Genomic DNA, 144179 nt, shown 5'->3' on the forward strand with positions numbered 1-144179 from the left:
GGCTGAGTAGTATATTCTTATGAGTTCAAGTGAGCAGCTAATTATCATTTTGGCGAGTCTAAATAGTGAGTTCCGATTATTTTGCCAACACATATATGGTCCGTGTACTCTCGAAATTCAGCTACGACACTTGCGCATAGGTTGGAAATTAAGCTTCTCGCCAAGTGACTACTGCATAAATGATCATAGAGCTAGCGAAGAACGATACGCCTTAATGATGCAGCGTGCCGCGCGGGATCCATGTGAGCAGCGTGCCAGTGGATGGGTGCGTGTTTGGGAAATTAGGGGGTTTCGACCCATCCACAGATAATTTACATAATACCTTTTTCCATAGTGTATTATTAAACCAAACATCAGGGCGATGGCGAAAATTCGCTTAGGGTGTCCAAAAATTGCTATCGCAATAATACACTATGGAGAAAGGTATTATGTAAATTATCTGTGGATGGGTCGAAACCCCCTAATTTCCCAAACACGCACCCATCCACTGGCACGCTGCACACATGGATTCCGCGCGGCACGCTGCATCATTAAGGCGTATCGTTCTTCGCTAGCTCTATGATCATTTATGCAGTAGTCACTTGGCGAGAAGCTTAATTTCCAACCTATGCGCAAGTGTCGTAGCTGAATTTCGAAAGTACACGGACCATATGTGCTCCGTTGCATCCCACATGCTGGGGCTAATTGCGAATGAAAGGGTGCGATTGCGAGCCGAGAAGGATGGCAGCTTTATGCGCGCTGTCCACGTCCAAGTGCGCGCTAGGGTCAGAGAGCGCGCGACGTCTCTTGCCTGGCCGTGCCCGTGCATATGGCTGTCCGCGCGCAGCAGAGTGCATATACACAGCCCGCGCGTGCCACATTTTTTAAAAGTAATTTGCGGCCGGTGTAAAGGCGGCAAGCCGACGTGGCTGCTGGTTTCACGAGTGTCAATTGAAAGTAGCGATATCTAAGTTTCGGGCGAAACTTAGAGAACAGTGACTTCCTTGAGGGGCCAAAATTTTGGGGCGCATGAGCGGCACCTATAGTAGAATGCAGTGTTCCATTGTAAAAAAAAAATTGACGTAACAAAATAGAATGCTGAGTGTTACGTCTTTGTTACATCAAGGTTCAACAAAAATTAAGCGCTGGAAATCAGCGCTGGACGCACATGCAACTCCTTACTCCACACAGAAAACATTTGAGAAAACATTTTTTTTTAAATACTTTGTACATTTGTATAAATCCCTACCTGCGGATATTCCTCTGGTTTAGCCTAATTATGTGCTGCCTACTTAACTTACTGACGCAGCATACGTATCATTGCGAAATTTATAATTTTTTGCTTTTAGAAAAAGCATCGAGTTATTGAATTTTGCGAACAGAAAAATAATTGCAACTTCCAATATAGCGCGCTTCCTAGGCTATTAAATAGCTACAATGTTCAAGGAACGTACTGTTTCCATGAGTGGTTTACTCATGCAGTAAGATGTACTGCTCCTACACCTTGTAATAAAAAGCATATGCATCAACACATAGCAGCTGATATTCTTGCTTATTTTCTCATCACAGGGGTAGATGGGGCACATGAACCAATATGCTCACACAAATCAACGTGACCAACTACTGCGGAGACATGGCAACGAATTCTTTGTTTACCTTGTACACCACAAGTGCGAGGTTTGCGCATTAATTTGACTTCATGAAACCCTATTTATACTACAGGCTTTACGGCAATGCTTGCATGCAGTGCGGTGAAGCGCTCGACGAAACTGCACATATTATATGATTTGTTTGATATTAACTCGAGATGCAAACGTTTGTGCAGGCAGGCAAGCAATGTTTCCATTCACGCAGCGCACCAAAATAGCGAGGTATATGCATTGATCTGGTTTCATGACATCGTACTTTTGCCACTAGCTTTACGGCAGTGCTTGTGTATAGTGCTGCGAAGCACGACGGAACTGCACGTTATTATACGGTGTGCTTGAAATCCACTCGAGATGCAAACGTTTGTGCAGGCAGGAAACGAATGATTTAATTCACGTAGCGCACAACACGAGAGCGCGCTCTATGCAGTCCTTTGATTGAATAAAACTCTATTTCTGCCACAGGCTTCACAGCAATGCTTGTGTAGAGGGCTGTGAAGCTCGACGCAGCTGTAACAACATCCCACAGTACACCCGATTTTTACCGAGTTTGTTTTAAAGGGCCCCTCACAGGCTACATAACAAATTTTGGTTATACACTGAAAGTTGTTACGTGCCCTCTAAGAAGTGTTCTACCGCAAGCATTTTTCAAATTGGTTCATTAACAGCAGATAGAGAATGATAGAAGTGCCGCGAACGCATGATTTCAGGAGGCGAGCGTCGCCGCCTATATAAACACTCTCTCGACATTCCCCGTTTCGCCTGTGTAAGCAAATTTCCTTCACTGCGTTCTCCCATACCGGAGCCGAGGGGTCGCGGCGGGTATACCCTGCCGTCTTCTTTTTTTCACCGTCACCGGCACACTTCCGGTGACGGTGTCACGCGAGCTGTTGCGCTTGTCTCGTTTCCCGTAGCGGACGATAATGCGCGCTCTACACGAGAACACGTGATTATCGGTATAAGTCAGTGCCCCAGCACTGAGGCATACGCGAGAGGATAAAAGAGCATTCATGATCGCAATGCTGGAACACATGTAGACAATGACGTATAGTTTCGTTCTCTGCGCGCGTGCAAACGTCGGGAAAAGGAGACGAAACGGAAATTCATCTCTCTTGCTACAGTGCGAAGTAAAACAAAAGCACCCAGACATTCGGGTTGTATTTTTCATTATTTCTCTAAACTTTAATTAGTTCACTGCAGCAACAGATTCAACAAATAACTGATGCTGCCTTGAATCTAAGTCACGTGTCACTCTGAGTGCCATCACAGCACAGCCTGTGCTCCTATGCAGCAGCAAAGTTACGGGCATTCATCTGCTTGCTGCTGCAATAACATTATGACACTTTAACTCAGAGGTACGATTTTTGTTGTGTGAGATTATAGATAGCCAGTAGACTACTTGTCTGATGTTAAATGCTATGACCCACTGGCAATCCACGATGCACTCAACGAAAACGTTTTTATGCTGTGTGTGGCGTGACTCACCAGTGACCCACACGCAAGAATTCTCGCTCTTGTGTTGCCATCTGAGGTTTGAAATCGCAACTAATATATATTTTTATTGCATTGGACATGGGGTGGCATGTTTGTTTCGGAGAGTGGAGTGGCGGCGCATTTCTCAGTTGGGTTTCCTGCAAACTTTCGCAGCAGTCTTTGAAATACGTGCCATTGGAATAAGTACCTGCATTTTTCTTGCTACTCCCAAACTTTTCAGCGTGTCTAATAGATAGATCCTCATGCCCCTTACGGATGAAAAAAAAAGCACAATGCAGAGGAAACAAATAAACTTAGTTTTGGGCCAGAAGAATCCACCAGCAACTTCGCGATCACCAGCAGATGAGTCAAGTGCTTCAGTGTCAGATGTTCAGCAGTGGACAGTGAAATCAGTGACAAAGATAGTGTTTACGAACCATCACAGACCTCAGCCAGCATGACGAATGGAGAGTCAGACCTGACTGATGATTCTGAGGTGAATGATTCAAGATACAATGCTCTCATTTCTCTCAGCCCATCTCTAGAGAAATGGACACCGGCAACAACCACTTCGCCTAGTGTGACACCACACATACTCTAGGCCGCCCACTATCATTCAGTTGCCATCTAGCCGTTATGCCCCATCTTTATGTTCACTGTTTATTACGGATGACATTTGGCAAATGATGGTCAATGAAACAAACAGGTTCACACACGTGTTGAAGTCAACTACTCCTAAATCTAAATCACGCTTGAAAAATTGGACGGAAACCAATGCCAAAGAAATTAAAGCATTTATTCGAATACTGATTTGTATTGGTCTCCTTCGTCTTCCTACTCCCAAATCTAAATCAAAGTTGAAAAATTGGATGGAAACCAATCTCCAACAAATGAAAGCATTTGTTGGAATACCAATTTGTATTAATCTCGTCCATCTTCCTATCCGAGTCACTACTGGGCAAAAAGTAACCTGTATGGTGTTGAACTCATTCATCAAAATATGAGCCGTGACCGCCTTCTCCCTAGTTTTGAGGTTCCGGCATTTTGCGGACAATTAACTGGTTGCAGAGTTGCAGGATCATGTCTTTAAGATCCATCCTCTGGTAGAGAAATCGAACCAAAATTTTTGCCACTGTGCTTGAGCCAGGAAAGGAGGCTGTGATAGATGCAACAATAGTGCCATGGTGTGGCAGACTTTCGTTCTTACAGAGTCAGGCTGTTCAAGGCATGTACCAAAGACGGTTACAGGCTAAAGGTTGATGTATATGCCGGAAAGTGTGACTGAACAATTGGCATCGGACATGCCGAAGATGTATGCTTGAAACTCCTGCAAAATTACAAGGAAGTTGTGTGCCCGCTGTCCGTAGACAACTTCTACATGAGCTTGCCACTCACTTTTCGCCTTCTAAAGGAAGACACTTTCATTCGTGGCACAGTTCGCTCAGTGAGGAAAGGGCTGCCAAAAGATCTCACTGAAGTAAAGGTTGCAAATGGCAGTGTTACCGAACTTCAGTCCAAAAATGGAGTGAAGGCACTGAAGTGGATGGACAAGAGGCCTGTTCTGATACTCACATCTGTCGCCAAATATGAAGAAACTTTGGTGGACAGTGGGAAGAAAACAAGGGACGGTGCACCAATCATGAAACATCAGGCCGGTCTCGATTACAATGCAGCAAAAAAGGGCGCCGACTATAGTGACCAAATGACGTTACACCACAACTGCCTTAGAAAAGGACTCAAGTGGTACAGAAAGGTAGCTGTTGAGTTGCTTGTTGGATGTGTCATCATAAATGCGTGGAACATTCGTGGCATGCTTGAAGGAAACTCTACGCCAATTATAAAATTTCAAGATGAACTGGCTCATTCACTGTTCAGCCCTCGTCAAGACAACATCGAAGAAACTCGTGGGAGAAGTGTCCACATGCTAAGAAAAACTGGCACATCGGCACACGACACTCAGTGGCTCTGCACTGGCTGCTATGCGGCCAACAGTACCAGCAGTAGCCCAAACTCTATGGAGAGAGTGAGAAAAGTGACCACTTTCTGTGAATAACGCCCCGGCAAGCCATTTATCTGTTTGTTGTGCTTTAATTCTAAGCACAAGTAACCTGAGAAGCAAGCTAGCTTCAACTGTAAAATGAGTAGGATGAAAACTTCAAGACATGGCTAATGTTCATACTAAATTTTAGCCTTTCTCTAACTAATAAATATTTCTAACACAGGAACTGACTTCTTGTCTTTTTTAATGGCAAGCACTTTGTAGTTCAACATAGGTTTCTAGCATCTTGAATCCATTGAGGGGCTACAGAATGTATTAAAGAAAGCTAAAAATGCATAATGTTGTGCTGAATGTGATCAAGACACATGTACAAGAAACTATAGTCATTAGTTCGATGAGGACAGTAATATGCTTTAGCAAGTTAGAACTTTGTTACCAACTTGCCCACATTCACATCTTAACAGATTTAACAATGTTTCCACTACGTGGAGAACCTTGATCTACAGTGCTTTTATCATACTGAAGAAGGTTGGTGTTCCTATTATAACACATGTACTTAAGAAGCTCAATCTCTCAGGATTTCATGTTGTTTTACTTGACATAAGCTTACGAGGCTTACAGATTACGTGCTCGTATCTCAACGTAAACACTTACTTCCTTTTCAATGATTTTCATTTCTGTAAAAGCACAGTAAATTTCGTCAGACGAGAAGTGCAAATGTGTTTTTTATTCTTTCATACTTGGTGCTTGCTATTATACAACTTACTTATATCAACTTGTTTGTTTAGAAAACTAATAAAAAACACTCCCCCCACCTTCTTCTTTTACTTTCCATTGACTCTGACTTTCATTATGCTAATAAACTTCAGAAGAGCTTGCTCTCAGGCTAGTTTGTACACACTGCTAAGAATGAAAAAATGGAGAGAAAACGGGACAAGAAAGAAAGGCCTACAGAATGCTGATTTGCGCGCGGCAATCTATATCAAGGACGGGGTGCTGGACCAGGGAAGCTAAGAAGCCGCCACAACAAACTATGGGAGCTAGGTGAATGGCTTCGATGTCCACACAGAAACATAAATATAGGAATGTTATAGAATGCTGTGTCATTCAACAACCCCGTGAATGTTGAAAAGTGGGACAGTGATTAGCTGAAAAGAGTTTCAGAGAGCTCCAGGGAGTGGGGAGGATGATACAGTAAGGGGGCTAGGGTGGTGACACGCATTAAGGGCATCAAGAATGAAGTGAAAAATTATGGAACATAGGGGGATTGTCTCATCACTGCTCGATCGCTCAACACCAGATAGCTGTGGCCAGTTGCCTTAGCTGAGATTCACCTACCCTGTCATAGCATGTGCTGTGCTTGCTGCTTTGCAGTCTTTAGAATAGGCAGGTGTCAGGGAAGCATGCCCATAATGCCTGCAATTAAGTAATAGGCGACTTGCAAAATAGTGCCCGCTCTCTTCCATACACAGCCATGGCTGAACCACTCATTAGCAAATCTGGTAAGAAAATAACGCTGACATTCACTGTTACTTGGGCTGCAACAAGTCTGGGCTGCAAACAAGAAGACACAAGACAGAGCGCTGTCATGTTTTTAGCACAGTTCACTTTCCTAAGTAATGTACCAACAAGGTCATAATATACATTATATAAATACATCAATTTGTAAACAAAATGTTATTTTTAATATAGTCATTTTTAAAAACAGCACAAGGATGATAGCATAATTTTAGGCGTAGTCTTAGCAATGAAAAACTTTTGTCAGAAGTTAAGCAAAGTTTTGGCAACGTAAAAATGTGCATACTCATTGCTAAAGCATTCCTGTCCGGGGAGTGCTAGGAGTTTGTCTTGGTGTGATGTAAAACCCTCCACACATTTATATAGTGCTAGAGAGAGAGGTGATGGGGGAGTGGCAGTGGCCAGTGGAGAATCCTTCCCTGAAATGAATTTCTGGCTACGTTACTGAATGTCTGCAATGCCTTATATAGCAATAGGTCTTGGATGGAAACACTATAGATGATACCAGTGAACCTATTGAGCCTATTCCTGTTTAGTGAGGTGATGTATGTTTTCCCAAAGAATTATAGAAACTGTACAATGGAATGTTTTGTACCACATGTAATAACCATGCTGTAAGAAAACAGAAAGGCTGAGCTTAAATGTTGTAGGAAATCTCTTAAGAGGCTCAAGGATTGGTAAAGATGACTAACTTCTGTATTCTCCACTCAACCCTCCACCTGGATTCAAATGCACAGCAGCCCCACTCCTTGACACAGGCGGTTGCTTAGCTTTAATTAAACTTGATGTCAATTACTGTGAAACACAGCGTCGTCTTCAGTCAAGGGGTGGCACTGCGCTCATCTCAGTGGAAGGAAGCTTCCAGTCATAGATGGTTTCAGAATACAGGGTAAGTGACCTCACTTTTTACTCTCTTCGTCGTGAAATCTAGACACCAAAGCCTCGGTTTGAACAAGTAATGCTTTAAGCGCTCTCTCATGCATATGTTTGCTTTAAGGCAGAGTCAGCTTACTATTTCCTGCTTCTGCCACATGCAAATGACACAAAAATATCTCAATAAAATGATTGCGATTTAAGTGGTACACACTCTCTGCAATGTGATTAAATGTTTGTAATAAAAGAAGCACTACTCATGTGCTGGTCAGCATCTGCAGCATTATGTTCACCAAGATAGCTTTTTTGTCTCAATATATTCAATATTGTTGCAAATTTAAGAGGTTTTGCAGCTAACATGTAGCTGTCAACTTGTGTCTCGAGAACATACAGCTTTAGTTGAGAGGAGCGCTATATTGCATGAGACAAAGGAGCATTTTTAGACTGCTTGTTTTATTTATGTGTGAAAAACAATTGTGAAGGGTTTAATAACAAAGTAATACAGTAGGTGTTGGCAACGCGAACAAGCCATGCAAAGTGTATGCATTAGAAATGAACTATCCAGATGAGGACCCCCCACCCCACTGATATATGTCAATGCTATAATATCAAATGCTGTGACATTTAACACATATGGTGACTAAAAAAAAAGGATAACTAAAGCAAGAGCAGCATTAATAAAACAACAATATCAACTGCAAAATTTATACAATTTTTCTCAAAACTTTTATCTTCGCATAAACTGTGGCCTCACACACTGTGGGCACTTTTGCTAACAACCTTCACATTTCACTAGTGCTAATTCTAGCTTCCCTTTAGCTTCAAGCTTGATTCTAGCTTCCAGCTCAACTGCAATGTTTTGAACGTCAGGGCATGTGCAAGTGATAATTAGTTTGTGATGGCCATGTGGATCTGTTTCTCTGCCTGAATAATAGGGAGAGGAGGGCAATATAATTGCCTTGAGAACTATTAAGCAGAAGCAGCATGGTGGATGAGGAGCAGTGGCCGGAATAAAACATTTCAGGAGTTCAATGTAGTAAGGATACAGGAGTCATATGATTAACTTCGCAAGAATATGAGGCCATTATAACACTAAGGGAAACAGACTGGCCCATCACACTGAATTTTCAAATATCCTAACTGGTCTAGAACACCTTGCACAGCTGCTGAAAAAAAAAAATGTAGCATTGTCTTAAAAAGACAGCTTTTTTGTTTGTTTACTCTGCTATGCCACTGTACACATTATTACTATTACTTTTTTTTCTTTTGGAACAGAAAGTCACCATATGCCTGGAGGTTTTAGATCACCTTCTTGGTGTGCTCCCGATATATGAACAGTTCGAAAACATTAACATTGTTGCTTGGTTTATTGCCCAAGTAGAGCGGCACGTAACGACTGACTACGGAACCAGGCGTGTGAATATGCACACCCTGTATCCAATCAACCCCTATATCAATCAATTTTGTACAATTAGACCTCCATATATTGAACTTTAATGTAACAAACCGTTTTACTTTGCAGAACTTATTTGGTGTGCATATAGAAATCTTCAATTTATTGAATTCTGTTTATCTGCAATTTCAATTTACGGAAACTATAAATTCTTCTAAAATTTAAATGAGGGTATGTGTTGCATTTGAACTGTAAATTCTATGGACGTACAAGCGCTTTCCGGGAGTAAAGCTTCACGATTTCCTTCCAAAGTTTATTCGACTTAAGGACAAAATTCTGCAGCAAAGTTATAAACGACCACAGGTGACAAGCAGCTGAATGCGAGGTATCTGGTACAGACCCACGGGGGAAAACTTAAAAACCACAATAGCACACATTCAGGCGAGTATGTAAACAGGCGAACTAAGCAGGGAACAAAAACAACACAGCACTGCTTTCATAGGTCCCGAATGATCAGAGTTTCGTCAGAGTTGGTGCAAGCACGCATCCGCAGATAAAACGGGCTCCCACCGTGCATTGACCAATACTTCGAGAGCTGACGCCTACACAATAACCGGGGTAGGTTACAGCACTTGTTTCTGCTCTGATCGTATTGGCCTCGAGCTCCACCACTGGAAAAGCTGGCGCCACCGTCGGCGTGACGTGCTAGGAGGGATCACGTGGACATAGCGGCCGCGTCGGCTGCTTCGGGCGCGCCGAAGCGAGCTGAAAACGAGTTTAAATTCCCTCGTACGCTGCGGTTTTCATTTAGTGGCGAAATTTTCCCGCTTCGAGTGTCTCCTTTACAACGCTTGAAAGCACTACAATAGGTAGTGGCTGCCTTTGAAGGCGCGCAACATGGTAGGCTACTGCTCGGTGCCGCAGGGCCGGACGCACGTGACGGAGTCCGGTGTCGGCCTTATTCACACGTAGCCGCAGGACAAGAAGCTGTGTGAAGCTTGGCTCGCGAAACATAAAACCGGCAGTCATCGGCTACAACTCGGGTATGCAGTAAGCACAGACGCGAGGAAGATTTCTGCTACGGCGCCCGGTCTGCGATGTTCTCAAAACGCGCACTGAGACGCTCGCCTGAGTCCGCTGCCCGACTAATGTCATGACGGTTTGGTCTATGAACTTGTCGATACTATAGAGACTGCCAAGTTCAGTGGAGTGGAAAGGCAGCGGTGAGAAGCACATTTAAAGAATGCATAGCATATAGTCATGTTTGTGTTATGAATTAATGCACTGGATTACAAAAAAGGAGCACGCTGAGAACGCCAATAAACATACAGTGCGACGCAACTCGAAAAATAGTATTGAAAGGTCAAAGAATTTAGAAGAAAAAAAAAAGATTGCATCGTCGCGACGGCACATCACAGTCCCCGTAGGCGTCGAAGTCTCTACAATGAAATTATTTTTGAACAACTCTGATAGCGCCCACGCAACAATGGTTGCCTGTATACTGTCAAATGCTCATATTCTGCGGCCTAAAGCTCATGGCACGGTGCGAAAACGCGCGCGCGGAGAAAGCGAAACAGTGCGCGGACAAGCATGCAGACGCGCAGTCGGTCGCTGCGAATCTGCGCGATCGCTGCATTGAGGCTTCATTCTATTACGCTCCATTTAGTTATACAAACACTATAAGAACATATTTCACATTGTTTGCTCTCGGCGTTTACCTACCTTTCACGCAAGAAGCCGGTTCGGGAGACTTCATCGCGGCGACCGCGCGCAGTGGCGTTCACTGTACGTATTCGGTAAAGAGATAGCGGCTGTAAACGATTGTGTGCTTTCAGCTTGCCCAAGATTATTATTTAGACAGTAAGAAACTTCTCTCGTTTCGAAAGTACTTACAGAAATGTCAGGGAGAGCTCGCGCGTGGTGTTTTCAGTGAGCGCTGACAGCAAAACCTATGAGGAGCGCGTCACGTGATCCCTCATACTACGGCATCGAGGCGCTTCCGATAGAGGGCGACTCCGTAACTCCTCGCCGCCAATAGTGTTCGAATGATGTCGCGACAACGCAAGTACTTGCAATAGGGGCGACGACCTTCCACAACTCCAGAACATCACAAAAGACCGTTTGCACATGTACTAACCAGCCAAACAAACTAACCACGGCAGCGAAGACCACTTAAATCGAACATACAACGCAGAAACACCTCGTAAAGGTTTCACCACAGAGAAAGGTTACACCTTGTTGCACAGACGCTCACAAGAAATTCAAGAAATGTCCAAAGCGCACTACCGCCGCCTTTTAAAAATCCAACGGGAGCCAAGCCAAATCAGTAATAAGTTGGCTATTTGGGTGAACGCAACGTACCCGTTAGAACCACCGGGTACGCCCAACGCCGCCCAGAGACAGGACGCCTTGAAGACGCGCTTGGCAACACTTGGCAAGTACCGTTCCGTCTGTCACAACGATTCATTTTCTACTAGAACAGCACATAAAAAGCTGTTTTAGCTTTATTATTACGCGAAAACATGTTTTGTTTAACTATGAGAACTCGTTATTGTGTGTACGACTACATGTTACGTAAAAAGTATCAGCCGGGCGCTAAAGTTGGAGGACAGACGACAAGGTTCGCGCTCGCTTTGCAACAGTTGGTCGTCTGTTCTTGCTTTTCTTCGCTTGGTCATGCATCGTGGGTGAGTAAAGATGTAATATGCGTGAATGAAAACATTTTATGAAGATTTTACTTTGAGAACGCGTTTTTTGCGTAGCCATATCCACGTTTTAGACGAAGCCTCTTACAACACCAGCCAACACGAGCCTCGCAGACACATATACTGATGTGCATTCTCATTGCTTCCACCGTGATGTGAGTTTGCATTGGATGGTCCCGAGCAATCGCAATAGTTGCACATATACCGTCATTCCCATGACGGCACGGTGCCCCCGTGCCCCCTTAAGAAACTCCCATAGACGGTGGCGCCAGATTACCCTCTAGGTGTTATAGTGAGAAACTCTATGCTTGGTTGCCCAGCTGCTGAGCTGCTGGTGATACCTCAACGCATATTGAACAATGGTAAGAGTACTGTACATTCTATGGTACTGCTGCTGGGAGTTTTATACTATTAGCTGTTCTTTTGCGGACACCGGCAGGAGTAGCCGCGTTCGAGAATTCGTGCGGTATTAAGTGATCTCAAAGTGCCAGCTAGCGCGAAACAGTTGCCGCAGTCTCGCAGAGATCGGAGGAAAATTCTATTAGTGCCTTCGGTGAGCACTGTTGCAGTTTCTATGCACTGCCGTTGAAACATTAGAGTGCTACTGTTGGTAATGTGCAACAGCTAGGTGTGGGGTGCCAGGTGTTTAGCCGCGATGTTAAAAAGGTGGCACCTCCGACTCGCCAGCGCTAGCATTTGCACTGAACTGTTAGTGCTAGAAATGCTGCCTCGTGTGTCTTTATTTTTTTTTTCCCCACCTGTATGAGATGAGTACAGGTTATGCGTCTTTTATGCGGAGGTCACGGGATGGTTGTGCCATAGTGCTCACACATGGCTGCATTTCTTTGCCTTCCTCACTGCTTGTGCTGACTGGGGCGCCAGCACTTTTCATTTGTGGCGCTCGGATAGTGACAGTATGCTTATTAGCAGCGCTTATGTGTGAGCTTTGGAGTTGTGTTATGGCACGTGTACGTGGTGAGCGAGTAGGTAAACAAACTCACTTCCGTGCTGCTGTCGCTTACGAGCACTTTCAAATGTAAACACACATGGCGCACGAATCAGCTCGTTACTCACGTCCAGCATCCGTCCGTCGCATCGTCGTCCGTTGCTTTCGTTGTACCATGCGCTTAACTTTGTATCCATGACCGACATTGTAAACAGCCACAAGAAGGCAGATGACACAGACACAGTGTCTGCCTTAATTTTTACCTTCGCTGTTTTTAGGGTGTCAATTACGAACTACCGAGGTCAACTCTATACGCTCGCGATGTTAGCAACTCAAGAACCTTTTTTTGCCCATTGTGTGAGGAGCATGTAATTGAATTTCTGGCAGTTACATAGTGAAGTGCCCTAGGCCCATATCCCTGGCTGTGGGTACAGCCATATGTCTAATTTGTTTTATTGTGCTACTGCTGTCACTGCAGCTTCTGCTGATGTTTGTTGTACCTATGAAGATCTAGCCTGTCTATGCACCGTTGGCAACAAGTAGCCACAAGTGGCGATTGCTGTCGGTTGGCTCAGTCCAGAATTTGGTATGTATGAGGTCGATTCAGGAAGCTAGGCCTCCAAGCCCACCACTTTGCCAATAGTACAGCAAACATTATAAACGCTTTAGCACTAATGCACTGATGTTTAAGCTATAGAATGTCACTTTCCTCACCTTCCTATTTCTTCTAGTTCCAGAGTAATTGAGCAATCCATGGCATCCAGTAATGACGTTCGGTTGAACCAGCGGGCTCTAATTTAATTTCTGACTGTGGAAGGTTGTGTGTCCATCAGTATTCATTGCCGGCTGACTGCAGTTTTCAGGGATACCTTTTGGTGACATCAGCACTGTGCGGAGGTGGGCTGGGACTGTGAAAGATCAAACTCCATCCCATAAAATCTCCAAGATGAGCACTGAAGTGGATGGCCCACAACGGCCTTTGAAGAGTATCATCAACATCAGGTGGACAAGTTGATTCGGGGCGATTGCAGGATCAAACAACACGAGATCACAACAACACTCGTCATTTCCATTGGTTCAGTGAACCACACCATTAAGGACCTCCTGCATTACAAAGAGATTTGCACTTGTTAGGCATGCTTCCTTGATGCTTTCATGTCACTCGTCAGTTGCCGTGGTACCTAGCGAGCTTAAATATTCTTGTAATGCAGGAGGTCCTTAAGGATATGGTTCACTGAACCGATGAAAATGGCAAGTGTTGCGATCTCGTGTTGCTTGATATTGCGATTGCCCCGAATCCTGGAGATTTGGTGCGGCTGGATTTTAGTCTTTCACAGTCCTTGCCCATCTCCGCACAGTGCTGATGTCAACACAGGCATCCCTGTAAACTGCAGTGAGCCGGCGATGAATGTTGACGGGAGCACAACCTTACGCAGTCAGAAATTCAATTGCAGCCCGCTGTTTCAACCGGCCGTCACCACTGGATGCCATGGATTGCTTGATTACTCTGGAATGAGAAGAGATAGGCCACCATATTGTTTGGTAAATAAATTTGAATTTGACATTTATGGCTCAAACATCACTGCATTAATGATAAAGAGTTCAAAATGTTTGCAGTACTACTGGCAAAGTAGTGGGCTTGGAGGCATCACGCTCTGAATTGCTCTTCTGTATCCACTTACTAAGGGCGTGCTGTTGCTTCTAATGCCTATGTTGCACCAGTAAAGGAAGATTTAATTAATGGTGGCTTGAGTCATGTATGACATCCTATCACTATCGTGCTATACACATGAATGGTGGCAAGGTTTGTTCAAATTTAAGCTATTAATGCTGGCCATAGAAATGCTGGAAGTTCCCATAATGTGTTAAAGCTGCATATAAAGTTGTCTTGGCCAAAGCACTTATAATATTGTATTGCACTTGATGCATGGTGCTGTCGCAAAAGACACAGTAGAAGTATCCAGAAAATTTGTTTCCAGCTGTCCCACGACAATAAATCATAGAGAAATCATTGTCTTGTGAACTACCAGTGTCGGTGACCATTCTCATCTGTGAGCCATTTTTATATAGGACCACTGTCGTCCACCGTCTTCTGCATCCGGGGCACTATAACTTGCCACTTGCATCCTTAGGCTAGCATCTGAGTTATAGTCATATATAAGGATTGTTTAAAATCTTACTGCCTAGCAATATGTGAAGCCAAAAAGAAGTATTTTTCCAAAGATCTGTCCTCACTTCTACACACTAACTCTAGAAAGTTTTGGCTAGCTATCTCTCCTGATCGTGACAGTAATACAGTAACATTACATGACGCTGACAATGTTCCTGTCCCTGCATCTGAGTGTGCTTCAACTTTCAATTCGTTCTTCAGCTCTGTGTTCACCAATGAAGACTGCTCCTACGTGCCCTGTGTCTCCGACGTTCATTATCGCTATGTCCCCTATACATATTAGTGTTGAAGGCATTTCAAAACTAATACGCGATCTAAAGGTGTCTACATCATGTGGCATTGACAATATTAATTCTAAAATTCTAAAGAACACATCAGCTATATCCAGTCAGATTTTGCACTACATCTTTCAGCAGTGTTTATCAACAGGTCTTCTACCTGCTGACTGGAAGATAGCCAAAGTTATTCCTATATTCAAAGATGGAAACAGACACTCACCTGGCAACTACCGCCCCATTTCACAAACATGCATTTGTTGTAAGCTTCTCGAGCACATCATTGCCTCCCATTTATCCCACCATCTTAAATCTAATAACTTTTTTCTTTCAAAATCAACATGGTTTCCGTAAAGCATTGTATTGTGACACACAACTATTGGAATTTACGTCAGATTTACATTATGGCATGAATAACAGCAAAATTATTGATTGCATCTTTCTCAACTGTGCAAAAGCCTTTGACAGAGTTGCTCACTGTCGTCTAATAGCTAAATTAAGTGCTCTTAGGGTTGACTCATTAACATTATCTTGGCTTCGCAATTTCTTATCTAATCTGCACCAGTTTGTATCTGTGAATAACTTCAGCTCCTCCACGTCTGTTGTAACGTCAGGTGTACCCCAGGGTAGTGTGCTAGGCCCTCTTCTTTTCCTAATTTTTATAAATGATATACCGAGCAACATTTCCTCCTGCATACGACTTTTGGCGGATGATTGCGTCATTTACAGAACGATGATTAACTGTCACGATGATCACCTAACTTTGCAAAATGACCTTCACCTAGTTAATCAGTGGTGCGACCGTTGGCAAATTACACTTAACACATCTAAGGGCTGCGTTCATTCCTTCACTCGTACGTAATCATATCCTAAGTTTCCTTACAAGATCTGCTCGTCGGAAGTTCCCCGTGACTCTACTTACAAATATCTTGGCGTTTATTTTTGTACTAACCTAGCCTGGAGCTTTCACATTGAGAAGATATGCGCTAAAGCTAACAGAACTTTAGGGTTTTTACGTCGTCATCTGCACCTCTCGCTATCTACCATTCGTCAACAGGCCTACCAAACTTTTGTACACCCTCAACTTGTATATGCTTCATCGATCTGGTCTCCTCATCAACAATACCTACTAGATAAATTGGAATCGATCCAAAATCGTGCTGCCCGCTTTATAACTTCTAACTACAGTCGTCAATCTAGCATTACCCAAATTAAACGTGATGTTCCCCTGTAGGGCTTGGATTCCCGCCGCTCTGTTGCTCTCCTATGCCTCTTTCATAAGTACTACTATAACTCATGGTCCAGCCACTTGTCGCTTGAAACTCCTTCTCGCACATCTACTCGACTTCACAATCATTTCAGTTTCAGGCGCATTTTTGGCTGCACACAGTCATTCAATAACTCTGCATTACCACGCGCCATCACACTATGGAATAGCCTTCCAAATAATATTGTCTCAATAAAATATCCTGCCAAATTTAGTGAACATGTGGAACTTCACATGTTCGCTTGACTTTGTTGTACGACTTTTTATTGTATTTGCCTTTGTATTGTTTTTGGACTTTGTTTTCCATTGTATAACCTTGAATTTGTATGTGTTTTTTCCAATGTTTAACAGTGTTCCTTTTTTTCCAATGTAAAAACTTATCTGTTTCTCTTACTATGTAGTTCCCTTCTTTGCGTTAAATATTTGTCATTTTTCTGTAACCCCCCCTACTCAATGCTCCTCCGAGCCTGTAGGGTAAACTGAATAAATAAATAAGACTGTGTGTATGATGTAATTGCTGTGCTATGAGCGATGTGTGTGAATGGTGTGAAAAAGTTTGTTTTGGTTAGGTCTCATACACAGAAAATGCCAGTCAGCTGAAACAAGGGCTTAAATTGCCTCAACCACATCAGAAATAGCACTGCAGGCCAGCAGGTATACTTAAATGTCTTCATCTTAAAACTTTTTGTGCGCAAACAAACAGGGATGAAAAATAGGGGCAACACAAGGACGAGCGCTTTCTAACAACTGGTTTTATTTTTGAAGAACTACTTCTTAAATACCCACAGATCTGCGCGATCTAGTCAACAGAGCACGCCTATAGCGCATATGATACCCGCAGATTTGCGCGATCAAGTCAAAAGAGCAACGTCAATATTACATATAACACTTGTGATAAAAAGACGTGGACAAAAGCCACCCAGTCATACTAAAAACAGCAAGGTGCATAAAACAACCACTTACAATAAAGTGCGTTAAAGATGTGATGATAGAAGCGAATTTTCCTTATCTAACAGTGAAACAGAAGGATGGCTGATGCATTTTTCTTTTTGTTTTTCAATCCGGTGTGCTTCCACGATTTTCCTAGCGGTTTGATTCCTATGCCTATACAAAATGTCTGTGCTAGTAAGACAAGGGGAGCAATCATGTTCTTGGCAATGCATTGCTAAATGCGTACTAGGGCGACCTTTCAGGCTAGACAAGTGCTCCCTTAAACTCGTGTTAATGCATCTCCCAGTCTGCCCTACGTACACATGACCACAAGTCATAGGAATCTGGTAAATAACGTTCTTCGCGCAATCAACAAATCGGTTCTTGCGCGAATGTTTAACACTACATTCTTTCTTTACATCATCCTTACTTTCGAACTTCTTTTTAACCTTGGAATACACACTACCTATTTTGTTTTTTGCCGAAAATACCACTTTTACTTCATAACTACCAGCCACCTTTTTAAGTCTGTGTGAAAGGCCGTGCACATACGGAATTACTGAAACCTTGGAAGCTACATCCTTCTGCCTTTGATTCTTTGTGCATTGTCCTTTATCCTTTTTAAGTTCTTTCATTAGTCTAGTGCACGACGCCAGCATCACAGCGAGCGGGTACCCAGCCTTACTCAATCTATCAAGTTGCTCAAAAAATGCAATCTTTACAGTGTGGTGACATGACTTCAACAATGCTGACCGGAAACATGAAATGACTATCCCATTCTTTACAAGCCGCAAGAACCAATTTGTTGATTGCGCGAAGAACGTTGTTTACCAGATTCCTATGACGTGTGGTCATGTGTACGTAGGGCAAACTGGGAGATGCATTATTGCGAGGTTAAGGGAGCACTTGTCTTGTCTGAAAGGTCGCCCTAGTACGCATTTGGCAATGCATTGCCAAGAACATGATAGCTCCCCTTGTCTTACTAGCACAGACATTTTGTATAGGCATAGGGATCAAACCGCTAGGAAAATCGTGGAAGCACACCGGATTGAAAAACAAAAAGAAAAATGCATCAGCCATCCTTCTGTTTCACTGTTAGATAAAGAAAATTCGCTTCTATCATCACATCTTTAACGCATTTTATTGTAAGTGGTTGTTTTATGCACTTTGCTGTTTTTAGTATGACCGGGTGGCTTTTGTCCACGTCTTTTTATCACAAGTGTTATATGTAATATTGACGTTGCTCTTTTGACTTGATCGCGCAGATCTGCGGGTATCATATGCGCTATAGGCGTGCTTTGTTGACTAGATCGCGCAGATCTGTGGGTATTTAAGCAGGTAGTTCTTCAAAAATAAAACCAGTTGTTAGAAAGCGCTCGTCCTTGTATTCCCCCTATTCTTCGTCCCTGTTTGTTTGCGCACAAAAAGTTTTAAGATGAATCTGTTCCAACTAGGCCGACTCGCGGTTATGCTTAAATGTCTCTATTTGTTTGAATTGTGATCGGCAATTGTTGATATATTGTTGCTATGGTGCTATATTCTTGCAGCTTCGCCACTTGCATGTATTTAGTTGGGTATGTGTGTAGCAGCGTGGTGTACTCTGTACATTTTATTCTAGCATGGATGTATGGCTGAGAGGAAATCTTCAGCAATCTTATGGTTGGCACACAATTATTGATTATATGTTTTATATAATGAATAATGTGAAAAGTGCACATATCCAGTTTCACATACCCTCTGACCCAAGTTGACATCAAAGAGGTTCAATAGAGGCACGTACCCAGTGACCCAAGTTGTCAAAGCTCAATGAACAGCAGCACATACCCAGTGTGGCTGCGGAGCACCTGGGCAAGGCGCAAAGTGGCAGAGAATGCTAAGAATCTCTGGATTTGTACAGGCCATTGGAAATTGAACCTGGCAACATTTAACACTTTAACCGCCTCTAGTGAAGCTGGCTTAGTGGGGCTCTTTGAGGTACTCTTAGGCATATACTGAAATATCATTGGCCGTAATCAGGTTTCAAAAACGTGAAGTTTATGCAGGGCTGACTAACGGCCACGTCATCCTCTACTACAGAAGTCTTCCAGATAAGAGGGAATATAGGGTAGGATTTCTAATTCATAAGGACACAGCGGGCAACATTGATGAATTCTACAGCATTGACATGCATATGAATAGTTTGTTTCCAGTGAACATTTTTCACGGGCCTATCTCTGTTACAATGTTGTCACTCAGCTTATTTACAAGAAGGCGCCAAATAAAACAACAGACTAATGAAGGCAACACAGGACAACCACGTAGGTGCACGAACAACTGAGCATTTTATTTCTTGACACAGGAATAAATAGCTGCTGCCAAGGATCAAAACAACAAGAAGAAACAGTGCTGTCATCTGCATCTCACAATGAAAACACGATAGAGAACAGCTTCCAAGTGCTGCTCCCAAGATACGCCAGTTCCTTTGTCTATAGAGAAACTGAGGCTTCACTGATACAATCATCACCACGCTTCTTGATCTCAAGTGCTTCCAATATCTTCCTTGTCAGTTCATCATCAGCCCTGTTCAAAACACAGGTTGAATTAAAATGCACATGCGAGCCTTACTATGAGCACTAATGTGACCGGAGAGCTGGTTTTCCATCTTATATCGATGCTCATACAATCTGTCATTCAGACATCTGCCCATTTGTCCTAGATATGATGAACCACACGGCAAGGGAACCGAATAAATTACTTTCTTTTTTTTTTTTGCACACCTGTTTATTTTCCTAATGTCCTGCATTCATCATCATCATTAGCCTGGTGACGCCCACTGCAGGACAAAGGCCTCTCCCATACTTCTCCAACTACCCTGGTCATCTACTAATTGTGGCCATGTTGACCCTGCCAACTTCTTAATCTCATCCGCCCACCTAACTTTCTGCCGCCCCCTGCTATGCTTCCTTCCCTTGGAATCCAGTCCGTAACCCTTAATGACCATCGGTTATCTTCCCTCCTCGTTACATGTCCTGCCCATGCCCATTTCTTTTTCTTGATTTCAACTAAGATGTCATTAACTCGCGTTTGTCCGCCACCCAATCTTCTCTTTTCTTATCCCTTAACGTTACACCTATCATTCTTCTTTCCATAGCTCGTTGCGTCGTCCTCAATTTAAGTAGAACCATTTTCGTAAGCCTCGAGGTTTCTTCCCTGTAGGTGAGTACTGGTAAGACACAGCTGTTATACACTTTTCTTTTGAGGGATAATGGCAACCTGCTGTTCATGATCTGAGAATGCCAACCAAACGCACACACGTTCACAGTGTATCAGATGGAAAACCATGCATATTTGGCAGGTTGTTCTGTAACAGTGAGCCGTTGTACAGCTACCCGTTAGACGCTACAAAACTTGGAATAGCTGTTGTCAGAAAACCTTCTTTGGTAAAGTGTTGGCCAGTTGAAAACGTAAAAAGGAAACTTGTCAAGCTGCCATACAATAATAAATTCGCAGTTTTCTCACAGTTGCATACGGCCTAGTGTATGCTTTTCTGATCTTGCTTGATTTATGAGCAGTGTTAATGAGTACTGTATCATCCTGATATGTAAAAGACTTCATATATTATGTACTGTGAGCGCAACACATGCCTGACTTTCAACATCATCTCCACACATAATCATCCATTGTACATCTGCTTCATCTGTATATATCATCACCAGCAGTACAGCTTGATCCTCGTGGTAGTAGCATGAGCTCGGCTGGAATAAAGCCGTTGTTTACAAGTGGTGGATGGTACTTTTCGTTCCCAAAGACCTCTCGCACGTTCTCACTGGAGCTCCACTCGGGTCGCCACATAACACCACCGGCCATTGAACTCGGTTCCCTCAGCACAGCAGCCACGTGCTCAATCCAGTGACCCAAGTTGGTAGAAAAAAGGTTAGATGTAGACATACATGCATACATTCTATGACATCTCTTTTGGAGCAACATTTATTTGGCCCGAGTACTCGGCGTCGAACCAGCACAGGCACACACCCGATGACGATGATCGCCCACAGAACTGAAGATGAGGATTGATTATCGTAGGATGATGATACTAATATACAGATGAAGACGTGCGTAATTAACTGCCACAATAAATACATACATACATACAGACCTACCGCTTACTAAGTCAAATTCTTAAAGGGCCCCTCACCATGTCTGGCCGTTTTGAGCTGACAAGCGCAGGGCATACGTCGCGTGATAACGATCGTGTCTGCAAAGTATTGCATCGCTACGCGTCACAGAAAGATCTGAAATTTCAAACCGAACGCCGTTTTTCCTTCTCCTCGCGGCCGCTGCGCTCCAAGCCAGAGGGTGACGTACTCGTGGCGACACGTGACTTCGAGAATTATTGAAGACACCTGTTATCTGTGTGATCTGTTGCTTGAATTGACGAATGAAAGTTTAGAGAAATAATAAAACACACAAACGGAATGTCAGAATGTTTTTTGTTTTACTTCGCACCGAAGCAAGAGATGTACTTCTGCTTCGTGTTGCTTGTTCCCATGATCGTGCGGTCACATGCACAGGTGCCAAAACTATGCCATTTTCTACCGTGTTCCAACACGTGATCATGCTCTGCGATCCGCTTGTACTGCCTCAGTATTCGTGCAGCACTGAATTATACCACCAATCATATGTCCTTGTGCTCAGCACACAAAATCGTGCGCTGCGCGAAACGATAACAGCCTGTGTGCAACACCGCCAGTGGAAGTGCGCATCGCCGAAGAAAAAGAAGCGAGGAGAAAAAAAAAAGTGAAGGCGGGGCCTGTGACATATGTGTTACGCGATCCTCAAGGTCCGGCATGGGAGAACACAGGGAAGGAATTTCGCTTGCAGAGGCTAAATGAGGCGAGTGGAGAGAGAGTCTCGCTATGCAGTGGAGCTTGCCTACTGGAACCATGGGTTTGCGGCACTATTTATGAGGCTATTGATGAGCTGATTTGAAAAATCTTTGCATAAGGACACATAACTTCCAGCGTACAACCAAAATTTGCTATGGGGCCTGGTGAGGGGCCCTTTAAACAATGCTGTTGCATTAAAAAATGAACTTTAGCAAGCAATGTAATGTGTAGGGCAGGTAACCGACAGTCTATAAGGGTTACCGAATGGGTACCAATAAAACTGGCTTGCATTCGTGGAGAGCAGATGACTAGGTAGTGTGATGAAATAGAAATTTTGCAAGCACAGGATGGTATCAGCTGGCATGAAACATGGGGCAATTGGGGATCCTACAGTGGACATAAAATAGGCTGATAGCAATGACCTTAGGATCTTCTAATCACTTTTAATTAGTTGGACTGCACCAATAGCTATAAAATGTATGAGATGAAAAAGTGTCTCACATATGTTCTACTGTCGTAAGCCTTCCACAGAAGTTTCCCTGCTTTTGAGTATTCAGTGTGGATCGTTCCTTGTAGCCCTTTAGGAATGAAGCGGTCTGCGCTGGACGCATGAAAGAAGACGAAGGAAGGTGCTAGGGGAGAAGTGAAAAGGAAGAAGTTGGAATAAAATGGCGGACGACACCCGTCTCACTTAGATGATGTCATTTCTGTTGCCGTTCTAGTTAGGAACGCTACATTTTGGCGCAGCCGACAGTTTTCGAAGACCAGCGATGCGGGTGACGTTTTTCGTCGACCAGGCGTCGTCAGAGTCTGTTGTGTTCACCCGATACCAAGTGCACGGTGAGCCAGCGACGGACCTTCCTCGTGAAGTTAGTTCTACCGCGCTGATCAACGTGGTACTGCAACAAGCTGCAATCAGCCGCCAAGCCCTCGTGCAAACAGGATCGGTGACGGTGAATCTACAACTGCCGACACTGAGCGAACTCGTTCTGGAACCCATACGACGTGGCACCCTCAAAGAGGAAACGCCTGCCGGGAAGGTGAGCCTAGACTTGAGTGTTATGGAACTGCAAAGGAACATAATACAACAGATCGAAATAATGAGAACTTTCGTCCAAGCGCTTAGTCGAGAGCAGTCAGCACGAAGTATTGTTGAACCAGATGTTTTTGAAGGAAAATCACAAAATGCACACTACTGGCTGTGTTTTTTCGAGTACGCCTGTGACAAGAATCTGTGGCACTCCGACGACACAAAGATTTTGCATATGCGCCGCTATTTGGGCGGTATAGCCAGAAAATGGTATGACGTGCAACTCATGGATTATGGAACAACATGTTGGGAACTGTGGAAAAGCAACTTTTTAGGGGCTTTCGAAGGCAACGCAGTAGAAAGATGGGATGCGGCACTGCGGTTCAGTTATACAGGTGGCTCTCTGCTTGAGTACTGTCTTGAGAAGCGTCGCCTGTTGTATTCTGCAGAACCGAAGCTGTCGTCTTCTGCTGTTGTAGCTTTGATAACGCAAGGGTTGTGTATCGAGATCCGTAGTCATGTCCAGCTCAAAGGTCCAAGAACGTTTGATGACCTTCTGAACTTTCTACAGACCTCAGTGCCAAGAATTACATCGAGAAGACAGCCAGATGGTAGAACAGAGCAACTTGATTCCAATCTAGAGTCGTTGCCGTCAACTGAATGTGAACACAGCTTCATAAACAAATCTCTGGGAAGCGTAAATCATGACTGTGAGGATGGTGAAGAACCAATTACCGCAGTTCACGGCAACCTACTTCCACATAATCTGTCTACCGTGCATCACAAGCCCCAGAAAAAGAGCTTCAGTGAGACAGTATATTTGGTGTCGTCAAGCTTATTGTACGCCCCCATTAAGGTAGATGGCATTGAAGTGAAGGCTCTCGTTGACAGTGGAGCTTCGGTATCTATTATCAACAAGACTCTAGTGGATGCCAGTTCTATACCAGAAGCCATCCAAACAAGCTGATCAAACCAAACACTACGTCGTGGGGTACTACAGCTATACCCTGAAACCCGCCGAAATCAATTACTGTACCACAGAAAAGGAAGCTCTGGCCGTCTTAAAAGCTGTGCAGTACTTTCGTACTTACCTGGAAGGTGCCAAATTCATACTTTTCACGGACCATCAAGCATTGACTCAACTTCTGAGCATGGCCCAGCCAAGAGGCCGCATTGCTAGATGGGTGAACTATCTGCAACAATTTGATTTCGTAATTTCGCACCGTCCTGGCCCACTCCTCACTGACGCTGACGCACTATCAAGATTACTTGTACAGGAATCAAGCAATAATCCAGATACAATCAATCATATTAAGCTATGGGAAGGTACAGAAGAGCTCCAGTTTATCAATGGAAGGTATCACGTACCACCAACTATGATTCCAAGGATTCTTCATCTATACCACGACACCCCTGAATCGGGTGGACATGATGGCTTCTGGCGCACTTATAAGAAATTGCTCATGAGATTCACATGGCCGGGCATGAAAAACGACATCAGCCATTACATCCGCACATGCCACCTCTGCCAGGTGAACAAAGTTAAATTCAAGCAATCGACAGACGTTATGACAAACCCTGAATATTCAAGCATCCCGTTCGAAGTAATTCATTTGGACTTCGCGGAGCTCAAAAAGAAGGGGGAAGGAGTCAAGCGAACGCAAGCTTTCTTGCTCTCCATAGATGAGTGCACACGGACGATTGCGGCTAAAGCTGGCAAAGAAGACGCAAACAGCGTAATAGACCTCCTCAAAGCTGAGTGTTTTAAACACACAAAGACGCTCGTCTGCGACAACGGGCCGGCTTTTCGGAGTGCCAAATTATCAAAGTGGGCCCAGGAGCACGGCATCATGATAAAGCATTCTTCTCCATACCACCCGGCAGCAAACGGCCTAGCGGAACGTGCCATACGAGACATCAAACAGTATCTGAAGATGTATCCAGACTTTGCCGGTGGCTGGAAGTGCTGTCTCGAGGCCGCTGTGAAGCATCACAACAGATCATACACCACGAGTTTAGGCTGCAGCCCTCATTTTGTAACTTCAGGTACAGCGCCCATACTTCCTGCAGATCGTGAGCTAGGTCTCCTAGAGAACCTCGAACTTGCGGAAGTAAGGAAAACTGTCAAAGAACAGGAGATCTACAAGCGCCGCATGAAGCGAAACTTTGATAAAAGGCACAGTAGCGAGATACCGGACATACAGCCTGGAGACTATGTCCTTGTAAGGAAAGGAGCTGTGCCCTCAAATTCAAAATATTGCGGACCATTTCAAGTTATTAAGACTGCATGCCAGCATGGAATATTGAAGAATGTCTGGTACGCCGGAGCCTCGGGCCAAACGGAGTGCGCCGCTATTGGAAACGTATTCAAGTATTACCCCAGGAGGTGTAATTAAAAGAAATCCGGAAGAGTGAAGCGGTCTGCGCTGGACGCATGAAAGAAGATGAAGGAAGGTGCTAGGGGAGAAGTGAAAAGGAAGAAGTTGGAATAAAATGGCGGACGACACCCGTCTCACTTAGATGATGTCATTTCTGTTGCCGTTCTAGTTAGGAACGCTACAAGGAATACTGAACCGAAGGGTTATTTTATGTTCCATGGCTATGCAGTATAAAGTGCCCCTGCATTTATTCTATTGTATTTACCCTTTGTTCTTGATGCTGTAACACGACTGCAATCACCCGAATTATTTTCTGCAGGCCTGACAAATGCGATGAGCCTAGCTGGAAGTATCGCCACCGAAACGGCATGCCACGCCCCTTCCAAGGTCATTGGTCAGGTCGAGGTTGGCATGCAGTGCAGCGTTCCTCTGGCTGACAAGTCTGTCGGGTGCTCCTTGAAAGCATGGAGTGTGTCGAGGAGCATGCAAACTATGGAGTCTGTGGATCAGTTAAGCTCCACCTCAGGTGGGCAGTGACTGGCACTTCTCTTACATTTCTTTGCTCATGTGAGTGTGGTAAATGGCCAAGTCTGCTTAACTTGGCACAACTTGCGCAAGTGTGTATGACATTTTGCTGCTGAGAACAAATTAGCAAGTTTGTGATTCTTGTCTGCAGGCTGATTGGGGCAAAATGCAAAGATAATTCTCTACTGAGCTCATTGAAGCACCCTAGATGACAGAGCTTAATCCAGAGTCCTCTTGTTCTGGTGTTGTTGTAGCCCTTATGTTGCTCTGAGATAACATTACACCCAGCGAGTCTCTTAGTTATGCCTAAATCTGTGTATTAATGTAAAAATGTGAGCATACAGTTGAACCCACTTATAACAGTATTCAAGCGCCACGAAAATTCCATTGTTATAACCAATAATTGTTATAACAGGGTTGCATGAAAAAAATCAAAATAAGGGGACAGCTTGCTGATATGAGAAAGCTATATAGGCAGGGAGGCCGATGCCCCTCCCCACCACCTTCCTCTGCCTGGCTACTGACTGTGTTTACTCATTTAACTGCTTCCTGGGTGCTCTGATTACGTGTTACAAGCCGCGGCTGTCGGCGGTAACGAACGGCACTGCTATAACAACTGCAAAGAGGTGTCACAGGTGCCAAGCGATATGCGAGCACTGCAGAGGCATCACATTGGTGGCCCCATAAGGGGCCTTTTACAAATTGCAAGAAGGCTGCCGCGGCATCCTGTTGGCTTCAGAAATCCAGAAGAACCGCTGAGGAGAGATCGCCACAAGCATCACATCACGTGCTTCTCACTGGCTTCTACGAGAAAAACCTACGTCCGTCCACCTTGCCGACATCCTTCTCCAAGGTATCCAGGTGCCCCAGTTAGTGCAGCGGAAGGTTCCTCGCTAAAACGAAGCCCCAGATGTACTGAATCATCTGCAGGGCTTCCTGTGAGGACAACATTGAGGCAGCCTGCCCTACCACGTCATTGCTGCTACCGTCGCTGTCGCTATCCGATACAAGCATGTTCGTGACGATTGTCTCATCAGTTAGAAGCACATAGTTTCCAAATCTATAGCCATGCACTTTCTTTTCACCGGCAACATCGTGCATTGCCGATGATCAGCGGGTGGATCAGCCATGTTTTGTTTCAGCGGTGAGTCAAGCAAAGTTAAAAAACTGCGCGGCCAGGAATGACTTCAACACAACCAACAAAAAAGAACGCGAGTGATTAAGCTGTTCGCAGAACTGCACTGAATGAGGAGCCAGCAAGCAATATGCAAGCAATCTGCTTGCGGCGCAGTTGGCATGATCCATTTGTGCTTCGGAGGCTGGGGCGGTGTAGAAATATGGGCGCAGCCCATTCGTGTTCAGAGGGGTGGAAGGGCGACGGGAGAGAGCTGTGTGGAGATGGCTGGAAAATGAACGCGCAGCGGCCCATCGTGCAGCGGTTTATTTATTATTTTTTTTCAAGGATTTCGCATTTCGCTACCTTTTAGCTCAGACACCCAGCAGCCAGACTTCATCGTTATAACCGATATTGTGACATTGGGGCACTGTAGTAACCGGGTTATTTCACCATGGAAAACATATAAATGTCGATGGTGCAGCAGCTTCTCATTGTTATAACCAATATATTGTTAAAACCGGGATCGTTATAAGTGGGTTCAACTGTAGATCAGCGCGGAACAAAAATTGACCCTTTGTTTGAGCAGAATAAAATTCAAACAAAATTCTTTAGTGCAGTTGACTACAGAACATAGCTTGTTTTATCAATATTCACATTCATTGAGGGAGGCGAAAACCACATGGGAACTGTCAGGATTCTTGTTCTGGGACAGCTTTGAGTCACGACACTCCACAGCACATCATTGGTGATGACTAAACAGGACTAGGCATGTGCTACACCGTCATTGGGCAATCAGCAGCACGCAGTGAGTACCATAGGGGCATGCCAGCGATCACTCTAGCCAACATGTAGGCATCTTCAGGCGACTGCTGGCCAGACACATGTTTTGATGGTCTCCTGTTGATGGCAGCTTCAGGTTTCTTGCACAGTGTTTGCAAGATGCAGTGGCTGATGAAACCTCTTTCGTACTGTCAATTTGTCCCATTGGATGGTTGCTCTTCTGCAGCACTCTTGTTACAATGTGCTAAAAGCGCATCCGCCTTTGCTGATGCGAAAAGTTGAGGCTTTTCACGTTGAGAAGCGATACACCAATGAGCATATTTAATTGCCTTTGCAATGAGTTAAATCTGGTGTTATCAGTAGAACTAACTCGTGCATGGTACTCACGAAGAAATTCTACCACAGTGTCTTCAAGTTCACTGTCAACAGTGTAGCCATTGTGCAACGAAGCTTCCACTGAAAATGGACATTTACACTGTTTCACTTTCTGTTCATGAAACCCAAACAGTGCACTGCCACACTCCTTACGCTTCCACCTATTTTATCACATTCTTTTCAAATGCAATAAATAAGCCAACCCCTGAGATGTTAATTTTGCAGCCCTAACAGTATTAACATGTGTTTGCACAAACTTTGCAAAGTTTGCATATTTGCCACAGTAACGACAAAAAGGATGAGATTCTCTCAACTTTGACTACTACAAAAAAGAAAACTTTTTATTTTGGTTCACATTACACATGGCAAACATGCGAAGATTGTGCTAAAGGTATTTTGCAATACCTGACCAAGGCTTTGCCAGGCTCTCCTTGGTAATTCATGCGCATGCAATTGCAGCATAAGATTTGCAGAATGGTTTACATACTGTTTACTTGCACTAAGTGGATTTCAAATATGTTTTTGTCACAACGCAATAATAATACAGTTGCCAACCGATTTTTCAGACACCCAATTTATTGGACCTGCTCGAATATTCTGACTCTGCCATGGTAATGCCACTGGCTCCATAGAGTCAATGTATAACAATGACCAAAATTTTGGATGTTTCAAACTGTTCTCATTCGATTTGATGGACTATTTCTCATAATCGCAAGTCAAAGCTACCGAAAACGCAAATGAAATCCCTCATTTTGTTTTTCGCAGCCTCAAACCCGCTTTGGACACATTTCGCATGCCAATTCAAAGCTTCAGTTTCCGGTACAGCCACGATAGCAGGCACAGCTTGCTGCAGGCTCCCGCAAGCCTTCACGCTGTCGCTGCTGGCACTCGACCATCGCATATGGTCAACTGTGTTGCTCGTGTCACCTCTCGTGCGCATTGTGGTTCACTTCAGTTGAATACTGCGATGCTAGGCTTAGCTGCTTCAACAACTAATCGTGTTTCGTGGTTTCATTGCCGGCTGCTACCGATGGCATCGGCACTGCTTTTGTCGTCTGCCTACAACTCGACAAAGGCTTTGAAGCGAGGAAATTATAACAAATTGGCGATGAAAAAGAAGGCCACCATTATCAGGCAAGTGCAAAGTGGCTGGTCGCAATCGGATGTTGCAAAGGAATTAAAAATCTCGAGGAAGACGTAATGAGACTACCTGAAAAACAATGTGAAGATTTTGTAAGTCGCCGACAAATCTGCTGCACCCCAGCAGAAGATTGTCCGCCAAGGTGCCCACCAAAATTTGAGGAAGTTACTGTGATTTGGCTGAAAACCATGATCGCCAAGCAAAAGCGAGTCTCCGGTGATGTTTTAAATCAACATACAGTAACCTTCATGCATCAGATGAACATTAAGAGGAAGCTTTAGCTCGGGCCCAACTCCGACGCGGCCTATTCAAATACATGTAAAAACGCAAAAACGTTTTTCTGAGATAACCCCTGGACCGATTTTAATGAAATTTCTTGCATTTGAGAGAAAAAAAGTAAATTCTAGTGACTGTTGGAAGTGGAATTTTGATTTAGGGCTAGAATTTTGTTAAAAGGATTTTCAGAAATTCAGACGTTTGAAAAAAATAGAAGCACCAAGTTTACGAACTAATAGCTCTGCATCAAGAACAGATATCGCAATTCTGTAAGCGGCATCCATTAGACCATTCAAAGCGGACAAATTTGTTATGTCAGTTTACATCTTACGTGAATTTGTTACGTTGTTTACGAGGGTTCTGCAAAAGTTGTAATTATACATTTCCCCATTTTTTGAGGTTCATGTGTAACATATCAATTTTGTCCGCTTTAGATGTGCTATCAGGTACAATTCACAGAATTGCAATATCATTTTTTCTTGCTGAGTTACGGAGTTGTAAACTTGATAGTTTCGTTTTCTGAAAATTTGTGATTTTTGCCAAATTTTTATAAAAAATTTATGACCTAAATCGAAAATTCGAAACCAACAGTCACTAGATTTTAAGCTTTTCTTTTAAATGCAGCAAACCCCGTCAAATTTGGTGCTGTGGTTGCCTAGAAAAACGAATTCTCCTTTTACATGTATTTAGATAGGAGCACCCGAGCTAAAGCTTCCTCTTAAGGGTTTTAAATTTAGTAGTGATGGCTGGGTATCAAAAGATAAGCGAAAAACTTAAGCATTAAGAAGATGTGCAGTGAAAGGGCTGCTGTCGACAAGTTGGCTGTTGAAAGATATCGTAGTGGTAGGCTACAGTCATTGCTCCAGCATTTCGCTGCAAAAGACACATTAAACTGTGATAAAACCAGTCTGTTTTATAAGTTGCTGCCTGAAGAAACCCTTGCATTCACTGGGGACCCTTGCCGTGGTGGCAAGCACAACACAGAACAGCTGACCGTCCTTGTTGGCAGCAGCATACTGGGAACTAAAAAGCTTCTGATGCTTGTTATTGGCAATTCAAAGACTCCGAGATACTATAAGGGAGCACGTGTTCCAGTGCAGTACAAAGTGGGCAAGAAGGCATGGATAACACAAGAGCTTTTCGCAGAACACATTTGAGAGTTGGACAGGAAGTTCGAGCGCCAAGGACGCAAAGTTCTAACGTTAGTGGACCACTGTGCTACGCAAGGCCATGTCAAGGACCTCAAAGCTATGCAACTGGAATTCTTCCACCAAACACAACGTCACTCCTACAGCCAAAGGACCAAGAGATTATCCGGACTCTCAAGCAGCTCTATCTGTCACATGTGCTTAGTCAAATGATGCTATGCATGGACAGTGGCAAGAGCAACAATGTTGGCTTGATTACTGCAGTTGGCAGGCTTTTAAATGCGTGGAGCCAGTGACCAAGAACAAAATCCGAAATTGCTTCCGCCACTCGGGATTCACGATCCAACATGAAATGCTGTCATCATCCGATGATAGCAACTCTAGTGAGCCTGATCATCATCATCAGCCTGGCTACGCCCACTGCAGGGCAAAGGCCTCTCCTATACTTCTCCAACTACCCCGGTCATGTGCTAATTGGCCATGTTGTCCCTGTAAACTTCTTAGTCTCATCCGCCCACCTAACTTTCTGCCACCCCCTGCTACGCTTCCCTTCTCTTGGAATCCAGTCCGTAACCCTAATGACCATCGGTTATCTTCCCTCCTCATTACATGTCCTGCCCATGCCCATTTCCTTTTTTTGATTTCAACTAAGATGTCATTAACTCGCGTTTGTCCGTCACCCAATCTTCTCTTTTCTCATCCCTTAACGTTACACCTATCATTCTTCTTTCCATAGCTCGTTGTGTCGTCCTCAATTTAAGTAGAACCTTTTTCGTAAGCCTCCAGGTTTCTACCCTGTAGGTGAGCACTGGTAAGACAGAGCTGTTATACACTTTTCTTTTGAGGGATAATGGCAACCTGCTGTTCATGATCTGAGAATGCCTGCCAAACGCACCCCAGCCGATTCTTATTCTTCTGATTATTTCCGTCTCATGATCCGGATCTGCCGACACTACCTGCCCTAAGTAGATGTATTCCCTTACTACTTCCAGTGCCTTGCTACCTGATGTAAATTGCTGTTCTCTTCCGAGACTGTTAAACAGTACTTTAGTTTTCTGCAGATTAATTTTTAGACCTACTCTTCTGCTTTGCCTCTCCAGGTCAGTGAGCATGCATTGCAAATGACCCCTGAGCTACTAAGTAAGGCAATATCAGCGAATCGCAAGTCACTAAGGTATTCTCCATTACCTTTTATCCCCAATTCTTCCCAATCCAGGTCTCTGAATACCTCCTGTAAACACGCTGTGAATAGTATTGGAGACATCGTATCTCCCTGTGTGACGCCTTTCTTTAATGGGATTTTGTTGCTTTCTTTATGAAGGACTACGGTGGCTGTGAAGCCGTTATAGATATCTTTCAGTATTTTGACATACAGCTCGTCTACCCCCTGATTCCGTAATGTCTCCATGACTGCTGAGGTTTCGACTGAATCAAACGCTTTCTCGTAATCAATGAAAGCTATATATAAGGGTTGGTTATATTCCGCACATTTCTCTATCACCTGATTGATAGTGTGAATATGATCTATTGTTGAGTAGCCTTTACGGAATCCTGCCTGGTCCTTTGCTTGACAGAAGTCTAAGGTGTTCCTGATCCTATTTGCGATTACCTTAGTAAATAGTTTGTAGGCAACGGACAGTAAGCTGATCGGTCCATAATTTTTCAAGTCTTTGGCATCCCCTTTCTTATGGATTAGGATTATGTTAGCGTTCTTCCAAGATTCTGGTACGCTCGAGGTCATGAGGCATTGCGTATACAAGGTGGCCAGTTTCTCTAAAACAATCTGCCCACCGTCCTTCAACAAATCTGCTGTTACCTGATCCTCCCCAGCTGCCTTCCCCCTTTGCATATCTCCTAAGGCTTTCTTTACTTCTTCCGGCGTTACCTTTGCGATTTCGAATTCCTCTAGACTATTTTCTCTTCCATTATCGTCGTGGGTGCCACTGGTACTGTATAAATCTCTATAGAACTCCTCAGCCACTTGAACTATCTCGTTCATATTAGTAATGATATTGCCGGCTTTGTCTCTTAACGCATACATCTGATTCTTGCCAATTCCTAGTTTCTTCTTCATTGTTTTTAGGCTTCCTCCGTTCCTGAGAGCATGTTCAATGCTATCCATATTATACTTCCTTATGTCAGCTGCCTGACACCTGTTGATTAACTTGGAAAGTTCTGCCAGTTCTATTCTAGCTGTTGGGTTAGAGGCTTTCATACATTGGCGTTTCTTCATCAGATCTTTCCTCTCCTGCGACAGCTTACTGGTATCCTGTCTAACGAAGTTACCGACTTCTGTTGCACACTCCTTAATGATGCCCATAAGATTGTCATCTATTGATTCAACACTAAGGTCCTCTTCCTGAGTTAACGCCGAATACCTGTTCTGTAGCTTGATCTAGAATTCCTCTATTTTCCCTCTTACCGCTAACTCATTGATTGGCTTCTTATGTACCAGTTTCTCCCGTTCCCTCCTCAGCTCTAGGCAAATTCGAGATCTTACTATCCTATGGTCACTGCAGTGCACCTTGCCAAGCACGTCCACATCTTGTATGATGCCAGGGTTAGCGCAGAGTATGAAGTCTATTTCAATTCCAGTCTCCCTATTTGGCTCCTCCATGTCCACTTTCGGCTATCCCACTTGCAGAAGAAGGTTTTCATGATCCGCATATTATTCCGTTCTGCAAACTCTGCTAATAACTCTTCCCTGCTATTCCTAGAACCTATGCCATATTCCCCCACTGATTTGTCTCCAGCCTGCTTCTTGCCTACCCCGGCATTGAAGTCGCCCATCACTATGGTGCATTTTGTTTTGACTTTAACCATCACCGATTCCACGTCTTCATAAACGCTTTCGACTTCCTGATCGTCATGACTGGATGTAGGGGCGTAGACCTGTACGACCTTCAATTTGTACCTCTTATTAAGTTTTACAACAAGATCTGCCACCCTGTCATAAATGCTATGGAATTCTTCTATGTTACCTCCCTTTACCTGCTGACCTCATTGAGCATTTGCACGCAGCAGGTGTCATTCCAAAGGAAGTGATGCTGGAGCAGTTCTCCAACACTGAGAATGAGATCGTCTTCTGTGCTGAACTTACCAAGGACGAAATAGTTAGCCAGGTGCTGGAAGATGATGACTCACGCTATGGCAGTGAGAAGTAAGTGACTGCTGCTGACTAACTCTGAACGTGAGCGTGCACAGTGCTTTCAGCTATTTACATCGAGAATGTCGCCTTCACTGACGTGCAAGCTGACCTATCGGTATGACAACGTAATGCCCCACAGAGACAGGCTGACGAGTTGTTTAAGCCACTTGGTAAAAAAATATGTTTTTTGTGCGAATTCATTTCTTCGGACTGCCTGATTTTTCGTAGACAATCTCGGCCTCTTGAGAGTGCCAAAAATCGGTTTGTGGCTGTAAAAAAATACGAAAGTAAAATGTAATGAAGTCAGTACATTTCATCTGTGCAAATTTTTACAGAAGAATCTCGATATTAATCTGTTCAAATCGCCTGAAAAAAAAAAGGAAAATCATCAAGAGGGAAGAGCTGATGAAATGACTGACTTGCAAAAAATTTCATATTTAAAAGTCTTTTTCTGGTATCTTAAAGAAGTTGCGGTCCTTGTCTTAATAGGCTGGTGCTTTGTCCAGAGATGGTGGGCTAGTATGGTTCAGTCATAGGGAACTTTGAATAAGCACTTCGCCACACAAAACATATTGTGGCTTGCCCCTGATTTTCACAGGCTCAAACTTTGGGAAAGTCTAAGTACCCTCATAATTGGCCTGTGTCATACCAAATGCTAGTGTAACAAGGTTGTCAACAAAGACTTTGTCAACACTACTGAGAGAAAGGTTTTGTGGTACGTACCAAGTGCCATGTAGTAGCAATGATGATTGCAGCTTCTTTTGATTAACATGTTTAACAGGGATAAGTGGGCTAGTTGGTGGTCGTTATTGGAATGCATCATGTAACCGCACAAAAACAAGGGACAGAGAAGGAACACACAGGACAGGCGCGGAACTTCAACTAAGGTTTACTCCGGCAAGTCTCACATTTATACAAGTATTAACATGGTACAAAATGCCGCCTTACTTAGTACTGCGAAAGGTGTGATGCACCACACACTTCACTCTCGAATTCGACCTGCGCGTGCGGGTTTGTGGGCCCTAAAAGTAATTTAGTGAACCCCTTTTTAAGTATTCCTGCTGTAGAGAACAGAATCGTTAATCAGCACTACGTTGGCGTAGTATGTGTAGGCAGCACATGTCTAAAAGGGCTAGGAAGGTTTGCGTTCGACAACAAACGTGCCCCAAATTGCGAGCGCTTATGTTCTTTGCACCGACGCCTTTGTTCCAACCATGCAAGCAGCACTTGGTTATCATCATTATCATCAGGAGCCTGTGCAAGAAGTCTCGGCAGTCCAGTACTTTCGGCTTCCAGTTAGCACGTCACTTTTTTGTGCGTGTTTTCAAGCAAGCATGACGTGATCGTTGTTTGTATGCACATCCCGAACAGGCCCACACCACATAGCCAATGCCAGTGGCATGCTTCAAAGTGCTTAAAAATTGGTCTAAATGTTTTTGAGGGGCTGACGACTGTAACCCAACGATGCTGTCGGATGAAGTAGCTGCACTCTTTGATAGTTGTTCGAAGGACGAGGCCTTTAGTGGCCTTGACGGAAGTGCAATAAATGTTGGTTTCCTGCACAAGTTTTATTCTGCGAGAATTCGCAGCTTGTATTAATTTTGTTATAAGAAATTTAGTGCCCCAATATGTGTAGGTGGGACCTTTCGGAATGTGTTTACATGTGTGCATAATCACGTTTTATCACGTCAGTTGAGTATGTGGGTGCACCTTGTACACAGATGTGCCTTATATATAATTTTTATTTATTTTTTATTTGCTACACAGACTTTGAAGGCCTGTAGGCAATACAGATTGGAGAGGTAACAAAGAAAAAATGCACACACAATTATACAGTCAACGACTGATAATTCGGACTCCATGGGAAACGTAAATAAGTCTGAACTATTGAATGTCTGAACAAAATGATTGTATCCAAAAAGCATAATTTCATTTACGTTTTAAGGCCCCTGTGCAAGGAGTAAGTGGTCGATTCGTTACTGTATGCACTTCCACTTCTGTGCAACGAAGTATGCCTGCATTTCTGCCAGTGTTGTGCTGTACGACGATGCAAGGACTGCAAAGGCTTGAGTCAGATCTGCATGTGAAGGCTTTGGTTTGGAGCACATGGCACATTATTATCATGGAAGTTAAAGTCACAGTTTGACGCTGGGAGAACTTGCTCAATTATTTCGTCATCGTTCAGTTTGGCACACGACAACACTGCGCTGTAGTTGTCTGCAGTCTTCAAACGTAATCGTGGCAGAAATCCGCTTACTGCAGCCTGGCAGATCATCAGTAATGTCTGCATTGAGCGTGTAGTGGTAGGCGGCAGTTCAGGCACTTCAGTTGTGGAGTCAGGCTCATTTGGACTGCAAGGGCACCGTTGGTGCCATTTGACTTGGCCTGTCGATAAGTTCACGAGAAAGACTCCTTGGAGCCAGCCGAGTGCTGTCCGAAATGCCAACTAATGGCGAATTCGGCAAGTTGCACTGGTGCGTACCAGGGCGCCCCAATGCGCTGTTTCATCCAATCATCGTCACGCCAGGGCACCCCGGTTTGCACTGGTGCGATTTGCCAAATTTGCCACAAACAAACAAGCACAGAATGGTGTAGGCTACTGGTGCATGGGGCTGCCGCAATAGCTGGAATAGAATGTGATGATCGTGATGTTAATGCAACCTTTTCAGGCAAAGCCTCCAATGTTGGCATTTGCAATTAAATCTGAGGCATAGTGCTCCAACCAAGGCAAGGCCTCAGAGATTACCATCTAGCTTGTGATCTCTGAGGCCATACTTGATGTCTCGTCGGGGCTGCCAGAGAAGATAATAATGGCAGAGTCAGTGTACGCTACAGCAAGGGACGGAGTTCAGATAATCGAATGTAGAGCTGGTGGCTGTTCGAAATATCGGTCATCATTACACATGAAGTCTATGGGGCCGTTAGTGGTGCCGCGAACCTGTCCAAATTACTGAGCATGTCCAGATTATCAGTGTCCAATTTATTGGGCGGCGACTGTACGAAGAGAAAATGTTCAGTGGTAGATTGGTGTTTTGAAAGGAGATGCATCTGGGATTGAAGGAAGTAGGAAGGTGGTTCCAGTTGTGCAGTGCAAAAAGGAGTCATGCTACCTGTTCGCTTGGTGGCTGGCATGCCAATTTTATATCCCTGGTGAGATCCTGATGTAACATAGAAAGATGGTGTGAACAGTTGTTTCTTCACTACATGGTTGGAATGGTAAACCTTGTGAAATGGGCTAAGGTGAGCACATTTCTGACATAATAAAATTTGGCGTATTCAGATTTTCTTTTTTCGTGTATGTTACACTGGAATGGAAGGAATAGATCAAATAAAACCAACTGCTTGATTTTGAATCTCTTCAAGGGCAAAGGTTAGTAATGTTTGATATTTTTATCTGATGTAGTAAATGTGTATACTAGTTTTGAGTGAAGTAGGGTTTCATATAATGTCAGTTTCACAGAAGTTGGAACCGTGAAAACATTACCACCAAGGTACAGTCGAACCCACTTATAATAATATTCAAATGCCACGAAAATTCCACTGTATAACTGATGATTGTTAAAACCGGGTTGCATGAAAAAATCAAAATAGAGGGATCACCGAGCTGATCTTAGCAAACTACAGTAGTGGGGAGGCCAGCGCCCCTCCCCACCGCCTTCCTGATTGTGCTCACTCGGCTTCCTGGGTGCTCCGATCATGTTTTGTACATTGCGTGCAAAACATTTGTTCGCCCGGTTTTGGAGTACGCCTCCCCAGTTTAGAGCCCTCACCAACTGTACTTGCGAGATAAACTAGAAAAATTTCAGAGAACCGCGGTGCGTTTTGTTTATTCACGTTATCGGAGAGCCGATTCTGTAACACACATGTTGAAAAGTTGCGACTTGGAATTGCTAGAAACACGACGAGAAAAACAACGAATGAAATTCTTTTTCCAGATAACCAGAAATCAAATAAGAATAAACAAAGAAACATACATTCGCCCCCCTTTAAAACACAGTGCACGTTTAAACCACAGTGCTAGTGTACAGCCTTATAAAACACGCCTTGATGGTTTTCAATACTCGTTCTTTCCTTCGTGTATTAATATATGGAATGGCCTTCCGGACTGCACTGCAACAGCACAAATTGTAACGAATTTTATACTCTATTAGAATTGTATTACAGGCAACGGGATAATTAAGAATTGGTCATGCTTACTGTTATTCTGTGCATACTTGTTCTGTACATACTTGTTGGCTCCCTGTAATTTGTGTTTGACAATGATGTATAACGTTGTATTGTCAGTGTTGAAATTTATATTTTTATTTTTTTCCTCTCCTGTAATGGCCCTCAAGTGAGGGCTACAGTATTCCTAAATAAATAAATAAATAAAAGTGTGTCCACCTTAAAGAAATTACTCAATCTTCCTTCTCTTGACATGCGCAGGAAATTATCACGGTTGTCCTTCCATAGCCTTTAGCATAGTAACATTGCATTCGCTCGAGCCCATATTCTTCCCGCTCCCCACATCTTGACCCGCACAGACCATGTTCATGAAGTAAAACTTATATTTGCCAGGACTAACGCTTATAAAAATTCGCCTCTAGTTTTATTTATTGCTGAATGGAACTCGCTACCTTCAAACGTTGTCTCGCTTACAGAATCATCATCATTTCGTGCAGCACTGCTAACCTTTTTAGGTTGTATCAACCTGTCCAAACCCACATTTGCCTGAATATTTACTTAAACAGTGTTTCCATGTGCTTGGCATTGTATAAAATTGATTCCGTTTCATCTGATATGTATCTGTGTAGGTTGCTTACCTAAATCATCATTTGATTGTATCTTTAAACTTGTGTTATGATGGCTATTGATTGTTCACATCGCGTTTTAGGCTCCTATGAATTTTTCACGCTACCAAATATTGTATAAACTCCCTTTCTCTTTTCTTTAATTCTAATTTTTGCTATCTTGTTGGTTCCTGCTCGACATTTAGATCAATTTTTTTTATTGTTCCTAATGCCTTCCTATATTATTTGCACTGTACACATTGCACTTATGCCTGAACTTTTTTGTCCCCCCCCCCCCCCCTGTGTAATGCCCTAACGGGCCCTTGGGGTACTCAAATAAATAAATAAATAAATAAATAAATACAAATGTTCTAAAACCGTGCTGACATGGATGAAAGAAGGAGTTACTTTGCAGAACAAGTCAGTTTCGCCCGAAAGGCAATGCATCCATTGCGATAGCAGATTAGTGGAAAGCTGCACGAAGTACGGATATTAGTTTTATTGACCTTGTAAACTTGTAAACATAGGCATACTAATTAAATTAACGGGCATACTGTCGTGCCCGCACAAGCCATTATCAATACCCTGCATCTCACTCAATGACTGCAGATACTTGCTGTCAAAACGTTGCAGTGAGGAAACGCTGCAGCAGCAGCGAGTAAATTGGTCTTTGTGAGGAGCTCGCATTAACGCGAAGTACGTTGTGAAAAGACAGCGCAGTGCGGACTCAGTATTCATTGCAGATGGCTTTTAAGAAGCAGCGGCAGTAGAGCGTGCCCCCCTTCCTTCCCTTCCCCCAAAGCCTTGGGCGTGGTGGAAGGTATAGCACGTCCTCGCCACTTTCCATTGTTGTGTGCATGAGACTGAGCCGCAATCGCCGGCTCAGCCTCACACTCTTTTACTCGCACATACAGTGCAGCAACGATTTTATCACCCTTGGACTTCATACGGAACCTCATAGTGACGCCGACGGCAGAAATGTGCCTGGAGTGTCAACATAATTGCTATTTTACTCTTTTACTCTTTTACTCGCACATACAGTGCAACAACGATTTTATCACCCTTGGACTTCATACGGAACCTCATAGTGACGCCGACGGCGGAAATGTGCCTGGAGTGTCAACATAATTGCTATTTTACTCTTTTACTCGCACATACAGTGCAACAACGATTTTATCACCCTTGGACTTCATACGGAACCTCATAGTGACGCCGACGGCAGAAATGTGCCTGGAGTGTCAACATAATTGCTATTGTAATAAAATTTACAGGTGAAAATATATTGCTACATGTGTGTGGTATTTGATTGTTTGAACGAGGTGCGTGGGCGCCATCACTTGAGAAAAGAGGAGGAAGAACGAACTGGGCTCTCCGCGGGTCATTTAACTGGTCAGCGCTGCAACCGCTGTTTAATCTGTAAATAGTTGCTCGCCTTACTGACTCGTCCTTCACGTAACAATATTACATGTTTTAAAAGTTTGCATGGATTGCTAGTCAATGAGATAGGGCGGTAGTTCTCCAGACGATGCACTTGACCTGGTTCATGGACTGGAACCACCTTTGCTATCTTCTAGTCAATACATGCCTGGTTATTCGACTTCTGTTAAAAGGGGATAAGGGTCCTAAAAGCTTTCTTTTATTAATCAACTTGATGAAATTTGGCAAGAAGGGGCATCATTGAATGGAGATTTGAAATGTGCAAACAGATTTCAAATATCTCATCTACATAAAAAATATGGTGGAATGCCATATTCCAATTAGGCAATTTCTGACTGGTTTTATAGTAATTTGTTATTTGACAAGTTATTTTTCAGAACTTTCTCAAAGGTTTACCGCAAAGGGTAAAGCTAATAAAATTTTTATACAGGTATTATTTACAAGTAATTTTCGAAGTTGGAGATAAAAAATTATCTTACTGTATTTAGCTTACTTACTACCTAAATACAAATGTATCAAGCTTATCAAAAACAAAGAAGTTGACTTGCCATTTCAGCCTTGATAAAGTGGATGTCCAGTGAAGCTTTTGCAAAACCACCACAACTGCTGTGGGGGGTATGAAATTCACTAAATGATGGTTCAGATGCTTGTTTCGAGTTTGTTCTTTTATTGAAACATTTACTGTTCTGTGTGTTGTATGGGTGATGTCATTGAATGTTTGTGCTGTTCGTTTCACTTTGCCGAGCGCTTGTAGCCTCTGCCTTATGCGGGTATGAGCCATCACATTTTTTGCTCTTATGGGGGTATGAGCCATTGCTGACGATGATTGATGCTTGTTTTGAGCTTGTTCTTTATTGAAATGTATGCTGTTTTATGCATTGCATGGGTGATTCCAATGAATATGTACACTGTTCACTTCCAGGGTGTCTACCAATCGGGAAAACAGGTAATTCTTAGGGATTTCGAATAGTGTGGAAATGCTCAGAGAATCAGTGCTTCTATCAGGGAAAATTAGCTGTAATTTTACTGAAAGGGAACGAAAGTAGCGGTATTGCTGGCTCGAGTAACAGAGAGGAATCGTAATGAATCGTCTTTGATGCCGTGCTGTTGGCTGGAGGAGTTGCCACTGTACAGTCAGTGACATACTTCTTGGGCGCCTGATTTACTGGACGCTCAATTTTTCAGACATATGGTAATTAAGATGGCTGTGCAGCATCACCACAAAACCCATGGTGTCAATCCGTAAGAATGTGTAAAATTTCGGATGGAAGAGCCCTTCGCCGTCTGATTTTCCAGACTTTTTGCCGCGACTGCTGGTCCGAAATGACATTAATCAAAGCCACCACCGCCGCCAATGGACACATTGTAAAAAAGCTGCTGCGCATGTGCGGGTGCACTGCTTGCGAGTGCCCCCTATGCGGTTGGAAAGCTAGCAGACGACTCCCAACCTGGCTGGGCATTCCGGCGCGCTCAGGCAAGCTCCCGTGTCCGCATTTCGGATTCCAGTGCACTGCGTCGTATATGGATGTACAAATTATTGTGGCAAGAATAACATTGTTTTTCTTTTTTAGTTGTTTTCGTCCGAGTAGCAGTACCCACAATAAAGAGTGTCATGGAGTTAACGGCTTAAAGCAATTGTACACGGACAGTATGGTGACCAAACGAGCACTCAGGTATTCAAATTTGCAGCGAGCACTTTATAACAGGTATACGTCATGAATTTTGGCCTGTAATGAGTCCTTTGTATTAATCTTTGCCTTTCTTCAATTTTAGGCCAGCCTTCAAACTTTTCTATTCACCCTGACTACCTGTCAGCTGGTTTCACACACGCCCGAACTTCCGGTCAGGCTGCAGTGCAGCAGCACGGTTGTAGCATGGATAAAGAGGCATGCAACAGCACGTTAATGACAGCAAAGCATGATTTTGGTGTGGCATGTGCGCGATGGCATCGGCTAGTGGTTTCAGAGTGCGCTCTTGTGCTCGGTGTACACTCCTAGCTCTTAGAATGCGGGCTCGCTTCACCGGCAAGATGCCAGCTTAAGCGATGCGCGTGTGTTCGATGTGTGTGTGCCAGCTAACACACGCATTTTCATTGCGAGAGGAAATGGAAACTAAGGGCAATATTTGCTAACGATTATTTGCTGGTGCTTCCAAGGGAAGGGAAGCGTAGCAGGGGACAGCAGAAAGTGAGGTGGGCGGATCAGATTAAGAAGTTTGCAGGGACAACATGGCCACAATTAGTATACGACCGGGGTAGTTGGAGAAGTATGGGAGAGGCCTTTTTCCCTGCATTGGGCATAACCAGGCTGCTGCTGCTGCTGAGATGATGATGATGATTTTGAAAATCGTGTCGTACCATCTAGCACATTGCTGCGCATTCGATAGCACATGTATTGACTACTTGATGCGACGATTTATATAACACAAATGCAATCTGTTCGAAAATATGGCGAAAAGTCTGCAGTCATTCTATGCTGCCACTCGAAGTGCGAGATAAGTGAGTGATAGGAAGCTAAGGCTAGCCGATGGAATGCAGCCTGCTTCGACAGCTGATGATGCGACACCTTGTGCGTGTTCGTATCTACCTAAACCACTCGAGTTCATCCCTAGGCTTCATTTTAGGTTTGTTTTAATACATGCATGTAACAGTTTGCACAGTGGTAAATGTGCATTGTAATGCATATAGTTCAGCTCCTACAACATTGCAGGAAGAGAAAAGCAAGAGTGAATCTACCGACATAAAATCCAATCGGGCTGGCGCAACCTGCCCAAATAAGACTCACCTGCAGGCTACTGGCGCTCAGATTGAGCATAACATTCTTCACATAACCCTCTTCACATAACCATCCACGATGGGCCTTACACACGATCGTGGTTGTTTAGTGCAGGGAGCTCCACACCTTTCACTGGCGGTCGAGCATCTCAAAAAGTCATAAATGCATACCGTGTCCAAATAAATAAAGCGGAAAGCATTCTTCCTCTATCATTCTGACATGACGTAAGATGACTGAACAAACAACGCAAGCTGAATTTCATGCGATCAAACTCAATGGCACAGGTAGCAACAAGGCGACAACAGGAAATGTTTTCCACGCAAATACTCTCACACCCAGTGCACTGAACGCTTCCTTAGGCCTACGGCAGCGAGCGCTCACTTTTCTACAAAGTGTCCATTTGATTATCTCGCTGCCTCGAACCAGGGCTCTCGCACGTAGATCTGGTGGCAGCTGTAGCCACCACCGCTGCGGCAATGCTGGGCCTAGCTCCTTCGATGTTCACTGTTAAGCTTCTTGCCGTTTGATGCCGTGTTTTTCATCAAAAGGATTCACTGCTGTCAGCAATGGTACCGACTCTGCCTTTGTGATTATTGCGGTCGGCTTTGCAGCTTGGAAAGCACAATTTGTTGCATAATGCCGATTCCTGAAAGTCATCTTCGCCTCAGTACAGCAGCATTACGCGGTGACGCATACGCGAAGTCTTGCTGTGAAGCATAACAAGCATGGGAAAGGGCAATTGTCACGGGACACAGTGTGTATTCCTTAACCGTTTCAGGGTCGATTTCCTACGCCATATGCGGCCACCCAAGGTTGATTTTTTTTATTGCAGATGCCAATTCTTCTTGGGGGACCTATTTAGAAAAAAATTTACCGTAATTTTTCTAGGGTAACCCTAACGTGAAAAAATATATTTTGTGTTGGTATATATGTACTCTTCATTCATGAATAACAACAATAAAAAAGGGAATAACCTTATAAGAATTAAAAATTTAATGCATTGTTATACACATAGTTCTAGGTTTTGGAAATGCTCACATGAGAATATTTGGCAAGACTCAAATGTTCCTGCTCTTACACTAATGTATACGTCCATAGCGTAATCGAACTGCATAGGTGCGCACACTCAAGAAAACTGTGGTTGTGTTCCCATCAAAAAAGCAAAACATGTGGCAAACTTCCAGTAATTTTCATCTTATTGCCAACCAGAGGCAATTAGTTTTCGTGAGTCTCTAAAAAAAAAAGAAGGAACGGCAACGGAAATGCATGCATGGCGGCATCCTTCCATGCGCACCCCTGTGAGCACTAAATGAGCGAGAAACAAGTGGTCGCCCTTTGAGCAATTAGTAACGAGATAGCCATCAGTTTTGCAAGCGTAAGAAGCCTAAACCGCCTGCGGAACGAAACCCAAACTGCTGCCCGGCCATGCGCACGCCAATGCGCGAATGGTAGTATATAGACGCGCTGGAGCAAACTAGCTCTAAAACAAACCATGCAACGAAAACCAAGAGAGGGAAATGTGTGAAAACATTCCCTGTATTCCCACATAGTGGCAGCACATGAGAGAAAAAAAAGTTAAGAAATTGGCGCACTTTTTAAACGTACAGACAGCGCCGTAAATGAATGGCACCAACCATTCTGGACTTATTCGTGGCACTGTACGTTTATGTCATTGACCCTCAAAGGGTTAATTATACACGCATGCATCTACCGTCCCCTGTTTCAGTATGAGCACTGATATGCGTAATAAGTGTACTGGCAGGCCTTCAAAGTGTAAAAGTGTTTATTGCCACCAGTAGTTGGGCCAACTGTCAGTGCAGGGCATAGACTCTCAGCATGAGCAGCGTCCCCCGAGAAGAGCGCTCGAGAGCTTGACCCAATAAAAGCGCTGGAGACGGTGGCGCACTATAGTATTCGTCTTTGCTACAAAAGTGTTTTCAGGTGTGCCTGTGGCGATTTGAGCCCTTCAAGGGCCCCCGATCAGGCCCCATATCAAATTTCGATTATATGCTTGAAGTTGTTATATGCAATAATTGTTCAGATTGGTTATTTCATAACCAAGATAGAAATATTTCAGTGCCACGAACCCATGATTTCAGGAGGCGAATGACACTGCCACAAGAGGCACTCTCTCCAATTGCCCCATTTAGCCTCCGCAAGCGAAACTCTCCCTGTGTTCTCCCGTGCTGGAGCTTGATGATCGCGTGACTCATATGTCAGGGGCCCCATCTTCATTTGTTTTCCCCTCGCTTTTTTGCTGTACTGTGCACTTCTGCTCATGATATTGCGTGAAAACTGTTGCGTTTGTCTCGTTTTGCACAGCACATGATTTTGCATGCTGCGCATGAGAACACGTGACTAGCGTTTTAAGTCAGTGCTACATGAATACTGAAGCAGACAAGCGGATCACAGAGCATGATCGCGTGCTAGAATACGGTAGAAAATGACAGTTTCATTGTCTGTGTGCACGACTGAACGATGTGGGAACAAGCAGACGAAAGAGATGTACATCTCTCTCGCTGCAGTGCGAAGTAAAACAACAACACGTAGCCATTCGGTTTGTGTGTTTTATCATTTAGCTCAACTTTAATTAATCTATTGAAGCAACAGGGTACACTAATAACTGATTCTTTAAAACTGATGGTAGCGCTAAAAAGGAACGGACACACGAAGAAAAGACGACACGACGACGAAGAAACGCTACTGACAACTGGTTTATTTTTCTCGCAAGAATTCTATATTTAAAAGAATCACAACACATGCGCACAACCGAACTACACCAGCCTTCTTTATCGCCATATCAAAAACAATGTCATGCATGCGAAGCGAGATGATAAAACTCCCGAGCAGCAAGAAGTGAACACATGACCAATTGAAGAAAAGCCATACCGTTACGGTTTTTTAATTTTCCCCAGAAGTGTGCGCTCAGCCGAGTACAAATTAATTGAAGCATCGCTGATGCACAGACCCACCTTTTCTTGTATGTGGAAAGCTTCCAGCAAAACTCTAGCTTTTGCACTTGCACTTCTGCCGCTTCGCGTGCATGACATTGTTTTTGATATGGCGATAAAGAAGGCTGGTGTAGTTCGGTTGTGCGCATGTGTTGTGATTCTTTTAAATATAGAATTCTTGCGAGAAAAATAAACCAGTTGTCAGTAGCGTTCCTTCGTCGTCGTGTCGTCTTCGTGTGTCCGTTCCTTTTTAGCGCTACCATCAGTTTTAAAGAATGCATCACCAACTAGCCCAGCACCAAGTTTTATTGAAATAACTGATGTTGCCTTGAATAATTCTTCAATTCACGTGCCACTATGAGCGACGTTACTGCACTACCATGTATGTAGGCGAACTTTAGTGATATACGTCGACTTTCTGGCTGGGAGCGCAGCGCCCACGAGAAAAAGGGAAAATGGTGGCTAGGAAACCTTAAAGATTGGACGTTGTCTGTACAGCTGACCAAGAGAATGCTTCAAATGGTCCGTGGGGCAAACGCATGGTGGAAGGAGAATGAGAACAGAAAGAATCGACACATGGAGGAATGAACAGGAAAGAAAGCATGCTGCTGCTTCTTTGAAAGACCTCGAGCTGAAAACACAGTGTTGGCTCATGCCGAGATGCAGGTGTTTTTCATCCGAACCAAAATAAACTCTTTAAAGCAGTGAAATGCAACACTGAGGCATTGTGCGCGAGCTGAGAGTGTGTCAAGACAGTTGAGGTTGTCTTATCAGCTGCTGAGAGAGAATCTCACTTGTGAAAAATTTCGGGCTTAATTCTACTGAGCTTGCTCTATCAGTTGATAGAAATGGCTCATATTCGAAAATATTTGCTTCTGTGTGGATCTCCTTTTCATTTGTATTCGGAAATGTTAGACTAAATTTGTAATGGGGTTTGCCATTTTTTTTCGAAGATATTTTATTCATTGTGCATTTTACTAACCGCCTTCCCCCTGTTTCTTTTTTTTTTGAAATAATGTAAACACTACTCCTTACTATTCAAACTTGATTAAGCCGTATTTTCATTTTTTAACATGCCTACTAGAGAGTCACAGCATTGGGCAACAGGGTGTCAGCCCGCCTTGACATAAAACAAAGTTCTTTTTCACTTGAGGAATTTTGCAAGGGCACTCAGAGAAAACCTGGAAAGCTCTTGCAATTTGGAAATGTGAACTTGGTAGACACCCTGGTTTCACTTTTCTGTGTGCTTGTAGCTTCTGCATTTTGAAAGGATGAGCTGTTGCTGATGATAAATTTCTGTTCACGGACGGACACAAAAAGGGCCGACTACTGAGAGGCTAACAGCTTCACCGAAAACGAAATCTTTACCTTATACATGTAGTTGAGTTTTTACTGAGAACATTGATACCAAGTTTGTTTAAGTCCTTTCGTGGAGACATCCTCAAAACTTCCATAAGGCAGAGGCACATAAAAGAAAAGATGCTGAGAAAATTGCATTAAAAGTTTTGTAAGTGTTGGAAAGTTTATCTATCGAGCCTATAATAAAAACAAAGGCTTTAGAATGAATCTCAGCTTGTGGTGAACACAATGAAACTGAATTTATTGAAACCGGTTCAGTGAAACGTGAGGCCCCTCCTTAAGATTTTTTTAAAAGATGGGCAAAAATTTCCTGCTCGTATGTGACAGCATTAATTTTCAGAGTATGAAAACGACACTTGTGCTGTAAAACTCGCCACGGTTGACGACATGTGCACAAGATCTACATTGTATTCAACACGAATTGCGCATCATGCGCACTATCCTGTATTGTTTGCATTTCTAGGTGCTGCGCATGCACAGTCTCCACTAATTGTGACGTTATGGATGAACCTAGTCTATAAATGGGGTTGGACTGCAAGAACCCACGGCTGTGGAGAGAGTTGCGAAAGCAAGCACCGACGCACCCTATATAGCCCTGTATGGGTAGCCAAGTAAAATAGCATGCATGCAACACCTGCATTCTGCATTCTTGTGCAATTCATGACTCCACGACACAGAGCGTTGCTTTGCTAGAGCTAAACTGCCAATGCAGTATGGGATTCCATGACACGTGGAAGGCTTTTATGGTCCGGTGCAATCCGATCACCAGCTCATCTGATCTTTGCAAGAAAACGCTTCCTTTTTATTGCCATATGATGAGATAACGGTTGTGATTTGCTTTCTGTATGCGAGTCCAGTTTTAAGCTTCTTAATAAATCAAGCATTGAATAACTGCTGCTCGCAATCATGGTGTCTTCAACACAGAAACAGCTTATCAACTTTAAAGCAGGCCTAGCAGCGCAGGCCTAGCAATGCCACCTGCAGCATTGTTGCACTGTTGCTGTTGCTGCACTGTTGCTCTAGCAACAGCCAATCATAAGGCGCCTCTCAGCGTGCTGGCACTATGAGCCAATAGCAGGGCTGCTTGCAATGTATACTTTGTCTGACCAGCCCCTGGTGCTTGCGCCTTTCCTATGTGGCCATTGTAGGTCAGGAATGAAAAGACAGAAGTTTGAGCTTTCGAACAATAACAAGATGGAGCGCTCATTGGCAGGGAAGACTAAAGATGGCTTCGTGAAATCTGGTGTTTCTGTGTGATTATGGGCTCCTTTCTCACCATCCGGGTTGACAAAATATTGACTACATTATGACCACAGGAGTACACATTCTCTGTTGTGTACAAATCTGGCAAGTTACACACTGACGCTGACTGCCTATCCTGTCACCCCATAGAACCATCTGACTCCTCTGGAACAGAACCCGACACCTATGTCTTAGCAATCACAGACTTCATCCATGTGGCCGACGAACAACGTAGAGATCCATCGTTGCTCTTTCTTGTTGACTGTCTGCAATCGGGCACCCTCAACTCCTCACTCAACATGTTCTTGGTGCAGGATAACATTCTTTACTACCACAACATGCACCCCCGACGGCCCAGAACTCCTGCTAGTTGTCCTGCGTCGTCTACGTATGGATGTCTTCGTCCAGTTTCATGACGCCCCAACTTTTGGGCACTTAGATGTGTCCAGAACTTATGATCGCATATGACGATGTTTCTTCAAGAAAGGCCTTTATAGTTCCGTTCACCACTACGTAACATCTTGTGACCTGTGTCAGCAGCTCAAGAAACCTGTGACTCAACCTGCTGGTCTCCTTCAGCCAGTTGACGTTCCAACCAAACCGTTTTATCGAGTGGGCCTGTACTTGCTCGGCCCCTTTCCAATTTCCATGAAAGCCAACTAATGGGTTGCAGTTGCTACAGATTATACCACGCGATATGCACTTATTCGAGTGTCGCCAACCAGCTGCGCCACGGATGTAGCAGACTTCCTACTGTACTACTGTACTACTGTAGCAGACTTCCTACTGTGGTGGGCTCGGTGGCTGTGCCACGACACGGCTTAACCGACTTCTGTTCACCATGCAGGATTTCGTTTGCGCTATCTCCTGCGTGCTGTTCCCCGTTCTTCTGGGCCCGGTATCAGCCATCCACGTGAACTACCCTTTCCCGGCTAGCCTCGTCACCGTGGACAACTGGTGCCTACTTCCAGCGTTGGCCACTGTAGTTTTTGCGGCGCTGGAACCTGGAAACTGGACGCTCGAAGAGGAATTCAAGGTCACACCGTCATCGACTTCATCAGGCACAACTGTGTATAAATCGCCTCCGCCAGCCGGGCGCGCTCTGTGGGCTCCGTGGCTGTGCCACGACACGGCTTAACCCACTTCTGTTCACCATGCAGGTCAGTAACCAGTGTCGCCTTTTCGCTAAAAAATCTAGCAATAGATGCCTTATTCAGCTACCGAGCCCTCAGTGCTGTGTTCGTATCATGTCTGATTGTATTAACAGTGTTTGTTCTTTGCTACTTATGTTATCCGGAGACATTGAAACTAACCCAGGACCCCCCACCCTAAATGAAATACTAAATGAACTAAAAGGCTTGTCTTCTGGTCAAGCCCAGCTCATTGGAGACGTGCAGAGCCTAAAGAGCCAGCTCTCAAGCACCGATAAAACCATTTCCGAACTAGGCAAAAGAATCGACAGTTTAGAATCGCACTACCACCAGCTTCAAACGCTCCGAACGGAATTAGACACCGTTGCAACCAGCACCTCTCAGACTACTGGACAGGTCTCCGTATTGGAGACTCGGCTGGACGACATGGAAAACCGCCCCCCGACGAATTAACTTGTTTTACGGCATAGCGGACGACACGCCATCCGAGACCAACGCTCAGTCTGAGGAGCTAATCACTGCGTTTTGCAGAGGCCATTTCAATGTAGCCATTGAATCTAAGGAAATAGAGCGTGCCCACCGTCTTGGTCGCCACTTGTGAGACCGGTGCCGCCCCATAATAGTAAAAGTTACCTCTTTTAAAACCAAGAAAACTGTTCTCGCTAATGGCTCTCAACTAAAAAATACACATTTTAGCATTGGGGAAGATTTCTCGCCTCACGTTCGGAACGCACGGAAGCACCTTCTCGCTTTTGCTAAAGAAAAATCTGGTCCTTTTCTTTTACGATATAAAACATTATTTATGGGCTCCAAACGCTACGTATTCGACGATGCAAACCCGCCGTGGTTGCTCAGTGGCTATGGTGTTGGGCTGCTGAGCACGAGGTCGCGGGATCGAATCCCGGCCACGGCGGCCGCATTCCGATGGGGGCGAAATGCGAAAACACCCGTGTACTTAGATTTAGGTGCACGTTAAAGAACCCCAGGTGGTCTAAATTTCCGGAGTCCTCCACTACGGCGTGCCTCATAATCAGAAAGTGGTTTTGGCACGTAAAACACCAAATATTATTATTATTATTATTATCGACGATGCAACCGAAACTGTCGAAGAAAAATCATAGCTACCCCCTCCCCACCCCAAATCATTAAATGGTTCCGTTCGTGGTCACGAAGCTAATCTCTCTTTTTCGATTATTTTCACAAACATTCGCAGCTTTCTTTCTAAACGCCATGACGTGTCAAGCCTTGTATCTTCATCCAGTAGCAATTTACTTATTCTAACTGAAACGTGGTTGACCTTTGACGTCACCAATGGCAAAGTTTTATTCGACTTGCCCAACTTTAACCTTTTTAGAAAGGATCGTCTCGGCACACGCGGCGGGGGCGTCCTCATTGCTGCAAACAAACAGCTTTCATGTTCTGTTATCAAAATATCCTCCGACCTTGAAATATTATGGTTAATCTGTCGTTCCGCACCACAGTCGGTGCTCTTAGGAGTTTGCTACAGGCCTCCTAGACACGCTCCAGATTTTTCACGCGAATTTAATAATATTTTAACAAAACTTTCGACTAAATACCCTAATGCTCGCGTCATTCTCTTTGGAGACTAACTTTCCGAATATCGATTGGATGACCCTAACCTCGTCAGCACCCAATGCGAAAGCAGTTAACGAATTTCTTGACGTTTGCCTTAACTTTAATCTTACTCAGCTGATATCACAACCTACACGAGTCACTTCCGATACCGCCAATATTCTTGATATAATCTTAACAACAGATCTACGGGGCCTGTCTTCTATAACATTTCTAAAAGAAATAAGTGACCACAAAGTAATTCATGCCAATTTTGCCTTTGCTCCCGAAATACGCCAAGCTTGCAGGAAAACAATTCGACTATATGACAAGGGGAACTATGGGGCCACCTTTTTTCCATCGTTTCAAGATGGTTTTTGGGAACGACCTATTAACGAAAACTGGTCACTCTTCAAAAACAAAATGAACCGATTAGCTGATGACTTCATCCCTAAGGTAACTTTCCGTCCCACCCGCCAAAAACCTTGGTTTACTAAGTCATTAAAATCGCTTGAAAACAAGAAGAAACGTCTTTTTCGTGTCACCAAGACTAGAAACAGTGTTTGCACATGGGACAAATACAACATTGCAGAAAAAGCATACTTAACAGAAGTGCGCAACGCTAAATACTCATTCTTTCACACTGAGCTACCAAAAATCATTGCTGATTTACCCAAACGTTTCTGGCAAATTCTAAACCCACATGACGCCCCTCCTGTTATCCTTACTAATCAATCTGGTCAAGAAGCAAGTTGTTCAGAAAGTGCCAATATATTTAATATAGCCCTTTCGTCTGTCTTTACAAATGAACCTAACCCTACTGAAACAGAACTGTTTTCCGCTAGTTTACCAGAAATGCCACCCATAAGCATTAGTTTCTCTGGTATCCTGTCCTTAAATGAAAAAATGAAATTGTCATCTTCTGGTACGGACGAAATAAATTCCAAGCTCTTAAAAAACACTAAGCACATATCTGCCGAATTTTTACTGTTACTGTTTTCCCAGTCACACTCCTCAGGAATTCTCCCTTATGACTGGAAGTGTGGGAAGGTCATTCCAGTTCACAAAGCAGGCAACAGAGTCTGTCCGTTAAATCACCGCCCCATATCTCTAACCAGTGTGTGCTGCAATCTCATGGAACATATCATATACTCTCAGGTCATGCATTTCCTTGATTCTAACAGCTTTTTTAATCCCTCTCAACACGGATTTCTAAAAGGCCTCTCATGCGAATCCCACTAGCCCTTTTTCTTCACGACCTGAATGCTAACCTCGGCACTAACCTACAAACAGATGCTATTTTTCTTGACTTCACCAAGGCTTTTGATAAGGTACCACACAAGCGTCTACGGATGAAGTTCTCTCAACTAAATCTGCCACACGACGTTCTAAACTGGATCGCCCAATTTCTGACTAACCGCTCTCAGTTTGTTTCCCTTAACAATGTCAAGTCTGACTCGCTCCCTGTAATGTCTGGCGTGCCGCAGGGATCCGTCCTCAGCCCACTTTTATTTCTAATACATATCAACGACTTGCTTAATAATTTATCATGTAACATCTGATGTTCGCTGATGACTGTGTTATCTGCCGCAAAATAACTAACATATCTGACCAAACAGACCTACAAAATGATCTTAATAAAGTGTTCGACTGGTGTAACCGCTGGCTAATGAGCCTTAATCCTAACAAATGTAAATTAGTTTCCTTCCACCGCTGCAAAAACCCGCTCCAATTTCTCTATAAAATCGCTAACATACCAGTTGAAACAAGTGAATCCTATAAATACCTTGGTGTAACACTAACCCCTCATCTTTCCTGGCGCACCCATGTCACAAATATCATTTCATCGGCTAACCGATCATTAGGATTTCTAAAACGTCATCTGCGTCACTCACCCTACCACGTAAGACTTTTGGCTTACCAATCGCTAATTCGACCCAAACTTGAGTACGCGTCACCAATCTGGAGCCCTCACCAAGTTTATTGGATTAACGCTATCGAAGCAGTGCAAAATCGTGCTGCTCGCTTCATTCATTCTTCTTATTCATATGATATCAGCGTGTCATCCCTTAAGATTGACTCTGGTCTGCCCGCTCTTTCGTCTCGCCGCAGGATCGCCACACTATCACTTTACCACAAGTTTTATCACAGTTCTTTCAGCCATCCACCTTACATCGCTCCCGCCGCTCACACATCCCCCCGCACGGGCCATCCACTTCAAGTCACCCGACCACGTTCTGGCACCACTACTTTTTCTGCATCATTTTTTTGCCGCGCAGCTTCAGAATGGAATGGCCTTCCCCACGACATTGTTTCAATCACCTGTCCATCACGTTTTATTCAAAGTGTATCCATATACCTGTCTTGTTAAATACCTGTGGCATTTGTAGCATCTCTGTACAACCCACCCCTTATGTAACACCCCCTTGTGGGGTCTTTAAGGAAATAAAGTGAAGTGCGACGTCATCCTCCAACATGGTACTCCACGTCACCTATCACAGATCACGGTCGGTACTTCTTGTCTCGTGTGGTTAACGATCTACTTCAATAATGTGCTACTCATCACAACTTCACCAGCTCATATCGCCATCAAACCAATGACCTCACTCAACGTCTCACCCGTACAGTGACCGACATGCTTTCCATGTACATTTCTGATGATCACCATGATTGGGCCGTTGCCCTTCCTTCATCACATTTGCATACAACTCCTCAGATCATGGCACTGCCAGCTACTCACCCTTCTATCTACTCTTTGGCCACCATCCCTTATTGCCAATTGACTCCTTGCTCCCTTCTGATCCAGCATCCATGTCCACGACTTCCCATGCGCAAGATGCCATCACGTGTGCGCTCGTCGCACACAGTAGCCCGCGCTCGAATCTCATCGCAGACTACACAAAAGTCCCTTTACGATCGTCGACACCGGGCTCACTCGTCCTTCTCTGGTTCCAATCTCATCATGTTAAGGTTAAAAGTTCATGTCGTGGTACGTCGGGCCCTACCGCATGCTGCGCCAGGCGACTCCTGTCACCTATGAGATGACTCCCATGGCATCCACTTCATCGACGGCTACACCACAAAGTGACACTGTACATGTTTCCCACCTGAAGTGTTGCGACTGTGATAACCCATTTTGACCACAACCAGCACCGGAACGGTGCTTCACCGGGCGGGGATAATGTCACGGAACAGTGGTGAAGACAAAGACGTAGTGAGGCTGGGTCAGAGTGTCTCCTGGCGGACTGCTGAAACCTGCTGACCTGCTGAAACCTGTGTGTTCAGTGCAGACTTGACTAGCCAAGTGCTAGCCATTTACTGTCGAAAAAATATTCCCCATAACAATATATATACCATAAATCGTCAAACAAAAGCAAATCACTTTGTTTGCCAGCTCTGTTTGCTCGAAAAAACAGTCTGCCAAAGCAGATAAACTGCCTTTGCAAACGAACTATTTCCATAGATAGCATTTGTTTTATCAAAATTACCGACACTTTAATTTTAAAGGACGTTTATAATGTGGAGATAACTGCCGTGTAGGAACGCACAAACAAACAAATAAAAATAGCCACTTCCATTTCGGGAGTTAAGGAGGGTGCACCTATATTAGGCTGTGCTGTATTATCAGCATAGTTGTTTTTCACAGAGCGCTCCATCTTGAAGGATACATTTACAGCAGTGAGACCACTCTGAATGTTCTCAGAACGCTTCCGAAGTCTGCACATAGCATGTCTTAGTGCTTCCATGCTTTTCTAAGTCACTGAAGTGGTTTTTAAGCACATCTTGGGCACCACCACTTCGTCGCAGGACTGCAATGAAGTGAGGGGGGGGGGGGGCATTATTAGTGTTGCGATTGAGTTTATTAATGAGTGACTAGTTACTGCTTTCACATAGCTTGCCTACCATAAAAGCTCCGTTTAATAAAATTTGCAATCACTTCCATCAACCTGCTCCAAATGTCTTTTACTGCTCCAAAATGCATTTTTAGCTGCGAAAGCTGCATAGAAGGGACAACATGTGGGAAGAGCTGGCAGAAGCTCATAGAACAAGCCAACTCGAGAGACTGAAACTCACCAAGCCGGGAAGAGACACCCTGAGAAGCCAGGGTTACCAAGTAGAAAAAGATAACAAAGGCAAGAAAAGAATACCGTATTTACTTGCGTAATGATCGCACTCGCGTAATGATCACACCCCTGAGTTTTGTCGTCAAAATACAATTTTTTTAAAATTTCCCGTGGAATGATCGCACCTCGAACTTGCTGCAGCAATATGTCGTGTGCCAAGTCTAGCTAATATTGATCGCGCTTACCATCTGTCGAATGCTACACGAACGACTCTTCACGACAAACCAAACGGTCTGCACGCACCAAACATTATTAAGTAGATGCCTCATTTCATTATTTTCATCACTTTCCGCACTTCCATGACTAAAAAAAAAGCTGCAACCAAACTTGCCTTTATTATGTGTAGGCTTTATAATGGTGGCGGCCAACAACAACAAAAAAGGCGCCTTTCGATTCTTCTCATCTGCACTCGTGGGCACGCAACAAATCGCGAGCGGCAACGATAGTAGCCACGTTTACGCTGATACGTTAAAAGTGTACCCTATTCATACGCCGACGCTTGTAACACAGCTAAGATATTCACCCACCCTTAATGGAAACGTGCCGTATTAGGATAGTAGCAGATAGTAGTGAAGACAGATGCCGCAGTTTCCGCTGCATGCCAGCCATGTGTTTCTATGTCACTGCCAGCTAAGCGCACCCATCTGTTTCCGTCCCCTTAAAGTGGATATAGCTACGTTATTGCTGCAAACTTGCCAATATTAACGATATTATTCATTACTGATACGGAAGAAACTGTTTCAATGCACGTAATATACTCCGAGAAGAAGAAAAAATTGCTTTCAGCGCGTTCGGCTTGCTCCGCTGGCCGCCATTTTTGTTTTAGTGTCCCGCAGCAAACGCAGGATGAAAAAAAAATTATTTCTTTCGCGGGAAATTTAACCCACGTATTGATCGCACCCCTAATTTTGCGTCAATTTTTCTGACAAAAAAGTGTGATCGTTATGCGAGTAAATACGGTATCATTACAGCTATGAAACAACATGCATCCTGAGTATCATAAGAGAATAAGAATAGCAAGAATCAAGATAGAAACGTGTACGAAGACAACTTCTGCTACATGAGCGCTGCAAAGTACAGACGGATAGAGGCGCATGTAGTCAGCATGATGAACAGTAGAGCACAGCAGCTCGTAGGCGCGTTGGTTACCACCCGGAACATGGACTCAACCGAAGAGATCGCAATTGCCCTCGCGGCTACCACAGTGAGGGGAAAGGAGCAAGTAGTGGTGACAACAGACTCGCAAGCGGTGTGTGGGCCCTACCAACTTGGAAGGTCAAGAGCTGCGGCTTTAGACGCACCGTAAAGGTCCAATACTTCCCAGACATATAGACCATTTTATTGAGGACGCTGCCATTTCAATATCACAGTGGCATCTATCGTCTGGTGCCAGGCACGTACCCAGGGGGGGGGCCCGGGGGGGGGCCCGGGGGGGCCTGGCCCCCCCCCCCCGAAATCAAGTGGCATACCCCCCCCCCTCCCCTACCCACCACTCCCCACACATTCCTAAAGCGCCGCCAGATCAATGTTAAGACTTGGCAGCTGTTCATCGGTCAGCATTATGCTGCCTTTTTCACTCCTTTTAGATGGCGGTAGTTATCGGCATCTCTTGTAATGTGAAGGAAAGCCTTCTCGTAGATTCCGCACCCGCGCGATTAACTCGAGATGCGTTCAGTTGTCACCATCTATTCAACCGTCACGTGCATAGCTGTAGCTTTTGTTAGTTCAACCTTCTTTGTTTAGGCTGATCCTGGGACCAGGAGAGGGATGCGGCTGTTACTCAGCTGGTCTGTACTCTCATGGAACGAGTTGCGGCCGGAGAAAACGCCAATTGCGTTTAACTTATCCCTTTGCTTCATTGTTTCCTTGAGTTACGGCTCGCCGCTACGCTGGCAGATGCCCGGAACCATATACACGTGATATGGGTTAGATAAGGTGGGAAATAAAATAGTGTGAAAGAGCGCCCATCATGGAACCCTGCAATAACCCTTGGACCCACAAGCAAGATGACTGTCGCCCGTTACCTCGTCTGTTTTTCCCTAACTGTATAGCGCTTTTCGTGCAAAATTGGCAACTGGAAACAAAAATCGCAAGGAGTTGAGTAATTAAGCGATCTACTAAGGGAGAGAGCTAAGGCAACAACGAAACTGCAAGCAAAAACGAATAATAAAAAAGTTAACCGTTGTTTATGAGAATATTTATGGATCAACATCTTTTTATTTAAAAAGGAAGTAGAGAAAACGCCGCCAGAAGTGGAGAACAATTACTTGTTTTGAATGACGCTTCTACAGTTATCGGTCGAACCGCCTCACGTAGCCACTTCTCTGCTGTGCTTATGTGGGTGTTTTTCTAACCTTCCGCAGTGAGCGCAGTACGTCTTGAATAGCGGAGTCCGGCGCTCTACGCGGTTGTATGGGACTGGCGGCCGCATAGCGTTGCGCAAATCGTGGGAACTGTCAAAACTGATCAACAAGATGAAAATAACTGATATTCGAAACTATAACATGAGAAAGAGTGAAGAATCCGTAAAAAATGAATGCAGCCTGAAATCAGTAAAAAAGGAAACCTGGCATAGGACAAACCATGATGTATGCACTAAAAGATAAGAAGGATAATAACATCAGCAATCTCGAAGATATAGTAAAAGCAGCGGAAAAATTCTAAGCTGACCTGTATACAGTACCCAGAGGAGTCACGATAGTTCACTTAGAAACAGTAATGAACAGCATACAGAAACTCTCCTATAACTAGCGATGAGGTCAGAAGGGCCCTGCAAGACATGAAACGATGAAGAGCGGGAGGATAAGGTGGAATAACAGTCGATTTAGTCAAAGATGGAGGAGACTTATTGCTTGGAAAACTGGCGGCTCTTTATACGAAGTGTCTATCGACTGCAGGGGTCCCAGAAAACTGGAAGAATGCAGACATTATACTAATTCACAAAAAAGGAGGCGTTAAAGAATTGAACAATTATGGGACCATTAGCTTGCTCCCAGTATTATATAAAATATTCACCAAAATAATCTCCGATAGAATAAGGTTAACACTGGATTTTGTCAACCAAAGGAACAGGCTGGCTTCAGGAAGAGATATATTACCATGGATCACATCCATGTCATCAGTCAGGTTATCGCGAAATCTGCAGAGTACAATAAGCCTCTCTATGTGGCTTATATAGATTACGAAAAGGCATTTGATTCAGTAGAGATACCTGCAATCGTAGAGGCACTACGTAATCAAGGAGTACAGAACGCTTACTTAAAAAGCTTGGAAAATATTGCTACATGCGTAAGGTATTTGTTTGTTTGAAAGAGGCGTGTAGGCGCCATCACTCCAGAAAAGAGAAGGAAGAACGAACTGGGCTCGCGCTGTGAATCTAACCGGTCAGCGCTGCAACCGTTGTTGTAAATATAATCTGTAAATAGTTTCTCGTCTTACTGACTCGTCTTTCGCGTTAGAATGTCTACAGAAGTTCTACAGCTACCTTAATTCTACACAAGAAAAGCAGGGAGACACCTATACAGAAAGAAGTCAGACAGGGAGACACAATTTCTCCAAAGCTATTTTCTGCGTGCTTAGAAGAATTCAAGCTATTAAACTGGGAAGGCTTAGGAGTAAAGATCGACGGCAAATAGCTCAGCAACCTTCGGTTTGCCGATGACATTGTTCTATTCAACAACAATGCAGACGAGTTACAACGAATGATTGGAGACCTTAACAGAGAGAGTGTAAGAGTGGGGTTGAATATTATTATGCAGAAGATGAAAATAATGATAAATAGCCGGGCAAAGGAACAAGAGATCAGGATGGCCAGTCGGCCACTAGAGACTGTGAAGGAGTACGTTTACCTAGGCCAATTAATCAGAGGGAATCCTGATCATGAGAAGGAAATTCACAGAAGAATAAATATAGGTTGGATCGCATACGGCAGACATTTCCAGCTCCTGACGGGAAGCTTACCACTATTATTGAAAAGTAAGGTGTGGAGTCACTGCATTTTGCCAGTGCATATGGGGCAGAGACTTGAGAGCAAGTTAAGGATTATGCAAAGAGCGATTGAACGAAGATTGCTAGGCATAACGTAAAGAGAGAAAGAGAGTGGTTTGGATCAGAGAGCGAACGGGTATAGACGATATTCTAATTGACATAAAGAGGAAAAAATGTGGCTGGGCAGGTCATGTAATGCGCTGGTTATATAACCGTTGGACCATTAGGATTACAGAATGGGTACCAAGAGAAGGGAAACGCAATCGAGGACGACAAAACACTAGGTGGAGCGATGAAATCAGGAAATTTGCGGGCGCTAGTTGGAATCGGTTGGCGTAGGACAGGGGTAATTGGAGATCGCAGGGAGAGGCCTTCGTCCTGCAGTGCACATAAAATATGATGATGATGATGATGATGGAGGTGGTGGGCCCCCCCCCCCCCCCCCCCCCGAAAAAAAATCCTGGGTACGTGCCTGTCTGGTGCTATGCTGGTAAGCGGGATCACGCGAGAGGGTGCACCACGAACATGCTGCTGATGACGAGTGGCAAGTTTTCACATATTCCTAAGAGATGTGAACAAGTTTGGGGATTACAAAAGTTATTAGCCTGTTATTACCAAGCTTTTAGCTTAGACATAGCCACATTATCGAATGGCGATGGGTCTAGAAGCGCTGCCACAGCTCTGCCCTTAATTGAAATAGGAGTCGAGTGAAGTCTGAACATGGTCGATACGTAACATATGTGCAATGTGTTATTATTGTATGTGTAGCCTTGAACCCTATTAAGGGGTCGCTCAGGTGACAACAATAAGAGGTCTCCGTGTGCCATGCGGCGTGCCGCACCAGTGTACATTCCAATACAGGCTACTGAAAAGCTCCCAGGAAACATGATTTGCTAGCCTTCGTGCTCCTAAAATTTTTTGTGGTGTGATTTCCTAAGCATTGTTTACCCGGCACACTAGATTGCCTTTACAAAATAAAGAACTGCAATATAACTCGACCAGAAGAGCTATCAACATGGTTAAAACAGCGTGACAGTGGCCGCAAATATGCCAGAATCAACCAGATCCATGCGATGTGTTGAAAGAATTTGCGCAATCTTAGGTCTCGAGTGGTGCCTGTGCAAGGGCACTTTGCCGACGCAAGTGAGCTGAAACATTAGCTGCTCTTTGCAACAGCAATTTTATTTTCTGAAGTAATACAGCATGCGATGTGCGGCGTTGGCCAGACAGCTTGCCAGTGAGAATCGGATTCATTGGCGAACCATGTGAATTAGGGGTAGCTGGCACACGCACCTTCCTTTTCTTAGTCAGCACGTACTGTTTTCTTGATGCATACTAGGTCAACTTCCACCAGAATGTTAGTTACCAAGCATGATAATCTTAGAAGACATTCAAACAGGATAACTTTAGTGTGCATGCATGAAGAAATAGTTGACTTCAGCTATTCACAACAGCTGACCGACTCGAATATGCACCTTTCGTTCAGATCCCACTTTGGAGTTTGTTGCCGTGCACTAACTGGAACAAAAAAAATTTCTGTACATACATGCAGCGAAGCTGATGTCATCAACTCTTTTCTGTTTATGCTGGCAATCCGAAGTGGGCACTTGTCCACGAAGTCACTACGGCTGAAGAAGCACTTCACATTTTCTTCTGAAAGTTATTTTTGCAGCTGAATACAGCACCATGGTAGCCCTTTGACGTTTCAGTCATCTGACATCGTAGCAAGCACAGACAGAACACTTTAGAATCAGACTAATTTGCAATAAAACCACTACTGTTCCAAGCTCCTAATGGGAGAAATGGCGATCTGCACACACCAGTACAAGGAGGAGAGTGGCGTGGTGCGCTGGTTCGTGGCTACATTCCTTCTCGCCAATAAAACAATCTATACATAGTTTGGACTCCAGGGCACGACTCCCTGGTGGGGTACATGGCAGCACATGCCGCAGCCTCAGAACTCGCTTTCCCGGCCAACCCAGTGGGAGTCCACACCACAGAGGGCCTGGACGAAGGCATACCTAGACGATATACTGAAATGGTGGCGCTTTACAGACTTGGCGGATGGTTTCTTCCATCGAACCCCAAATTGATGAAAATAAAAAGAAATGGGATTTTACGTGCTAAAACCACGATGTGACTATGAGGCACGCTATAGTGGGGGACTCCTGAAATTTAGACCACCTCGGACTCTTTTACATGCACCTAAATCTAAGTACACGGGTGTTTTTGCATTTTGCCCCTATCAAAATACAGCCACCGTGGCCGAGATTCAGTCCCATGACCTCGTGCTTAGCAGCCCAACACCATAGCCACTAAGCTACCACGGTGGGTGCAAATTGATACAGGATGCCATTGTGCGGAGAAGACTAAAGACAAACACATTTGCACATACGACACTGTACCACGAGATGTATCCAACATCCTATGACTACGCCTGCAAAGAATGCTCCACGCCATGCACTCTCTAGCATATGGTATTGCAGTGCGCGCACATGATACTGCCTCCCATCTTGCAACGCTCCGCCTCGGAGCAGTGGGAGGACCAGATTTGACTGATGGACAGAGTGCGACGAGCACTGAGGGGCCATGGCATCCTGGACTGCAGGTGCCGCCCACCTGAGGACGACCATCGTCATCTGCTTTTTAAATAATTTATTACACATGAACATATATGCCTCCACTTTGAAGATTTGCGATGCTCATATATGAAGCTCGGCAATTAAAATTGGCACAGCGCCAAGAATGAGGTCAGTGGCGCAGCTGTCACAGTGGATGATGGATGACCTAGATAAGAATAGGCGAGTGGCACTGCGAATGACATTATCAGCACAGCTGGCACGGTGCCAATTCGCACAAGTGGCGAGGCATGGAGCGGATGGCTTCAGTGCCCGACATAACTCGGTGCTCAGAGAGATACATAATCATTTCTGTATCGGCACTTGGAAAGAACAGCGAGGAGTGTTCGCGATCATGTGAGAGGTGTTGCCCTATTCGGCGCAGCAGGTCATGTCTCGTGCCGTCCGGTGCGCCGTCTCATTTAGGTTCGGGAGCGCTTCGCCTTCCGTGGTGACGTGCGCAGAGAACCATAATATCCTCGAGCTCGCGGTTTTGGATCTGCCCGCTTTGGCCAGAATGGACAGGGCTTCCTTGGAAATTCTACCTTTGGCATAATTCTTTACTGTCGTTTGCGAGTCGCTTAGTACGACTTTGCATTCCTGTTCTGTGAGGGCCAGTGCGACCGCTACTTCCTCCGCTATTTCCGGGTGTTTGGTGTGAACACTGCATATGATTCTGATTTTGGAGTACTATGTGTCTATGACTAAGGTGGTGTATTTTGACCCTTCGGATATTGGGCTGCGTCGACAAAGCGCGCGTTTCTTTCCCTGCCGAATGAACGGAGCAGAGCCTCGGCGCTCACCTTTCTTCTGCCTCAGTTGTAATAGGGGTGCACGTTTCTTGGGATGTTTGCCACCATAACGGTATTTCTGATTTTGTTGCTCACCTTTCTTCTGCCTCAGTTGTAATAGGGGTGCACGTTTCTTGGGATGTTTGCCACCGTAACGGTAATTCTGATTTTGTTGGGGATTTGCATCTTCTGGCCGTGCTGGTTGTGGTATGTTATGCCGAGCTTGCTCATAATGTGCCTTCGCGTCGTGGTGGTCAACAAGAGTTCGAGCTGTGAGATGCGTTGTGCTTCGGCTATTTCTTCCAGGGTGTTGTCTGCCCAGCTGGGCCAGGAGTTCGGTGTTCGTCGATTCCAGGGGGCCAAGGGCTATCTTGTATGTTTTTCCTTATGAGCATGTTGATCTTGTTCTTTTCCGCAACGTACCAGTTGTGGTAGGCGGCTACGTAGGCGATGTGACTCACAACAGAGTGGATCGGTCGACTGACGTTTTCTTCCTTCATTCCCCTGTGTCTTTTGGTTATCCTCTTTATGAGTCTCATGGCGCTGGTGACTTTGCCTTTGATCTTCCTCACGGTTTCGCCGTTAGCTCCGTTGGCCTCAACGATAATTCCGAGAATTTGGTCTTGTTTACTTTAGGTATTGCGTTTCCGTCTTGGGTGTACAGGCCGATTTCCTCGTGAATAACTAACATATGATTTATTTTTGCTGTGCTTGTGGCCTTAGTTCACTCTTACTCTCTTAATTGCATAACTCTGGCACATTAATACTGGCTTTCACAATAATGGATGGAGTGCACTGCTTGTATTGAATTAAGCTACTATGAGGCATAGTATTTGGTTTTGCCTGTTTGTAAAGGACTTCTTTTTCTTTATTGTGCACTATGCAGTATTGATATATTTGCTAAGCTTATTGACTGTTTTCATGCTTACCGACACAAATTTTGATGAAAGAAATAGCTCGAACCATGTGAACGATCGACAATGATGCAGCAGGATTTTACGTACATAGGTAGTATTGCGCATTGCTTTGTGTTCTAGATAAGAAGCACAGGTGTGTACTATGTACTGTATAACCTGTATACAGAGAGTATTGTGTAACAGCCCAGTCAAGGTTTACAACTAGAGTGTGGGGTCTTTGTGAGAGCGTCATCATCTTGTAACATCAGTTGCTCTAGTAATAATAAACATCCCAGGAATGCATGTTCTCACAGATTATACACATTAAGAAAACAGCATCTTTAGTAACTGCATATAATCGAGTTCTCTGAAAATAAAAATGACAATTTTTTGGGATGTATATTATAGCATTTTCCCACATGCCAGTTCATTCATTGATATCGCTTGGTTCTGTTCTGAGTGATGATTTAGGAGCCCAGTGGGACCAACATGTAGCTACAGGCTCCTTACAAGGGGGCGCAGCATTTACAAGGATGAAGGGTTTGACTTTTCTGTGATGTGTGCGGTTGAACCTGAATAAATATTGAACATGTTTACATCGAATTATTCTTTATATAGAACAATTTCTTTCACCATTAAGCTACCATGAGAATGTATTGCAAGAATTATGGTTACATCGAACAAAAATAGCAGCCACTGCTGATATATTGAATTTCAAAAAGCACCATAATACCTCAGAAGTATGCTTTCCTGCACTGCGGGCGAGGGAGCTGCCAACACCACCTAAAAAAGGTTGTTTAGCCCATCTGCGCCTGTGCAGCTCTACCACAACAGTGAGCTAAATAGGGCCTAGCTAGCCCGCCGTATAACTGTGCAACCACGCCAGGGGTGGGCGCCTCCCCCCCTACAAGGAGTGATCCTGGCCTGCCGTGCTGCGCTCACTCACACAGCTATCGTCATTGCTTCGTTGTGTTGTTTTCGCTTTTGTGTTTTTTGTTTTTACATGATGGCTAGTGGGAAGTGGCAGAATCGGTCGTTCAACGTGCAAGTGGAAATTATCAAGTCGTGCACAGAAAATGACAGCTGACGTTGCAGCATCTGAGCTTACATTAAGAAGGGAATAATCCGAAACTGCTTCTGGTGGGCGGGGGAGGGGGGGGGACGGTAGGGCTGTCCATGGTTCTTGTCTGCTTGTTTCCACAGTCCCTGTGACCATAGTGAAAAGTGTTCTGACCAGTGCTGCAAAGTGGTTGCTAGTTTCCAAGAACTTTCGAGCGAGTTGTTAGTATTTCTAGTCGACGTTGACAAGTCATAAAGTTTGTCTGTCGACATTGTTCTGTTTACTGAACTATACCTTTAAACAGAGCACAAAATAAGAGAAACGTATGCACTTGTTCACAATGTGTGTCAGTTTGTTTTATTTTGTCTTTTGTGTAGCAGTATAGTGCAGTAAACAGAACTATGTCATACTAATTAGTCCCAGTTGCAAGTTCATTATGGTCGGAGTCGATTGTACTACTAGGATTAATGCATATGCATATCAAAAGTTTTTTTGCTCTAGTGAGAATAAATACAAAACATGAACATACTTTAACCCGAAGGAAAAAATAAAAATATTTTTTTCAAAATGCAATATTATATATAAACAATCAAGAAAGCAATGATTGCAAAATTTTAATTGAACTAAGCAGGACAAGATTGATGACTAAGGAGTGAAGCTAAAGACTCATTTAACAAAAGCGATTGAATAGTGCTAACAGTGGAGTACCAAAAGCTCACTGTGCTGAGCGGAGGCTTACTTTTGCATTTTCTTGGTTTCTTATATTAAACTAATGTGACCAAAGAGAAGTAGAGTAACACAACTTTAGTGATTCTCTTCCTAACATGCATGCTGCAGCAAACAAACTTAATTTCCTCCATGACACCGTAAATCTTGATTATTTTGCATAAGTAAAGAATGAGCCATAAATGAAGATTGTGTAGGATCTTTTTCTATAATTGGATCTTGAAAAAAATGATATGCAATTGGCTGATCCAATTACTTTTTATGATTGTGTGGGCAGGGAGGCATAATGATTTCTCACCAATAGTCAAGCACAAGAAATCGCAGCAGAGCTGCCTCTACCATTGTGACTGTTGTGACTATATGACTGGCATCCTGTGCGCTCTCATTAAGTGCAAGCACATGGGAGGGAAGTCAGAGCTTTTCGAAGAAGAGCAGCTTTAAAGGGCTTCAAGTCCGGCCATTTTAACCTGACGAGCCCAGTGCATACATTGCACACTAGCGATTGTGTCCGAAAAATATTACACCACTAAGCACCATGAAAAGGCTGAAACTTCAAACCAAACACCATGTGCCCTTCTCGTCATGGGCGTTGCATTCTCAGTCGATGAATCGACGTCAATCTCACAAGCGGCGGTACGCAAATTGCAGTGCTGTGACATCACACACAGTGACACATGCCTTCGGGAATAATTCAAAGCAACATCAGCCATTTGTTTGATCTGTTGCTTCAATAGACGATTTGAAGTTTAGAGAAATTATAAAACCTACAAACCGAATGTCTGTGAGTTTTTGTTTTACTTCGTGCTGTAGCTAGGGGGGCATATGTTTGTTTCGTCTGCCTGTTCCTGCAATGTGCAGTCGTTTCATGTAGAAAACGAAACTATCTGCCATTTTTTACCTAAGTCCAATGCACAATTGTGCTCTTTGATCCACTTGCGTCTGCCTCAGTGCTGGTGACTTGTGCCACTAATCAGGTGTTCTGATGTAGACTGTACAAAATCGTGCACTACGCATAATGAGACAAACCCAACAGCTCATGCGTGAGACCATCACCGGAAATGCGCCATTCAGCAACAATGCAAGAGTGGAACAGTAAGAAAGAAAGAAGGTGGGGCCGGGACACATCCGTCACGCAATCCACCTGTTCTGCTATGAGAGAATGGAAGAAATTTCACTTGTGAATGCTGGAAGGGGGCAAGTGGAGAGAGTGTCCATGTTGGTGGAAATGCTTGCGTCCTAAATCATGGGCTCGTGGAACTTCAAATATTTGTGTCTCTGCTATTAATGTATTAATTGGAAAAATTCTTGCTGTAGAACACTCCTTGAGAGGGCATGTAACAACTTCCATTGTGTAACCAAAATTTGCTTCGTGACCTGGTGAGGGGCTTTTTAAGACACTGCAGTACAGCAGGCTACTCATGTGAATTGATGTATTAGAACATGGAATTACAACACAGTGGAACCCCATTGATCCATTCCTCGCTGTTCCATTTTCTCGACTGCTACAACATGTTTTTTGTGGTCCAATATATCATATATATGGTACCCATTTTTTAAACTTTTTTTGCGAAGGAAAGCTTACTACTCAAAGTGTTGAATACTGAAATGCTACACGGAAAGTGTTGTAGAGCATTTTTTATCAGAATTTTTCTACCTGAAGGTCAGTAAGACGCAAGTCCGATAGCAATCGTACGGGGGCTTTTGGGAGAACCATATGAAGAGTGTGGTCATAGCCATAGCAAATTAATCTTTTGTTATCAAGATGATGTTCATGCAGTCCATGGTTCCATGCCGCATTATTTCCGTAATAACCATTACATCATGTTGTTTCCTGTCAAACCACTTGGGTAGATACTGTCGCCATCATCTCTTCATATGCAAGTGAAGCCATTTCTTTAGCCAAGCCAATCTTTCGGACGCAAAACAACACTCGTAACTGAACAGTAATTTTGCATGATGCGTGGTTCAGCATGTTGTCGTTTGGAAGCATGTCGACTCTTGAAAATCTGAGCAAGCTCAAGAAAATAACTTTAGTGCACAATCAGAACTTAGATTTATGCAAACTAGCATGTGAAGCATCATAATGTGTGCTACCATGATGGTAGAACCGCCATGGATCTGCACAGTTCTACTTGTTGCTTCGTAAGTATTGCCACATATAAGCATAACATTTCCTTAAATTGTAATACACTTAAAGTGCAAATTCCTATGCAATATAAAAAAATCGATTTTAAACAATAGGTGTGGAGCGCTATGTATAGTATTGTGTGGTCACCTGGTAATAATCCAGCCTTAATACCACAGTGTCACTGCAAAGCAAGCCATTTTTAGTGACTTTCTGTACCAATTTAATATTGTGATTCCTATTTAAACCACAAACGGCATGTGCGATTCGTTGGTAATCTCATTTTTACCAAAATCATGGCATTTCCTGGGCAGTTCTCTGTCCTTTTAAGCATGCCCTGAGCGAACACAATTTATAGGATGCATACATCATCCTCAGCCTACGTTGTCCACTACACACTTTGTTAAAGGGCCCCTGAAATGGTTCGGACAAATTTTGTTGGCGCGTAGGGTACAGCTTAAGTAGAACATTCGCGCCACAATTTAAGTGAAGCGTTGCGTATTAATGGAGCTACAAGCGATTAGAAGTTACCCTCCTCCCCAGCCATACTTTTCCTCCTTAACTCGTTCGCCGAGCGAGCGGGGCTAAGCTCCGCCTTCACTGGTCCTGCGTCACGATGCGACGTCACATCGTCCACTTCCGGTTGTTTTGGAGCCCGCCCCCGCCCGCGCGAAACCTCTCCGCTAGCCGCTTGGCTGTCGACCCCAAGCGAGAGCTATCGAAGCAGCGTGCGTTGCGAGCATTCTGTCGTAGCGCCGAACGTGTCTGGTATTCCGTTAACCACAGGCAAGCTGGTCATTTCCGCAAATGACTGGAGGCATAAACTCAAGCTGATGAAGGAACTTTGGCGTAGACGTACGTGAGCGGCCTGATCGGTCTGCATGGTCCAGACACTTGTTGGCGCAGCGCTTATCCAGCTAAACAAAGCGCTAACATTGTTCTAACCAAGTGTAAAATATTTTAAACATTTATAAAAACAACGTGTTGATTACACTCCTGCGCAATATACGCACCAGCAGCAAAGAAGAATACGCTTCGTTGCTGCTACTGTGTATTGTTGAGCTCTATGCCACCAGGTGGCTGCACCATGCTGACCATTCACATTTGCCCTTCTGCTGATCTCGGGTCATCCCGTTACGGCACAGTCAAGCGGCCAGACCCTGCCCCCTTGCGCTTACGTTTGCCCTAATACGGGACTCGCGAAACGCTATTGCGTTAGTAATCTTCCGGTGTAAAGTGACGGCCAGAAACGCGCAAATCCTGGCGCCGATCGGATAGCGGCAGTCCGATGCGCAGCAGCCAGTTCGCTCGTACGCTGCCTTGCAGAGGGACACGATGTCGCAGCTTGACATATTACCAGTCGCTACGTTTGCAGTCCACAAGGCAACAAAGTCGAATCATAGGGCTCGCGAAAAGACTGAGACCAACTCTAACCGCGGAGCTCTCGTCAAAATGGAGTACGTTGTAACACAAGCAGACGACACTTGCTGTGTGTCGGAAGTGCTTAAGTGTACTGAAAAATTGTTCTTGTGCATTTTCTTTATGTTACTTTCTTTTTATAAAAACAAATTAACTAACATTCCAACTATTACGAAGATCATTTGTTTACCATAAAGTTGGAAAAATTATCGATCACGCGTCCTGTTCAGCCAATCGGATAGCTCGCCCTACTGACGTCATATGGGTAGGGGCTGCTTAAAATTCCGCCGAGCAGTGCGCTGCGATCGGCAGTGATGTGCATTTTTAAAACCTTATAATAAATTACACGCTTTATGCAGAGCACTAAGATGTGTCAATTAATGATCAGAAGGACTACTCTAACGACTCAGTACGTTTGTAGAAAATCGTCAAAAGCGTTTCAGGGTCCCTTTAAATAATTCACCTTGAGAATGACAAGCAGCACATAATCTTGAGATAACAGTGACTTTTCCAGTGAGTGTTGTTGAGGACTTCACTTGCATCAGGAACTTCTCCAAATAATTTTGCTCGAAGCAAGTACCCCACTAATATGTGGCGACTAGCACTTCCACAAAGCAGCAATACAGATACTGTCGCTATCGTCTCTTTATATGCATTTTTTGTCATCTGGAACAGCCTCTTTCTTCAGCTCCTTCAAAGGTTTTCACAAACTGAACCTATTTTTTCATAAAGCTTGACACAAGTGTCGCAACGAAAAATTAAGGAGAGTTGGCAAGTATGCAGAGAGTACAGTTATGAGCATATGTCATAGAGTCAGCTGTAAAGTCACTTTAAAGTGGGCACTTGAGTGGGCACGGAGGAGCAGCCAAAATGCGCTCGCCGCTCAATGTCTCCTTCTATGTGCAGATTTTCTTCTTTGGCGGATCGCTAGGCTCGGTACCACAAGCTGCTGATTACCAGATATCGTCAGCACGAGTGCTTCCATCTTCGACATCAGCCGAGCAGTGTGGGTTCTGCTGTCGTCATCGCCATGAGACCTGCCACGCCTCCCTCTTCAACACGTCACGCGCAACGTCACAGCGGTGCCACTACTTAAAGGACTGGCACGGCATAGCCGCCTTCAGTGGGCACGGAGGAGCAGCCAAAATGCGCTCGCCGCTCAATGTCTCCTTCTTCTATGTGCAGATTTTCTTCTTTGGCGGATCGCTAGGCTCGGTACCACAAGCTGCTGATTACCAGATATCGTCAGCACGAGTGCTTCCATCTTCGACATCAGCCGAGCAGTGTGGGTTCTGCTGTCGTCATCGCCATGAGACCTGCCACGCCTCCCTCTTCAACACGTCACGCGCAACGTCACAACGGTGCCATTACTTAAAGGACTGGCACGGCCTAGCCGCCTTCAGTGGGTACGGAGGAGCAGCCAAAATGCGCTCGCCGCTCAATGTCTCCTTCTTCTATGTGCAGGTTAGTGGCAGTCCGTCACTGCATTGCAAGCGTTCAAATAACGTCTTTTTGCTGCTCCTGCCGTGCCCGAGTGTGTTATATACCATTCTTTGTGATTGTGTGCTCGTTTCTAAACTGCTCGTTCTCTGCGGGGATGTAGAGACGAATCCTGGGCCTGATGATGTAACTAGCCCAGTCCTTGCTGCCATTGCTGCTTTATCCACTTTAGCTGAGTCCCGTCATGAAGACGTGTTTCTTTCCTTTTCGGAACTTAAAGCAACCCAAGAAGCCCTCACTCACAAAGTGTCGGACCTGTCAACCAGATTGCTAACCCTTGAAACAGTTGTGGAAACACTTCAATCTTCCACGCCTCCCACGGACATATCCAAAATAGTTACTACTGCCATTAGTACCGAAAACTCTGAATTAAAATCAAGGCTTGACGACTTGGAGGATCGATCCCGGAGGGACAACCTTTTGTTGTATGGGGTTGTTGATAACGCTTCGGAAACATGGGCACAAACTGAAATCCTCGTGCGCGATCTTATTAAAAACCATCTGAAATTAGAAATATCTGATGAAGCGATTGCTAGGGCACATCGTCTTGGCTCTTGTGGTCGGCAAGACTCGCCCCATTATTATCAAGTTTTCATCATTAAAAACAAGAGAAAAGATCCTGTCACTGAAACGCCTACTAAAGGCCACAAAAATATCGGTGGGAGAAGATTTCTGCAGGGCTACACGCCAATCTCGAAAGAAACTAATTGAATTCGGAAAAGCTAGCGGGCAATCATTTTCTTTGCGGACAAATAAATTAGTCATGAACAAGAAAACCTATGTGTATTCTTCTGTCACCGATACTATCTGCGAACTCCATTCTTCCGATTTCGCCGCTGAAGTAAATAACGATGCCACAGGTCCTATAAATCCTTCCTCTCAGTCTGCATAGCTATCTTCGAGTCGACCTTGTCAAAATAGCGTGTCTGTTCTTTTCACTAATGTGCGTAGCGTTTCCAACAAGCGAACAGCTTTATCTTCAACTATCGATTCTTGCTCCGCTGACGTCATTGTCCTTACTGAAACTTGGCTTTCCGCGAAAATAAAGAACAGTGAAATATTCGACTGCGAAAGTGCTTATAACATCTACAGGTGTGACCGCGATATCCGGTCAGGAGGGGGCGTTTTGATTGCCATCAAAGATAACCTAAATTCATCTGTTATTGACATTACATCACCCCTAGAATTAGTCTGTGTGCGCGTGAGCATTTCAGACCGTCCCTTTATATTCTGTGCATGTTATAGACCACCAACTTCGTCCTCTGCATTTTCTGCAGATTTCCATGATGTCCTTAACAAATTGATTGTTAGGTTTCTCAACTCTCCGTTATTTTTTTTGGGGGACTTTAATTTTCCAGATATAATATGGGAGACTGACTGTGTTAATTTTAAACGTACTTCAGCCGAGTCCATTGAATTCTTAAATTTGTGCTTTGACTTCAACTTAACACAGCTGGTCCACAAACCAACCCGAGTCACTCCAACATCTTCTAACACACTTGACCTAGTGCTGTCTACTACCCCCGACCTAGTTTCCTCCTTAACTTATCTTCCTGGGATAAGTGATCATTCATTGCTGCAGTTTGATTTAAAAACACGCTTTTCCTACACAAAGAAGGTTAAGACAATTTGCGATTATTCCAAAGCTGATATTCCCGCAATTACGCAAGAAATGGAGCATTTTATGGATGCAGTGATGCCCGATTTCGACCAACGAACACTTGAAGAAAACTGGTCCCTTTATAAATGCAAACTGTTATTCCTAATTCGAAAATATGCTCCGCAACGAAAAGTACACTGTAATCCCCAGTCGCCTTGGTTTACGGCCACCTTGCGCCGTCTTCGGAACAAGAAAAAACGGTTATTTCGTTCCGCAAAAAACTCTAACAACCCGATTCGTTGGTCCGAATATCACCGCATCAACGATGAATATTGTAGCGCCATTTCCCAAGCTAAGCAAGCCTTTTTCAACATTTCATTACCATCATACTTACATGTCAACCGACGTAAATTCTGGAATGTTCGTGGTAATACACCAGCCGCAATACAATTGTCCCAGTCTAACACCCCTGTTCAAAGTGATCAGTGTTGCACAATTTTTAACAAAATCTTTGCTTCCTTTTTTCATGACGCTGCACCTATGCTTTTGCCACCTTCAAGGACAATTTGTGATACCCCAATGGATTCAATTCTTATAGACTGGGTGGGCATTAGAAAACTAATCGGTAATTTGAAAATATCCTCTTCGGCGTGTTCAGATGAAATTAATTCAAAAATACTAAAGTGTACTGAACTGTATTCATCAATTATTCTTTCTAGGATATTCCAACAATCATTACACTGCTCATCACTACCAAGCGACTGGAAGGTGGGGAAGGTGGTTCCTGTTCACAAATCAGGTAACACATTGTCCCGAAAACTACCGTCCCATATCACTAACGAGCATTTCCTGTAAGATTCTGGAGCACATAATATATTCCCACATAGTTGATTTTCTTGAGACGAACTCTTTCTTTAACAACAGTCAGCATGGCTTTAGGAAATCCTTCTCCTGCGAAACGCAACTAGCTTGCTTTACTAACGACCTCTTTTCTAACACCGACTTAGGATTTGACACCGATTGCATCTTTATCGATTTTGCTAAAGCCTTCGATACCGTATCCCATAACCTACTAATCTATAAACTTAGCCTTCTTAACATTGACCCGCTAGTACTGGACTGGATAAAAACTTTCTTGCTGATAGAACACAATACGTAATCGCTAACAATTCGTCGTCTGCGCCCCTCGCGGTAACGTCAGGCGTGCCGCAAGGGTCGGTTCTCGGTCCTCTACTTTTTCTAATCTATATTAATGATCTTGCTTGCTGTGTGAAATTTTCAACTATTAGACTTTTTGCTGATGACTGCGTTATATATAATAAAATTACTGACCTGAATGATTCTCGTAAACTCCAAGACGACATTAATAACGTTCTGTTATGGTGTAACAAGTGGTCTATGAAGCTTAACCTAAGCAAATGTAAATGCATGCGGGTATCACAGCGTACTAATACTACTAATCTGCATACATATTTCCTGAATAATAGCCCTCTCTCAGTTGTCTCGTCGTACAAATACCTTGGACTAAACATCACCAGCAACCTTTCCTGGCACATGCATGTCGACATTATATGTAGCAATGCCAATCGCATGTTGGGCTATTTGCGCCGAAACTTCTCATCCGCACCATCGTCACTGAAACTAACTCTGTACAAAACATTAGTTCGCTCCAAACTAGAATACGCATGCGCCATTTGGGACCCAGCTAACATTACACTCATAAACAGCATAGAAGCCATTCAAAATCGTGCAGCGCGTTTCATCTTATCAAACTACTCCCAACATGCTAGCGTTACCTCAATGAAGACAACACTTAACTTGCCAGAACTTTCTTTCCGTCGTATATGCTTCCGCCTTTCGCTATTCCATAAAATATACCACCACAACCCTTTGTTGAAACAGCTCATCACTCAACCGTCATACATATCATCTCGCTCTGACCATAGTTTAAAAGTTGGTGTGCCGTATTCACGTACTAAACTTTGCAGTAATGCATTCATCCCTAGCACAAGCAAAGATTGGAACCACCTTCCCGCCACCGTTGCAGCCATCCTGGATACCGACACCTTCAAAACCAGCATTCATGAAACGCCACATTGAATCTGTCTTTGTATATTGCACAAATGTTTTGTTATGTTCGCCCACTCCTTTCTGTAATGCCTTCCGGCCCTGAAAGTATCTTAAGTAAATAAATAAAAAAAGATATCCACCGCAATTTAACAAGGTGTTGCACCATATTAGGAGATAGCTGTGGCTGGCTGTGTTGAAAGTTACAGGGTCATTAGTTGTAATGAGGCTGCGGTGCATTCCAGCCACCATGTCTATGTGGTATTACTTCATGTGAAGATGCAACAAAATTGCAAGTGCTCATTGCTCAACTATGCTTTGCAAAAACCAAGCATGGTGGTGAACCCAAATGTAACCAAAAACTAACGTACACACTTGCCTGCCTTGTTATGCATCCACCTGTTTAGGCTATTTCACGTTATACTCTTACATGCTAGTGTGTTAATTTGCATTGCACTTTGCAGACGGAGATGTTTGTTTGCAGCATTCCTGATCGGTTCCAGCAATCATTGCCCACAATTTTGTGATGGCAGAGTACAAGGAGTAAAGTACGTCAGATTGTTTCACTTTGAGCAAAACTGCATCTGAAGTTGTCATACTTTGTTAAGCTTATAAGGACGACACTGAGTAACACCCAGGTTGGCAAGTAGTTTTCTGGGATGATGAATGCTGCGATGTCACTCAAAAAGAAGTTACTATATTTTTGTGTATATAACACACACCAAACGAATGAAAAAGTTAGCAGTAAAGTCGGGATACAGATTGCACGAATTTTGATATAAGGTGTGGGGCCCTGCCAGCGCACGCTGCCATGAAGCCACATCTCGGGGCAAGGTTCTTCACTGTTCAGACTTTCGTTATCTCTTAGAACCCCAGCCTACTTCCAAACTCCTGTGTGGTGAAGCTCTCTTCTTCCCTCCTTCATTGTTGCTCATTCTCCTCCTATTTACGGGTCGTCATTTTATGTTTAGTAGTTAGCGAATAGTGCACACGGTGCTGGCAAAGTAGAACTCGCATCATGATGAGCTGTACTCAACTGCCTAGCAGCATCGCCGAAAAGGGGGTGAACAAATTTACTGGCTGAAGATACGACATGGACGAGTCATTTATCCCCGAATGGAGATTGTTTTCGTAAACATTTGAGCATTGCATGCAGTCCGAGCTGTTGTGAAAGGGGTAGCAGACTGTATGGGTGGGCAGGTTATACGCGGAAGAATACAGTATTTCCTAGCTGTCTTTTTACTATCTCAAGCTATGGAAATGTTGCCAAAGATTGGCATGTGGCCAACTAGGAGAAACCCAATGATGAAGTCTCATATGAGACAAGGTTGTGCCACAGAATCATAAGTTCTGCAAGTGCCACCGAACCTCGTGCCCGTTGAGGAACAGGGAGCAATCTGGGTCGAAGCTATTGACACAGATGTATAAAAGTGGTTGAAATCAGAATGCCTTCATAGTCCACATTCTCTCGTTTTGTAAAATTTTACCTATCTGAAAATTGATTTTTAGTGAAAATATAGGTGGACTTCACAAACACGGTTATCTTCATCATCATCAACCTATTTAAAGTCAACTGCAGGACGAATACCTCCCCCTCCGATCTCCAATTACCCCTGTGCTGCGCCAACAGATTCCAACTTGTGCCTGCAAATTTCTTAATTTCGTCACCCTGCCTAGTCTTGCCATCCTCGACAGCGTTTCCCTTCTTCGGCACCCATTCTGTAACCCTAAGGGTCCACTAGTTATCTAACCTACGCATTACAAAACCTGCCCTACTCCATTTCTTCCTCTTAATGTCAATTAGAATATCAGCTGTGCCCGTTTGCTCTTTGATCCACACTATACTCTCTTCCTGTCTCAATGTTATGCCTCTCATTCTTCGTTCCACTGCTCTTTGTGCGGTACTTAACGTGTTTTCCAGCTTCTTTGTCAGTCTCGAAGTTTCTGCCCCATAGGTTAGCACCAGTAGAATGCACTGATTGTAAACCTCTCTTTTTAGTGGTAATAGTAAGATTCCAGTCAGGACATACCAACTCGCCCAAACTGCTACGCTTTTGACCTGAGTTTGTATGCCCTATGTTCTACCGTGCCTGAAATGACCCTCAAGACCTCCCAAATCAAAAAGAGAAAAAAAAAGGTCACTTACTTCAGTATCTGTGTTCTTTTTTCACATTTCATAACAAATTCTACTTTTGTTTTATTTGTGCAGTATCGAGGCCTTCTATTTCTCCATTAAAAGCCAGTGGTGACAACTCGCAGCAGGGATGCCTCCACCGATGTCGTCTCTGTGATTATGAGGCTGATAAACTGTTTCATCTGGAAGAACACGCCAGGGTCCATACTGGCGAGGGTCTGTTTAAATGTCATTTGTGCCTACAGAGCTTCTCAAAAAGGAGCACCCTAAACAGGCACCTGTTCTACCATACTGGCCAGCGTCCATTTATATGCCATTTGTGCTCTCAGTGCTTCTCATCAAAGGACACCCTGAAAGGGCACCTGAGCGTCCATGCTGGTGAGCGGCCATTTCAATGCCCTTCATGCCTTCAGAGATTCTCACAAAAGTCCAAGCTTAAAGAACACCTACGCACCCACACAGGCGAGAAGCCATTTCAATGCCCTTCATGTCCTCTGAGCTTCTCCCGTAAGTCCACCATGAAGCTACACCTGCACACACATACAGGCGAGAAGCCATATCAGTGCCCTTCATGCACTCAGAGATTCTCGCAGAGGAGTGCCATGAAGCAACACCTGCGCGTTCATACAGGTGACCGACCACACCGTTGCACTGTCTGCTCCAAGTCCTTTGCGCGGGCTGATGGCTTGAGCAGACATAAGAGAGCACTGCACCATGACACTGTAGAATAGCTCAACAGCCATGTTGAGTTAAGCCTGAATTGGGAATCTACTGACGTGTAGCGTGCTCCATGTGTACCACTGCATCATGTAGCACAAATGTCTCCATATGCTCTTAAAGCGGCCCTGGAACACTTTTTTTGTCACAATGTTTGCTCTAAATCTATTCTCAGCTGTCATAAAACAGTGCAAAAGAAATTATGGAAATTGACCCATACAAAGCCAAGTCATTGTTTAGAAAAAACTCGGAACACAGCTGAACCTCGAGATAACGAATGCGGTAAAATCTGGTTATATTGGAGTTTCTTTATATTGTGACTGTCATTATACGAAAATCGTTCAACTTTGATTCATTTCCTTTGTTGTAATGTTCCGTTCAATCTCAAGGATACCGTTTGCACACCCCCACAAAATATGTTTGTTATTATTACACTACATATGTCTAAATGATCAGCTTTCTAAGTTCTTCAAATTTTTTAGGTATTGTACTTGGGTGCATATGAACTTGTTCTGTTAGGTTCATTCATGTATTTGTTGCCTCAAGGTTCTGGTATGTGTATGGTTCATCCTCGACGCTATTTTGATCCTTATCTATTCTTACCTTTCTTTTGAAATAGCTACTTCTTTAGAGCAATTTATTGTTGAATAAATTTGCTTGCCACTGTCTGTTTCACCAGAGCACCAAATAAATGTCTGTTTATTGAGTATTCATTGTCTGTTCTTGGTATTTTAGTACTCACATGACAGCATGCAATGTGGTGATAATAGTAGTATTTTACTTTATTGGGAACTGCAAGAGAAGTTGAGTGTTGGCAGTTGGAAGTTCATTATTAGCACAGAAGGCGCTTATAGCAGATATGCATAAGCAATTGAACTTCCGAGTCAATTGTGAAGTCGCCTATGCCTCATTCATTCCTACATTTTATTTCAACTGATGTATCGGCGTTTCTGTAGGCACTCATGTGACAAATATCTGTAGAAATATTTGTATAATATTTACATTTTGAATTAAGCATACAATAATACCCGCACTGTAAAAAACATTTTTGCACAGAAGGCAATAAATTAGGCCAATCCTGTTTTCGGCATTTGAAAACATTCTTTCTGAATTGCAGTTGTGCCAGTTTCATAAGGAAGACCTTCAACAGCGAAATTATTTCACAGGACATGTTTTTAAGTTAAATAAGTCCAACAATTTACTGTTTAGATTAAGAGCGTGTAAATATTTGAAGCTTTCGAATCGGCACTTGGTCAATACAAATATTTTTCTGCCAGCCGGGAACACCGAAAATACTTGGGGATTTTGAATAGTTTGCAAATACTTAGGGAAAACTCGGGGAATTTACGCTTCTATAGGCGGAAATTAGCTGTAATTTTATTAAAAGGAATGAAAGTCGCGGTAATGCTGACTCGAGTTACAGAGAGGGATCGTAAGAATCGTCTTTGACGACGTGTCGTCTGATGGACGGGTTGCCAGTGTACATAGTCAACGACCGTCTTTACGGAAGCCTGATCATTCGCACGGCTTCGTGGCACCACCACGTCTGAAATATTGGAGGCGAGAACCCTTCGCCGTCCGATTTGCCGTATTCTTTAGTGACCGAAACTACATTAATCAAAGCCACCGCCGCCGCCGTTTTGATTACCTCGCCGCCTCGAAACGGCGCTCTCGCACGTAGATCCGCTGGCAGCCGTAGCCGCCACCGTGGCAAACGCTAGGCCTTGCTGCTTCGACGTTCGCTGTTAAGGGGGGACGCGGCTTTCGCATCGCGAAAAAAAATATGTTTTATCAGCTAAGGTTGCGAAAAATGTCGCGACAAGTGACAATAAAGACGTTTAGCCTGTCCGCTATTCCGGCAAACGGGGGTGGTTTGGGCGGATTGCCGGATTTGCGGGCGCGTAAACGTGAGTGGCCGGAGCGGTGCAGCCACCTGGTGACGTAGAGTTGAACCAGACAAACACAGAGTTAAAATCACAGTAACCCACTATATCTTGCTTCGCTGCTGGTGCTAATTTTCGGCAGTGGCGTAATGGTGAACACGATTACGCCGCTGTTGAAAATTTACACCAGCAGCTAAGCAGAATACAGTAATTGGCTTTGTGTTTGTGTGGTTGAGCTTTGCACTACCAGCTGGCGCCACCTATCTGGCCGCTCACGTTTACGCCCCCGCTCAACCGGCAACCCGCCCGCGCTTGCCGGAATGCCGGACGTACTAAAATTCTTTATCTCCGGAACGACACAACCGAGCGCCACCATCTTGGTCTCGTTGGAAAGCGCATTTCTCCATCTTCAAATTTGCCTCGTCAGCTATCTGCTCCATACAGAAACAAGCACACAAAGAGCAAATTATTGAAGGTAGTGCCGGAGTCAGCGATTGGCCGCGCCCTCCACGTGACTACAGCGCGGTTCGCCATTGGTCTGACGCTCCCGCCGTCTGCTCGGCTCTTTGCACCTCGCGAGTTTGGACGTCTCCACTCGCCGTAATCTCTACGTGTCAAAACGGGCGCTACGCGGACACCGTAGTAGCGTGGCCGACCCCTACGTTTGTGGACGTCTCAGAGCCGTGGCTAAGCATTCTGAGCATGGGCGACGCGGACTTCGCGACAAATCCTTGGACATGCGGCTAAGCCTTCTGGCACTCGGTGTTTCGGAATTCGTGACCAAGCACATCGCGCACGCAATCCTCGGCCCCGCGGCTAAGCACTTCGCGCATAAGAGTCTCCGACTTGGCGATAACGCACATCGCGCGCGCGGATTTCTCGGCCCCTTGGCTAAGCATTTTGTGCATCGGCGCCTCCGACGGCGCGACTAAACCCATCGAGCGTAGACTCCGAGCCTGCGTGTAGGCATTTCGTGCATCGGCACCTCGGACTGCGCGAAAAGCGCATCGAGCGTCTACTCGAGCCCGCGTTTAGGCGTTTCGCGCGTCGACACCTCGGACTGCGCGAAAGAGCGCGTAGAGTGTCGACTCCTCGAAGCCAGGTTTCCGCCTCCACCTCTCCACACAAGACGTCCTCTTGCAACTCCACCACGACCTTCTCGATCTGCCCACCTTCTCAGACACTAAGGCTCTCCTTAGCCTCGACCTTCACAAGGCGTTCGACAACGTCTTCCATTTGGCTATTCTTACCGAACTCGCCACCATCAACCCCGGCTCTCGCACCTACCACTACATTCGCTCCTTTCTCGCCACCGAGAAAGGAGCGAATTCGCCACCGCTACAGTGCAGCGGTGGCGTAGAGGTAGAACACCCGCCTCGCGTGCAAGAGGTCCGTGGTTCGAATCCCGGTACCGGCAATTTTCCACCGGATTAAAAAAAAAGATCCGCGTGTTGATAAAATTGCATAAACAGGCCTGGAGTGTGGCCTGATCCCGGTGACCAGAACCGGTAACGCACTCCCTCACCATAGCAGGATTGGCCACCCTGGTGCAGTACTTGGCCACAACCTCCTATATGAACAACACAATCGAACCCCGGCCCTCAGTCCCCAGCAGCTGTGAAACAACTGACCACGGCGGCGGTCAGACCTGCCACGCAGCAGAAGGTGCTAAGAATCACTGGTTCCGGACAGGCCGCCATTGGAATATGAACCTGGCAACGTTTAACGCTAGAACTTTATCTAGTGAGGCGAGTCTAGCAGTGCTATTGGAGGAATTAGAGGGCAGTAAATGGGATATCATAGGGCTCAGTGAAGTTAGGAGGCCAAAAGAAGCATATACAGTGCTAAAAAGCGGGCACGTCCTGTGCTACCGGGGCTTAGCGGAGAGAAGAGAACTAGGCGTCGGATTCCTGATTAATAAGAATATAGCTGGTAACATACAGGAATTCTATAGCATTAACGAGAGGGTGGCAGGTCTTGTTGTGAAACTTAATAAGAGGTACAAAATGATTGTACAGGCCTACGCCCCTACATCCAGTCATGATGACCAGGAAGTCGAAAGCTTCTATGAAGACGTGGAATCGGCGATGGGTAGAGTGAAAACTAAATACACAATACTAATGGGCGACTTTAATGCCAAGGTACGCAAGAAGTAGGCTGGAGACAAGGCCGTGGGGGAATATGGCATAGGCACCAGGAATATCAGGGGAGAGTTATTAGTAGAGTTTGCGGAACAGAATAATATGAGGATAATGAATAGCTTCTTCCGCAAGCGGGATAACCGAAAGTGGACGTGGAGGAGCCCGAACGGCGAGACTAGAAATGAAATAGACTTCATACTCTGCGCTAACCCTGGCATCATACAAGATGTGGACGTGCTCGGCAAGGTGCGCTGCAGTGACCACAGGATGGTAAGAACTCGAATTAGCCTAGACCTGAGAAGGGAACGGAAGAAACTGGTACATAAGAAACCGATCAATGAGTTAGCGGTAAGAGGGAAAATAGAGGAATTCCAGATCAAGCTACAGAACAGGTATTCGGCTTTAACTCAAGAAGAGGACCGTAGTGTTGAAGCAATGAACGACAATAATATGGGCATCATTAAGGAGTGTGCAATGGAAGTCGGTGGTAACTCCGTTAGGCAGGATACTAGTAAACTATCGCAGGAGACGAAAGATCTGATCAAGAAACGCCAATGTATGAAAGCCTCTAACCCTACAGCTAGAATAGAACTGGCAGAACTTTCGAAATTAATCAACAAGCGTAAGACAGCTGACATAAGGAAGTATAATATGGATAAAATTGAACATGCTCTCAGGAACGGAGGAAGCCTAAAAACAGTGAAGAAGAAACTGGGAATTGGCAAGAATCAGATGTATGCGTTAAGAGACAAAGCCGGCAATATCATTACTAATATGAACGAGATAGTTCAAGTGGCTGAGGAGTTCTATAGAGATTTATACAGTACCAGTGGCACCCACGACGATAATGGAAGAGAAAATAGTCTAGAGGAATTCGAAATCGCAAAGGTAACGCCGGAAGAAGTAAAGAAAGCCTTAGGAGATATGCAAAGGGGGAAGGCAGCTGGGGAGGATCAGGTAACAGCAGATTTACTGAAGGATGGTGGGCAGATTGTTCTAGAGAAACTGGCCACCCTGTATACGCAATGCCTCATAACGTCGAGCGTACCGGAATCTTGGAAAAACGCTAACATAATCCTAATCCATGAGAAAGGGGACGCCAAAGACTTGAAAAATTATAGACCGATAAGCTTGCTGTCTGTTGCCTACAAAGTATTTACTAAGGTAATCGCAAATAGAATCAGGAACACCTTAGACTTCTGTCAATCAAAGGACCAGGCAGGATTCCGTAAAGGCTACTCAACAATAGACCATATTCACACTATCAATCAGGTTACAGAGAAATGTGCGGAATATAACCAACCCTTATATATAGCTTTCATTGATTACGAGAAAGCATTTGATTCTGTCGAAACCTCAGCAGTCATGCAGGCATTACGGACTCAGGGTGTAGACGAGCCGTATGTAAAAATACTGAAAGATATCTATAGCGGCTCCACAGCCACCGTAGTCCTCCATAAAGAAAGCAACAAAATCCCAATAAAGAAAGGAGTCAGGCAGGGAGATACGATCTCTCCAATGCTATTCACAGCGTGTTTACAGGAGGTATTCGAGACCTGGATTGGGAAGAAATGGGGATAAAAGTTAATGGTGAATACCTTAGTAACTTGCGATTCGCTGATGATATTGCATTGCTTAGTAACTCAGGGGACCAATTGCAATGCATGCTCACTGACCTCGAGAGGCAAAGCAGAAGAGTGGGTCTAAAAATTAATCTGCAGAAAACCAAAGTAATGTTTAACAGTCTCGGAAGAGAACAGCAATTTACAATAGGCAGCGAGGCACTGGAAGTCGTAAGGGAATACATCTACTTAGGGCAGGTAGTGACTACGGATCCGGATCATGAGACGGATATAATCAGAAGAATAAGAATGGGCTGGGGTGCGTTTGGCAGGCATTCTCAGATCATGAACAGCAGGTTGCCATTATCCCTCAAGAGAAAAGTGTATAATAGCTGTGTCTTACCAGTACTCACCTACGGGGCAGAAACCTGGAGGCTTACGAAAAGGGTTCTACTCAAATTGAGGACGACGCAACGAGCTATGGAAAGAAGAATGATAGGTGTAACGTTAAGGGATAAGAAAAGAGCAGATTGGGTGAGGGAGCAAACGCGAGTTAATGACATCTTAGTTGAAATCAAGAAAAAGAAATGGGCATGGGCAGGACATGTAATGAGGAGGGAAGATAACCGATGGTCATTAAGGGTTACGGACTGGATTCCAAGGGAAGGGAAGCGTAGCAGGGGGCGGCAGAAAGTTAGGTGGGCGGATGATATTAAGAAGTTTGCAGGGATGGCATGGCCACAATTAGTACATGACCGGGGTTGTTGGAGAAATATGGGAGAGGCCTTTGCCCTGCAGTGGGCGTGACCAGGCTGATGATGATGATGATGATGATGCACTGCCGAACTCATCGTGGGAGATCTCTCGTCTCCCACGTATGCGCTTGGATCTCGTGGTACCCCTCAGGGCGCCGTCTTGTCGCCTTTCCTTTTCAATCTCGCCCTTCGCTCACTTCCCGACAAGTTCGACCGTATCCCCAATCTCAAACACACCCTGTACGCAGACGCCGTATCTCTTTGGGTCACGTCTGGCTCCGACGGGCACATTGAGCAGAGGTTGCAACGCGCAACTGACGTCGTCACAAGTCACGTGCACGCGGCCGGTCTCGCTTGTTCGGCGGCCAAATCGGCCCTCCTCCCCGACCGGCGTCGTCACAAGACGCCTCACCCCACCATCACGATTCACGCCAATTGCACTCCCGTTCCCGTCGTCTCGCATCTCCGGGTGCTCGGACTGATAGTACAGTCAAACCGCCATAATGCTCACACCATCGACCAGCTCTCGCTTTCGGTTCAGCAAACGGCGCGCATGCTCGCTCGTGTCCGAGCGCGGCGCATGGGCAGCGCGAACACGATCTCCTCCGCCTAGTCGACGCTTTCGTCGTTTCCCGTCTCACGTACGGCCTTCCTTATACTCGTCTTCTCAAATCGGAACGCGACAAGGTCGACGTCCTCATCCGCCGTGCATACAAGACTGCTCTCGGCCTTCCCCCCAACGCGTCCACGGCGCGTCTCCTCCGCCTGGGAGTCCACAGCACGCTTGACGAACTGATCGAAGCTCATCGCACCGCTCAGGTTCAACGCCTTCATCGTTCGCCGACCGGTCGCTACATCCTCTCTTCCATCGGTCATGACACCTCTTCTCACCCGCCAGACCTGGTCTCACTACCGCATGCTCTTCGGACAGCCTTTTCCATCAAGCCGCTACCCAAGAATGTGCCGCGGGACACCACGACGCCCGTCGCCAAGCCCGTGCGGCCATGCTTCACGCCAAGTACGCCGACCACCCGGCCATCACCTACGTGGATGCGGCCCGATACGCCTCGCCCGGGGACGCCTTTGCAGTCGTCTCCGTCTCGCCCTCCTCGGCACCCTCGGGGCCGACAATCACGGCCGCCACCGTTCGAACGCCCTACTTCGTCGAGGCTGAGGAGGCGCCATCGCTTTAGCCGCCACCTCGACCGACGCCAGCGCCATACTCTCCGACTCCAAGCACGCCATCTCCAATTTCGCCCGAGGTCTCGTCTCGCCTACCACCTTACGGCTCGTTCGCCCACTCCTACTGGAGGACGAACCGTGTCACATTGAACTGGTCTGGGTCCCCGCCCACTCGGGTCGCCCCGGCAGCGTATTTTCATGCGCTAGCATCTACAACGGGGCGTGGCACTATAGGCCAAAGCAGGTCACGTGACTTCCGCTGCTTTGAAAAAAGTCAGCTAAAAGCTAAGTGTACTGTGGCGTATGTATTGTTAAACAAGATTTCGTAAATCACAAAAATACTGTACGCGACGCCCATTGCTGAAATTAACGCCCGTTGTCATGGCAATGGTGGAGACGCTGCGACCTTGCCGAGTGCAAATGGCGGCGCTCATGCGAACTGAACAGCCGCGCACGCCCTGTAGGGGTTGAAGGACGGACGTCGGGATGAAAACAAAACTTCGGAGTATTTATTCTACATTATATACAGAGAGGTGAGAGTCATTTAACAGTCGTACAGACATTACGGGCCGGCAGCAACTCGGACGCTGCGGCCCGTGGCAAGAAGTTCGAGAGAGGTGAATCAGGGAATCAGGGAATGCTCCAGAATGCTCAGGTCTCTCTGGAACGCTTCTTATAAACCCTTCGAGCACTGGAAGTCGCGTCATGTTCGACCAATGGGAGAGTCCGCTCAGATGACGCCACTTTCAGCCAATGGTAGGCGCCCGTGCGATGGTGTCATACCCGGCGAAGAGAGTCGCCGCTTGGGCCCCCTTGCTTGATCACTTGATCCCCCTGCGCTCTTGCCTCGCAGAATTGCAATCCACTTCTTCTAAGGTGGAGGAGGAGGGGGGGCGCTCATGCTCCATTGTACAAGGGCCCACCTGCTCCCGGTGGCTCGGCTCCGCAGTGTTGGCAAATGCCTTCTTCAAAGGCGAAGGGGGACGATTGGGCTATATTGTCCGAGGACCCCTTCTAATCCCTGCGGCGTACGACCTTGTTGGCTGCAAACTTGTTTGCACTTGTCTTGTGGCCTTCAACTTGTTTGCCTGGGCGCTCCTCTGGAATGTGCTTTCCTGCTTCTGCATTCCTCAATTAGCTGTGCTGCGATTCGATGTGGTTTGGGGAACTCGAAGTAGCCTCAGGAAACGGCGCCATATCTAACAGCTCGTCCTCGCCCCGGTTGTTCTGAATGGCCGGTGAACTCAATTCGCCGGCCATGAGGAGCGCTGAAAGAACCTGCAGGGCATTGGTGTCGAGCCTCGTTTGACGAACTTCGGGATCCTGGGCCCTGGAGAACATACGTCAAACAAACAAAACAACACAGCGCTGCCCCACGTGTAAGCGCAGGCTCTTCACCCCTGACTCGCCAGGCTATTACTGAGTCAAAATGAAGCCGGATCTTTTATTTCCTCAATTTTGACAAAACAGTTCCAACCACCCTTCCAAACAGCTATGCATTTCTCCTCGATTGCCGACAAGACCAGACTATTATTGTTGTTGCAAAACAAAAGGGTCGTTGACGATGCAAACAACAAATGAAAACAGCCGAACATTACTTAAGTGGCCTAACTACACGAACAGCATGTTTCCAATCTATCGTAGTGGCGTACTTATCGCACGTATTGGTGCCACTGAACAATCTGGTCAAGCTCACAAGTGCGTAATCACAAGCGCGCTAGCCTTGTGGTCACTATCCAGAACGCATACTTGTGTCGTAGGCAAACTCTTCATTACGCTTACTCACGTTTCTTCCTTTAGTCCCTCTAGGACACGTGACTTAAACGAACAATTAAACTCGCGGGACTTACACACTCCGCAGAACCCTTAAAATGATGCGTCTTCTACTAACTCTTTCCACGCACGCTCACTAAAGAAGTCAGAATACGGCTGCCCTCCACACACACTAGCAACCCAGTCATAAAATCTGCTTCCTTCCGTCCACACAGGACACGCGCTAATGGAACTAAGAACGCTTCTCCGTGCAAATCATGCACTCACTGAAAATCTACGCGCTTAACCTTAGAAAATTCAACACTTAAAAAGAAAGAAGGTTAAATAACACACGCGCTTTACCATAGGCCTTTCGACGATAACCTTGACCTTCAGGTTACTCATACACACACACACACACACACACACACACAAAAGCCTATCTACTTATTAATGAGCATCTCGCGAGACTACATGTTTACACAAACGCGTCTTTAAAATCTCGGAGCTTTCTCAAACCAAAACATAAACAAAGCTCAAACCTTACACCTTGAAAGAAATCCTAGTCTCAAATCAGGAAAACTTTCCGATGCTCAAAAATAAAACAAAATAACACGTTTTACTTCTACGGAAGCTCTCTTGGTCTCCCGTTTCAAACGTTTTTGACTGACTCATACTTTGAGCCGTACTCGGGGGGGTCGCGTACCGAAAGCTACTCTGGCTACCGAGGAACAACAAAAGGGCTGATTCATTATCAGCTCCCCCAAGACGTTACGGTCTCCTGCCAATTTGCGCCCTGGCGCCCCGCTTTCTTCACAAACTCGATTGACTGCGTCGCTACTCCCCACCTGGTCTCGTCTTGCCACCTTGCGTTTCTTCGAACTGCACGCTGAGTTTTGAAAAGAACTACGGAACGACGAGGAGATTAACTGCCCCGTGCCCTTTGTCCGCGTCCGCGCAGAACATGCTTCGCGGTCTCCCTTTGACCGGTGGCTCGAACGTTCTGGATGCGTCAACATCGTCCTTGACGACCGCACCTTTTTCCTCGCGCCCTGCCCTTTTGGGTTTCTCGCCATCTTTGGCGGCGCTACATAAGTTACCGTCTTTCGGTCTTTACCGCGCTTATTTTTACGGTGCTTTCTCTTCGCACTCACTTTCATGTCGCCTTCTCGTGCCTCGTGCTGGCCGGTACACATTTCGTCGGCCCGGATCGGTCTCTTACCCGCACAGTCTGAGTGATTCTCACTTAAATCAACACTCTCTCTGCCTCGACTGGCGGACAGCTCAACCGACTCTGGCACAATGCAGCAGGCTTTACTCGAGTTAGACAATTCGCACTCTTGCGAACTGCCCTCTACTACATTGCCCAGCGCACGCTGTGCATCGACACACAGCCCGTCGGTATCGATCGCTGTCTCACGCGCACAGTCCGAATGATTAACAACGGAATCATCCCTATCTAGGCTACCTAGACTGGCGGAGAGCCGCACCGATCCCTGAACAATGCAGTTGTTCTCTCGTGGACTACGGAGCTCGCCATCCCGAGAAGTACTCTCAACTACATCGCTCAGTTCGCACTTCACTTCTGCACGCAGATCTGACCTGACATGGGTGCTCGCGTCTGTCGCGTCAGCAGTACCCTTTCCTTCGCTAGCAATCTCGCTAACATTACCAGCGACGCACACGCTCGGTAACTGTGCTAATTTGTTCGCAGCTGGCCAAGCTGTCTCTACAGTCACCTGTTGGCACAGCACCTCGTCGCTCTCCTTGCGGCCTTTAACGGCCTCTGTTGCCACTAAGGCATCGTTAGCAGCTAGCCTTTTCCCTTCACTTATGAATCGGCAGCCAATCTCACAGGCACTACTCTTCTCGTCGGCTTTTGGCGAAAATCCGCTCGATTCGGCCTCATTCTTTCGCTCTGTACTACCTACAGAATTCTCAGACAGCCGTTGTCTCTGTGCCATTAACTGATCACAATACTGTATCTCTTTGATCAGTGCTGCCTTCTCTCTCTCATACTTTTGCTCACGCTCACGTTCGTGACGCTCACACCTAAGAGTAAGTTCTTGAAGCTCATGCTTTCTTTCATTCCCGCGTTCTTCACGCTTATGCTCACTCCTAAGTTCACGACGCTCCCGCAAACGTTCACGACGCTCACGCTCCCGTGGCTCCTGTATCACCTCCCAAGCAAGTTCAATGCTTTTGTCATCATTGCCACTATCGTTATTCGCCTTTATGATAGCTGGCGTTTTCATCCGTTCGTCCGCCTCAACTCCCAAATCGTCGCACACCAACAAGTCTAACCTCGTCAACCTTCTAAGATCCATGGCAGCTGCCCCGACAGGTGGTTAAAACTGTTTTCCTTAATTAATTTGTGCAAACACACAATGCATCAAACTCCCGATTCCCAGAACTATCAAAATGAACACACAACATTTGAGTCTGGCGAATCAAAAGGAAAAAAAACCACGCGCTCACTTACGGTTGCAGCACCCTGCCATCCGGTTCATTCGTCCGCTGTTCCCGGTTCCTCCGGACTCCCTGGGTCGAAGGCTCGCTCCTTCTTCGCTACTCCCAGTTTCTTCGGACCTCTTTCGACGAAGGCTCTCTCTTCTTCGCTCTTCCCGGTTCCTTAGTATCTCTCTCGACGAAGGTTGATCTGTAGCGCTGCCACCAGCTGATGCATTCGGAGGCGATCTCACCGCTGCCAACCAGATGTAGGGGTTGAAGGACGGACGTCGGGATGAAAACAAAACTTGGGAGTACCTATTCTACATTATATACAGAGAGGTGAGAGTCATTTAACAGTCGTACAGACATTACGGGCCGGCAGCAACTCGGACGCTGCGGCCCGCGGCAAGAAGTTCGAGAGAGGTGAATCAGGGAATCAGGGAATGCTCCAGAATGCTCAGGTCTCTCTGGAACGCTTCTTATAAACCCTTCGAGCACTGGAAGTCGCGTCATGTTCGACCAATGGGAGAGTCCGCTCAGATGACGCCACTTTCAGCCAATGGTAGGCGCCCGTGCGATGGTGTCATACCCGGCGAAGAGAGTCGCCGCTTGGGCCCCCTTGCTTGATCACTTGATCCCCCTGCGCTCTTGCCTCGCAGAATTGCAATCCACTTCTTCTAAGGTGGAGAAGGAGGGGGGGCGCTCATGCTCCATTGTACAAGGGCCCACCTGCTCCCGGTGGCTCGGCTCCGCAGTGGTGGCAAATGCCTTCTTCAAAGGCGAAGGGGGACGATTGGGCTCTATTGTCCGAGGACACCTTCTAATCCCTGCGGCGTACGACCTTGTTGGCTGCAAACTTGTTTGCACTTGTCTTGTGGCCTTCAACTTCTTTGCCTGGGCGCTCCTCTGGAATGTGCTTTCCTGCTTCTGCATTCCTCAATTAGCTGTGCTGCGATTCGATGTGGTTTGGGGAACTCGAAGTAGCCTCAGGAAACGGCACCATATCTAACAGCCCGTTGGCCACATTACCGTGCGTCGGACTACAGTGGACGAAATGTAAGTACAATTTTGCATTATACGTGTGCTATCTTAGCAAGCATGTTGGCAACGTGGGACTTATGCTTGGCTCTGCAACGATACACTCAGCTCCTCCTGAGCGCGGGGCTCTTCGCACCACGAAATAACTACACGCTTCCCGCGAAGTTTAACACTTTGGGGTGCGCCTGACACTGCGCAGCAGCCCGCCTGGTGCAAGCTCGTGCAAAGGAGCGTGTGCAAAATAATTTTCGCTGGATACTTCTATGGCACAAAGGAGCACCAAAACAGCGCATCTTTACATTCGACTTGCCCCTGTACTAGCGCCAGGAATAATTGTCCTTTGCTCTATTCATGACCATGCGAGCTGCATTGCATCGCTGCACGAAGCATTATTGCGGTACATATTTTTTTCTTTCAAAGCTGACATAAGGCAAATTGTGTATATATATATATATATATATATATATATATATATATATATATATATATATATATATATATATATATATATATATATATATAAAATCTTCTTTACGACATTTAGAATAAAAATTCTGATATTTGGATTCGTGAGATGTTCAAACTTCGTTAGGAGATTGACTGGGAAATGCAGTGAATACACACCAGCAGCAAGTATGTTTCAAACTTAAGTTGCCACACTATCGTTAGAAAGACCCCAACATGGTCTCAAATATTCACATTCTTGTAACTGTTTGACAATATGCACCATTTGCAACTTTCAGCAATTTTGCAGAAACAAGTCTAGTTTCTATAGCAGTATTATGCAAAAGGTGTTGGTCAGTCCAGTATTAATGAACCTGCATAACTGACAATTTGTCTAATTTGTTCAAAACCACATCTGTAAAGAGAGATGTGCCACAAAGGTGGCGACTTTCTGCTGCTTGATATTGAATTGGTGAACAACTTGAAAGCCAGGAAGACAGACCATGCCTGACTGCATTATTTAGTAGAGTAGAAGAAAACGCAATGCGCTATCTCCGTGGAGATTCATTCAGTGCAACTGAGTTCGTTATCTTAAGTCTAATGAAAAGCCCGATCAGCCAACTTTAGAATGTAAAACATACTACTACTACTACTGCTAAAGCCAAGAAACACTAATATCCGTCGAAAAATACTAGTTCTTTCATTAGTGAAGACCTACAGAAATTATTCTTAAAGAATTACCTGTAGGGACGCTTTAAAAAAATGCACCAAAAATCATCATCAGAAATTCGCATCAAAACATTATTTGCATCACTGAAAAACAGGAATGTTCATATTGCTTATTCATGGAATATTCATATAATGATAGCCAAAATTGCACCTGCCATTTTAGTGGTGGCGCTGCTGCTGGTAGGTCAGAATCAACGATACACGTTTTTCAACGATACAACTGATCAGGAGCTTACAAGGCCATGAAATACCCCCGAGTGGCCAAATAGAAATATCTCGGGGTATGGATAAACAAAGGACAGATGTACACGGAAAAGCACGAACATTCTCTCCTAGCCCTAGCAAAAGGGCAAAGAGATACCGGGATAATGAAACATAGGGCATTGTGGGGGTACAACAGGTATGAGGTACTAAGAAGTATTTGGAAGGGAGTAATGATGCCGGGGCTTACTTTTGGGAATGCGGTCCTGTGTTTAAGGGCAGAGGTTCAGTCAAGAAAAGAAGTAAATCTGAGAGCTGTGGGAAGGTTAGCACTAGGTGCCCACGGGAAAACCACAAACGAAGCAGTACAGGGAGATATGGGCTGGGCATCGTTCGAAGCACGGAAAGCTCAGAGTAAAACCTATACGAAAAATGTATGAGGAAATTGGACGATAACAGGTGGGCAGCTAAGGTATTTAAATACCTATACAGAAAGAGCGTTGACTCACAATGGCGGAAAATAACTAGGAAGCTAACCAGTAAGTATGCCAGACACGAGGACGAAGAAAGACAGAGCATTAAACGACAGGTTAAAAACGCGGAAGGTAAAAATTGGATAAATTCAATGGAAAAGAAGCATAGTGTGGAACTATATCAATACTGGAAACAGCAGATCAGGAAGGAAGCATTTTATGATAACTCAAGAGTTTGTGCCCTACTCTTTGAAGCTAGGTCAGGATGTCTTAGAACGTGGAGCTATAAAAAGAAATTTAACGAAAAAGACACATGTACTGTGTGTGGCAAATATGTAGAAACAATGGAACACCTCATACTAAAATGTGATGGAATCAAGCCCGATGTCGATGCGGCCACAATCACGCTTCCTGAGGCCTAAGGCTCAGAGATAACGATAGTCATGTAAATAAATATGCGGTGGAAATTAGCAAAAGGCGATTGGAGGATTGGTGGTTCAAAAGCAGAGAGGTGACATAAGGTTAAAAGGGTAGGAATACGTATTTAAGGAAAATCACGAATTTAATAAGGAAGACGTATTTAAAGAAAATGACGAATTTAATAACACACAACACAGGTAAACAAAAATAGAAGGCAAAATAAAAACCTGAGCATGGTGGCGACTGCCATCACCCCGTTTCAAAGGGGATGCCCCTACCTTCCATCCATCTAGAATAGTGTAGTGGGTACAAATAGTAACTCTCTGAAAAAAACATCTTGATGACTATATATTTGCATTCTGCGGAAATCAGTTCAGCCATAAATAGGAAGCAAACGAAAAGTTGTTTATGATTGTCGTATGGACGGCAATAATTTTACATGGTCTATGTATCGGACATCTTGCCATAAAATCGTAATAGTTGGCAGATACACAAAGCCTATCAGGCGGTAGTAGTAACAACCGGCTTAAAGGCTCTGTGCTGTCTTCAGTTCCCAAGAGAATATATGCTGTTTGCATTCCATTTTGATTAGAATTGACTAATCACGGTGGTGAAAGTTATTTCCCTCCTCTCCATTTTGTGAAATGTGACAAATGTTCCATTACATGAGTGCCTTGTTCTCTCTGGTCTTAAGCTGGACTAATTCTACACTCGTTACAGATGCTGCTCAAGAATGCACATTGACTTCGGAGGTCTTCTTCAGAATATTGGAGTAAAGCCAGCAATTTTAATGGAGTCAGTCCGTCCATATGACCACTTGGTGCAAGCCTTCATTTTTGTGTTACACATTCACTCATTACAATAACTGTAATAAAAGATTTGAAAAATACATTTCTCAAGTCCTCTATTGCCCAAGAAAAGAAGCATGTGATTGCAGGGAATTCAGAAAATAAAGCCTATTTGCACCCTTCATAGCATGAAACACAGTTTGAAGCAGGTGTACGTAGCATCTGCAACATAAAAAAACGTGAAATGCGATTAAAACTTGCCACATAATGGCAACTACAGAAATATAGAATGCCACAGGAATCTAAAGGAAATTTATTTCAGCATAAATATGAAGTTCAAAGGCATAAAGTTTCCTTATTATATGCTGATGGAGTTCTCAATAATTTGTTTAGCATGCTATATATCATCCTTGCCACAGGTAACATTTCAACACTCAACTTTCACTTCAGAATTTGTTTTTATAGAGTTCGCCGCTCTGGCATACAAGTGACTCGTCAAGAAACCTTTGTACTGCAGACAAATTCCTCACAAATTGGGTAAGATGAAGTGCCAGTGAAAAAAGGCCCTGAAAACAAAAAAGGAATGGCAGACATTTTTTGTTACCACAGCAATCAGTCTTTGCTGCCGAGCTTAATTCTACCCTCAGATACACAAAAATCTCGCACAGTGCTGTGCTTAGTGATGATCTCAGCATACTGTTCAATATTGTATTGCTTTCTGTCTGGGTAGGAACTACACAGGAAATGTAGCGTTTTGAAATGCACTCACGTAAACACTGTCTTGCAAATTAAAGTGAAATTCAGAGGAAAATAGTATCAGCAGCCCCCATGACTTCCTGTCCTATGCTGGTAAAAGGCACCAGGAGAAAGAGTGGACAGGGTACGGGTGGGACTTTTGAAGTCATCCTTTAAGGTTTTTGTGGCTCCTAAAGAAGTACGGTGAACTACCTAAAATATTCCACACACTTGAGGATTGGCCTACTGACCCAAGTCTAGTTACTAAACAGGACTCTTAATAGGCTGAACGTCTCGGCTGTATAGATTTTTCTAAACAGTGCTAATTTTTGCTTCCGAGTGTGTTTCTTTTATGGCATCGTTCTTTTTACTTTCACTTTACGAAGTGCGCCATTAACTTAAATGCTATGCAATCCTTTCCAAGAGCAGTCAAGAATTTTACATGGAAACACATGCGGTGGAGAGAATACGGTTAATTTGCACCACTTGTATCAAAATTTTCATTCTGGCATTTCTTGTGCCAAAACCATGATTTTATTATGAGGCACATCACAGTGAGGGACTCCAGATTAATTTGGAACATCTAGGGTTCAATAATGTGCTCCCAATGCACGGTATATGGGCTTTGTTTAATTTCATCCTTATCGAAATGCAGCAAGCGCGGCCGGGATTCATGGAGATGCTGTTGCTGTGGTGGAACGTACAAGCCATGGCTGAATACTTAAGAGTGTTTGGAATATGTTGTTGCAATACTGGAATTGATGACATCGCTAAAGGGCATCAAAGTATAGCGCTGTTTGAGGTTAGCGATCGCCTGCTCACTTATATGCTTGCATTTCTTCTTTATGAAGCAAGCATATGAGTGGGGTCCCAGAGTCTCGAGACACTTATAACTTGCCACTTCAATTGTACCAGCAACTTTGGGTAACCATTTTAGAATGGATATCAGACATCAGTTAATCAAAACACTGCAGTGGCGCCTTTGCTAGCACGATAGTGGCGAGCACGCCAAAAAGCCATGTTCTTCGCAATGTAAAAAGGCAGAATGGCCGTAAATGGGAGCTCATCATTGATCATAGGTTGCAGTGCAATGAGCTGAAGGCATGGGAATCAACAGTGCAGTTGCATCTGAACACAGGGAGAGAGAGAGAGAGAACAACTTTAGCGAAAATGCCTGCAGAGTCGGTTAGGCTCCCTCCACGCAGGGAGGACAAGCTTTTACCGCGACGCGGCCACTACGTCAGTCTCATGCATTGTGCTCCTCGAGGTCTTGGTTCCTCGCTACTTCCGCGGATCCGAGAGGGCCGCCGCTCCCTTCTTGGGGGTGCTGCCCCCCTTCTCCTCGGTTTCGCGTGGTCGCTGCCTCTCTAGAGCTGCCGAGACCTGCTGCACGGCCTTGAGTTGTGTATCTCGGTCATAGCTCCTCATTGCGGGCTCTAGCTGCGGCGGGATTGTCGTCTTCTCGCTGGCTTCTCGTGGATTTATACTAGTCCCAAAGGATGTGAGCCGCGGTGGCTCTCTCCTTAGCGCACAGTCTGCACACGTCACTCGCGTACACGCTCGGACACACGTGCTTAGCTAGCACCGGGGTGAGCAGGGACCCCGTCTGTAATTGCCTGTATAACACTGCCTCCTTCCGGGTAAGCCCCGGATGAGGTGGCGGCATAGTCTGTCTATTAAGTCTGTACCACTTCACTATTTCGTTAAAGGTGGTCATGTTGTCCTTGGCACTGCACCGCGACCAACACTCCGAGTCGGCCGTGCTTCTACACACAGGAACACACAGGGACATTGGTGAAATATATGAATGCTGATAGTTTTGTCAGTAGACCAGCATGGTTCATGTCTTCAACATTCACGAGACACGACTTGGTGATTCGAGCTTGCACAACCATGTGCCAAAAGCTGCCAGGCAACTGAGCAGCAGCTGCAGAACTTCAAGGAATAATTTAAGAACGAATTGACAATCTTAATGTTTGCCCTAGTCACATCATCAAGAAGGACAAAGTCCCTTTACAGGACCCCACTTCACTACCATCAATGTCTGTGATGTGGACAGAATGAAGCTGCTACTATATTTAAAAAATGATACTGAAAAGGCAATTGGCTACTGGCGCTCAAGACACCTAAGCCTACTTCACCACTCATACCCTGAAAAACACAGCAAATAATGCCCATTCTGTGCCAATTATGCCAACGAAACCCCACAATACCTCCTATCCCTCACCAATCCCAATGGGAGGCTGTGCTGCTCAGCTCCAGCCTGAAAGACCAGCGTGAGCTGGTGGCCCGTGCCTGCTTAGCGGCCAAAAGAACCTTTGAATAAGAGTCCTTCCCTTGGTAGAAAGTTGGTTCACTAAAGCTTATTCTTTCTCTCTGTCAGTTTTAGAAAATGCCTTCTATTGAGGTACAGTATAAGGGCGCATCACAGCTGCAACTCCGAAATCAAATAAGGCAACAAATTGAACATCCATGGTTATTATCAGTGGAAAGGCAAAAATGCTGTAGCCACTTGATACTGCTGCTACCACACAGCTCTATGTCTGCGTTTTAGCGTCAGTGGGATTTACAAATGACAGATGCTGAGCACAGCATCAGATTCTCTTGGCGCATGAAGCCCACTTCATTTGACAAAGTGGCCAAATCGGTCCACAAAGCCTGGGCCACAGTGCCTATGTATACCATAACTACAGGCTTCAGGAAAGCTGGCCTAATTGCATGTCCACCTGAGTGCAACAATGAAGTGGAACCCAGCCGCAATCCAGAGGCCAATGACTGGGACAGTGGCAGCTGAAATGTTTGACATTGCATCACAGGAGAAGAACATTGAATGAAGTGCAATAAAGTTAAGAGTGCTGCTTCTTGGGCAAGTTGAAATTGAATCCTGTGGTGAAGTACGTTTTTAACTCGGGGACAGAGTAAGGCATATAGCTAAACGTTGTCTGCTCTTGTTTGTTGATCTGTGCCTTACCCTGTCCTAAAAGCACACCTCGTCACAGTTTGCAATAATGTTGCCTTCCTGTACCCAAGAGGAGCGTTTGTTGAATATTTTTAAAGTTTTCTTGTCCACCATCCTGTGTTCTGGGGTGGGTTGATCAGTTGCTGGCTGGGTTCTCCCTGAGTAGACACTTCCTAAAAAAAGTTAAGCAAATCCAACACACATGCTGTGAAGCTTTGGTGATACCTATCTGATGCTGTATAAGGACTGGTTTGGTTTGATGAGAGCTAGCCCCAGTCACATGAGCATGCCAAAGGTCCTTTGAAGTTAAGGAGCATTGAGCTTTCAAAGGCACATTAGTTCAACGGATATATCTCGGTGCTACACGGTCTCCAGATGGTCTCCGTTGAAGCTTTTAACAGGAACTGCAACGTATCCTTAGCGCTGCCATCACCTCCATAGCAATAAAAAAATATGGCCCAAATGCGTCTTATAATAAATTTGTCATATTCTTTTTCAGCAATATTTATTTTTCCTAATACATAGAAACATCAAAACAAAAATCCACGCGTACTAAAGCCATTACTTTACCAAATACAGATGTATTTATTGCAATGATGGCCACCATGCGTACCGCTTCGTACACCGCATGTTGGCGTCGATTATTCAGTGTTGCCCTTGCTTCAGCCGCTTTGTTTCATTCCCTGTGGCTAGGCAGCGGTAGGTACACGTAAACGCGGTAAAATAAAGAACTACAAAACAAAAGTGACGAGGGCAGAAGATGCGCAGGAGAAAGCCAAGGAGTCTGGGATGCCTAGCAACCGCTAACCGAAGAACCAAATCGCACATGGCACTATTAACTCTATGCATGGCACACATGTTGCGTCGATGTTGCTGCTGACGACAGGCCGGGCCGGCGCTGCTGCACCGGCGCGTTCATAATGATTGCGGGTGTCCCGAAAGTGTTTAGTACTTTAGCAATAGTATTCAGTACTTATAAGCTTGTTCTGAAGAGGTAAAAATTGAACTTTCATATTTTAGATATTTTTTTTCTGCTGTTGGATGCCCTCTAGGCTCCAGAGTATTCCCTTGGGCTTTCCAAGGACAAATGCGCATTCCTTTGACTAAAAGCTCCCTTCCAGTAGGGCTCCTTTGCTGTGCCTGTGTGACAGTGCGCATTCTCCCTTGAAGTAAAGGATCTTTGATTCGAAGGACTTTGAAAGTGTCGGCTAAATCGGCTAAATTAAAGAATCCGTTAAACATACTTCACCATTCCATTAAGGGATCGAGGTTCTTTAGAGATGCCCGTGAGCTGACATTGCATGTTGAAGCTTTACGCACTAAGTTATTTTTGGGTATGCAAACAAATGTGGGCATGCTTGGTGAGCATTCAAGGGCTATATAAGCCACTTTGCAGGTACTCCCGATAACCGTCGTACTTAAATTCACAAATATATCCAACGAAGTAACAAACAACCAACAGCTAGGCAGGCGCACCAGACCCAGGAAAGCAGGCAAGGGAAGCATCTCTTAAAAAGAAATGCATCTGGCTATTAATTTCAAACAAGTAATAGCCTGATCTTCTACCCATTTGGTTACAGCTATAAGTGCAAAAAGCGCACATTACATGTAGTGGCAGGCTCACCTGTAGAGCAATAACTATGTGTATGGAAGGGTGGCATCACCTAGCAATACTATTATTAGCTTACTGATGATGATTATTGGCATCCCCTTCGAAATGGAGCGGTGAGAAATAGCCACCTAGCCTGCTTTGATTTAATTAGGTACGCTGTACATGTTTTTCTTTCTAGCATTTTTGCGTACATCTCCTGAAGCTTTCTTCTCTTCCTCAAAACTGCTCTACCTCAATCTACCTTGTGTGGCTACCTATGCCTGTAACACATCCGGTTCTATCAATCTCTTCCCTGCTTTTTTTCCACCAATACTTTAAATGTCTTGCTCATCCCTTGCTAAATTCAAGCGCTTCTGGACTATGTACACTACCTATGTGTCCCACTGGGTGAATCCCTCCACATTCCATCAGGATGTGCAAAGTTGTCTCCGGATATTTCCTGCAGCGCACACATGCCTCATTCTGCTGAGAATACTTGTTTCGGTATGTACAGAGTCCTGAATATTTGGCTGTTTGTGGTCAATAAAAAAAATAGATATTGCACTCACCACTGCATTGTTCTTGCTCAAATTTTGCAGAACGATTGCATTTTGGCATCGACTTCATTTAGTATAACACTTGGCAGGATTAGTCACCTGTTTTTTAAGAAAAAAATTAGAAACTCTTGTCGCCTATGGGAAAAATTGTCTGAAAAGCAGCCCTGGCAGTGTCGCCACCTGTCGTCATCTGCAGAAAGCAGCGTTTCAGGGAGGGCTGCCGCGTGTTGCCCGCTCCTGGAGCAGGCCACTGTTTATGCTTTATGCTTGCATCGTCCTGGCAGCAGTTCATAGGCCCATAAGCGGAGACAAATTTGCACTTTTTTTCTTGGAAACCAGGCAAATAACTGTGCCCAATATTATACTAAACAAAGTCGACTCTAAAATGCAATCCTTCTGCAAAATTTGAACAAGAACAGTGCACCGATGAGAGCCAAATCTTTTTTTTTTTTTTTGAACACACGCAGCCATGTATTCAGGACCCTGTATTTGTACTTGGGCAATCAGCTAGAGCCTCAAATTGCAAGGCACTGCACTTTGTGTTATCGCACTGATTTTCCCTTCCAATTTTTTTCTTCCCATTTTTGTAAATCTCCATGGCCTTTTTTTTCTTTTTTGTTTCCATTCTCTGCATCCCATTCGCTGTCTCTGTTTCTCTCACTTTCTTTCTGAGGAGTTCTGGTTGTCTATTTACACTTTCAATCACCGTGTACTTGGTTGCTTTCTTAACCTCTTCCTCTATTCTGTGTCCACGCTTTTCAGGTACAGGTACTTATGCACATTAGCCGCCAATTCATTTTGATCCATGTTCCTGAGTCCTCAAAACTAATTTTGCTCTGCGTTTCTGACTCCAAAATAGGCCCAATCCATGTCCCCCTGCACTGCCTCACTTTCAACCCTGACAAGAACAATTCCCTGGGTGGCGTCACCTTGTGGAAGCCGGAAAATAGCAGCAGAAAAAGTGTTAGTATACGTGAGGGCATCTTGACCGATTCCAAAAACACACGAAAGGGCAGTGCAAGCTGGCAGTGGAGCTGGGTGGGTTTTGCATCACCTGGCTTGAGTCACCTGGCACTGCACGAAAAATGATCGCATCAACAAGTTCTAAAACCAACTCAAATTCCTTTGTTTAGTGAAGCTTTCAGGTTGATGGTCGGTGAAGGTGATGTGCTTTGTTTCTGCAAGGTCCGCCATTGTTTCCGAAGATAGGAAATGCATTCATCGCTAAAATCCACTGCTCAGTCATTACCAAGATGTGCCGTTATGCCTTAGCACCATATGCTGATGCTTGCAATGCTTGGGATTCACGTTTTTTTTTCTTTTTTTTCCGCTACCATTTGCAGCTCGTAAAAATTTGTTTACGGAACTGCAACGCACTGAAATAGGAAAGTATGGTATTTCACGATCACACAAATTGAGTTAAAGTGGATGCATTTTATCACAGACGAGAGGTATATACTATTTTTTTATTATACATATCTACATCACCCACAAAGCATTATTGTTGGAGAGATTCATACAACATTACACTGGCATATTATTAAATTGCAGTACAAAACTAGAGAAAAGCAGGACGTGCAATTTAATACTGGAAAATCACTGTTCCCTTTCAAATTTAGAATATGTGAAAGCCTCATGTAAATAAGCGAGACTGACTCCATGGATGCTAAGATTAATAGAAATTACAATAATTTGTGTGCTGGACATGGCTATTCTTTATTTTCAGTGGAAGCTAAGTTAATTTATTATCTGCTCATCCCACGAAACACAAAACCTCTTAAAAACTTCTTGAAATGGCTACAAACGGCTATAGACGTCTTGGTCTATGATAAGACTGAAAATAGAATTTCTTCTAAACATAACCTCAGCACTTGGAATATGCTAGCATATATTCTATCTGCGGCAAAACCCACTACGGGTGTCACTAGAGTCTGTTTCGGTAAACGCATTCAGAATGTCTAACTCAAGAATTTTTCTAGATCTTTTTGTCTAAAAGTGCATAAAATGCCAAACGACGTGTTAAATGTGCGGTTACCGTCGGCCGTCGACGTTAGCGATCGAATAAAAGACGCCTCAGACAAATCGAACTCGTTCGAAGCAACATAAGTTAATTGGCTTTAATATTAAATAATTTCACAGCAGAACTTCAACAATCAAGGGCGTGTTATTGTTTTCCATACAGGGCGCGCACGCGACGCCTGGAAACCATTCTATGATCGCGCAGCAGCAGGAGCGAAATGCCGGTGTTGCACGGCGGTGTCACAGAGCCACCGCGCTGCGACCACTTCGGCGGCACAATCCAAATTTGTCGGACATCTCATTCTGTGCTGGAAACACTGGGAGGCAGGAAGTTTGAAGAAAACGGCCACTCCCGCCCGCAATGTCTCGGTCGTGGGTTCGTTATGCCATTTGTTCAAGCCGTTCTGTACATTTATACTGGACATTAACTGGAGTCATTTAGCTGTGCTGATGCTGTTTGCCGTGTGTTTTGCATCAGTGCTTCGTGACATCGGCTGTATTGCGTGTTTTCGCCGACGGCTTACTACCACAATGGCGGGATCTGCGTTCGCCGCCTTCGTGTCTCGGTGCGTCTTTGTACGTCGCACGTTCGGATAACACTTTTTCCGGTAAGTGAAATGCATTGCGCTTCGTTTTTCGTCAACAATGTGAATATGTTTAGGTGTTACCCGCGGCAATTCTTGATATATGGGCTCTTCTGCCCTGCGAGTTTTCGTCTTTACTTTTATACGAGGGTTCTGCTTGTGTTCAGCCGTTCAGCACTACCGCGCTCCACGACTTCCGCAACAACAGTCAGAACTTTGCCCTGCTTGTTAGCCTGTGGTTAACGTAGCACGAGCCAACCGAAAGGAGTGCATTCGAAGATGACGCGCTGGCTGTAATACTGAACCAGACTGAACTCGCCTTATTTTGTGTCCTTTTGTACTTACGTGTGCGCGCGTGTGTCAGTGACTATGCAGTTTGTAGCTATCACACTTTATAGCAAAACAAAAAATATAACTGCAATGTTTACTTCATCTATACAATTCCAAATTAAATCGTCTGCTGATGTACAAATTTCACTTGTTTTGTTCTAAATAAGCAGCAAAACCTTTAACCTAGTAGGTGCTTCATCTGGGAGTGAAATCACGACAGCTTGGCATTTATTAATGAATGACTGTGACTGGGTCACCTTATGTGTAATTGCAAATCTGCCTTTCAACTGACTTGATGCTATCTTATTTTGTCCCTTTCACTCTATAGACGGCTGGACATCCTTCTTGTACCTTGGCGCTAGCTGGATGACGGGACCTCATCATGATTAGTGTAAGCCAATGTACTGTACCCTCTCTGGCCCTCCCAGTGCTTTTTATGTGGGTTAAGGCCAGGGAGCGCTTCGTGGTAAAATAGCTAGTTGGTGTCACACCAACGGCCATTTTTTAGCTCTGGTCCATTATAAGCTGCCACTATTATAACCAATTTCTCAGTGCCAGTGTACATACACAGTTCTACTAATAATTAGTTTCCCTAAGCCTTACAAAATTTACCTGTAGGTAGTCATTGCTATGTAAGAACTCACAAATTAACTCTGCTGTGTCATAGAAGTATTTCATACATGAGTAAAAATTTTCTACAACAGTGTACATTACACCTTGCTTCCCTAATGCACAAATGTATTCAAGCCAAAAGCGTAGCAGTTTGGGCGAGTTGGTATGTCATGACTGTTTTAGGCTTGTAGCGCAGCTCGGCTTGTAGCGCTCACTCTGTTTTCCCGTTCCCTTTGATTACCTCTACCTTATTCCTTTTTTGCTCTTCCGAGCTGCGCTACAAGCCTAAAACAGTATTCAAGCCAGTATTTGATTAGTTTGGTATTCTAAATGTTTCCTGTGTGATTTAGTTCCTTTACAGGAACTTACTGTACAGCATCAGCAAGCAGTCTTATTTAAGATTTATGTGTGCTGTAAAAGGTGTGCTTTGCCGCTAGAATTGATAAAACATGGGCCAAGGCTTCCATACAAGGACAAACTTCAATTTCGTTCTACCACCATAAGCACTTGGCTGGTGCTTGCAAAATGAATCGCATCAAGTAGCTTGTGCCAGACTGTTTTTTAACCTTATTGTGAGGAGATCACAAAGTGATCTGTGGATGCGCGTGCGTCTGAGATATAGATTGCGCTGCAACATATGTGCGTGTAGAACAGGCATGATGCTGAGGGTTCCAGCAGTTTGCAGAGGTGCTTTTAAAATTTTGTCATGACTGCAATTTTACCTGTGCTGTTTTTTATCACTTATTTCAATAATATCATTGGATGTGTTATCAGAATTTATCAATCTATTTGCCCTGGCCCATTAGCCTGCCACATTTGCCTCTTCACTAGGTGGGCAATTATTCTGCATGGACCATTACTTGAATACACCTTTTTGTGTGCAGTAGCTTCTCAGTTGCAAGTCAGCATAGATGCTCAAAATTACCTGAGAGTATAGATACACTGATAATTTGCCACCTATACGAATCACTTCGCACTTTCTCACGCAAACAGCATGTTAACACTTCCAAGTCAGCGGGCAATGTTATCGTTTGATCACATCATGAGATACTTTCAACTTTGTATGAAGCATCATCCAAGGTGTTGCATCATTTGTGTGAGGTATTGCCCGAAGCCAATTAGGGTCACTTGAAAATTTATCAACAAAAGTGATTGATCCAGCTAGGAGTGTTACTTTGGAACACTACTTTATCACCAGTCCTCCTTTGCATGCTACCTGCTTACTCTGTACTGTGTCATGTTTAAGTTTGAAAGAAAGGCAACAGCTAGGCAGCGCAAAATGCCAAACTTGCTTTTAGTTCAACAATATAAGACGCTATTTAACTTAATTAAGTTAGTACATCATTTACCTGCAGAGTGAATTACTGTTTTAAACTGATTATATTTTGCAGGAAGCTTCTCAGACTTGTTTGACAGTTGATAAGTGGCTTTTTAGCCACAAAACACCATACAATAATTTAAAGGCTGATTTTGACTCTGCTATGCAACTTAATGACTATATGCCAGGAACAAGGCCTCTGAGTTGAGGCGCTGGCTAACACTCCCAGTGTTCTACTAGGACACATAAATACCCAAGAAAGTGGATGGGAAAACGACGCCGCTGTAGCTCAATTGGTAGAGCATAGCACGCGAAATGCGAAGGTTGTGGGTTCAGTTCCCACCTGCGGCAAGGTGTTTTTTCATCCACTTTAATTTCCATTAATTTATTGTTTATTTAATTTATTAAGCACAAGTAATTTCCCCTATGTTGTCCTTGGTGTCAGTGTTTGTTGGCTTCTCATGATAGGAAATATACTAGTCATTTTAAACATCATCGCATACATACCTTAAGATACCCGTAATTTAAGAGAAAGGAATGCTTAAATTTATTTTTAATGTGAGCCAAACTTCTTACGTAGCACATATTGCTAATTGAAGTTCCAATTTCAACATTCCCATTTCCTCCCTTGCCCTTTTCTTCCTGTTCTGTGCAGGTATTGCTTTCCTATGTCTACAAGAACCGTCACGGGTGGCCTGTGACAGCAAGCTTTTGTGGGCAGCCAGTGCTCTCCTGCGAAGGCTGGCCTACTCTGGCAGCGGCGGCAATCATCTTCAAGATTTATCGATGATCACCTTTTCTGCTATTTGTCACTCTTCTTAATTACACTTTCTGCATCTTTTCTAATCTATTAGGTAATAAAGTATGAGTATGTGACATGGTGTGAAGTTGATGCCTTGCTGCATTTTAGCTTGCAATCACCTTTGATGCATGAAAAGCTCATCATACAATTTATGAAAAAAAAATAACAGCATATTATGATTTATCTTTCAGTATCTTGTCACATGCAACATACAAGGAATTCACTAATGGATGGTATGCCGAAGAACTGGCCATTATTTCTGCGTGATGCTGTGCAAGCATTTGGCGTTACCTTACAAGAGGCACCCGGAAAGTAAGTTACAATTTACTTTTAAATGAAGCATGGACATCAGAAAAAATATATTTATATTGCTAGTTAGAGTGGTTTGCAGAGTGTTTTTCCAGATGTGTACTATCCTTTATTTCTTAACTCATTGCAGCACAGTGTTCTGTTTCGTATACTGGTGTAAGGCTATTGTGCCCCCTGTAGCTGAAACCAGGATATAATTTTCGCCTGAACTGCAGCATCACTGACAAAATTTTTCTTTGCTAGAAACTATTTCAATTTGGTGGAGACCCAGCAGGGCGAAGTTTTGTCAATAATGGTGTGTTTCACGCAGAGATGTTCTTGTGTAGGTCAATGAGTGAACATTGGAAGTATATCAGCATACAATACAGATCTTATTTGATTTGCAAAATAATTCTGACAGGTGGCATTCAATTGATTGGTCTAATTAAAAAGCACAAATTGACCAATGAGGCTGTACTACACTATTGCCATGTTTCACATCTGGAAAAAATACCTCTGCGTCACTCTATCCGACAATATAAACTATTTTTTTTCTGATGTCCATGCCTCGTTTAAAATAAATTGTAACTGTGGGCAAACGTCGTGTTACTGTAAGAGCTGCCGCAAAAATTTGAGGGAATGTCTAATAAAAGTCTTCAGTTGTTCTTGTCAAGCTGTCCATTAGCCAACTTTTAGCGTAACGTTAGCAGGGCTAACTGAAGTACTTCTAGACGTCCATGGCTACAAAATGTCTTGATCAAGACAGCTACTAGGCTTTTGAATTAGCCGTTGAAGACATCTTTTAGACATCAAATAGCTGCTTGCGTGTTTCGTGGGATGAAACCAAATGGGTTATGAATTAATTCCGAGCTGCATAGCACAGTAAGACATGTGCAGAACTTCTGCCTTTATTGTTCTAGTTTATTGCCACAGAAAGTTGTCCACAAGAGTTATATGTCTTACTAATACATAATTTGGAACAGAAGCATGCAGATTTTTAGTGCCAAATTTCATATAGCACTGTTGAAGAAATTTTGATCATGCAAAGTTAGTACTCAGCAAACTTGCCACTTTATTTTGATTTCATTCGTATTGAGACACACATTACTGTCGCGAAAGAAGTACGCAGCATTTTTTTAAGATCCTGGGTATTTTTCAATGCGGCGCTGTCAGGCAGAGAGCGGTGTCTGAGACGTGTAAACACGACAACGAGCGGCGCGGGTGACTGATGTTCACGCTTCTGCGTGGGAATGACTGCGACAGCGCCTCGGCCACTTGCTATCACCCAGCCGATGCAGTCATACCTGCCGTTCAAAGAACTCTTCTGCACACGGCCCAGGGGCGTAGCCAGGGGGGGGGGGCTTATGGGGCTTCAGCCCCCCCCCCCCCCGAAATTTTTTCGTGCTGTCCGTACACCACCGACCAAAGCAACCCCCGGCGCAGGAAATCATTCAGGATTTTGTCCAGAACGTTTTTCACGCTCGAAATCCATTTCACCACGAAAATTGCGTACTCGGGCTAGATTTCGCGGCGACGCCCATGCACCGGGCGTCACATAACGCAAGCAGCCCCACTCGAGCACAAAGTTTCAAGGACGTTTTGTTGGCGAACGGGTTTGCCGCGGCATCTCGCAGAGGCCGCGGAATCTACACTCTATCATGGTATCTACGGAGCGCGTGGGTGTCAATTCCGAAACTTTATGGGTGTAAAGCTCTCATAAACTTTTCATGTGAAAGGTGCATTGACATTTCCAAACGTGTGCTTTAGATTTTCTATTACGGAACTTTGTAAGTTTAATGTTCCCATAAATATTTGACGCGAAAGGTGCATTAACTTTTCCAAAGTCGTACATCAGGCCATACAACGAGACAAGCGAAATCAACACACTATCAGACGAGTTGACAAAGCCCATAGTGAGGCTCGATGAGACGAAGCGTTGTGGTGGTTCATTCGTGCCGTCGTGTCAAATAAAAAAATATCAACATTTCTTTTCACCTGCGCCAAATCATCCAGTGAAGACACTAAAGCCAGCCAAAGTAACTACGTTCTTATTTATTTTTATACTTTGACTTTTAATCGCGAGGGCACATTGAGCCTCTTCAATTTTTTTTTGTTCTCGCCGCTCCCCTACCCGGGGTGCCAGAGCCAACCAGAGCGCATGCGTTTTTCTCGTGTTGCCCCGACCACCACGTGGCGCACTTCGGTGCGCGTTCGGTTTTCTCTGGCCGAGTGCATTTTCGCCTGACAGAGTTTTGGACGCTTTCTAGCTAGCAGACCAGAAAAAGAAACGATGGTCGCTCGCCGCCATCACTGTGGGGAGTCGACGGATTCCACCGCGTTCGCTTCAGCGCAACCTCTCGAGAAAGTCTTGCCTCGCCGGTGTAGGATACCGAGCACTATGCGCATGGTTCTTGGTGGACCAAGCGTATCGTGCTTTTTGCGATATTCCTTTAATAGCCACATTAGTTGTCCAATGTAGGCATTCGATAGTGACCAACATACTTTCCTTTGCGTTTTTTTTTCGTTATGGTTACCCCGTCCCCAAAAAAGAAAAAAAAAACATTGCGGCGCAGCGAATTGTCGCATGGTGAAAGTTCTATTTTGTTACTGCTTTTGCGGAAAGTAATGGGCCATGGGACGCTTAAGCTGCCGGATACTCTTATTATATTATTGTGATAGCAATTATATGGAGACTAGGCGCCTTCCTGCCGTCGCCCTCATGCTCCGCATAAAGTCCAAGGGCGATAACATCGTGACCGCGCGCCGCATGCTTTATGTGCGAGTAAAAGCGTGTGGGAGGTGGGGGGGGAATGGATGAGCCGACGATGGGGGCTCAGTCTTGTGTGCGCAAGGGAGAAAAGCGGGGAGCAAGCGTGCCACCTTCCGTCGCGCGCCTTACAACGGGGGGAAGTGGATCGAATGGGGCCGGAATCTAAAATTCTGTGAATCTGTGATTGCGCAACATGTTTATTTGCCTTGTTTGACCCATTATATACCGTGACTTCTTTTTAGATACGTAGATTTATTGGAGACTTATACGTTTGTTTAGATATCTTGTTGCGAGGTTTTGTGTATACGTGCAGTGAACTTTGTTTCCAATGGCAATTTTTTGCCCTTTATCAAGCTGTATCTTCGCATTTGTATATTACATTGTACCTTCGCATTTCTAATGTACGAGGGGGAGTCAAATGAAAGTAAGCCTACCCACCCCGCGCAATTATGGTTCTGTTCATTATCTGCAAGGCCTGCGCGTAGCACGCACGCATCTCTCATTTACAAAAGTGGCCCGCAGGTGTGAAGATACATGTTCTTTAATGCTTTCATATACTGGGTCGAAGATGGTTGCGTGACGTAAAGGACGCCCCAGAAGTTGAGCAGTGTGGTGCCATGAGGTTTTGACAGCTGAAGGTGTTCCCCAAAAAGAAATTAGTCACCGTATGGCTGCCATGTAGATTGGACATTACATTTCATTGGCCACTGTGAAGCGTTAGACCAAACGGTTCAAAAAAGGACGTGAAAGTTGCAAAGACGATCCCAGACCGGGCCAAAGCCATCGTGTAATCACCCCTACCATAATTGCAAAGGTTGATGAGCTGATGACACAATAACGGAGGATAAGCATCGATTAACTGGCAGAGCGTGTGAACATCAGTCACGGTTCGGTTCACCGTCACCGTTCACGCCATAATTCATGAACATCTCGGTTATCGGCTCTTGTGCGCGCAATGGATGCCCAAGATTTTGAACCACCGCCAGAATACGGAGCAGAAGTTCGGCGCTGCATTTACTCATCTGATCCGGTATTGCAATAAGGGTACGATTTCTTGTCTGCAATTGTGATCGGGGACGAACCATGGTGCCACTACTATGAGCCTGAAACACAACGGCAAAACTTAAAATGGAAACATTTGAATTCACCGCCCCCAAAGAAAGCAAAGGCCATAGTTTCCACCGGAAAGGTGTTGTTGACCTATTTTTCGATCGTCAGGGGCCATTACTGATAGAATTTGCTAAATCTTGAAAGACTATCAATTGTTTCCGATATTGTGAAACGCCGGATCGGCTGTGTGTCGCAATCAAGAACAAACTACGCGAAAAATTGACGAATGGGGTAATCTCGTTCTACGACAATGCCCGTCCCCACATCGCTGATGCGGTTAATATAAAACTAGCGAAGTTCAAGTGGGAAACGCTGCAATATCCGCCATACAGCTCAGATCTGTCGCCTTGCGACTTCCACATTTTGGGGCAACCGTAAACACAGCTAAAAAAAAACCAGATTCGTCTCGGACGATGACGTGAAAGTCAGTTGCAGACGTTTTGAAGCAGCAACCCAAGGAGCTTTATGAGACGGGAATTACGCGACTCCTTACTCAATGGGACAAATGTCTAAATGCTCATGGAGGCTAGGTTTAAATAAAGTACCCCGTTTGTCATATATTCGCATTGGCTCACTTTCATTTGACTCGCCCTCGTATATTCTGCAGAACTCCTGCTTTTTATACGTAGTCTCTGTTGCGACTATAATATCGGTGCAACTACTCACGCTACACGACCGGTGACAGCTGCTCCTGCGTAATACATTGGACCAAATGACAGCGTCATTGAGATTTTTCACTGGCCGTTGCATATGTATACAAGAATGTAAACAAGGATCGTAAATGTCAAAGTTTCATTAGCATATTGATCCTCAAGTTGTTCTTTCATGGCGTTTACATTTTTCATATCAGCGGCATGCACTGATTTGCTGGATTCGAACTAATGTACTTCTAAAGTTCGTTTGTTATTTTCTTTACTTATTAAATAGACAAAAAAACATAGAAGCATTGACATCAGTTATGTTCGATTCAATTTTTGGCATATACGAGCACAATATTTTGTGAAAAAATATATATTTTACTTCTACTGACAGAGCGTAGCGTTCGAGAATTCGTTTGCAGCATCTTTGGCAATGACAATGCAGTTATTATTCATGTATTTGATCCCTAGGCAAATTGTTTAAGAAGAAGTTTTAGCTTGGGCCCAACTCCGACGCGGCCTATTCAGATACATGTAAAACGCAGAAACGCTTTTCTGAGATAACCGCTGGATCGAGTTTAAGGAAATGTGTCGCATTTGAGAGAGGAAGGTAAATTATAGTGTCTGTTGAAAACGGAATTTCGATTTAGGGCCTGACCTTCGTTTAAAATATTTTGAAAAATTCGAAACTTCGAAAATAATAGAAGCACGAAGTTTCATCATCATCATCATCATCATCATCATCATAATCAGCCTGGTTACGCCCACGTAGGGCAAAGGCCTCTCCCATACTTCTCCAACAACCCCGCACGAAGTTTACAAATTAATAGATCTGCATCAAGAACAGATATCGCGGTTCTCTGAAAAGCATACATTACACCATTCAAAGCGGACAAATTGGATACGTCTATTTCTATCCTACGTGAATTGGTTATGCATGTGCAAGGGTTCTGCAAAAGCCGTATTTCCATAAAACTTTTAGACTCATGTGTAACATATCAATTTTGCCCGCTGTAGATGTACTGTTATGTGCAATTCACGGAATTGTGATATCAATTTTCATTGCTGATTTACAGTGTTGTAAACTTCATTGTTTTGTTTTATGAAAATTTTCTATTTTTGCCACTTCTTAATAAGATGTTGACGACATAAATAGGAAATTCGAACCAAACACTCACTAGAATTTAAGTTTTTCTTTTAAATGTAACAAACCTCATCAAATTTGGTGCAGTGGTTGCCGGGAAAAACGAATTCTCCTTCTCCATGTATTTAGATAGGAGCACCCGACCTAGTGTTTCCTCTTAGGAGGAGGCCGAGCTGCAATGTGAGCCCCCCCCCCGAACGAAATTTCTGGCTACGCCACTGACACGGCCGACCTTGAAGGCATCCCGAAACGTGTCGAGATGAGCCTGTGCATGTGCCGCGGTCGGTGCACGCCTACCCATCAGTCACGATTAGTTTCGTTTCCTGAGCAACTCCTCCTCTAGCCCAGCCGCCAATAGCGCTGGTACGAAATACGAAGACGATCTCACCTGTTTGGCGTCTGCGGCCATCTATATGGGCGTCTTGCACTGGAGTTTGAGGTATTAGCCCCGAGAACGAACTACAGGGGTGCTGCGAGCGCCGCTCGCGTGACGTCAGGGCAAGGACTCGCGCCTGTCGTCTGCTACAGTTCGGGCGTTGTCCGGGCGCTTTCTGCGATATTTTCGTTTGCCCTCATTCTCTCTGCTTGTATACTTATGGTGGTTGTCTCAAATATATCTTTATGACGTCTCACTTTGCGAACATTTATTCAAAGAGCTAATTCCTTAGACAACAATGCAACTCTCAAAGGCAATGCTACAGTGCCAGCCGAAGGAGCGCAGACCAGCCCATTGCGGGTTTTTTATTCGCGGATGGACAATCGCAAAAACATAGCATATAAGAATCCAGTTATGATACCATACCTGCCGCGGTACAGCAAGTATGTCACAAATGCTGGCTATATATGACTTCTACAACAGTTACGTTGATTTTCATCCGCTAAAACAGGTTTGCTCACGACGAGTAGTTCATGATATAATATGGAATTTTTGCATTTCTTCACAGAAACACTCGGCAGTAACACGGAGACTTAACTAATACTGCTGTTTAGATTCTACAAGCACCACTTGCTTCTTTAACTGCTTGTCAACATTAGGCGGTTCTTCGCGTGTTTATTTTAAGCGGCGGAAATTTGAACTAAAGTTAATGAAGGCTTATAGCTATTTACAGACTGCAAATAGGAATATACCAATATATATTCCCTCAACTCACTTGAGAAATTTACTGGTGCTTGTTGCTTGAGGAATATACATGAGGAATCTTTTTGGCAAACTGACACAGGCTGTTCGGTCCAAATGTTTTAGTGAAGTATGCCTGTTGGACCGCATGGCTGCAGCTAGAAAGAAGTCGAAGCATCAATCATTAGTAGTATGGGACATATTGAAGATATCAAAATTGCCCGGTGCAGGGTCAGAAATCAAGTGAAAGCATATGCAAGGCTTGTAGTGCTTTCTCTATGAATGTTTGCGATTGGATTAGAGAAAACTATTTAGCCTGCAGTTGGGCAAGGTTCTCTTTTATGTACCGACGAGGCGAATAGTTATCCGTTTGTATAATTAAACACTGGATCGAGACATGGTGAGACAGGAGGTGCTTGAATTTTTCTTTTCTAGGCAATCTAAACTGCGCTGTAGTAGCTCGAGAATACTATAGCCATTCCAGTTGGCGCTGTAAAAAAAATTCTTTATGGTTTGAATTCGAAGTTGTAGTGAACTGATGGGTTTCGCGAACATAGCGTGCCCCGCCATACCGACAGTCGGTTGCTACCGCTACATGATCAGGGATGTGCCATATTGTCGATAAAGGCTACTGGGGGCCACTATCAAACATTTCATCACTTGCAATTGATTGGCTCCCGATCTTAACAACGAAACTTTTCTCTCAGGTCATTGCTACTATGGTGCTTGTGGATTAACTATGTAAATAGTCTACATGACGTGCCGTCGTGTTAGCAGCCACGAGCAATTCGCTTTTTGGAGGCCTGTTTCAGAGGGGGATGAATGTAGCAGCAACCTTTCTCATAAGAAATGCGCGCTTAACTATCTTTTACGCATTAATGAATGGCCATATTTCAATAGAACAACACACCAAAGTAATAGGAATCATGATGACAGCTTTGCTGGGCAGTGTCTTTCTAGCACGGATAACATGCTGACGCCAATTACGAAGATTTTTCTTCTATGTAAAATACAATGTCTCTCATAGCTAAATACTAAGGGAATGTTAAGTGTTTAGCGAGGCATCATACACAACTTCGCGTGTTGAATTTGCAGACATTCCTTTTACACAAAGTTTATGGGCAGGCACGGCTCATACATCCATTGCAAGGCCAGTAGACTCCTTCAACGCTACGTATAGCTTGCGATACCCAGGCCGCAAATTTTATTGAATCATGCGCTTTAGGAGAAGGAACTGTGGTTCAGTCATGGCAGCAGAAAGAAGCCAACATATCGTTCAATAAGCACGGCTCGACGCACTCATACCCCAAGCATACACGAAGGGAACGAGCGTGCGCGGCAGCCGAGCAAGGCGAGCGAGCGGCGTCCTGGCCGTGACGTCACTCGCGAGAGGGCGCCACTCCTAATTCTCGCCGCTAATAGTAGCGGCGCCTGGTGGTGGCGAGAAACATAATCTGGGTAGTACAAGCTTGGGTAGTATTGATCCCTGGCTGTGGTGATCACACGTTTCTAGCCCAAGTTTTGCGTCGATTCGCACTTTTTTTCTGCTCTGTTGCGAGTGCGGAAAGACTGGTCACTTCTTACAAACCACGCCGACCACGATGAGAGCTGGCAGCAGCCTATAGTTTAACGAAAACGGACTCTCCGTGCGCCGTGGGACGTAATGCTGAAAGCAGAAGGAATCGGCGACGCCGATACGGAGAGACCTAGCTCAGCCTCAAAAAAGCGTCACCGTCGTTACTCCTGTGTCGTGGGCTGCCATGAGCAAGGCCTGAATCCCAGCATCAGATTCTACCATTTTCCTTCAAGGCCTCACAAAGACGAGCGTCGGGCACGCTGGATAACTGCAGTTCGTGGCACTGGGTAAGCGAAACTTCGCGCCATGCCGACTGCTTCGCCTGTTTTGAAGCTTCCTTGATTATATGCGTTGCTAAAATGCGGTCTTTTTCATCTACAGTTCCGATGGCAAAGTGTGGGAACCAGCGCCGAACACCAGAACCGCGCAGCGCACGAGCGCACAAGCTCGCGCTGCAGCGCGATTGGGACGTATGTTACTGCGATCTCATATGTATTGCATCAGTTATTTATCAGTTGCTGAAGGAACAGATGACCGCTACTACAGCGCAGGCATAACTACTTGTCTAGCGGCATGCAGTCAACAAAGATTGCAGGAGGCCCGCCGTTCCGCAGCTTGTCGAAAGACCGCTGCCGTTGCGGCGCGTACCGTTGTGCGCTCGAGCAGTTCCGTGCACACGCTGTCTGCTCATCGCTGCTGTGAATGCATTTATAGCAAGCATTTCCTCACGTTTGTGCGCCTGAATCCGGCAGCGTGCAAACCTTAACTGAAGTTCAACTTCGTACGCGACTCTCTTCACTTGTGATTGACACCGCGCTGAAACATCGCCGCCTATTTCTTGTACGGCAGACACGTATTCGGCGTTGCATAATTTCTTGCCTTTATGCAGCGTGCGACCGCTGAAAAAAATCGTCGGCGCCCGATATTCGCTGGAAGCCGTGGTACAACACAACCAAAAGTGGCGGGTCCATATTGTAAACGTGCTTTCCGAAGCAGATGACCGAGCTTGGTACTGCTCAGTTCAGGACAGAAGGTGCTTTTAAGAACCTAAAACCCCTTGATAATTTGAAAGTAGCGACACTCTCCTCCTCACGGCGCTTTACTCCTCGATTCTCCTCGCTCGCCGGCTGCGCACGGCGCGCTTTTCCTCCTGGGCTCCCCCGGACGGGCCCCAGGATTCTATGGAGGCGTGTTATTTTGGGCCAGTTGTGCGCCCCACTGGGGTTGGAAATTTTGAGAAATGCTAATAATAGCATCGATAATGCTGGAGGCAACGCTTATGAGCAGGTTGGTTTTTTCTTAAAGCCGTATGAACGGGGAATACCAATGTAAAAGGAGCTTTGGGGCGAGTTCTATACTCCAGACAATTTTTCTGCCACATGATCAGATGCTTTACTTCGTGCGTCTGATCTAGTATTGCTTGTGACACATCCCTTTGTGTGTGGCTTATTAAGCGAAAGCCTTAGACCTCTGTTTCAAGGTCCCGTTGTGAGCTACAGAAAATATCACGTGACCGAAGGAAAGCGAGATGCGAAGCAAAGCATGTGCTGCTACGCATGGGAGATGACTAATGATTAGCAAAGTAATGATTGATTAGTGATTGGATTAAGATGAATTCGGGTGTATTAAGGAGAGTTAAGGTGGATTAAAGTTGATGAAAGTGGATTAAGGTGCATAAAGGAGGACAAGGTTGGATGAAGGTGGCTTAGGGTGGATGAAAGTGCGCTGAAGTGCATTAAAGACTATTATAGTGGATTAGGGTGGATTAAAGTACATGAAGGATAACGGTGGATTAAGAAGGATTAAGGTGCATTAAGGAGGATTATGGTGGGCTAAAGAGAATGAAGGAGGATAAGGGTGGATTAAGGAGGTTGAATGTGGATTAAGGACGATTATAGTGGATTAGGGTGGATTAAAGTGAATAAGGAAGCAGTAGGGTTGAGTAAGGAGGATTAAAGTGCATTAAGGAGGATTAAGGTCAATGAATGTGGATTAATGTGCATGAGGAGGATTATGGTAGACTAATCGGTCTTAATACTCAATGAGCCCTAATTCACCTTAGCCCACCCTATTCCACCTTAATGCTCCTTCATCCATCTTAATACAGCTTAATACTCCCAATCCACCTTAATACAACCTAATCAACCTACATCGCCCCTAATGCACCATAGCCTACCATATACGGTCTTAATCCTCCTTTATCAATCATAATGCATCATAATCCGCCATAATCCTCTACCATCCATCTTAATCCTCATTCATGCATCTTAATCCTGCTTAATAGTCCCAATACACCATAATTCACCTCTATCATGCCTAATCCAGCTCCATGGTCCCTAATCCACCCTAATCCATCTTAATCGGTCTTAATCCTCCTCTAGCAACCCTAATTCAACTTAATCCGCATTAATCGACCTTAATCTGACTTTATCCGCCTTAATCCTCCCTAATCGGTCTTAATACCCTTTCATCAAGCCTTCACTTTAATCCTCCTCCACCCACCTTAATCTTTATTCATAGATCTTAATCCTGCTTAAGGCACTCTAATCCACCTTAATGTTCTTTAATACACTTTAATCAACATTAATCCTCCCTAATCCACCTTATGTCAATCACTAATGATTCATTGATTAACTTGGGTAATCATTTCCTTATACAGGGGTGGACATGATTTGGGTCACCTCTGGCCTTGCTTGGTTACGTGATACTTCCAGATTACAACACGACCTTGAAACAGATCTAAAGGCTTTCGGCTTAAAACTTAAAAACAAACTCAATGTTGACTAGCTAACGCTCGTCACCTGCAATACCACGAGTATACTTGCCACAAATATTTTCAAGGCGCAAAGCAGAATCTATAATGCTGCACTTCCGACTGAATAACAACAGTTAGCGACGTGCGAGGGGAATATTAAGCATGCTGAGGACAACCGCAAAAGCGCTGGTGAGCAGGCCGGAAGAATGAAAAAAAATTGGAGGCTTATCAAGGTTAAGCACAGTGGATGCGAAGCATCCACTGGGCTTAACCTTAGCGTATGCTTAGCGTTTGGAGGCATCTTGACCGCATACACGCCCGGCGCAAAGACGCTGGTGCGGTTGCGGGCACAGAGACTGACGCGACGGCGGGCGCGCGCCGCTTAACCCTGGCGTGACGTCACATATCACGTGAGGCAGCGATGGTGGCGCCGCCGCCGCGTCGCGCGCGACGGCGCGATATGAGGCCCCATCTCCAGCCTGTGTGACGTCATCACGTGACGTCATGTCACGTGACCCCACTTCAGGGTCAATGGTGGCCACCGCCGGGCGTCGCGCGAAGGCCCGAAACCTACGTTAATATGCTTCGCATAAACAATGCAGCATTACGGGATGCTTTGCTACGAGCTATAAGAAAGACGCCTCAGCTCGCAAACAACGCTGTTCTTTGTCGGAACGCGGTTCTTCCGGCCAATGTCATGCAGCCACTGCTTCCTGCGCAAGCCGTCACGCTTTCCTTGTGGTATCATAAAAACGGCATAACGATGTTCAGGCTTCTTGCTGCAGTTATATGCAACAGCCCGGCATAACGCTAGCACATGAAGCAGGAAACACGGCGTACAACGTTCGCTACACCGAGCTGAAGCCCGACCCAGCCGTGCTCAGGAGGAAAATGGCGCGAACGAAAAAGAAAAACACAAGCAAAACTCAAGATCCGCGCGTCTCCAAGGGCAACGGCAGGGGGGCCAATCGTCGTGCAGAAAAACGGGGGCAAAGCTGGTGACCGCGGGGGGAACACGCAAGGGGCGAGGAGGAGGCGAGGAGGTCGCGCGGCGGCGGCAGATTTCAAAGAGTGCCGTTACTTTCAAATTGTCAAGGGACTTTATAAAAACCGTTTTCGCAGCGCTCCCTGGGTAAAGCAGGAGTCCCATCAGCCGTACCTTTGCAACCTGCGCTCGCTACCCACTCCACACGTTTTGCTTTTCATTATAGTAGACGACACCAATGAGCCGCGATTGATGCGAACACGGTGCTGTTACAGCTGATAACACCAAAGTTTCTTGCCACCGCAAAAATGTGCGACGCCGACGTTCCTGAGTGTGTTGAAGACACCGAATTGTCCACGCTGGAAACGAAGGTGCTCCGCTGCAACTTGAATAATGCAGCAGAAGCAGAACAGTGGATGCGCAACTACAGCGCCGAAACCAACACATCGTGGAATGTGGACTTTGTTGCCACAAAATGCACAAGGTAAGCTATTTTTGTCAAAATAGTGGATATTCAAAATGCATAGTGCAACAATGGCCGCGTCCGCCATCTTCTCTGGGGCAGGCGCGTACCCAAGGGGGGGGGGCCGAAGTTAAGACGCATACAACCCCCCCTTCCCGCCCACGCCACCACTTCTCACACACATTCTATAGACCAGAACACGCTAGTCTCACACCCAGGCTAACCGAACGCATACTCTCGCACCCGGGTTGCCCGGTCGACCGGCGCCATTTTGTACAGGGCTGCCAAAGTGTGTTCGCCGGCGACCAGTAGACATGGCAAGCGCCAGCTCTAGGGCTCCAAAGTGCGGAAATGTGCCCATTCACACGGATCCAAAGTACAAGAAGTCATCTGGGCATCATTGCGTCGTGTTTGGATGCCAAAACAACCAGCGGAAAAGGAGCAGGTTGCTTAGCGTTGTTTGCGAAGAGCACAACACACGTAGGGAATCGTGCCGGTGCGGTGTTTTCAGCCTGCACCGATTGCCATCCGCAACAAAGAATGTCAAGCTGCGCCACCGGTGGATAGCTGCAGTGAATAGGAAGAACTACCAACCCAGTGAAAATGCACGAGTGAGTATTCGATCTGTGTATATTTTGGTGCCACGTTCAACTTTGCGCCCTACAAACGTAATATGTGTAACACGCAGGTTTGCTCCGAGCACTTTCTGGGCAACAAGCCTACAGAGCAGAATCCCGTGCCGGTGCTTCGCCTTGGCTATAACAAAAAGGCAAGCCTTTTCGTGTTTTCATTCAGGCAGAGCTCCTGACGGTAAACGGAACAGTTGAGTTTGCGGTTAGCGATACTTGCAGCTGGTGCACGGAATGAGCATTAAGCGTGAACGATAAGTTGTAGGCCTTGCTGGTGAGCGTTATTGCTCATGAAAGTAAAACGAAGTCTGCTCGTCACGTAGCATGCGTCCACAAAAACGTAAACGACGACTACTCGTCGCCGAAGGTGTTCTTGCAGCGCACCTACCTTTACGAGCTGGTGTTGCAGGTGTCATTCGTAACGAATTCATTTGAGCCTCCTGAGCTCTAAACTGCGTGCGGGCTGTTATGCGGGGCAAAGCGCAAAATATTTCCGTTCATATGGCGAGGAAAATAAGGTGCTTAATTATTCTTGTATTTTGTGACAACATTTTGATCGTTCTCACTAGTTTTTTTTTACTGTTTTTTTTTCTAAGGGAGCGCCAACAATCCGATGGCCTCGCACAATCGAAACAGGTCTGGTACCAGGTAGCTGCAGTTGGTGGGGCTAATTTCTTGGAATGCAGGTGCGGTTGTTGTCTTGTACCAAAGGGGTCCTGATAATGCAGTTTTAAGTAGGGATGGTAATTTTACGTGCCCTGTCATGGTTTGTGCAACTGTACAACACCTGCATCTGTCATGCTCGCCCTGTTATACGCGCTTTGACTGCACATGTACTTGAACATTATAACTACTGTAGTACCTAATTTTCCAATGAGTGCAGGTTTAGCTCCATATGCTGCTTGTTCGAGTGCTGTAGGCTTTTGTTCTGAATGTTGTACTCTTAAGCGGTTGCACGATACAATTAGCCTGGTGTATTTTCTATTTCATTTTGAGAGGACTTTATATCTTCGCAACAGTGATGGCATGGGAAAGAACTACAGCCCTTCTTACTATAACATCTATTTTGTTTTCAATGTGCAGGTGGTGAAGGGCAGGCGTCTGCTAACCAGGCAGTCAAACGACCTCGCCAGTTGGTTGCCAAACGCGGCCAACCCAGTAGAGACCATGACAAACAAGACCAAACTGAAAGTGCAGATGACAGCGTTCTGCGTGCTTTAATAATATATGGCACCAACACAGTGCTGTAAATTCCTTCACAGGTTACGTGCCAAAAAGCTCACACGTGTTCTAGCATATATCGCGCGGTTTGTACAAACGTAATAGCGTACCTACCCGATGTATTCGCTTCTGCAGTTTGCACAGCACTCAGTGTAGCCATTGCGGATTTGCATGAGGTCTTGAAGTTTGATTGAATCCAGACAGCGAAAATGACAGGTTAGAAAAAACGCGAAACACTCCTTCCGCCCAGCTAAAAAGCCCAAGTTTCGCTTTCGCGCCGGGTCGCATCTCCCGGCGTGGCAGCCCAGGCCTGCTACTTCGCGGCGCTTGGGATAGATGGCGTGACCGGCGCTCATCAATATGGCGGCGCCCTTTGAATTCACGGTGTTCTGGTGTATAGCGCCGTGAAATCAATGTTGAAACTTGACAGCTATTCCGCGGTCAACATTTTGTTGCCTTTTTCACTCCTTTTGGATGGCGTTAGTTATCGGCATCTTTTGGGGTGTGAAGGCCAGTTTCGTCATTGATTCGGTGCCCACGCGATTAACTCGAAATGCATTCAGTTGTCACCATCTTTTTGACGGTCACGCGCTTCGCTGTTGCTTCGTTAGTGCAGCCTTCATCGTTTAGACTGATCCAGGGACCAAGAAAGGGATTCGGTTCGTGGTCAGCTGGTCTGTATGCACATGGAATGAGTTGCGGCCAGAGAAAACGCCAATTGCGTTTAATTTTTTTCTTTTGCTTCATTATTTCTTCGAGTAACGGCTTGCCGCGACGCTGACAGGTTCTCGGAACCATATAACCGCGATATGGGTTCATCATCATCATCATCAGCCTGGTTACGCCCACTGCAGGGCAAAGGCCTCTCGCATACTTCTCCAACAACCCCGGTCACGTACTAATTGTGACCATGGCGCCCCTGCAAACTTCTTAATCTCATCCGCCCACCTAACTTTCTGCCGCCCCCTGCTACGCTTCCCTTCCCTTGGGATCCACTCCGTAACCCTTAATGACCATCGGTTATCTTCCCTCCTCATTACATGTCCTGCCCATGCCCATTTCTTTTTCTTGATTTCAACTAAGATGTCATTAACTCACGTTACACCTATCATTCTTCTTTCCATAGCTCATTGCGTCGTCCTCAATTTGAGTAGAACCCTTTTCGTAAGCCGCCAGGTTTCTGCCCCGTAGGTGAGTACTGGTAAGACACAGCTATTATATACTTTTCTCTTGAGGGATAATGGCAACCTGCTGTTCATGATCTGAGAATGCCTGCCAAACGCACCCCAGCCCATTCTTATTCTTCTGATTATTTCCGTCTCATGATCCGGATCCGCCGTCACTACCTGCCCTAAGTAGATGTATTCCCTTACGGCTTCCAGTGCCTCGCTGCCTATTGTAAATTGCTGCTCTCTTCCGAGACGGTTAAACATTACTTTAGTTTTCTGCAGATTAATTTTTAGACCCACTCTTTTGCTTTGCCTCTCCAGGTCAGTGAGCATGCATGCATTGCATTTGGTCCCCTGAGTTACTAAGCAAGGCAATATCATCAGCGAATCGCAAGTTACTAAGGTATTCTCCATTAACTCTTATCCCCAATTCTTCCCAATCCAGGTCTCTGAATACATCCTGTAAACACGCTGTGAATAGCATTGGAGAGATCGTATCTCCCTGCCTGACGCCTTTCTTTATTGGGATTTTGTTGCTCTCTTTATGGAGGACTACGGTGGCTGTGTAGCCGCTACAGATATATTCCAGTATTTTTACATATGGCTCATCTACACCCTGATTCCGTAATGCCTCCATGACTGCTGAGGTTTTGACAGAATCAAACGCTTTCTCGTAATCAATGAAAGCTATATATAAGGGTCGGTTATATTCCGCACATTTCTCTATCACCTGATTGATAGTGTGAATATGATCTATTGTTGAGTAGCCTTTACGGAATCCTGCCTGGTCCTTTGCTTGACAGGAGTCTAAGGTGTTCCTGATTCTATATGCGATTACCTTAGTGAATAGTTTGTAGGCAACGGACAGTAAGCTGATCGGTCTATAATTTTTCAAGTCTTTGGCGTCCCCTTTCTTATGGATTAGGATTATAATAGCGTTCTTACAAGATTCCGGTACGCTCGAGGTCATGAGGCATTGCGTATACAGGGTGGCCAGTTTCTCTAGAACAATCTGTCCACCATCCTTCAACAAATCTGCTGTTACCTGATCCTCCCCAGCTGCCTTCCCCCTTTGCACATCTTCCAAGGCTTTCTTTACTTCTTCCGGCGTTACTTTTGGGATTTTGAATTCCTCTAGACTACTTTCTCTTCCATTATCGTCGTGGGTGCCACTGGTACCGTATAAATCTATATAGTACTCCGCAGCCACTTGAACTATCTCATCCATATTATTAATGATATTGCCGGCTTTGTCTCTTAATGCATACATTCGATTCTTGCCAATTACTAGTTTCTTCTTCACTGTTTTTAGGCTTCCTCCGTTGCTGAGAGCATGTTCAATTCTGTCCATATTATACTTCCTTATGTCAGCTGTCTTACGCTTGTTGATTAACTTCGAAAGTTCTGCCAGTTCTATTCTAGCTGTAGGGTTAGAGGCTTTCATACATTGGCGTTTCTTGAGCAGATCTTTCGTCTCCTGCGATAGTTTGCTGGTATCCTGCCTAACAGAGTTACCACCGACTTCCATTGCACACTCCTTAATGATTCCCACAAGATCGTCGTTCATCGCTTCAACACTAAGGTCCTCTTCCTGAGTTAAAGCTGAATACCTGTTCTGTAGCTTGATCTGGAATTCCTCTATTTTCCCTCTTACCGCTAGCTTATTATTCGGCTTCTTATGTACCAGTTTCTTCCGTTCCCTCCTCAGGTCTAGGGTAATTCGAGTTCTTACCATCCTGTGGTCACTGCAGCGCACCTTGCCGAGCACGTCCACATCTTGTATGATGCCAGGGTTAGCGCGGAGTATGGAGTCTATTTCATTTCTAGTCTTGCCGTTCGGGCTCCTCCACGTCCACTTTCAGCTATCCTGCTTGCGGAAGAAGGTATTCATTATCCTCATATTATTCTGTTCCGCAAACTCTACACTGAGTGCCCCTGCTATTCCTAGTGCCTATGCCATATTCCCCCACTGCCTTGTCTCCAGCCTGCTTCTTGCCTACCTTGGCATTAAAGTCGCCCATTAGTATAGTGTATTTAGTTTTCACTCTACCCATCACCGATTCCACGTCTTCATAGAAGCTTTCGACTTCCTGGTCATCATGACTGGATGTAGGGGCGTAGACCTGTACAATCTTCATTTTGTACCTCTTATTAAGTTTCACAACAAGACCTGCCACCCTCTCGTTAATGCTATAGAATTCCTGTATGTTACCAGCTATATTCCTATTAATCAGGACTCCTAGTTCTCTTCTTTCCGCTAAGCACCGGTAGCACAGGACGTGCCCGCTTTTTAGCACTGTATATGCTTCTTTTGGCCTCCTAACTTCACTAAGCCCTATTATATCCCATTTACTGCCCTCTAATTCCTCCAATAGCACTGCTAGACTCGCCTCACTAGATAACGTTCTAGCGTTAAACGTTGCCAGGTTCATATTCCAATGGCGGCCTGTCCGGATAAGGTGAAAAATAAAATAATTCGAAATGGCGTTCATCATGAAACTCTGCAATAACCGTTAAATCTATAAGCAACATGAATGTCATCCGTTACCTCGTCTGGTTTTCGCCTAATTGCAGAACACTTTTCGTGCAAGATTGCCAACTGTAAACGAGAGTCGCAAGGCGTTGAGAAATTAAGCGATCTACTAAGGAGTCCATTTTCAGCAACCGAAGCGCAACAGCCAAACAGGAAGAAAAAGCGAAAGTTAACAAATTTAACCGTTGTTTATGAAAATATTTATACACCAACATCTTTTTATTTAAAGATGAAGTAGAAAAAACGCCACCGGAAGTGGAGAACAATTCCGTGTGCTTTGAATGACACTTTTACAGTTATCAGTCGAACCGCCTGACGTAGCCACTTCTATGCTGTGCTTATATAAGTGTCTTTCTAAGCTTCCGCAGGGGGGGGTGGGTGGTAGTACGTCTAGTTTCGCAGCGTCCTGCAACCTACGAGGTTGTACTGGACTGGCAGCCACCCATCGTTACGTAACTTCCCAAATAACAATACAAGTCATTTGCGGCACTTCACATCGTAGAGCATAAGCGAGAGATCCAAAAGAACTGTGACGGTCCCTCAAATATATATTTCTCTATAGTTCTTCCAGAGCTATTTAAAAAAAAACGCTACTATAGTCGGATACAAATTAAGTCTCTAGTGAAGCCGCGCCCACGCCCTCATAACCGCCAGCCACTGTTCCTCCGGGAGGCTGCAAATGATTCGTACTTCAAACTTTTTCTGTTACCCAAATAAGGCGGTAACCACAAAAATGATATTATCAGCGCGTAATTTTATACATTTTCCCTCGCGTATTACAGTGGAATGGCCAAACCCTAATTATTTATTGAACTGAAATAACATGCTTGCTTTGCTGCCACTATTTATTGTCAAGTTTCGCTTTAGTTGGCAGTGAAGTTTCATGAGTAAAACGGCTTCAGCAGTGAAATGAACGGCACCGCAGGCTTTTGAAGAGTGAAATGCTCAGACTCCATACACTTTGTCCATGTCTGTAGCACACCTCATTGTTTTCGCTATTGCAGAGTTTCATGATGAACGCCGTTTCGAATTATTTTATTTTTCACCTTATCTAACCCATATCGCGGTTATATGGTTCTGAGAACCTGTCAGCGTCGCGGCAAGCCATTACTCGAGGAAATAATGAAGCAAAAGAAAAAAATTAAACGCAATTGGCGTTTTCTCTGGCCGCAACTCATTCCACGTGCATACAGACCAGCTGACCACGAACCGAATGCCTTTCTTGGTCCCTGGATCAGTCTAAACGACGAAGGCTGCACTAAAGAAGCAACAGCGAAGCGCGTGACCGTCAAAAAGATGGTGACAACTGAATGCATCACGAGTTAATCACGTGGGCACCGAATCGATGACGAAACTGGCCTTCACACCCCAAAAGATGCCGATAACTACCGCCATCCAAAAGGTGTGAAAAAGGCAACAAAATGTTGACCGCGGAATAGCTGTCAAGTTTCACCGTTGATTTGACGGCGCTATAGAATGTGTGTGAGAAGTGGTGGCGTGGGCGGGAAGGGGGGGGGGGGGGGTATGCGTCTTAATTTGGGGAGGGGGGGGGGGCCCAGGCCCCTCCTTGGGTACGTGCCTGCCGAAAGTAGAAATGAGCTCGCGATGCAACGATGCTCTAGAACAGGATTTTGAATTGATAAGCGAACCAAAATGTTTGGTTAAGCTGACATGTCAAATCTCTCCGTTCCACTTGTTGAGTCAAGTGGAGGCGCACGTCTGTTAAAAAGTGGAGATATCGATGGCACATAAACAGAAGGGTTGAAATTTGGGCCAGTTGGTACATAATACATAGTTGCGCATGCTCTGTTGGCCTTGCTGGGACTACACCGATTCTAATAAACCTCAGTTGATAGTCCAGTCGTTGTGGTGTGAACCTCTCCTCTTGTCCTTTGTGTTTTTGACTGGTTTTTTCGTTCAAGCACATAAACAGGATGGTTCGCAACATTTTTTCTTGATTCTTGAGTTTTCGCTTGGTCACCACGGTCCTCCGTCAGGGCTATGGAACACAATTACAGAAGAACAAAATTGTCGCACTTTCTCATGCGAGCCGCAGTGTTGTGGGGAATGCAAGTAATCCCATTACCCAACAGGTTGAACGGCCCGTATCCAGCGCTCTCGCCTTTGCCCTTCATACGATCGCGATTGAAATCAGGAAAACTGAACGTTGTTATTCCGTCCTTTACGTTCATGGCAATTTACAACACAACAGTAGCGTCGATTGCGGCGTTTCTTCGTAGCGCGCGGAGCTATCGCGGTTACCGTCGCTTTTATACCATCAGTCTGACGAGTGAGCCAGGAAACGCTTTAAGTTCAAAAGCGCGTCCGACTAGCGTAGACATTCATAGCTCTCTGTCTGGGTGTTAAATGCGCAAAACACTCGCAATATGGACCAAAATCTAGTGAAATCGTTGTTTCGCAGTCGCTAGCTGCATAGGCAACTTAGCAAGGGAGTCAGGCTTCGCACTACTCAATTACTGCCTCTTCGCACCGGCAGGTGGCGCTACGCGTCTTGCAAAACTCCAGAGTCTGACGTCCATAAACAATTGCTTATACCCTCTCGAATTTCCTACCGAAGCCTCCAAAACAAGCTTGCATTGCATTGTAATCCTACAGATTCGTTGCGTTCGCAGGAAAAGACGTCTCATGTGAAAAAATCTTTACTGCAAATCAAAGCTCCGCGGTAACAGTGTTCGTCGGAGCGGATAAATCTTCATAAACTGTGATTGCTCCGTTTGCGTTGGAACTGAAATTGTGCGAGTCAGATTGCACATGCAAGTCCCGTGAAAACGAAGGACAAACATGATCTGCGAGTTGGCAGTCACAATTAACTTGTTCCGTGGCCTGTTTTCTGCCGTTCTCCGCTGCAAGTATCAGATTTTCGCAAGATAGGGCGCTGTGCATGTTTTCTCTGACTCGTGTTCAGCATTACCTTTGTGCTGCAGGCGTCCGAAAATATTGTGGACTTAGCTATTTACAGGCACTCCGGTTTCAAGCACGTCACGAGCAAGCGATAAATTAAGCAGCCCGGCAAATGCGCGGTTGGGCGCATTAATAGCGCGGCATCACGCTGCCAGAGCCGAAAACTAAAGAAACGCACAGTAACTAAATGTTTAACGCATGTGCGATTACACAGCGCGCTGCGTAGTGAAGCTTGAGGACAATACGTGCGGGCCTTCTCTATACCGTTGATAAACTTCTGGGAAAATGTGTAGGGCGATGTGCAACTCCATCTTACCCGCCCTTCCATTTTTTTCTCGAATGGAAGAGCGGGAAGGGCGGTTTTTTTCTTGTTTTGATGGACTTTTCTGAGCGTACCAAATGCGACCATTACCACTTTTCTATGGCTACCACGCTTTTGATGTGTGGCAGAGCTTTTATGTATAGAAGCCATTCGAATATGATTTACAAAAGTGAAACAAATTTTTTATCTGTATTCACATTACTTTGTTACAGAATGGTCTTCCGCAAGGTGTGGCGGTGTCAACACCACAAACGAAACAAAATTACTGCACGGCGCAACACTGACTGCCCAGCAAAACTCGATATAAAAATTAAGAAAGTGAACCCTGACACCCAGAGAAATGATAAGTATTTGTGCAGAAGCACTCCCCTCCCAGCTGTGATCAAATTGGCCGCAACACATAATTACAGCACAGAATGTGCTGACTCACTGAAGTTACTGCGTGCCAGCCCAGAAACAAGGACCGCATTCGATGCATATTTCGAGGCTGGTTTCACGCCTGCAGCTGCCATTCGGCACCACGAGGAGGCACTGGCAATGCAAGACAACAGCCACATTCTGCTAGCCAACGGTATGGTGAACCCACAACAAAGGAGTGTTTATCACTGGCACCAACAATGGAGGCAAGCAAAGTATGGTTCCATAGGAAATCCTCTTTCAAAACTCCAAGAAAAGTTGGCAGAATATGCAGCACAAGGTAAGATGTCATACCAGCTGTCGAACTGAACATGAATTGAGAATAGTACCAAACCAATGATTTTGAAGAGCATCTAAATCAAGAATAAAACCTAACAAAACCTGAGCAAAAAAAGTAACGGCTACTGGTTTGGAACTAAATGGATGAAGCATTTTCAGTAACATGGGTAAAGAAACGCATTATGCAAAACAAAACAGCTTTCCTTGCACAATCCATGCAAACCACACAATATCGGCAATTTCTTTAGTGCCTTTAAAATTGGCCAATTTTCACTGCTTATGAAATTTCAGCATTTTTTAAAATTTTATCACGAAATAAATACATAATGCAGTTGCACATTTCTTGCATTAATTTGAAAGAAACTATTTGAAGATTTGTCCTAAAATCTTTCTGCTTCATCACGTTAGCTACAATGGTCTTAAAAAGCCACCTATCTTGGAGTCACTGATGCGCTTGCTCAAAAAGCAGAGTTTGGCAATTAAAAAAAATGCTCTAGGCGATATAGATCAAAGTTTTCTTGGGCCAGTAGTTCTAACATCATAAGATTACCAAAAAATGTTTGGTGGTGTACAATGTTTTAGTTTTGGAGTGAGAAGTCTTTAAACTTGTATTATGTGTATTGAATAAATGCGCTTTTCCACCTTTAGTGAATCAGAATGTTTTTCAAGGAAATTTATGCTATGTTTAGCAAAACAAAGGTTGAGTCTTTTCTAGAGAGATATTTGCCCCCCACCTCATACAAAATTTTCAATGAAAAAAATAATAGTTGGGACCCCCCCAAGTCCTTTCCTGATCATGCCCTAGTCCGTGATTTTGTGTGCTGAATGTATATGCCCTTTACTTTAACTTTTAATAACTTTTTTGTTGCGGTATCTCTAAGAGATTCTGCAATTTTGTATCAGATTTCAGAGTATTTGCATTTCAGTGTACTTTTCTCATGAAGCATAAAAAAGATGACTATTTAAATTGACTGGTATATGTAGAAAACAGGCAAAGATTAACAAAGTGACAATGACTTCACTGTTCAGGGAGGGCAAGTTCAATTTTAAAAAAGTCATGTGCTAGCAATATACTACAACAGCCGGCACACTATAAAAATTTGGTGCAAGATGTAACAAATGTGTCGAACTAAATACGTTTCACATAAAAAGTGGCATTGTTCTATACAAAAAATGCATCAACCAACACAACTGTTATGACATGCAAGTTCAAACTGTCTTTCTAAATATCAGTGTACTGTTTCTTAAATTGTTTACAGTGGTCGTCAGCACTTGGCTTTGTGCTGTCTTGTTTCTCAGGCTTCTTTTAATTTTCTTGCTGCTAACACCTAAAAAGCTTCTTGGCGGTTTACTCGGTGATCCCCTCTTAAAGCCACAGTGATGCGGACAAAGCATTGACACAAATGAATGTTCTTCCTCAAAGCCAGGCTTGCTTAGTCGTAGCTGGGAAGTAAGATTGCATCACTTGGCAAGTAGAATTGAAGCAGCATTGCGTCTGTTTACAAAGTGGTACATGAGTGCACTCGCACGATGTCAGCAAACAATGCATACTTTTCTGAGTATGTGAGACATAAGACGACAATTTATTGTGCGTGTATGTGGGTGTGTGTGAATTTCTTAGTGAGTGCCTTAGGCTTTACCTGTGTAATTGTGCTGTATGCTTTCTTATTTCATTATAAACATTGAGATGCATAAGAAGTGAAGCATGTCTCGCTCAGCACTAAAATGGGTGGTGCTACCTTTATGTTTACTTTATCATTTAATTAGGCCCAACACAATGATTTTACATTAGTGACCAACTACTGTGTAGCGAGATATGTGACCTCAGTGCATAAAGTTCATGGTGCACCGAGAATGTACCATGGAGAAAACAAAAAAACGGCGTAATATTGGCTCATTTTGTCTATGTTGGATTTCATCCAATTTTGCATTCCTCTTGAGAACAATACAAACAGCCATGCCTGTATTTTTTCTTTCTTGGAGTTAAAAAATCTAGAAAGCTGCCCTTGGATCTCCAAGTGCACAGTTGTGGGGCCACTATTTTCTTGCGCGCCAAAAGCATTTGGGTCCCCAATTATGAACCTATGATTTGCAGTGGTGAACATTAGGATCTGTTGGAGGCCAGTAATTACCAATTTAAATCCCACTATTAAGACACTCGATGAAAACACTAAAGGGCACGTTCCTATCACAAAATTAGTCCATCCAGAGCACAAGGCAACACTTCATAAAAATTGAGATTAGCACTAGTATTCAGCCATTCAATATGCATTGGTATTACGCGATTTTAGCACCTTATGCACCACTTCACCACTGCCTACATTTTGTTGCTGCAAAGTGTAAAGAATGAATGAAATTACTTTTATCCTCTTTTTACATTTATGTATACCTGTTGGAAGCAGTTGAATTTCTTATGTATTCACTTGTGCATTTAGTCAAGTTTCCCAATATGACGTAGAAGCTGCTCTGAATAATGTACAGTAACAATATTAGCTGTTAAAGAAATTTGAGTAAACAGTGCAATAATAGCAATTGAAAAGCTCTTCACGTAACAATGTATTAAATTTATATAACATCTCATAGAAGCTTTTCAATTCACTGATACTCTTGCTTGACATTGTGAAATTCACTTGATGACCGTAAGCTCGCATTATGCAGGGACGTGCATCTACACAGCTGGCACACCAGACTGCTGGGTGGTGCTTGTGGTCACTCCTATCATGCAGCGAGCTCAGTCTCTGGATGCCGCTCAGGAGATAATATTTGTTGATTCAACCTCCTCGTGTGATGTGACAAGAAGCACAGCGACAATCATGCTTACCGCCACAAAAGCAGGTGCCGTGCCTATTGCTGTGTTGCTGCACAACTCTCAAACCACGGAGGGCTACAACCTTGCCTTCCAACTGCTCAAGGATAGCTGCCCATCATGCTTCGGCAACAGACAGGTACAGGTTCCTGTTAATGAAAAATTCAATCTTGTAGCTATCCACATTAAGTTACACTAGCTACTAGGAAACATAAATACCCAAGAAAGTGGATGGGGAAACAGTGCCGCTGTAGCTTAATTGGCAGAGCATCACACGTGAAATGCGTGGGGGATCGTTCCCCACCTAAGGCAAGTTGTTTTTTCATCCACTTTCATTTACGTTAATTTATCGCTTCTTTATTTCATTTATTAAGCACAACTAATTTCCCCTATGTCATCCTTGGTGTCAGTGCTGGTTGGCTTCTTAATTAACAGTAGCTATACATATAATTTATTGAGGCATTCTGAATAAGATCTGTTATAGGTTAGTGTTGGCCATGGCAAAAATCATGATCTCAGTGCTCCTTCTGAGCAACAGTGGTGTTTCAAACAGAAGACTGTTTCTTGCATTGTAAAAGGACTATTCAGTGGGCAAGTAGTGTTTTAGGCTAGCAGGGCAACCACTAGAGACAATTAGAAGGTAGGCTCATACATGCCCGTTTTCGCTGCATAGATTAAAACTATGGACAAGTGTTGTCTACAGGCGAAATATTCGGAAAAAAATTTCTTGCTGAGTTTCGGTATTATGCAGAAAGCTTCTGGCTAAATGTATTTCATCAACACTAAATGACAGGCACCAATCGTCGTTTGTTCGTTTAGAGCTGGACCACTGGACAAGGAGGAATTTTGGCAAGCGACTCGCTGTCTTTTGAAAGAGGAGACAGACTGACACAAGATCTCCGGCTGCAGTGTTGTCACGCACGTGGCGTAAAGCAAATGGTTCACCCATGGTTCACATATCACAAGCGCTGTCTGTGCATATAAGTGCCTTGGGATGAAACCCACTTCCAGTTTTCTGCCTCGTGTTCCTCCCCTGTTTCTGAAAAGGCTTCTGTGAAATATTTTTCTTTTCGTTCATAACGCTTATTCCAAACGTGTTTTGCACACTTGGACAGAAAATAATAGGCTCTGTAGAACACTGTGTTCCTAGTATCCATAATATATAAATATGGCAGCTCTAGTAAAAGAATACAAAGAATAACACTATACCAGGAAAGAAGCAAGGCTGAATAGGTAGCTTAGTGGCTATGGCATTGCGCTGCTGAATGCAAGACTGCGAGTTCGATCCCTACCATGGCAGCCACAAACAAGCCCATATACTTAGATTTAGGCGCGCGTTAAAGAATCCCACATGGTCAAAATTTTTCCAGCGTCCCCTGCGAAGGGTCTCATAATAAGTTAGTGGTTTTGCCACGCATACCACCAGAATTTATTTCACTGAAGAAAACAATGGGTTGACTTTGAATAATTACGACAGATACAAATGTTAGTTCAATAACGAAAATACAGTTGTTAATGCTCAAGTATTCACTGTGGCGATGTGTGGCCAAGTCATGGACCTTGCAGAATTTTGAAATAAACTTTTTTTTAGCTCTGGTGCTGCCGCAGAGTTGAGAACTTCAGGGACTGCCAGACAATCTAACAAATAAACTGCAAATGAGCATAGTTACCTTGGCCGGACTCTACAAGAAAGCGATGTTGTGATAGCCGAATTTTCGGTTCTGCTTAAGCCTCATAGAGGAGCTACTTTCCTAAAAATCATACTGGTTAGGATCACCATTGCATGCATTACTGTTGTGTAGTATTATGTTCAGGCACCTAAATCTGATGTCGCACAAGCACCAACGGCACTGTGAACGAGTGACTTGTGGTGGTGCGATTTAAGTAAATGAGGATAAGTGCATGCATGAAAGTGCACACTAACTGCCACATTCTCTAACGAGCCTTGACTTGAAGCTGCCCCACTGAACTAGGTTCTTCATGTGAGCTGGTTAGTACGGTGACATGTTAAGGCAGGTAAAGAACAAATGAAATGCTGACAGTGGAAAAAATGAGGACATTGAAGCTGCCCCTCGATTCAAAGTGGAGCGCGGCGCTTTCCATAAAGCAAACAATGCACTGCCGTCCAATAAAGCTCTTCAGTGATTACTGCAACTGGAAGTTGCTTGAGAAAAGCATCTCCACTCCATCGTATCAAACTAGATTCCGAGGGCACCTGGTTACAAAATTATGGTGTCCCCCACTTTTCATTTTGCATTCTTCATTTTTATAATGGTTTAAATTCGTCAAGTTCTATTAATGATAGGAAAAATAAAACTGTCTGGGAATTAAAGCAAGCTTTTTGGTTTTAGGTTTCAATTGTGTGGCATAAAAAACGATGGGCAAGGCATGAAGCAAGTGTTAACAACATTGTTCCAGCTTTCACCTTAGCGTTGTCAGCAGTTGCTACTGCACATACAGTTTAAAAATATTGGTGAAGTTTCTTTTCCAATAATTTGATTTATTCACAATTTGAATCGGCAGTTAGCATCAGAAATAGCCACTACAATAATGTTTCGACCATAGTTTTACTGACACATGTCCACTAAGTTCGGTGCCAGCTGCATTATAGCATTTGGTATGAACAAATGGATTCATAGCAGTGAAGATAATAGCCTAGCAGGTGGAGCTCAAGCTTGTTGCTACTCTAACTGCAATTGGTTATTGTCGATTGGGTGGCTAATTCATTCAATGTATGGCAGTGAGTGTTCTTGTAATGGTGTTGTATTTATCAAACATTAGAGCCCAGACAGCAAACTTCAGGTGTTTTAAATCCATTGAAAAAGCACATTTTCAAAATGTTATAAATTCTGTAAAAGCACAGGCGCAACACATAGATTCGACATCATTCTTACACCATTCATTCAGTATTTTATTTTAATGAAATAGAGTTATGGAGGAAAATTAGCAATGAATAGGCAGCAAAAAGCCTACTTATATATCTACATCGAGATGTTAGAATATATTTGCAATCTATGCAATCCTTATTGCAGGCTCCCTTAGTACTGATGTCGGACAATTCCCGTCCCGAAAAGGATGCCTTGAAAAAGGCATGGCCCCCAACAGAACAGCTCCTATGCCAGTTTCATGTGCTGCAAGCAGAATGGCGCTGGCTGACTGCAGCGGGTAACAAAGTCCCCAAGGAAGACCGACGTCAACTGATGGCTGCTTTCCAAAAGGTACAGAAATGAACACTTAAAAATTGCATGATGAAGTGACTGTCGTACATACCAAGAGGTGTTGAAATGAGGTAAAGTGCAATGGAAATGAACATTTTTTGTGACATCCTAGTAAAAAAAATTTATGTCGCATACATCATGACACTCATCAAGGCAGCAGAAATTACTTCTACTTGTGACATACAGTCCACTACCAATAAAAATAAAGCAGTGGCTGCCCTTGAGGTATTCAGGCATACAGGCCTCAAGACTTAAAAGCTATCCTGTGTTGACAGTGAGACTGCATGTGTTTTCTTTAGAAAAAAAAAACCTTACATCTTTGGGGCATGCGTATATTTGCAATGGTAGCTGCCACAGGCTTTCTTGCATTTCAGTAAGCTTGATTGTATGTTGAACATGAAAAAGTGCATAATGCAACTATTATTGCCGAGCCTAAAAGGAGGGAAAAATAAACTAAAATAAGCCTGCATCAACAGCACTCACCATGGAAACTTGGTAGAACATGTCCATCTGCTCATACTAATGACTATAATCAGCAGTGCCATTGCAAATATCCCAGCTCTAATGGGAGAGTAAGAAATCAAATACAAGAAGGAAAAGGGGACCTACTATTTGTGAGCAGTATTGCGTGTTTCTAGAAGCAAAACTAAAGTCGCTTATATATTTCTATAAAATCAGCTTTTTTCTTGTTTTCAATGATTCAATGCTTCTAAGCCCATCTGCAGACTGCAAAAAATGAAGGGCTGCTGGTTATATTTGTCCATTAGTGTAACAAATGAACTCATTGGCTACCTTTGAAACATTTATGCCATTAGGTCTCACAGCTTGTTAGACCACAGCTGATCATATCTTCTTTTCTAATTTACTAAGTTGTTAGATTTCTTGACTTTCTTACCTCACAAGGCATGTTTTACTAAAATGCTATCTTACCAAGCATAAAGTGATTGTTTTATTTAATATTTGGTCAATCATATTTCTCTCTCCCTCACTACTGAAAAAGATTTGTATTAGTACTTCTACTCCCAACTGTACAAGCCTTTGGGAAACTTGGTTTCGTCTACCATTTTTATTTTAATCTTAATTCCCTTTATTTCATATTTTGCAGGAAGGTAAGCCCACTGTATGATCAGCCCCTGCTAGCATGTTTGAATCTGTTTTTGTTTTCTTCAGCCCTGCTTGCAAATAACAGCAGGACCCATACCTGTCGTTTTTCTATATCAGCTAAATACCATCCTCTTTTCAGTTTATCCTCCCTCACCCTTTTTTTAAGCAATAACTTCCACTTGCTAGGTGCACCTTCTTATTCTCTTCGTCATCCCCACTCAGGGTGGGGTATAACCGTGAATGTCCTGAGCGAGATCCTACTTGCCTTGTAATTTGCAGATACTGTATGCAAAGGACAAGAGCCAGCTGGAAGCAGCAAAAGAGCACCTCCGCACTGTTGGCCATGAAGGTTATGTCCACAGAGTCGAGGCATTTCTTTGCTGTGAAAAAGAATGGGTAAGGATGTACCGAACAAATCTTGCAACAAGGGGGCACAACACAAACAACTATTCAGAAGCCTCAATAAGAATTCTCAAAGATGTCCTTTGCCGCACAAAGGCATACAATGCAGTTGCCTTGGTCGAGATAATAGTCTCGACTTGGGAGAAGTATTTCGAGACAAGGCTTCTGCGGCATGCGCACCACCGAGAGGCATCACATCGCCTCACGTTTGAACACCTGCTGCAAGATCTTCCAGAGCTGCCCGCAGGGAGTGTTACCAAATCTGGCGAAACCTACTATGTGCCCAGTTCCTTCAGCAACGCAACATATCAGGTACAAGCTGATGTGGGCATTTGCACCTGTTGGGTAGGCAGCCAAGGTTCTGTAAGCACCAGGCTGCAGTGCAGAGGGCCTTCGGAGGGTGCTTCCCTAATAGCCCTAAGCTCACACCAGCAGACTGTAAGCAGCTTGGGCAGCTTGCATTAGGTGAGCGATGCCCGCCGCTGGATTTCTTTTTACCGATGAGGCCAGCACAACAAGACAATGCCCCCAGTGAGCCAATAGAAGATGAAGCCCTCAACATGGCGGAAAGTGCCTCAGGCGCGCCATCGCAACAACAGCCATGGCAAAGAATTGCTCCCAACTCCTGTCCACAGCCAGGACCAAGCACCACTCCCGACTTCTGTCCTCAGCCAGGACCAAGCACTGCTCCTGACTTCTGTCCTCAGCCAGGGCCAAGCACTGCTCCTGACTTCTGTGCACAACCAGAGGTATTCTGACTTTCCATATGAAGTCATTTCGAGGTGTGAACGACAGTGTGCAGTGCTTTATATCCAAGATTGAGTTGTGCCCCATGCTTAGAAGAGTAATAATAGTAGTCGAAAATGTACAACTGCAGCTGACATAATTGTGGCTGATTGTGTACAATGGCAGCTGCGAACACAAAAGTCTTCTTTACATGTTGCTCCACACATATTTGAAACCGCATGGGTACTTCAAGGGCACAAAATGTGTTTATGTCATCCAAGCTTATTTGAGGGTGACTATGTCTCACAACCTTTGCTACTTGCCAACCTTGCCAGCCATATGCAGACAGCATATGGCTGGCAGTAATGTTCAGTATTAAAAGCACACAACTTAAACAGACAACCAAAGCATGTGCAAGAACATTGCATAATGTGACAACGCCAAATCAATAAGAATACAGGTTCGTCTGCGCAAAGACAGAACAAAGTTTGCCCATAATGCAAATAACCTATAGGCATGTGATGTAACTAAAGATTACAGACTTCACGATGGAACTGCTTACAATAGTTAACATTATGGGAAGCTGCATGTCTGACTCTGCTTGATGTTTGAGCTTTTGTGCTGTTTCCCTGTGTGAACAGAATGGTGCAATATGATGTAAAATAATTTTGCAGGACACTGAAGAAACCTACACTGCATTGGAAAGGGCACTCTGGAGAATGCACAAGCTTGCAGAAGGGAACCCCGGCTATTGAGTGTTGCTGAGGAGCTTTACTGCTGCAATAGGAAAAGTTTCCAGCAGCAGTGGAGCATACAGCATGCTCCTGAGGCTAAATGCTGCTGCTCGAGCGCATAGACACCATGGTAAAATATCCGGGTCCAGCCAACAGCTTCGGCAAGGCGCCGAAGCGGAGTCACCAGAAAGTCCGGCCGAATTCCTTCTGGTCGGCCAGCCAAAGCTGGCAATACAAGGAAACCAAAACGCGGGCACAAACTAAGTGACTCAGTTCAAGCGAATGTGCCGGCAGCTAAGAGCCACTAAAACTGGTTAGGAGGAACTCTTGCTATCTTTAATATGTCAGGGTATGTGCCTCGGCTTATACAGTTATTAATTATTTTAGTGAGTACTCCCACAAGATTATCCATATTGTCTTTAAATGCTTTTACGATAATGCCATCGTGACCAGTAGCTTTGTAGCAAGGCATGCCTGATATTATTGAGGTTAATTGCATGTTCGTCCACTTGATCCAAGGAAAAAACATGCATGGATGATGGGGCAATCGACATTGCTTTCAGTAACTGGAATACGCTCCGCTAGCTTTGGGCCAATGCTAGTAAAATACGCATTAAATGTGTCGGTGCACTTGTCATCAAGATGTTCAAGAGTGATCGGTTTTTTATTTGGTTTATCAATTACTGCTTTTATAATTTCCCACATTTTTTTGGTATTGCCTTGTGCTTGTTTTATTAAGAATGCATTGTATTTTTTTACCGCCTTCGGATAACAGCTACTACGTGGTTACGAGATATTCGATAGTATTGCAAATAATAGGTGTTATCTCTATGTTTTTTCCATTTTTGGTACCACCAGTCCTTTTCTTATATTGCTGTAAGTATGGTGTTATTCATCCACGGGCACAAAGGTTCCTCGTACTTGTTTTGTTTATATGTGGTACACTGAGATATCATGTAGGCTAATGCATTTGTAAAGTTTGCGCATTCGATATGAGCGTCACTGCTAAATTCATCTTGAAATTCCTTTTCCTTAATTTTTTGCCGCAGTATTTTGTGATTTATCCTGCGATTTGCCTAGATGGTGTTTTTTGCAATGGTATTATTTGCGCTGTGTAATAACACAAAATAGGGCAGTGGTCAGTGAGACTCGAATCGTATACGCCAGAATGTATGTTATCACTGTTACACAATACATGGTCTATAGTTGTAGATGCACTTGGTGACAATCTAGTAGGTTCTTAGATTGTATTCTTAAAGTTGTATGACTCCAGTAGGTGCATGTATTCACAATTCGTGTCTTTGCTGATATCAATGTTAAAGTCGCCAACAATAGTGATGGTACCATAGCTCTTACTGCTTAGGGTGGAATGGATAGATTCCAACGATTGATAAAAAACGGGCAGACTAGAGTTTGGTGGCCGGTATATTGCACCAACAACTGAACGTGAATCTAAAAGAACAAAAAGAGAGATTCAACCGTACTGTTACTAATCACAGTATCGGTGATTATCCTAAAGGGTACCGTCTGCTTGATTAGTAGAGCCACTCCACCACCGCACGATACAGCATTCCTGGGATTGCTTACAAGACTGTATCCCGGAATGGAGATGTGCTCACCTTCTTTTAACCAAGTTTCCGTTAAGCCAATTACATCAAAGGTAAAATTATGCTGTGCCAAAAAGGAACACAATGTATCTTTGTTTCTTCGAAAACTTCGAATGTTACAGTGAAGTATCGATATACCCTGGGTTTTGTGGAATTCCCGTTCAACATCACGGATAGAGAATGCCGTGATTGGTGTGGCAAACAAGACTTAGCTCTAGAGGCTCTAAACTACCTTTTTCAGGTCGTCTTCAGAAATGATGTGCAATACACGAGAATTCTCGGTTTTCCGCATTAGAATTTTGGCCTGCAATTCCCATACATACTTCCAATTTTTGTCCGTTGTCAGTGTTATTGTGAATGGCATGATCGAAGTTAATTCAGAGTATCTTTATGCAGCAAATAAAGATTCTTGCCTCTGCAACCGAGGGTTTCTCGTTTTATTTTTGAAGTATCCACCGAAGCTGCAATAAGCATGATGCGGATAACGCAGAAAGGAGGTAACAGAAAGCGTCACCATAAAAGTTTTGTTTAAGGTTCATTCAAATAGTTCGTTATGTTGCATGCATGTGTCCCATTATCCACGTTTTGTCCTCTTTGCACACTCGAAAAGCGCGAACAGAAAAGTGCAAAACTTGCCCAGCATTCTACTTGCACTTTTCCACGGTTAAGAGAGAGCGACTATCTAAATAAGCAGCTGCATACATTGACTCTCTCTAGTTATTATTGCTATTATAAACACTGCATCTTCATTTCCTGGACCTCACGCGCTCGCAGCGACCACGACCCTGTCAGCGACCAAGAATTACAAATCGTGCTGAAGCGTACCTGGCGTCAACACAGCAAATGCTACGAACGCGACATAAGTAATAACCACTACTGGGCGCGGTTCTCGCTGATTACGGCTTGACCAATCCGCGCCGGACCGTGTGAAGCGACCGCTTGAGCTAGCGTTTATATTTTCTTCTGAAGTAAATGATATGTCGTGAAGGCACTCCAGGAGCCCGTCCATAGTTTTAGGTGACCGTATTTGCACTTGCTTCAGGACTTGCGCGTGCAGTCCGTGCATTATTAGTGCTACTACGGCAGATGGAGGAAGCAGAGGCTCGGCCAGCTTTAAAAGGCGGCATTTGTCAAAGAAATACTCGACGAGGGAGCCTTGCTTGAATTTGAAATTAAGCGCGGCGTCCCACCTTTGCACTGGGTTGCTTCGGAATGTCGTCAAGAATTTTTCTTTCCACTGATTCCAAGAGTTGCCAGCCCGTCGAATGCATCGGGTTCTACAAATTTAGTCACTGGCTTCTCAGCGTTTAAAGAGCTTATAAGCGATGTCACCAGCTGGTTTTGTTGCGAAATCTGTTCTTGTTGTAGCCGAAGTGCTTTCAAAACGAGGCTCACCTCTTCCGTCGACGACTGTGATCCAGAGTCCTGTCGACGCATCGGTTGAAGAACTAATTCGTCGAAGATCACCAGAGGCAAGTTCACGTTCACAGCACCCTTCCGACGTAGTTCATCAGGGTCCATGGAAGCCTTCTCTAAAACCAGGTTCATGAGTTCTGCCGAGTTGAGTTCGCGAGGTAGTTCCACCGCTGGTTCATCTTCAGCTTGGTATCTCGAAAAGATGATCTTGTCCGCGGAGGTCTCCTCAAGGAAAAATCTCACCCACATGTTGGAGTTCGCTGTCGGCTGCGCCAAAATAATGTAGCGTTCCTATTTAAAGGACACAGTAGACGTAAAGCATTGCTGTGGAACTGGCGTCCATCTTGTCTACATTTTTATTTTTCACTTCCTTCTTCTCTTCTCCTGTTTCCCGGTTCTCGCGCTTCTTCATCTTCTATTCGAAGGCTCATACCGCTTCATAACATATTAACAAGCCCACTCATCACGCTTTCTAGTAGCACAGTCAAGCGCACCGATTGAGACAGCACAGCTAATGATGTAAAAGTTTACTCACATTTCGCTTTCTGCAGGCTGGGGCGTTCCACCGACGCTCGGTAGCTCGATCAGCAGTGCTCATCCTAGGGCCGCTAGGGCGTCGTCATTTGCCAGAGCGAGGTTGCGGTGCCGTAAGTGTCGTAGCTTCCAACGGGCGTTAATTTCAACTATGGGCGTGGCGTACAGTATTTTTGTGATTTACGAAATCTTGTTTAACAATACATACGCCACAGTACACTTAGCTTTTAGCTGACTTTTTCCAAAGCAGCGGAAGTCACGTGACCTACTTTGGCCTATAGTGCCACGCCCCGTTGTAGATGCTAGTGGATGAAAATACGCGCCCCAGCAACGAGTCGGCTCACCAACACGCTCGAGGATTCGTCGACCGAGCGGTGGGCCCCTCCGCGTCGGACGCCCCGGTGCCGGAGCCCCTGGTCACCTACCACGACATTGCCCAGCACTATCGCCTCGAACGGTACGCCTACCCACCCCCACATGACAGTCTTCCCAAGCGGTCCGAGATCGCCTGGCGTCGCCTCCAGACCCGCACCTTTCCGTGCCCCCTAGTGTATTCGCACATCCACCCTGGTGTCATTGATCCACGCTGCTGCCTGTGCGGCGACGTTGCCTCCTTGAACCACATCCTCTGGGGCTGCCCGGAATACCCGCCGCCCGTCGACTTCGTCTCGCCACCCAACACCGACGAACAATGGGAGGCCCTTCTCTACAGCACCGACCGAGACATCCAAACCCGGGTCCTGGCACGAGCTGAAGATGCCATCGTGAAGCACAGCCTCGAAGCCTACGTAGCTTAGACTCCCTTATCCCTTACACTCACTCACGCCTCGAGGTTGCGTCTAGGCATTTCGCGCGTCAGCACCTTGGACTGCTCGACTAAGCACTGTTGCGTACTCCAGGGTAGCGTATCCTACTGTTCCCGAGTTGTAGCGATGCCTGCCTATCGAAGCTCGACCGACGTTACTTATTGGGTAGCGTGGCGTTGTCGCCGGGCTGCAGTCATCCGGTAGACCATGGCGACCAAGCAAGGGCGAGACGATTTCTAGTGCGAAACTTGCACGGTTTATTCAAAGGTAGATGAAAGAAAATGAGAAGAGCATTGAGTGATCAAAAGTACATTTCCGAGCCTCTTAAATAGGCTCTCTACAATCGTGGGCGAGATCTTGCTTCCGTCGACGTCACGGGACTGGCACAGAAAAAGGGCCCCTCCTCCTCTGGTTATACCGAGTCTGCTGCAAAGAGGAGGTAGACGGAATTGTAGACTGGAATTGTAGACGCCTGTCCGTCTCTTCTGCGCGTTGCGGGTTCGTGGAAGTTCTCCTATAGGTCCAATTCGAGGAAAGCGCCTCTAAACTCGCACGCACGCACGCACGCACGCACGCACGCACGTACACACGCACGCACGCACGCACGCAGGCACGCACGCATGCACACACACACACACACACACACACACACACACACACACACACACACACACACACACACACACACACACACACACACACACACACAAAAGAGGCCTGTACACTGCGGGGCTTCCGGCAGACAGGCAGACACTCGAAATGGTCATGGAGAATTAGGAAGTCACGCTTCGTTTCGATGAGGCCTGGTGGAAAAAGGTCGGGTGAGAGAAAGTTCTTTCTACACGAGGTGCGGGGCGCCAACAATAGCAGGCGAAGTCACGCCTCATTGCGACGAGGCAGGGTGAGAGATGGTCGGCTGAAATTCCTTTCAACACGTGGTGCCAGACGCCAACCCTAACAGCACATCGAGCGTCGACTCCTTGTATCTGCGGCCACACATTCCACACATCGGCGCCTCGGACACGCAACCAAGCATATTGTGCGTTCATTCTATTATCATATTGTCACGATAGGTAGCAAAAATATCTATCCTACCACCCCTTCATAAGGAGAACCTCATTATGAGCTCTGTTCACTAGGCCCTTTGAGCTGGCACAGAAACCTGGCTGCAGAAGTGATCGAGGCATCATACAAGAGTACAATTATAGAAAGCACCTAGCAGCTGCATATCTATCACTGGCTCTCTGATCCTAAGTTCCACAGCCATTGTCAAGTGAAGATGACTTGGAAGACTACTGACACTTGGGGCCTTCAGTCAGTAACATGGTCAATTCTACAAAAAGAAAAAAAAATATTGTACTGATTGTACTGAAGACTGCTACCAATCAGGCAGCTTGCAGGTATAACACTGGAACGATATGCATGCCCACATAGCAGGCATGTAACCAGGAGGAGGGCCCGGCCCCCTCTCCCACCCCCCTCCCGGCCCACGTCACCAACCTTCACGCACATTCCTAAAGCGCCGCCAAATCAATAGTGAGACTTGACAGCTATTCGGTGGTCAACATCTTGCTGGCTTTTTCACTCCTTTTGCATGGCGGTATTTATCGGCATCTCCTGGGTGTGAACACCAGTTTTCTCATCGATTTCGTGCCCGCGCGAATAACTCGAGATGCGTTCAGTTGTCACCATCTATTCAACAGTCACGCGCATGACTGTTGCTTCGTTAGTTCAACCTTCTTTGCTTAGACTAATCCAGGGACCAGGAAAGTGATTCGGTTCGTAGTCAATTGGTCTGTATGCTTCAGGAACGAGTTGCAGCCGGAGAAAACGCCAGTTGAGTTTAGCTTTTCCTTTTGCTTCATTATTACCTCGAGTGGCGGCTCGCCTCGACGCTGGCAGATCGTCGGAACCACATACCCGCGATATGGGTTAAATAAAATGCAAATTAAAATAATGCGGAACAGCGTCCATCATCAAACTCTGCAATAACCCTTAAACCAATAAGCAATATGACTGTCACCAGTTACCTCGTTTGGTTATTCCCTAATTGCACAGCACTTTTTGTGCAAAATTGGCAACGGGAAACAAGCGTCGCAAGGTGTTGAGAAATTAAGCCAGGGAAGTAGCGAAACAGGACGGAAAAGCGAAAATTAACAAATTTAACCATTGTTTATGAATACATTTATGGATCAACACCTTTTTATTTAAAAATAAAGTAGAGAAAACGCTGCCGGAAGTGGAGAACAATTCTGTGCATTGTGAATGACACTTCTACAGTTATTAGTGGAGCCGCCTGACGTAGGCACTTCCTTGCTGTGCTTATGCAGGTGTTTTTCCAACCTTCCACGGTGGGCGCAGTACGTCTAGAACCGCAGAGTCCTGCACTCTACGCGGTTGTACGGGACTAGCGGCCACGCATCGTTACGCAACTTCCCAAATGACAATGGGAGTCGGTTTTGGCACTTCACTTGGTAGAGCAGTAAACGAGTGATCGAGAAGAACCTGTGCTTGTTCCGCATATATATATATTGTGAGCATTATTCATACGCTTCATATTCTCACCTGTACATACTCATCATCACCGTTTTGGGGCCTGGTGGTGGGGCTCTGTCTCGGGAGAATAAAGAGGAGACTGGCTGCCTAAACCTCGTCTCACAAGTGGTGGAGTGTGCTGTCCGGTCCCTTCGCCCTCTCGCTCCCGGTCTCTCTCCAGCTTCACCTACGCTACATCCCTGGAGCTCCGCTCGGGTCGCCGCCTCTACCAACTGCACTCGACCATGTCGCAAGACCAGCAGACCAGTACCACGACATCCACGTTGCCGACTCCTGCGGGAACCCCTTCTTGGACAGTCACCACCCCTCAGAAGGATCCACCGGTATTTGCTGGGCTTCCAGGTGACGACGTTGAAGACTGGTTGGAGCTATACGAGCGCGTGAGTGACTTTAACCACTGGAACGAATCAGCAAAACTTGCTCACGTCGCTTTCTACCTAACCGGAGTTGCGAAAACATGGTTTTACAATCATGAGCTCGATTTGGTCAACTGGAGCATCTTTAAAAACCAGCTACGCCAGATTTTCGCAAACTCGTCTGTCCGCTCCGATATCGCTAAGAAGAAGCTTGCTGAGCGTGTACAGCACTCAGGCGAGTCCTACATTTCGTACATAGAGGACGTCCTCGCCCTCTGCCGCCGCGTGAACACCTCGATGGCAGAGAGTGACCGTGTACGCCACCTGCTCAAGGGTATTGGGACTGCGGCATTCAATGCTCTTGTAGTGCTGAATCCCACTACCGTCGCCGACATCATCAGTACGTGTCAGCGTCTCGATGACCTTCATATGCTCCGCTTACACCCTGACACATCTGATTTCAAGGCGTCCAACGACAGCGAGCTACGTGCTTTGATCCGCTCCATCATCCGTGAGGAACTGCACGCCCAAGCTTCGTCAAACCCTCCTGAGGTCCATCTGACGCCTCCTGGTGGCGGCCTACGCCATATCGTGAGGGAAGAGCTAGCTGCAGTGACCTGCCCGCAAATCACGAGCCCGCACCCTATCCATACGCCAACGTACGCTCAGGTTGCCTCTATAGCGCCACTCCCCCAGCAGCCACCACAACAGGCACCTGCACCGCACATGTCCCTGAATCCTATCACTGCAAGACCATCGCCTGTTCCGTCTTATAACGCATGGAGCCCACCTCGACCGGTTTGTTACTACTGCGGCATCCGTGGCCACATTTCCAGGTTTTGCCGACGCCGTCAGCAAGATGAAAGACGTGGCTATGACGGCTTTGAAAGGGATCAGTTTTCTGGCCCTGTACCACGACGTCGGCGTTCTGACTACGTTTATTATCCACCACGTTCCCCATCTCCACAGGACTTCAACACTCCCAGTTCATCGCGTTTCCCGCGTCGTCGCTCTCCATCACCGATGCGGCGCTCTTCTTCCCCTCTACGACCGGCTACTTCGTCCTCCGATCACCGCCCGGAAAACTAAATGGTGCAGCTTCAGGAGGGAAAGCTGCATCTTTTGGACAACGTGAAACGCCTCCGGAGCGCCCGTCAAATGTACTTTTGGTGTTTGTTGAAGGTGTCCGAATCGAAGCCTTGGTTGACACAGGTGCATCGCTTTCCCTTATTAGTGCTGACTTGTGTTCTCGATTGCGAAAAGTGAAGACACCG

The 144179-nt window shown here is 44.8% G+C and overlaps 1 protein-coding gene and 1 long non-coding RNA gene across 18 annotated transcripts; one reads left to right on the forward strand and one right to left on the reverse strand.

Annotated features, from left to right (window-relative positions):
- The first annotated feature begins 10922 nt into the window (after nucleotides 1–10922).
- On the forward strand, nucleotides 10923–92866 carry LOC139048606 (zinc finger protein 239-like). 17 transcript variants are annotated; one of them, XR_011507803.1, is made up of 6 exons: nucleotides 11671–11948; nucleotides 13011–13118; nucleotides 25767–25973; nucleotides 69865–70422; nucleotides 72778–72857; nucleotides 76335–77685. XR_011507803.1 is itself a non-coding variant. In XM_070523019.1 (4 exons), the coding sequence occupies exons 1-4, from the start codon at nucleotides 11150–11152 to the stop codon at nucleotides 76988–76990; spliced, it is 1053 nt and encodes a 350-aa protein (XP_070379120.1). In that variant the 5' UTR covers nucleotides 10923–11149; the 3' UTR covers nucleotides 76991–77685. The 17 variants fall into 17 exon arrangements, 3 of the variants coding, with proteins under 3 accessions (XP_070379120.1, XP_070379121.1, XP_070379122.1); XR_011507804.1 differs by lacking the exon at nucleotides 72778–72857 and having other exon boundaries at nucleotides 11672–11948; XR_011507807.1 differs by lacking the exons at nucleotides 69865–70422; nucleotides 72778–72857; nucleotides 76335–77685 and adding exons at nucleotides 41086–41109; nucleotides 92728–92742 and having other exon boundaries at nucleotides 11674–11948.
- Nucleotides 92867–124606: 31740 nt separating this feature from the next.
- Nucleotides 124607–134159, reverse strand: LOC139048346 (uncharacterized). Its single transcript, XR_011507626.1, has 3 exons — nucleotides 134034–134159; nucleotides 129462–129595; nucleotides 124607–124699 (listed from the first exon to the last, which is right to left on the reverse strand). It is a non-coding gene; the product is annotated as an uncharacterized lncRNA (long non-coding RNA).
- Nucleotides 134160–144179: the final 10020 nt, after the last annotated feature.

This window comes from Dermacentor albipictus, chromosome 8 (assembly GCF_038994185.2).
Source record: "Dermacentor albipictus isolate Rhodes 1998 colony chromosome 8, USDA_Dalb.pri_finalv2, whole genome shotgun sequence".
Classification (NCBI taxonomy): Eukaryota; Metazoa; Arthropoda; class Arachnida; order Ixodida; family Ixodidae; genus Dermacentor; species Dermacentor albipictus.

Coding starts and splice junctions, on each gene's coding strand:
- LOC139048606 (XM_070523019.1), top strand. CDS start 11,150: ATGTCCAAAGCGCACTACCGCCGCCTTTTAAAAATCCAACGGGAGCCA. Junction 25,974..41,085: donor TCAGTTAAGCTCCACCTCAG/GTGGGCAGTGAC, acceptor GTTCACTTCCAG/GGTGTCTACCAATCGGGAAA. Junction 41,110..76,334: donor TCTACCAATCGGGAAAACAG/GTAATTCTTAGG, acceptor TTATTTGTGCAG/TATCGAGGCCTTCTATTTCT.